Source organism: Anolis sagrei, chromosome 3, assembly GCF_037176765.1.
Source record: "Anolis sagrei isolate rAnoSag1 chromosome 3, rAnoSag1.mat, whole genome shotgun sequence".
Taxonomy (NCBI): Eukaryota; Metazoa; Chordata; class Lepidosauria; order Squamata; family Dactyloidae; genus Anolis; species Anolis sagrei.
The window spans coordinates 61,025,929-61,170,107 of NC_090023.1; the positions used below are offsets into that span (position 1 = coordinate 61,025,929).

Consider the following 144,179-nt stretch of genomic DNA (forward strand, 5'->3'; position numbering starts at 1 on the left):
ACTGTACCTTTATCCCAGGAGCTCCCGCAGCAATGAGGAGGGTGGCCAGATGCTGTTCTCTATAAACCAGGAAGTGATCACAACAAAAGGCAAAAATGCAAGATTTCCAGGTGCAGGAATATTGCGGGTTTTAGTCGAATATTCAGATCTTCATATGTCTGTATGTCCCTGCAATCATGGGATGTTTTGATCTTGGTTTGTTCCTGGGTTTTTGATGCTGGTTCCTGATTGGTCAGTTCTTAAAAACAAGGAGACACTTTGTTCTGGGAAGGAGAACTTCATCCTTCACATGTTTAATGAAGTTTGTGGCAGAAAAATAAAGTTCCTGGGGTGCAACAAGTACTTTCACAGTAATTAGTACACAATGAAACAGGAACAGGCACATTCAAACCAGGAACAGAATGTCATAATTACTATAATTACTCAGACCTTGTTGTTTGGCCATCTGTGCAGACAGGTCTCATGGTGTACTTGTGCCAGGGAACAACAGGATGATGTTGCCAGGTTATACATGTTGGTTCCTCATTGAGTGTATGCTGATAATGTGTACAGTTTATGGCAAAAAAAAATACTACTGGCTGTTGGGGCATGGATGTGTTGGAGAGGAATGTAAATACTGAGAGCCAAGGTCATGCAGGTGGCTAATAGGAAATGCCATGTGTAACCCAGGAACAGTTCCGGGTTAGTTGATGCCACAAGTACACAACCAAATCTGTCTGGACAGATGGCCAGGCAGCCAGGCTGTAAAATTAGTAGATAGTGACAAAGTTCTGTTCCTAGTTTTAAAATGTGTGTTCCTGTTTGTGTGCTGCTGACTTGGGCAGTAGTGGTTCTATCTCATGAGGTTTGTAAGTGTGGGAGACACTTCATGAAATGTCTGGATGGAGCAGTTTTTCTGGCCATGACAAATAAAAGGAAGTTCTTGGGAGCCTCTAAATCTCAGAACAAACTATGATGTCTGGACAACTGATACAGAAATCCCGGGACCAGCAAGTGTGTATGTGGATTTCTCCTGAAGTCCCAGGATTTTTTGTCCCTCACTAAAACCCATGGTAAAGTGCTGTCTGAAATCGCCCTAAGATTAGTACAAATGTGTAATATATGAAGGGCAGACCATGTAGCAATTGTACCGATCTGATTCACTGTGCCACCTTTCCTATCCTGCTGCCTCGCCTGATAATTTGCTATTTGGTCAGCAATTAATTTTCCTACTTCTGGATCATACATCCTCAATCTCCTGTGCTTGCTCTAGAGCTAACATATCATTTTGAGACTATGTAAATATGAATGATGGTTGCCACAAGCCCCTTCCTGAAGAATTGAAGTACAGTCTTTTTCTTAGGTAATGTGAATGAGAGGAAATCCCAGGAACTAAGAGCTATAAACTCCCATATAGAATTGATTTATGATCATTCTAGAGGAACATTTGCAATAGATGAAGATGACTTCATCTCTAGGAGGTCTTTCCTTTCTTAAGCCACCCAAATGTTGTAGAACTCCAATTACGCATAACTCAAGCAGTCTGGAGAACCACCAATTCCTTGGCTCTATGTAGGCCTGTAGCCTGGGGGGGGGTGTGTGTGTTAAGAGTCCCGTCCCCCCAAAAAATGTTACAGGTTAAAAAAACCAGGTTTACTCATGAATGATAACTGGTTAACCAATTCATGAGTAAACTAGGTTTTTTTTAAACTTGAAACATTTTTTGGGGGGGAGGGGTAATCTCTTTACATCCCCCCCCTTCTTATTACAGGCCCTCCTCTATGGTAAACATTGTGTCACTTATTAGTTGATTTTCTATCTAGACACAGTGGCTTTCAAACAACTTCTATAAGTGCCAGCCTGTTTCACCTGTTATATTCATTCCAAGCAATGGCTTGATGATGTGTCTATTGGTAATAGCAGAACATTTTCTGATTTTCACTGACAGTTTGAGCTCTAGACAAGTATATTTGGATACATTAAAATGGCAGGCAATAGTAGTTTCCTGCTTGTATAGTTTATGAAGAAACAACCGCTTTATGAAGAAACAACCACTTTCCTAGGTCACAAACAGAAAACCTACAAGCGAATGGCCCTATTTAATTAAAAATTCCTTCGAGTCAGGCCCGTAGCCAGGATTTCATTTGGGGGGGGGCTGAATTTTTTCGGGGGGGAGGGGTTCGGGGGGGCCTGAGTTTCAGGGGGGGCTGAGTCTGAGTGAAAGAGGGTCTAGCCTAGCAAAACTTTTGTATCATTACCCCAATAGCCCCATGCATATGGGATATATTGAGTATGGTGATCAGATCATGATATGAATAAACATAACCAGTAAGGCCTTTTCGCGAACCACCATGAGAATTTCTGGGGGGGGGCTGAAACCCCTCAAGCCCCCCCCAAAACTCTCATGGTGGTTTGCGAAAAGGCCTTATTTAAATTGTTATGTTTATTCATATCATGATCTGATCACCATACTCAATATATCCCATATGCATGGGGCTATTGGGGTAATGATTGGGGTAAGAAATCCTATGAAACAACTCATAGTACATCATCATTGCAATTTTGACTTTTGCAGATTTGATTTTTCACAAATGTCTTCTCTCTAGAAATTTCTAGGTTTTCCAGTGTGACTCTATGGCTACATGCCTGCTTCGAGTGCTAATGTTTGCTGCACTAAAAAGCACAAAACAGACTTGATGGCTTGCGTCCCAATATTTTAATCTTTGTCAGAGCAAAAAGGCAGGGTGTTGTTCTTCAGTGGTGAAACCTTATGATAAACTAGTCTTGCCACCATGGTATTGATTCATTATGTTAACAGCTAAGCATTTCTTATAATTTATGACTACAATGCATTTACTGAAGTTTATAGCACTATGTTCAGAAAGACATTAGTGATTGTTTAATTCTGTTTAGAAGGGTGACATTGGAAGGACAAAGTTGTTTGATTATGCAATGTTTCAGCTACATTGAAATGTTCTATGATCAGACAGCTTTGGCAATGGGTTGAATATGAGAAGCTTGCTTAAGGTTATTTTAGGATGCAAGAAACACATATAGTCTTTAAATGTAATTTGTACATTTGCACAAAGATGTCATGTGTAACAAGAGAATGGTTATTTATCCAGGTGCTTTCTTGTGTATTCTACAGAAACTCATTTCCCTTAGAAATCAAAGGTGTAAACTGGGTTTCTGGTTCTTTTATATAGCAACTGAATTGACCAGTTGAACAAGGATGGCATTTCTGTTCTCTCAGCTCACAATAAAAAAGATGTTATATGATTCTTACCTTTGACTTTTTTATGGCATCTATTTTATATTGTTTTATGTAATGTTTCTCCAAATTCAGACTCATCTTCTAAGGTCTTCACTGGATGGCTATTAATCCAATACGAGCATGGACCAGACTTATTCTTTCAAAGTGACATTTCCCCTTTAAGATGTATTACCCCTTTAAGAAGTATTATCAGCTCTTCATTCTTCATTAATAATAGCCAAGCCAAATAGGACACTGGAACACACGATTAAGATCACGTGCACCTTTAAAAATTGAAATCCATGACAAAAATGTACGACAACATTCATTTAAGTTTTTTATACACCTTATACACCTGGCCTGAAGGCAATTTTAGACATGATTTTTACTAATTTTGTGCATGAAACAAAGTTTATATATATGGAACGATCAGAAAGCAAAGTTGTCATTAGATCAACCACTCATATGAACAATATTGGATTTTGGGATATTTTGGATTTCTGAATTCATCCTGTATTTTTGTGCAGTAGGGAAAAGTTATAGAAATAGTCATCCTAGCTTACAGGAATGAGAAATAGAAGTGTGTTTCTGAAACTGTGCTCCTACGGATGTTTTGGACTTCAGCTCCCACATTCCTAACAGCTGGTAAGCTGGCTGGGATTTCTGGGAGCTGATGTCCAAAATACTTGGAGAAGCACAGTTTGAGAAATACTGGTGAATAGAGTAGGATCTGAGTGTGTGAAACCTTAAAGACAAATACTCTTGAAGATTACCATTAACTGTCAATAATGACATTGAGTTGACAATGAATTAAACAACTGAGGAGAGATTCTGGGACATCTGTGGGAAATAATAAGACTTCTTTCTGATCTAACCTCCCTCATCTATCCAGATCCTATTTTCCCTTCCCCGCCCTACCCAACTTGGTGGATTTTATTTGCAGTTCAGAAAAAAGATCAGTGCAATATTAAGCTATATGTTCTATGTCACTAGTAGCTTGGACCATAGTGCAATACTGTAAATACACTCTTACTCAGAGTAAGCTTCAGTGAGATTCCCTGATAAATGAATATACTATTCCAGCCAAACCGCCATGACATTATGAAGCCATTACTCAGATATTAGGTAGGATATTATTTAGATTTCTAGCTGATTTAGTATGCTACACTATTCATTCTTATGGCACCATTCCATGTATCTTAGGAATTTAGGAGTAACTTTTTATGACCTTCAACAGCTGCTTTTGTCTGCTCTTATATTTAGACCTTTGTTTGATTTGTGTACTATCTCCTTGCTCTTTCATTTCTTTCTAAAATGAGAAGAAAAACTTTTTTCCTGATGTACTGATCAAAGAAACTTGTCAGATCAGATGCAATTGATAATTGGCTTGATTTTTTTCTTTTAAATTGAGCCATGATTATTAAAAGGGAATCCTTATGAATTCTTAATTGAAGTGAATGTAATCAAAGATAACCAGCACTTGCCCCAGCAATTTTAACACTTCAACAAGGAAGACCAATTATAATGATTAGACTCTTGGCTCTTGTTTAATATTTTGTAAAGCTCACTTTTTATAAAACCACAGACTTTTAATAAGCAATTTAATCACAATTCACTCTGCAGAATGGAAGTTTATTTCTTTAAAAACAAACTTGCTCCATGGGCAAGTGATTAAAGATACCACTTTACCTTAAGAAATTTGAAAGATAAATATGGAAGATTTTAATTTTTATATAAAGGCTTATCTTAGGTACCGGTGATTGTTATGGACTCCCATGACTGGAAGCATAATGTAGTGTAAATTAGAGTTTCAGTTTTGTGATATTTTCCTTAAATAATATTACTAAGGCACAGAATTAGTCTCAATCATGGATATATGAAACATGTCAAGTTATAACTGAAGTCAAACTGTGGGGAAATCCAGACCAAAGGAACAAGCGAATCATAGATGGGTGTCTGTGCTGTCTTATTCTAAATTCCTATAATAAATGCATAGTTCAGTCAGACCAATTTTCATTCTCATTACTCCAAAAAAATAACTAAGGACTTTATCATCTGAAGTCAATATTCCATGCCAGTTGCATGACCACCAATAAAAGCAACATGCCAGGATGAGCACCTTCACTATTGCATATCTCTCAATTCACAAGAGTGCACTGATTTTCCAGTCCATGGTCCAACATTTGTACTGCCACATAACCTCTCTGTGCTGCCCTCTCACATTTCTGCTGCTACATAATTTTTAAAGATAATTTTTAAAACAATTTTGCAATTTTATGTATGATGAATTAAAAAATTCAGGTACTACCAGAAAAAAACTGGTTCAGGAATATAGAGGAGGCAGGAAGGAAGAGGGGAGGGGGGAGAACAAATAAAATGCTTTAAAGAACCTTCAGGTTCCCCCATAACTTTAAGAACATTAGAAAGACAGACAAAGAAATAGCACCAGTGGGGAGGTTTCCTTACCTATGAAACAAACACTGAACAAGCCCATCACTGTACTATTATACAACTCTCATCCATCTGAATGAGGTTTCCATTGACAGAAGTTAATTAGCATATATTCTGAGACAGAATATTATTTGGGGTATAGGCAGTCCTCAAGTTACACACATTCGACTTACTGACATCTCCACTGAAGCTTTATCACCAGTCCTTGTTTCCACAACAAACCATTTTTTTCAAAACCCAATGATCACGGGGACAGAAAGTGAAGTGAAATTTTCTGAACAGGGGCACAGACAGAAAACAAACACCACAGGGGTGTTCACCCTTCCCTATGCTATCCAAATCTTGCATATTTATGGCTGGAGTTACACTGAAAAAATCTACCTGTTCTGACTTACATACACATTCAACTTAAGGAGAAACCTACAGAACCTATTTTGTTCATAACCTGGAAATGACCTGTGTTATTTCTGGCACCAAAATATTCTGGTTTAAGCCTGGTCAGATTCCCTATGAATTTGCACACTCACATTCAACTTAGCCAACTAACCCAGACAGCTGACACATAGCTTCCAATTGTTCCAAACCAGCATGGACAGTTCCAATTAATCCTGTACTTTTCCAGTTGCATTTAAAATGTCCATGTTTTATTCTCCTCCTCCAGTTGCTACAAACCAAGGGTAAAAGTAATGTGCTCTCAGTTAAAACAGCAGAAAGGAGAAAGAGTGGAAAGGAGCACAAGGAATTTTACTCTTCTAAATAGGAGCCCCCGGTGGCACAGTGGGTTAAAGCACTGAGCTGCTAGGCTTGTTGATCGAAAGGTCGCAGGTTCGATTCCGGGGAGTGGCGTGAGCTTCCGCTGTCAGCCCTAGCTTCTGCCAACCTAGCAGTTCGAAAACATGCAAATGTGAGTAGATCAATAGGTACCGCTCCGGCGGGAAGGTAACGGCGCTCCATGCAGTCATGCCGGCCACATGACCTTGGAAGTGTCTATGGACAACGCTGGCTCTTCGGCTTAGAAATGGAGATGAGCACCACACCCCAGAGTCAGACATGACTGGACTTAATGTCAGGGGACTACCTTTACCTTTACCTTTTTTAAATAGGTTCAATCAAAAGCAAAGTGCTGTTATCTCTCTCAGCTTAACTGTTCTTCCTCATTATTAACTTTTGCTATATTGACCGCACTCTGATGTAGCTCAACAACACATATCCCAGTTTTGTTTTGTTTTTTGGAAATGTGGTAGCCCTGGAGCACAGGTGTCCATTATTTGTAAACATAGTCCCTATGACAAATATGTTGATAGTTCAGTATGTGGAACTCTTCTCCAGAACCAAGTCAAAGGATGATTATTTTCCTTCCCTCAACATTATAGCATTCTCACTCCAAATCATCAACCTGTTTTTTTTTTAATGTGCTCTCAGATCTTTAACAAACAAAGCAGTTATATCATTAGCATTAAGAATAGTCCCTGGAGCAATTATTTTGTCATGGAATATAGGAAAAATTAATGAAGAACCATATGATAAAACACATTAGACATTTGAAATATAAATTTGGCAATTATGCAAGAATATAATTAGCAGCAAACTAGAGAATAAACACCCATAAAGTCATAACAATTACCGAGGGAATAAAAGTATGCATACAAGAAGGGGAAAGGCTTGAGCATTTAAATTCTTAAAGTTTCATGAGTTCATACTGATGTACACATAGCTACAGGGCTCAATGTTTATTTATATCAAATTGGAAAACAGGAAGAATTCTCTTAACTTTAAAGAAAATGCACAATGAACAAATTAGAGTTGTAACCTAGTAACCTAGAGGAGGAGGTAGATGCTTCGCAATGCCTAGGCTTCCAATCTCTTTGTTAGATCAAGTTCAAGACTTGGAATGAAACTTTGAAAGGCCTTATTCTATGTGTCTCAGATTTCCTTTTTGGCCAACAAGCTGCACAACCTACTCTTCCACTTCCAAGTGAAGGGTAGACCAAGTACTTTCTTGTTGTTCATTCATTCAGTCGTCTCTGACTCTTTGTGACCTCATGGACCAGCCCACGCCAGAGCTCCCTGTCGGCTGTCACCACCCCCAGCTCCTTCAAGGTCAGTCCAGTCACTTCAAGGATGCCATCCATCCATCTTGCCCTTGGTTGGCCCCTCTTCCTTTTACCTTCCACCTTCCCCAGCATAATTGTCTTCTCCAGGCTTTGCTGTCTCCTCATGATGTGGCCAAAGTACTTCAACTTTGTCTCTAGTATCCTTCCCTCCAATGGGCAGTCGGGCTTTATTTCCTGGAGGATGGACTGGTTGGATCTTCTCGCAGTCCAAGGCACTCTCAGCACTTTCCTCCAGCACCACAGCTCAAAAGCATCTATTTTCCTTCGCTCAGCCTTCCCTAAGGTCCAGCTCTCACATCCATAGGTTACTATGGGGAATACCATGGCTTTGACTAGGCGGATCTTTGTTGCCAGTGTGATGTCTCTACTCTTTACGATTATATCGAGACTGGACATTGCTCTCCTCCCCAGAAGTAAGCGTCTTCTAGTTAGCCTTTATAAGAGAGCCAGGAAGAAACATTTTTGTGTTATCCAAGCTGGCCAAGGAAATAATATTTTGTAACCTCTATATTTCTGAGTCAGTAAGTAGATGTTTATAGTAGGAGCATGCTAATTAATTATTTGTTATGTCAGCATGGCTAGGAGTTCTCATTGACCCCCCGCAACCATTTGGCAAGCTGAATAATTTGGGATAGCATGTGTTGGGGGAGAGAAATAGGACTTGTTATGTATTGCACTTCCAGTAATCAAGGGACCATTGGGTCACTCCCAGATAGATAAGTAGCTGCTGATGAAGTACAGGTGAAAGGACTAGATAGTCATCTGATGACAGGATTAGGAACTGGCACAAGTTTACATGATGCCAAAGTTGGGCTACAGGTTTTTAGCCTCAAGTGTGAGTATTACAATATACTCAAGGTACACAAGTAGAATGGCTAGTTAGTAGGAGTGTGCAAAGCAGCAGAAATACATGCCATTTTTGTTTCAAATTTCAGGTGCCCCCCCCCCCTCCTATTTCATTTTAAGGAAAAATCTCAACAGAGTCACAGCACTGAGCTAACAAGTAAGAAAAAGAAAGTGCTTTTTTGGAATTTGGGGGGAGGCGGGGTAGGCTGCTTGTGCAGTACACACCAGCCAGAAAAAGTGCAAAGAAGAAGATAGGTACTAGGTAGATAGGTAGGGTAGGTACTAGGTAGGTCTGCGGAGGGATTGAAATTGAAATTAATATTATATTAATACTAACCCTCCTTTCTCCCCATCGGGACTCAAGGGAGGTAGTAAATAAACCCCCCCTTCTCTCCCAAGGGAGCTACCGCCATAGTTTCCGCAGCCTGTTCTTTCCCCTTGTTTGAAAAGGGTGATGATGGTGGCATCCTTAAAGTTTGCTGGGATTTTCTCAGTCACCCACAATTTTCAATGAGCTGCTGGAATCGTTGTGTCAGCTACCGCCATAGTTTCCGCAGCCTGTTCTTTCCCCTTGTTTGAAAAGGGTGATGATAGTGGCATCCTTGAAGTTTGCTGGGATTTTCTCAGTCACCCACAATTTTCAATGAGCTGCTGGAATCGTTGTGTCAGTTCCACCTTCTTTAAAGATTTCAGTAGGGATCCCATCAGGTCCACTGGCTCTGTTATTTTGTTGTTGTTGTTGTTGTTCTTTGTTGTTGTTGGCTGATGGCATTGCTGACTTTTTCCAAACTAGGTAGTGCTGCAAGCTCATCCCTAGTATGTGGTTGGGGGATTTGTGAGAGAACCTCTTAGGCCACATTGGAGCTGTGATTCAGGAGGTTTTGGTACTGTTCTTTCTAACGTAGTTCAGTTGATTTTTTTTTGTCCTTCAGAAGTTTGGTTCCAACTGATGAGTGTAGAGGGTGTATGCCATGATTTCTTGATCCATAGATGAACTTTGTGGCTTTAAAAAATCCCTGAGCATCATGGGTATCTGCAAGGTTTTGGATTTCTCCAGCCCTGCTTGTCCACCGGATGTTCTTGAGTTATCTGGTCATTTTTGGACTTTTGGAACTTTTATTTACTGTAGAAGACAGATGTTCTTGCATATCTACTGAAAATCAACTAGCAGCTAACGAGCAGTCTAACCTAACCATTTCCCATCCTCTTCCCTACCTTGGTTGATACAACTAGTAGTTTTTTTTTGGGGGGGGGGGGGGTTGTTCATTTTTCAGTGAACAGATCATGCATGATTCATGAACTAACCCTTTAGATAATATCCATCAGTATATATTATGCATATTTCTTTTAAATACCTACACAAGCCATTATTGTCTTCTTTCTATGGAAATCCCACAAATTATAGCACTAAAAGCCATCACAGAGAGGTTAAAAATGGCCACACAATTCTGCAAATGTAGGTTAATGAAATGTATAATGAAAGAAAGTCATATTAATTAGTGGGTGCATGGGATTCTTCACAGCCATATTTCAGAACTGCTAAAGCACAATGCATTAATGCCTCAGGCAAAATGTGTTGCTTGCTCTAAAGTATTATTCCAAGTCCCTTATTTTTAGTCCCATGCCCTTCTTTGTAATTATTTGAATGCTGAAAAGCTCTAAATCTTTTATAAAATCTTTCATGAAACAGAAATTGTGTGTTATGTTTATGGTTTTGCAGATGAGAAAGGCCACTGATGGAGCTTGGTTTATTATTTCTTCTAATTTTTTATTTAAAAAGATGGATTGAGTTTTCAAAGTTTCATTAGCATTGTTGTCTAGGCTTGTAAGCAATTATAGATTTTTCCCCTTCATTGGTTTTAGATTTGTATTTGATGTCAGCATAATCTCCCCTTGAATCTCCAGTAGCCAGACTTGTTCAAAGCTGCACCGCAACTGGAATATTAGTGCAGGCTTTTTCCTACCCATGTATCTTATCTCTTATCACAACAACAGCTGTCATTAAGTCATTACCAGCTTTCTCTTTGTGGTGATGGGGTAATTATCAGAACATTCACAATCTAAGACTATTCGGAAGTAACCTTGTGTTTTAGCCCAGATATCAGATGATTCGCCTTCAAACATTTTGTGTCCACCATTTTGGAGCTTGAGAATTCAGAGATAATCTTGGGATTCCTATTTTTTTCCATGCTGATAATGAACCTATTCCACTATGTAGTTTGAACTTTTACATCTATTTAACCTATTTTGGAAACACAATATCCAGAGTTCTGTGCTTGATAAGTAGAAACTTAGTAGAGGAACACTCCCATCAGCCAAATAGTGACAGCTCACATCACATCTCCTCACAGTCACTTGAAAATTCACTGTGAGAAGATGGGGCAATGCTGAGAGGGGATAGGGAAAAGGCAGAACAACTTAATGTCTTCTTTGCCTCAATCTTCTCACAAAAAGAAAGCCATCCTTGACCTCAGCAACATGTAATGAAAGAAGGGTTAGGTGAAATCCAACCCCAAATAGGGGAACAAGTTGTCCAGGAATACCTGGCTGCTCCAACCAAATTCAAGTTTCCAGGGCCAGATCAACTACATCCAAGAGTATTGAAGGAACTAGCTTTCATTTCAGAACTGATAATAATATTTTGAGAGTTCTTGGAGACCTGAACAAGTCCCAACAGATTAGAGGAGGGTAAATGTGGTCCCTATCTTCAAGAATGGAAAATGTACAGCCCAAACAATTACCATCCGGTCAGACTCAAGATTCTGGAAAAGATAATTAAGGAAGTGGTCTGCAAACACTTAGAAACAAATGCAGTCAATGCTAATTGTCAACATGGATTTGTCAAAAACAAGTCATGCCAAGGTAATCTGATCTCTTTTTTTTTGTTGTTGTTGATAGAGTTACAAGACAGGTAGATGCAGTAAATGCCATGGATGTAGTGCATCTGGATTTCAGTAAGGCCTTCAACAAGGTCTCCCATGACCAATGTATTGTCAAAGGCTTTCATGGCTGGAATCACTGAGTTGTGGTAGGTTTTTCAGGCTGTATTATCACAACCTCTGAGAATGCTTGCCACAGATGCAGGTGAAATGTCAGGAGAGAGTGCTTCTAGAACATGGCCATACAGCCTAAAAAACCTACAACAATCCTCCACAACCTTCTGGCAAAACAAATTAGTTAACTGTGGACTAGGCAAAATTATGGTTAGGTGGATCTGTAATTGGTTGAGTGAACAAAACCAGAGGGTGCTCACTAATGTTTCCTCTTCATCCTGGAAAGAAGTGATGAGTGGAGTGCGGCAGGTTTCTGTCCTGCGTCGCGTTCTGTTCATCATCTTTATAAATGACTTAGATGAAGGGTTAGAAGGTATGATCATCAAGCTTGCAGACGACACCAAATTTGGGAGGGATAGCCAATACCCCAGAAAACAGGAGCAGAATTCAAAATGATCTGAACAGATTAGAGAGATGGACTAAAACTAACAAAATGAAGTTCAACAGAGACAAATGCAAGATACTTCACTTAGATAGAAATGCAGATTCAGAATGGGGGGGGGGGTGCCTGGCTTGATAGCAGTACGTGTGAAAAAGACATTGGAGTCTTCGTGGACCACAAGTTAAACGTGAGCCAACAATGTTATGCAGCAGTTAAAAAAGACAATGGGATTTTGGTCTGCATAAATAGGAGTATAGTGTCTAGATTCAGGGAAGTCATGCTATCCCTGTATTCTGTCTTGGTCAGACCACACCTGGAATACTGTGTCCAATTCTGGGCACCGCAATTTAAGGGAGATGTTGACAAGCTGGAATGTGTCAATAGAAGGGCGACTAAAATGATCAAGGATCTGGAGAACAAGCGCTATGAGGAGTGGCTTAAATAGCTGGGCATGTTTAGCCTGCAGAAGAGAAGGCTGAGAAGAGACATGAATATCATGTATAAATATGTGAGGGGAAGTCATAGGGAGGAGGGGACAGGCTTCTGCTGCCCTGGAGACTAGGACGTGGAACAATGGCTTCAAACGACAGGAAAGGAGATTCTCACAGAACTTCCTAATGGTGAGAGCTATTCAGCAGTGGAACTCTCTGCCCCGGAGTGTGGTGGAGGCTCCTTCTTTGGAGGCTTTTAAACAGAAGCTGGATAGCCATCTGTTGGGGGTGCTTAGAATGCGATTTTCCTGTTTCTTAGCAGGGGGTTGGACTGAATAGCCCATGATGTCTCTTTCAACTCTATGATTCTGTGAAATCTTCATGTGTGTTCATAGACAGACAAAATATAATTATATGAGTGGCACAGCAGCAGGACAAAGCATAATACATAAAAGAACATATATATCTCAAAGTGATGCTACCATGAGCTTTGCATTCTTGAATATTCCTCAATGACTACACCTCTCTTGACACATTTGATTTCAGAAAGTAATCAGACTCAAGTTTGATTGATACAGAGATGGAGAAGTTAATGGGAAAGGGTTAACAAAGTATAATTTATAAGCAAAAAAAGAAATTTAATGCAATTGCACTTGACCACTTGTGAGCTCGCAGCCCCCTAATCAGAGAGAATGGACTTCCCAGCATAATTGAAAGATACAGCTTTCAGAAACAGAAGAAATACTAGGGTGCCATACTATTTTTGTTTGGCACTGGGGACCTAGTCATTTAAAGGCTCATAAACAGTGAAACGAGGCACTCTTATTTTGTAGAATAGTTTTAATCATGTTTTCTGCTGTGAGCAGAAAGAATGAACAAGAATGCAGCCTGTTAACCATCAGGTAGATTGACTTTAATTTTTGTAATCATCTCTTTTACACAATTGTACACGGCACACAGCGTCTGAATGAAAGGAATAAATTAAAGGGATTTTTTCTATGTTGTTTTGTTTACAATACATGTGAAAAGGCTGCCCTCTTCTGACTACAGAGTTTCAGTTCTTTACTCTTAAACACTCTCATTTGGTAAAATATGGACTCCTGTTTGAAGATATTTGATACGCTATATGAGTTTCATGTGGAAGACATAATTTTAAAAGGTGCGTGGGAGCAAGCATATTCATTATCCTGAACAAATCTTGTTATTCTTTATTGAACTTCATGTACTAAATAAGCAGTGTGAAACCCAGGTAATGCACAAAACCATGCATTCCTGAGATAAGAATATTATAAGGATATAAGAACAGCACTTTCAGATCAGAGCAAAGGCCCAATATATCCAGCATTATGTTCCCACAGTGACCAATTACATGAATCCTAGAAGCAGGATACAAATGGAATAACAACTTTGAACCCATGTTCCTCAAAATGTGGTAGACTGAGCAATTGCTATCTTAGATACTAGAAGGATATATCAAAAACAAGTCATGCCAGACTAATCTGATCTCTTTTTTTTGATAGAATTACAAGCTGGGTAGATACAGGGAACATCATGGATGTAGTAGATTTGGATTTCAGTAGGGTCTTTGACAAGGTCCCCCATGACCTTTTGGCAAACGAACTAGTCAAATGTGGTCTAGGTAATGCTACTGTTAGATGGATCTGTAATTGATTGAGCAAACATATCCAAGGGTGCTCACCAATGCTTCGTCTTCATCCTGGAAAGAAGTAACGAGTGGAGTGCCGCAAGGATCTGTCCTGGGCCCAGTTCTGTTCAATATCTTTATTAATGACTTAGATGAAGGGTTAGAAGGCATGGTCATGATGTTTGCAGATGACACCTAATTGGGAGGGATAGTCAATATTCCAGAAGAGAGAAGCAGAATTCAAAATGATCTTAACAGATTAGAGAGATGGGCCAAAACTAAGTGGATTTTTTCTCTAGTGTGATGAAGTAATAACAAAATGAAGTTCAACAGGGACAAATGCAAGATATTACAATAAGGTGGGAAAAAATGAAATGCAAAGATACAGAATGGGGGATGCCTGGCTTGACAGCAGTACGTGTGAAATCTTTAAGTCCTCATGGACAAGTTAAGCATGAGCCAACAATGTCATGCGGCTGCAAAAAAAAAAAAAAAAAAGCCAATGGGATTTTGGCCTGTATAAATAGGAGTATAGTGTCTAGATCCAGGAAAGTCATGCTACCTTGGTCAGACCACACCTGAAATACTGTGTCCAATTCTGGGCACCACAATTTAAGGGAGATGTTGACAAGCTGGAATGCGTCCAGAAGAGGGTGACTAAAATGATCAGGGGTCTGGAGAATAAGCCCCATGAGGAGTGGCTTAGAGAGGTGGGAATGCTTAGCCTGAAGAAGAGAAGGCTGAGAAGACATGATGGGCATGTATAAATATATGAGGGCAAATCATAGGGAGGAGGGAGAAGGCATGTTTTCTGCTGCCCTGGAGCTTATGACATGGAACAATGGCTTCAAACTAAGGGAAAGGAAATTCCACCTAAACATTAGGAAGAACTTTCTGTGAGAGCTGTTGTTCAGCAGTAGAACTCTCTACCCCGGAGTGTGGTGGAGGCTCCTTTTAAACAGGGGCTGGATGGCCATCTGTTGGGGGTGCTTTGAATTTTCCTGCTTCTTGGCAGGGCGTTGGACTGGATGGCCCACAAGGTCTCTTCCAACTCTATGAATTCTATGATTCTAAGTAGTAGACATCCATGGTGACTAGCAGCTATTGATAGCCTTATATCTGATTACTCTTTAAGTGGATTTATTGCTGTTGTTGTATATAGCTGGTGGCTCCAGCTGCTGCCGGGGATTGCCTCACCAAGCCTCCATGCCCTCCTTTGGGCCAGGCCTTCTCCTTCCTTCCTTCCTTCCTTCCTTCCTTCCTTCCTTCCTTCCTTCTTTCCTTTCCTCAATCCCTCTCCTACCCAAAAGAAATAGGACTCTGCCTTCCTGCATGGAAAGGGACTCCATAGCTAAGCTTCTCTTCCCTCACAATGAATGATGTGGTGCCCAGAATTGGACACAGTATTTCAGGTGTGGTCTGACCAAGGTAGCATGACTTTCCTGGATCTAGACACTGAGGAGGGTGGCTTTTGCGCATGCTCTTTATTGTATTTTTCTTTTGGGGGCATTTAAGTTATTCCCCCTTCATTTTTAAGGGGTTTTTTTTGTTTGAAAGACATAGATTGCATTAGTACGTGTTTTGCTGCCAAATTTGGTGTCAATTCATCCAGTGGTTTGTGAATTATGTTAATCCCACAAACGAACATTACATTTTTATTTACATAGATTGATTTGGTTGTGTTATGTATTGCTTCATATGTATGACATTGAATTTTTGCCATTTTGACATGATGTACACTGCTCTGAGTCCCCCTAAGGGTGAGAAGAGTGGTATAAAAATGCAGTAAGTATGTAAGTAAGTAAGTAAATGTGTACTGGATGTATATATAATTCTAGATAACATTTCAACATCTGATGAAATGAACTTCAGTCCATTGAAATTGATCCCATTGAAAAGGTGTTAATATTTATGGTCCCAAAGAAGTCATAACTTCTTTTAATTACTACCTCAATCCTGACTCAGGCATTGGCTTTTTTGAAATAGTGATAAAAACCAAGACCACTTAAAATAGGCAAAGACTGCCTTTCATGAACTTGACACAACCTGCACACAACTCTCTCAAATGCAGAAATAGATACAATCTTGCTGATATATCCTACATTATACTCAATTTCTTTTCAAAGCTCAGCAGCAGCAAGAGCAGATTTCTTCCCTCCTCCCACAAATACTCCTTATGTTGCTCTTACAAGTATATCAAAACATAGTTTGTTTGATATTTGTTTGGATCAGAAGTGGGAATATTGACATCATAAAATTAGTCGCAGTAGCATGGTCAAATGTGTCCATTTTTTATTTCTCTCAATTTAAAAGACAAAAATATATAGTCCTGAAACCTTTTCAAGCTGGCTAGCATATGGATGAAGAACAAGTTTAAGTACTTGACTACAAATAAGTGTTAATGAAGTCTTTGTCATTGCTACGATGCAACTATGTTCCCAATTCAACAACCCAGCTTTTGCTCCTGGGATATATTTTCTTCCGGTGAACAGACACCTTCCACTACTGTTAAAACAGAATTCAATTTAAACAACAGCAACAAAAATTAATTAAGAACTGGGGCATCTGCCAAGTTGTAGACAGAGTTAAGGTTCTGCTCTTCAGCTCTGCAAGATGGGATTGCCGTTCCTCAGAATCTGTCACACTTCCACTTGGCTCTCTTCCTGGCCTGTGCATTGTAGGTTTTCCAGTGTTCCTGCCTCAGAAGAGATAGGAAAACCAACCCTTCACTCATTTAAAACCCACACCACAAATCAGCAAAGGAGGAATATGTACAACATTGCCAAAGAGAGGGGTGGCATGTTGCCCACAGGAAGCCCGTTGCCACAGCAACACTCAAATATAGAAATAGGCTACCCGCATGATCCTTGCTTAGCTAGCACAGGATGCCACCGGAAGGGAAGGAGCATATGCACATCTTGGCAGAAAACCTCTAAAAGTTGTAAAGTCTAGGTGCCAAACATAGCCATCCTGCAAATTAGATCGTCAATGTTCTCCTGGTCACATTTATCAACAAAGACAGCCCACCTCTTCAACCTGTATCAGTGCATAATTTCTCAAAATCTTTATTTTTCCTCTAATTTTCCTATCTCTCCATATCATTCCATATTTTTCTGACACCCACCCCCACCCCCAAGTCATTGGGGTTTAACTGATGTGGTCAGAAAACATACTCTTACTTTGGCCATTTTTCTCTTATTTTTAGTTTTTTTTCCATTTTTTAAATTCTCCATCTGTTAAATGTCTTACCTTTAATGAAGCGGAGTAATAGAATTTTTCTGTTTTTATAGCATCTGAATTAGGAGATTTGTTCCTTTCCCTTCTCCCTCCCCACTCTCAATGAAAAAGGACAAAATACATAGTAATTATGGTTATGTATAATTGTTTTATAAGAATAAAAACATTAAAAAAAGGAGATTTGTGACCCAAGGACTGTAGAGATGCCATCGTTTTCCCAAATATACTTTGAGCTTAGAGTCAAAGGTATATTTGGGAACAACTTGATGGGCGAAGAAACAAAGTAGGGATGGGAACTATGAATCCACCCACATGTATTTGGGAAGTATCTCCTAGCATTCATCACGTTATGCTGGGTGTGGCTTCTGGTTGATTACAACCCTGAAACAAAATATCCCACGCCAACAAAATGATCTGAATATTTTGCAATGAAGACTTGTAGTGAATTTGCAACAACAAATTACAGACATTCAAATGGGGTTCAGGAAATGAAGAGGCACTAGATATCATATTGAAAACATGTATTGGCTAATAGAGGCCTCTAGAGTACTTCAAAAGAAAATAGGAAGCAAATACTTTGATTGTATAAATCATGGAAAATTATGGATTGCTCTTTAAGAAACTGAACTATTACATTTGATTGCTTGGTACTCTGGACAATGTGAGCAAAAGGAAATCAAAGGTGAACTCTCCCTAGAAGGCAGACTGAATAAACTGAGGCTGTTAGACTGGACACATCAATAGTTCTATCATGAGACCACAGCCTTGGGTGTGCAAAACATTAATAGGGCTTGTTCAATGGCTGCCATGAGCTGAAGCTAACTTGACAGTTCATAACAATAAACAGTAAAGGGGCAGGAAACAACTCCCATATTTTACTCCCTCCCCCACTGTTTTAATCACGTTTCTCTTTTCCTGATTTTGACTCAGAGAAGTATGGAGGAAACTGAAGCAACAGTCTGAGGAGGATAGAGAATATATCTCAGCCATACACGAGTTGTATTGTTAAAAGTATGGGGCAAACCACAATGGTTTACAGGTGAAGAGAGCAGGCACACACAAAAATATACTCATTTTATTGTTTCTTGTTTCCAAAAGAAATGCCTTCTGCAGTTCTTTGTAATTAGTGACATGACCAAGCCTTTCAATAAACAAATATTTATTAAATGTATATAAAAATAATAATATTCACAACCCAAGATGTTAATAAAGGCAGACAAGGACATACTGGTAAGCATGCCTGTAAAGAAATAGGTTCCAGTGAATTTCATAGACATTCTTGAATAAACATGAGGAAAGACATGCCAAAACATAAGAAAAGCCATATGGCAGATTAAACCACAGGCCAATCTACTACAGCTTTTTCATGCAGTCCTAACCAGATGTTCACAGGAGGATGTTAAGTGCAACTGTACCCACTGACTGATATTCATTTATGATATACAGAAACAATCTTTCCAGGTACGGGAAGGAATATGTATCTATCATGACTTGTGGTCATATCAACCAAGTATTCATCCAATTCCATTTTGACAAGTTTTTTAACAATGTGATCATTTTTATGTTTTTTTAGTCTCTCTTCATTGAATTTCAATGACTTGCTCTGTTATAGCATTCTGAGAAAACGCGGAAACCATCTTCCCACCCACTTTCTCCACAAATATAATTCTATGTACTTATGTTCTATCTGCCCTTACTATTTTCCTGCAAATTGTATAAGCTTCATGTGGCATCAATGGGTATCAAATGCACAATGTGGCTATCCAGACCATATGAACATGTCCTGTTGTGTAAGCACTGATGCACATGACTGTCAAGTCAACTGATAAATGGTTGGTAAGGGGACATAACTTTCAGGTGTCTTAACCTTTAGGTAGTGAGAATAATCTGCATGTTTTAGATAACCAAACATCTGAACAGAGAAATAGATTTCACTTCCTTATCCAGTTAAAGCAACATTTGGCTCAAATAACACAGACTATCAACTTCATTCAATAGCCTTCAATGTGCACCATGACTTTCTCAAAATCTTTAATTTTGTTCTAAACTCTTCCAAAGGATCGCCCGAATAAGCTGAATTTTGTTCAGATACTCACCTGAAAATACATAGGGTTAAAACTGAGAACAGAGAGAAGATGGCATTTAAACCGATCCCCAGATATCCCTGAGCAACCAGGAGTTAGTTCCTAGTGTGCTTAGTACAACAAGTAGAAGACGGCTCTGTAACTACATTTGCCCCTGTGCGTCTCAGGCAAATACCTGAAAAGGACATTGGTATACTATGCTGACAATTGAAATCCACATTAAATGGATATAAATCTTTCCAAAGTTAATGAGAAAAAGTATGTTTCTATGAGTTCTGGACCTACATAAAGAGATCAGTCTGTAATTACTGTTAAATTCAATTGAATGTAGTATCATTGCTTGGAAGACTACAAAGTCAACAGAAAGATGATTCACCACATTGACTCTCTTCTTTGTTAATTAGAAATGGACTACAGATACATGCATCTAATACACTGGGAACAGCAGAATTACTTGCAAAATTTAATTCTGTAGTTCTCAAAGTTAGCAATATTTTTTGAAATTTTAGCATTCTTAAAGACAGTCAAGTGAACTTTATGTTTCAACTTTAACTTGATGCATACAATGTCCTTGAGAAAGTATTATTTAAAATAAATTGTTTCAGTCCATGATGTCAAGGCATGGAATGGGTCTGAAGCTTGTTTCAATATTTTCCAGCAGTGTGAAATCATATCTACATAGCTGAATCCTACAGAGAAAAAGGAGGTAACGTTAAAAGAAATGCAACATCATATGTACAGGCACTCCTACATAAATTATATATATTCGCCCATGTTCTATCATGATCCTTTATAAGCACTTGAGTTTTCTCTTGCATCAGGCATGGCATGTGTGTGTATGTGTATACAAATGGGCAACCCCTCACCCACTGGGAGCCCTAACCCCAAATGCCATTTGCAGGGCAAGGACATTTTTTTCCACATCTTATTTCTCAACACTTTGATTTAAATGTGAAAAAATACCACCCCCAATCACTGCAGAAAATCCATCTCCACACAGGACTTGACATTAAGACATTGGGTCACAGAAATAGCTCTGTGTGACCATGTGACACATAGGCTATGGGCAGTCCACCCATGTCTTAAAAACCCTATTGATATCTTGTATCAGGTTCATATAGAATGCCATCTACTTCTTGGCCAAAAAATTTCAATGGGCACAGTAAGTATATACCTTTTACTAAGATTTTTTCCCACTTATGCAAAGATACAGAATGGGGAATGCCTGGCTTAACAGCAGTACGTGTGAAAAATATCTTGGAGTCCTCGTGGACCAGTGAAACATGAGCCAACAATGTTATGCAGCAGCTAAAAAAGACAATGGGATTTTGGCCTTCATAAATAGGAGTATAGTGTCTAGATCCAGGGAAGTCATACTACCACTCTATTTTGTCTTGGTCAGACCACACCTGGAATTCCAGACCACAATTCTGGAATTGTGGTGTCCAATTCTGGGCACCACAATTGAAGGGAGATGTTAACTAGCTGGACTGTGTCCAGAGGAGGGTGAGTAAAATGATCAAATGTCTGGAGAACAAGCCCTATGAGGAGCGGCTTAAAGAGCTGGGCATGTTTAACCTGCAGAAGAGAAGGCTGAGAGGGGACATGATGGCCATGTATAAATATGTGAGGGGAAGTCAGGGAAGAAGGAGCAAGTTTGTTTTCTGCTGCCGTGGAACTACAGGAAAGGAGATTCTGCCTAAACATGAGGAATAACTTCCTGGCTGTGAGAGCTGTTTAGCAGTGGAACTCTCTGCCCCAGAGTGTGGTGGAGGCTCCTTCTTTGGAGGCTTTTAAACAGAGGTTGGATTGCCATCTTTTGGGGGTGCTTTGAATGTGATTTTTCCTGCTTCTTGGCAGGGGGTTGAACTGGATGGCCTATTCTATGTGTAGGCATCCTCATCAAAACATGAAGCCATTGGTGAATTCTCTTTTATACAGACAAGCAGAAGTCATTTTCCTTTGGATTTTGAAAATCTGATTTACCTGCTCTTATAGAATTGTCTTATTGTAATCCTTGACTTTTATCTCTATTGCTAAAAAAAGTAACTTCTATCATTTCTCATTGGATAAAAACACAAGAAAAAAAATCTTTTGTTCCACACAGGAAAAAGGAGACAACACCTGAGGTCCTTTTCTCAAGACCAATGCCATATAATGATGATGGAGGTCTTATTATCTTGTGGTTTCCTTCTCAGTATTCTTACTGTGCTCTCTCTCTCTCTCTGTGTGTGTGTTAAGCATTATTTTCTTATGCTTATGTATTTCTTTTCTATTTTTGTTCTAATTGAATTAACATTTACAACTCGGTTGTTTTTAATGTATCTCTCTGTGCTTGTGTAATTACAGTAATTATAAATAACTAGAGAACCCTATGTGTGTTCAACATCAATTCTACATATTTTACCAACAGTAAGATGCAATTATATAATTATAGTCTATGATACTGTACTGAGGAATTCTAGGAAATCCAGTAATTAAATTATCAACTTTCTAAATTGTAAAAGGACTTACATAAAAATATAGACAAAATAAACCATATTGGTTTTGACCTTTAAAGCTCTGTATCAGTGATTCTCAACCTGTGGGTCCCCAGATGTTTTGGCCTTCAACTTCCAGAAATCCTAAAAAAGGTAAAGGTAAAGGTAGTCCCCTGACATTAAGTCCAGTCATGTCTGACTCTGGGGTGTGGTGCTCATCTCCATTTCTAAGCCTAAGAGCCAGCGTTGTACGTAGACACCTCCAATGATCTACTCACATTTGCATGTTTTCGAACTGCTAGGTTGGCAGAAGCTAGGGCTGACAGCGGAAGCTCACGCCGCTCCCCGGAATCGAACCTGCGACCTTTCGATCAACAAGCTCAGCAGCTCAGTGCTTTAATTTATTTATTATTTATTTATTTCGAGGTTTTATATACCAACCCTCTCACCTTCAAAGAGGGATTCGGACTGGTTCACAACATGTGTTAACATACAAAAAATATACAATAACAACACAATGCCACTTCATTACACGATTAAAATATCAGCACCATACACATTAAAACATTATCATCCCAGTTAAAAGAGCCAAATCGGCCGACACCATCACAATCCCATTCATCATCCTCCTTTCATGTGGGCAAAGAATTAAATCAGTTGTCAAATGTCGCGTTCCACAACCAGGTCTTTGTTAGTTTCCTGAACGTCATGAGGGAGGGGGCAGTTCTGATCTCTAATGGCAGGGAGTTCCAAAGTCGAGGGGCCACCATCGAGAAGGCCCTGTCCCTCGTCCCCACCAGCCGTGCTTGTGCAGGCGGAGGGACCGAGAGCAGGGCCCCTCCAGATGATCTTAGTGGTCTTGATGGTTCGTAGGGGAGAATACGTTCAGAGAGCTAAACAGGGCTGGAGTCGTTTAGGGCTTTATAGGTTAACACCAGCACTTTGAATTGTGCTCGGAAGCTAATCAGCAGCCAGTGGAGTTCGAGTAACAGCGGAGTAGTGTGCTCCCTGTACCCCGCACCCGTTAGTAATCTGGCTGCCGCGCGTTGTACTTGCTGCAGCTTCCAGGCAGTCTTCAGAGGCAACCCCACGTAGAGAGCATTGCAGTAATCTAAGCGGGATGTAACCAAAGCATGTACTACCATGGCCAAGTCAGCCCTCCCAAGGTACGGACGCAGCTGGCGCACAAGTTTTAATTGTGCGAATGCTCCCCTGACCACCGCTGAAACCTGGGGTTCCAGGCTCAGCGATGAATCCAGGAGAACTCCCAGACTGCGTACCTGTGCTTTTAGGGGCACTGTGACCCCGTCCAGCACAGGCTGTAACCCCGTACCCTGTTCGGTCTTACGACTGACCAGGAGTACCCCTGTCTTGTCTGGATTTAGTTTCAATCTGTTGTCCCTCATCCAGTCCGTGACAGCGGCCAAGCACCGGTTCATGACCTGAACAGCCTCCTTAGTGGCAGGTGGAAAAGAGTGATAGAGTTGGACATCATCTGCGTACAGATGACATCGCACCCCAAAACTCCGGATGATCTCTCCCAACGGCTTCATGTATATGTTAAACAACATAGGGGACAGTATTGAGCCCTGCGGGACTCCACAGTGCAATGGCCGAGGAGTCGAGCAGGAGTCCCCTAGTGACACCTTCTGGGAGCGACCCTCGAGAAAGGACCGGAGCCACTGCAAGGCAGTACCCCCAAGACCCATTCCCGCAAGGCGTCCCAGAAGGATACCGTGGTCAATGGTATCGAAGGCCGAAGAGAGGTCCAGCAGAACCAACAGGGACACACTCCCCTGTCCAGTTCCCGGCACAGATCATCAACTAAGGCGACCAAGGCTGTCTCAGTACCATGTCCCGGCCTAAAGCCAGACTGTGACAGATCTAGATAGTCCGTGTCCACCAGGAATTAACTCACTGCGCCACCGGGCTGGGATTTCTGGAAATTGTAAGCCAAAACACCTGGGCACCCACAGGTAGAGAACCACTACTCTATATGGATTACCTACAGCAGGGATCCTCAAACTAAGGCCCAGGGGCCGGATACGGCCCTCCAAGGTCATTTACCTGGTCCTCGCTCAGGGTCAACCTAAGTCTGAAACGACTTGAAAGCGCACAACAATGACAATCCTATCTCATCAGCCAAAAGCAGGCCCACACTTCCCACTGAAATACTAATAAGTTTATAGTTGTTGAAATTGTTATTCATTTTAATTATTGTGTTGTTTTTAAGTGTTTTTTGCACTACAAATAAGATATGTATAGTGTGCATAGGAATTCATTCATTTTTTTCTTCAAATTATAATTTGGTCCTCTAACAGTTTGAGGGACTGTGATCTGGCCCTCTGTTTAAACAGTTTGAGGACCCCTGACCTACAGGATTGTCTTCTCTCTTACGATCTACCCTGCACACTTAGGTGCTCTGGGGACAGCTACTCCAGCTAGCCAGAACCCGACTGGCGATCATCACCCAGAGGATGGCCAAGACTTTGGAACAACCTGTTGGAATTTTTGCAATGTTTGTGTTCTGACAGTGCTGTGACCTGCCTCAAGCCATGAGGAGAGGCAAGTGAGACTTATTATTGTTGATCTGCCTCAAGCCATAAGGAGAGGCAAGTGAGACTTATTGTTGTTGTTGTTATTGTTATTATTATTCTGACACAAAAGCATAGTATGTCACAGCAAATTAGATATGCTGTATTTTGTATCACAAAATCACAAGTCGAATACTTCCTAAGCGTCTAGGACTGTGTGATGTATTTTCAAATGATGCATGCAGATCCAAGTAAGGTGGCCTTTTGCAGTTGACAGATCGTGATTTTGTCAATGTTTATTGTTTCCAAATGCGGGCTAAGATCTTTTGGCGTGGCACCCTGTGTGCCAATGACCACTGGAACCACCTGTACTGGTTTATGCCAGAACCCTTGTAGTTCGATTTTGAAGTCCTGATAATGGCTGAGTTTTTCCTGTTGTTTTTCCTCAATGCGACTGTCACCTGGTATGGCGACATCAATAATCCAAACTTTTTTCTTTTCCACAATCGTGATGTCTGGTGTATTGTGTTCCAAAACTTTGTCAGTCTGGATTTGAAAGTCCCACAGTATTCTTGTGTGTTCATTTTCCACTACCTTTGCAGGTTTATGATCCCATCAATTCATTACTGCTGGTAGGTGGTACTTGTGACATAAGTTCCAGTGAATCATTTGAGCCACAGAGTTGTGCCTTTGTTTGTAGTCCATCTATGCGATTTTCTTGCAACAGCTGAAGATATGATCCATGGCTTCATCAGCTTCCTTATACAATCTGAATTTTGGGTCATCAGCTGATTTTTCAATCCTGGCATTAATTGCATTTGCTCTGATGGCAAATGCAATTAATGCCAGGGCTGCAAGAATCAGGCTGCAAGAATCCTGGGCTGCAAGAATCAGGCCTGCTGTCTCCTTCTTCAGGGTTCCATTCATGAGCCATAACCAGGTCTTCTCCTTGTCACCTTTTCCTTCAATTTTGTCAAGGAACTGCCCATGCAGTGCTTTGTTGTGCCAGCTGTCAGCTCTGGTTTGTAGTGCAGTTTTCTTTTATTGGTTCTTTGTCTGTTGTACTTTGAGAAGTTTCTGATTACTGACTTCAATTAAAGCAGGTTCTTGGCTTTCCTTTACATATTCTGCCAGGGTGTGTTTTTCTTCTTTGACTGATTTATTTGTAAAAGTCCTCTGCCACCAGACTTTCTAGGCAGATAGAGCTGGTCAACATCACTGTGAAGATGTAGTGAATTATGAAAATTGAGATTGCTATTGAGAATTTTTCTGACCCTTTGAATGTATTTCTTTGCTGACCACAGTTTTCGCATGTTCATGTTTGATGTTGTCCAGCTGTAGTAGATATTTATAGGCTTCTGTCTGGTGACACTTTATCGCTTGGCCATTGAGCATATTTATGCCCTCACTTTCAATGATTTTTCCCTTCTTCAGTGGCACTGTCGAACATTTGTCCAAACCAAACTCCATGTTGATATCAGTGCTAAAGATTTGGACAGTGTTAGTCAGAGCCTGGATTTCAGTTTCTATTATTATTATTATTATTATTATTATTATTATTATTATTATTATTATTATTGAATCATAGAATGATGTGAGTTAGAAGAGAACACATGGACAATATATTCCAATGCAAGAAAAACACAATCAGATGGATGAAACACATATCTGTAGATACGTGATGATTATCCCCTTGGGGAGATAGGGCGGAATACAAATAAAATTTATTATTATTATTATTATTATTATTATTATTATTATTATTACTGTGTAACGGCACGCCATGCAGACATGCCGGCCACATGACCTTGGAGGTGTCTATGGACAATACAGGCTCTTTGGCTTAGAAATGGAGATGAGCACCACACCCCAGAGCTGGACACGACTGGACTTCATGTCAGGGGAAAACCTTTATCTTTACCTACCTAGACATACAAAGTATATATAAGAACGTCAAAATTTTGCCACAATATTCTACTTACCTCTGAGAAACTGAAAGCGATTTTAATCTCATTTCTAGGACTCTAAGCTTGTACTTTGGGCCCACTACATTCCTGGTTGAGAATGTCAAGGAAATTTTTGCTATGTTGTCAAAATCTGGGGAGAATCCAGCAAGTATCTTGGCATGTTTGTATTGGTGAAATGCAGCTGCATCACTAAAAGGAAATTGAGACAGTGTTGTATTGGTACCAACATCCCCTGGTATACTCCGAATGTTCACAATAATAACATTGTTGATTGATCTCTGAGAATAATTGGCCCAAGACATTTTGCTGTCTGTAGAAAAGTGCAAATTATGTCCTCTTCTCATCCAAAATGAACCACATTTTTGTGAAATAACAGACAATCCTATTGGTTCATCTCATCTACCATATATCTCTAATACACACTATGAGGGACATTTAAGAGAACTGGGTAAGTTTATCCTGGAGGAATATTGAGGGATTAGACAATAGCTATCTTTAAATACCTGAAGGAATGTGATGGTCAAGATGTCATATGGGTGTTTTCTGCTGTTCAAGATAGGGCTCATTCCAATGAATTCAAATGACATGAAATGAAATTCTAAATAGGAAGAACTTTCTGATAGCAGCCTAGTGGTTTGAGTGTTCGACTATGACTCTGTAGCCCAGATCTCATAGGGTTTTCCAGAGCTGCCCATAAGTCAGGAACTACTTGAAGGCACACAACAACAACAACAAACCGTCATCCAAAAGTGAAACAGACTAACTGAGAAGGTGGCGTACTTTTCTTCACTTGAGCTTTGGTGACCATATTATTATGGACACTTCAACAATAAACCCATGACCTGGCAGGGATGGGACTAGAGAACCTCTGGCTCTCCCTCCAACACTATAATGCTATAAATCAATTTGCATGTATTTGTATTTTTGTGCCATTTCTGTTCAACATGTCATTCCAAATTTATACTCAATGTGTGACTACAAACCACTCCACTTAGCACCAATAATTTGCTTTTAATGGACCTTATTTCCAAGCAAGACAATACCTTGAATTCATTCTTGTATAACTTCAATATCAAATCAACTTCTGAAACTTGATTACGTCCAAATCTGTCACTCCTTCCTACCTGTTACTAAGGAGGCTGTTCAGACATTGAATTGGTGCTTGGCTGCTGCGTCAGACTAGATGAGGGCTAACAAATTGAAATTGAATCCAGACAAGACAGATGTCCTCCTGGTCAGTCAAAAGGCTGAACAGGGCATAGGGTTACAGTCTGTGTTGGATGGGGTTACACTCCCCCTGAAGAGGCAGGTTCGCAGCTTGGGAGTGATCCTGGATTCATCGCTGAGCCTGGAACCCGAGTTCTTGGCGGTGGCCAGGGGAGCTTTTGCACACTTAAAGCTTGTGCTCCAGTTGCGCCTGTACCTTGGGAAGTCTGACTTGGCCACGGTGGTCCACGCTCTGGTTACATCCCGAATAGATTACTGCAACGCACTCTAAGTGGGGTTGCCTTTGAAGACTGTTCGGAGACTTCAACTAGTCCAACGAGCAACAGCCAGATTACCGGAGTGCCATACAGGGAGCATACCACCCACCTGCTGCGTCAGCTCCACTGGCTGCCGGTCCACCTCTGAGCACAATTCAAAGTGCTGGTCTTGGCCTATAAAACCCTATACGACTCCGGCCCAGCTTACTTATCCGAACGTATCTCTCTCTACGTTCCACCTCGTAATTTAAGATCTACTAGGGAGGCCCTGCTCTCGGTCCCACCAGCGTCCCAAACGCGTCTGGTGGGGATGACGGACGGGGCCTTCTCGGTGGTGACCCCCTGCTTATGGAATTAGCTCCCCAGCGAGATTAGATTGGCATACTTCCTCCTTACTTTTAGGAAAAAACTAAAGACGTGGTTTTGGAGCCAGGCCTTTGGTTAGTGGGCACAGCAGCACTTTAGGCACTGAACTCGGATAATAGGATTGTTTGAAAATTGGAAATGGCTTTATGACCTGTGATTATGTGATTTGCCCTATGTGATTATGTAATTTTAATTAATATCACTGTTTAATTGTTATGTAATGGATTTTATATTGCTGTTTTATATTGTTGTTTTGATACTGTTGGCATTGAATTGTTGCCGCCCTGAGTCCCCCCTCGGGGGTGAGAAGGGTGGGGTAGAAATGGTCTAAATAAATAAATAAACTTACCTATAAATTTTCGATTCTGTTGTGTTCCCTGCATTATCTGTTATTTTGATCTTTATGAAACCACTTCTACTGTTTTTGTTCCAGATAACAATATTCACAAAGTAGTGGTATACTGGGGGGAACAGGAAACAAAAAAAGAAACAAAACTAATAGATTTTTATAACATAGTCTTGCTCATATGATAATCATCACAACATAAAAGCCTGTATTGTATTGGTAATCCTAACTAGGGTATACCCATTGAACCACTTAAGTGTTGACTCATTGTTCAACAATTAATTCAGTGGGTTTAAATAGCTGGGACTATAAGCATGATTCAGCTTCACTTAACAGTTCTTAACCAAATGCAAAAAAAAGGTCCAAAGGCTCCGTTTGACAGTACAAGATAAACAAAACAAATACATGGAATAGAGTTGACACACATGATCCTGCCTCTAAAAGATAGGAACACAGGCTCTCAAAAACACTAAGGAACAGACACTTATACCCCATCTATACTGCCATATCAGCAGTTTGAACTGTATAATATGATCAGTGGAGACATATAATGCAGATTGAACTGCAATGAACTGGATTATATGAGTCTATACTGCCATATAATCCAGTTCAATCTGCATTATAATGGCCGTGAAGGTGGAGCTCTAGATCTGTATCAGTGGGATAATGAATCTGCTCTGAATTTTAGTTTGAACTGTAAGGGAACTATCTCATGTGTTGAACCCTATCCTCCAAATACGTTTAGCTTTTTGGATAGCATCTTTAAAGTTGAGACTAACACCTGGATTCACACATAACCTCAACTGCCATCACTATTTCAGGTTCATCCCAACCTAGGAGGAGTTTTTTACTCTCTAGGATTCCATATCTCCAAGTCTGATAAGTCAACTGCCTCTAGATGTTGTTCTGTCCCTTTCAGCAAATTCCAGTTAATGCCCAAGTGCCTCAACCTGACAAGACGTCCAAGCTAGAAAGAATCACTAAAGTTTCTTTGCTGTATTCCTGGCTGTCTCTCACATTACCAGGGAGGAAAATGAATATTGTGATAGGCCTGTTTTATTTAAAACTTGGTGAACCTGATTTTATTATAGCTTGTCTTGGTTAAGTGACTGTTTATTTAATAAAAAAGAACACATTAGAAAGGCGGTAGTGATGCAAAAAAGCAATATTTTGTGATATATCTTAAAACTAGAACTACAATCTACCTACTACAACTAGCTACCAACCTAAGTCAAAGCACAAACACAACACACACACCTATATGCACAAACTAAACAAACAAACAAACAATAAAACAATTATATAAACTCACACTCACTATCTGAGTCCCTTTGGGGAGAGAGGGTGGTCTAGAAATAACATTATTAATAAATAAATAAATAAATTTCTTCTGATGTGAGAGAATTATTTGTCTATGAAGACATTGCCCAGGGAATGCCCAAATGTGTTACGATTCCATGGGGAGGCTTCTCGCATTTCCTTCCTAAGATCGAGAGAGATACTTGCAGAAACACCTCAGAAAGTGAGAATCCAAAAGTGGCAGGTTAAAACACAGCACCTTAATCAGTGGCTGAGACTGGATGAGAAACTCCCTCCTGGGCACACAGAAGATTGGGTGACCTAGAAAGCACTAAACAGGCTGTGCTCCGGCACCATGAGATGCAGTGCTAAATGGGGTTACAAAGTGAAGTCCATGATATGCAAGTGTGGAGAAGAGCAAACCACAGACCACCTACTGCAATGTAACCTGAGCCCTGCCACATGCACAAAAGAGGACCTTCTCACAGCGACACCTGAGGCACTCCAAGTGGCCAGCTTCTGGTCAAAGGACATTTAGTATAATGCCAAGTTTTTAAACTTTGGGTTTTTAAATACATGTTAACTGTACCCTCAACTTGCTTCTGACATGATAAATAAATAAATAAATGTTTTATTATCTTATCCCTTGTTATTCTACTCCATTTAAATGATATGATATGATAATGCTTCAACATTTGGTAATACTATTTCAAATCATAAATCCTACAACTGACAATTGCTCCCATTATTTTTGGGAAAGGTGATAAACAAATCCCAATTTTTCTTAAAGTTGATAAAAGATTTCTTAAGATCTGTCCATTTTAACATACTTGCAGCACAACCCTTGAATATTTCATTTTAGAATGTAAACTCGTATCTGCAATACCAGGGCCTTTCCATTTTTGATTGTATTATTAAAAGTGGTGATATTAAAAGTAGTTAACTGTTAGCTAGTTACACTGGAGTTCACTTTCCTCTAATGAACTCAAAGTGGCATGTATTGGCTCTCTTCCAATTTTATCTTCATAATGACTCTGAGATAAGCCTCCTAGGGTCATCCATGAACTTTGTAGCTACGTTTCCTACGTCCAAATACAGATTTCTCACCACTACGCCACACTGGCTTTAGTATTCTACTAGTTTTGTTGTGTTGCTTTATGTTTATTGTAAAAAGCTATACGAGCTTGCAGTTGTCTTGAACAGTTTTTAAATAAATTCACCTTTGCTTAGATGAGCAGACAGAACCAGAAGCCCTGCCTTCATCTTCTTATTTCCTGCTACAGATTCCTTGCGGTTTGCAGAAACAGAGGACTAAATGTATACATTATATTCTCAAATTTAAAAACTCTCCAAAAATATGACTATTTCAAAGTGACACTGAAATACATCTCAAGGCAACAGACTTGTAATGCATAGTTATAAATCTTCAGCTAAATTGTTCATCCTTCATTCCTTCCCTTCTTAAAATTAATCTTCTTTCAGTGTGAATCCAGCTCTTCTTGTCATATTGGCTCGTTGCTCATATTTTACCAAGTTATACTGATAATTTTTTTTGTTGTTAGCAGTTTTTTTCCCCTCCAGGATTTTTCCAGCATAATAGTTTTTCATAAATGGCACAGCAACAAAGAATTATGTCTAATCAAGAATGTGACAGAGGTTATCTAGAAAGTATAAAGGGTTTTGTTTTGTTTTCATTATGCTACTATGATAATGTAAGTTGGGGCAAGTGTAAGGAGAATGGTTAATCACTTACTACAGAATGGCTCTTTGTCTGAAGTGTCAAAGTATGCTGTTGTCACAGGAGGGCTCTTTTCAATTAAGTGGTTCTTCCATTTATCAGCATAATAACCTGGAATGTAAATTAGAAAGCGTTCAACAAAAAATTGACAAAGGAAAGATTAAAAAGCTGAAAGATAGGTTTTTATTTTAGACTGTTCTGGGAAATCAAAACTGGCATCAAGTTACAAGAGTCAACTTATGCATGCTAAGTTCCACTACAAGCAAAGCGGGCTTGTATGCAGAATAAATTGATACAAACCAACAGTCTCCACTGCTTCAGATCTCTCCCGTTCTGTTTTATATCGTTACTAATCATCTTACCATTCCTGATTAAGTAGCAACACAGAATATTACTGCAAGCTAGTCAAAAGTTCGTCAAGAGAGATGGGAGGGATGAAGCTGTAGCAGGCAGTTCTGCATTAGCTTGCATGGCTGGCTTGGTGTTTCTCCTTTGGTTTACTTATATAAACTAAGCAACTGTGTTCATATTGTAGCACAGCTAGTTAGTAGCCAGCTGCATTAAATCAGTACTGACCGAGACGTCATGAGTTCGAAGCCAGCCCAGGTTGAAGTGACCTCCTGACCATTAATAGTCTAGCTTGTTGTTGACTTATGTATCCCGAAAGACAGTTGCACCTGTCAAGTAGGAAATTTAGGTACCGCTTTATGCAGGGAGAATAATTTACATAATTTATGACACCATAAAACCTTCCAGCAGCGTAAGAATGAGGAAATACTCTATCAAGGATTCGGTGTCACAAGTGGATGGTGAAGCAGCAGCTCCCCATGGCCAAAATTGAATATACCCTCATGAAGCCAGAAAGATGGAGTGTTGAATTGCAGCTGCGTCTGTCTATATATGTTGTATGTTTAATGGAATTGAATGTTTACCATGTATATGTGCATTGTAATCCACCCTGAGTCCCCTGCGGGTGAGAAGGGTGAAATATAAATATTGTAAGTAAATATAAATAATGTAAGTAAGTTTAAGTATTTAGTGTGGACAAACCTGGTTCAAGTTCAAACAGCTCTTTGGTTCCTTCCTTGCCCCTTTGGGTAGAATTGCTACCATTGCATAGCTCCTTATTAGGTCCAAATTAACTATGGTTAATTACATCCAAACAAGCCAGGGTTATGTTCACTTTAAATAATAGGTAGTTGTTTTAGAAATATTGGTAGTTGGCTTTGTGTGCATTTAATATAGGTTCAGATTTAATGCAAGAACCTATAATAATAAACTTTTATTTATATGCCGCTTTTCTCACCCAAATGGACCCAAAGTGGCTTCCAACATGTTAAAACGCAATACAAAATCAACAGCAATTGAACACCAAATACAAGACATTATAAACAAGTAAAACATAAGCATTTAAAACCATACACAGTATTGAGCTGCTTTATTATTGCACTTAGAATCACCAGGTAAGGATTAAACCTGGTTCATCACTCTTCTCTTCTCTACCTATGCCTTCCTATTGTATATGCCCACATGCCTGAAAGAGAAGCAAACAAGCTAAAAGTACTAAGAGGCTGCTCGTTAACATCATGGTTTACTATCTTCTGCCTCCTTCATGGGCTAGTTTGGTGAAGGCAAGGGAGAGGGCCTTCACAGTGATTGCTCTCAATTCTGGAACTCCCTCCCTAGCAAAACTAGAATTATTCCCTGTTATTTCATGGGGTTGTATTAGAAAGTGTGGGTTGATTTTTTGTTTGTATGCCAGAGGATGAGGTAAGTGACTAGGAATCCTAGTGAGAATGCTGATGAGTAAAATGTTTGAGATTTGCATGAGGCAGTCTGTGAGTGGAAAGAGATTTCATCTGAGCAGGACAGTAGTTGTAACCTGGGGTTTAAGAAGAGAGCAGAAGGAAAAGACATTTCGGTTTGGCTGGGGCTGAAGTGAGAAGAATGAGTTTGAGTTAAAAAGAGTCTGATTTATCTTGAGAGGAGAAGGACTGGTATTTTAACTGCCACAGATCATTTTCCTACTGCTTTATATTTAACATTCATAAGTAAATTATTTTTAAAAACCCTTTTGGCATTTGGAATAGTTATCATTCTAAGAATTTGATTTTAGGTAAGGCCTCTTTGAATCCTTAAATGAATCTTGAGAGTATTTAGACTAACACCACAGATGGTGTCACACAAGGAAGACAGAAGCTCTAAGACAGTGGTTCCTAACCTTTCTTTTGACCAGGGACCACTCTCCAACATTACTACCAAAAGGGGTTACGAATCAGTTTTTGCTCAACTTTAGATTTGGTTTTGAGTGCTGATTCAGAAAATTGCATTGGATAGACCACATCAGCTCTAGTTTCTCATACAAAACATATGCCATGGTCTGTGACAGGGAAGAAGTGGCAGGCGGTGTGAAAGGAGCAGAAATAAAATAAAATAAAATAAAATAAAGAAGGAGGTTCGTGGACCAGATTTTCGTTCTCACGGCCCACTGATGGTCTGCAGCCCACAGGTTAAGAACCACTGCTCTAAGAGAAGATAAAGAAAAGAAATTCACTAAGGTTCTTCCAATCCTATGATAATAGCTGTTTTCTAGAACTGTTTCTAGAGCACTGCTTCTTAAACTGTGAGTCATAACTCCAAATGAGGGTCCAGTTAGCTCAATGTTGGAGTCACAAAAAATTGGCAACAGTAAAATATTTTTGAACACCACCCATTTACACCAATGTGTTCAGAACATGCAGTATGTACAATGGGCTCTCCAGAAAATGCTTCAGCTGTACTCCCTCGAAAGAAAAATCAGTCTGTTTAACAAGCCTTGCAAATTTGGATTTTTATCAGTAAATGTTTGATTTGTAAAACTATTTTATATACCTGGGGTCATGTAAAAAAATCTTGTGCAAAAGGGGGTCACAATGAGGGCAAAATGTGAATGGAATGGGACGACTGACCACTGTAGTTTTATATTTAGTGTTTTTAAAGTTGTTTTGTAATTTGTGATATATGATATTTTAATGAATGTATATGTTTTTATGGCTGTAAACCGGGCTGAGTCCCTCGATGAGGTTGAAAAGCTCGGTATACAAAACTGTGAAATAAATAAATAAATAAATAAAATGTTTAAGAAGCCCTGTTCCAAAGTGATTCCACCTGCAATGAGACATAGAAACCAAAGGCAAAGCAGGTTTGGCAGTTTGAGTGCCATGTTAGATAGGATTTCCAGAATTAATATGGCCAAATAATGTGTCTATACTGAAAATTCAGCAAGGCCAACAAACTGGTTATTCCAAGTTAATGTGCTTTATCTGTGACATTTGATGCTTTTTGTGTGTGCAATCTAAGTTTACTTTTTACCCAATTAAGATTTCATTTTCACCTGAAAGGTTTATTATAGAGACTAGTTCATCTTCCATCGTGTGTTTAAAAAACCTGAAGATTACGATGGTCTAAAATAACTAGTAATGCTCCTCTTATTGTTCCAGGAAAGTGAAAAACATGTACCAGAGAACAGAATAAAACATTATCTGAGTAGAAATCCATTCACATAACAAACATTCACCTTATTTCTCCTTTTCCTGTAGCTCCCTGATAATAATTTCCAAGGTTCTCTGAAAATCCATAGCAAATTTCCAGGATGCACAAAGGCCAAAGGGAGGAGAGAGAATAACTTCGCACTATCCTGCTGACATAGGCAGTACTGTCAGTGAAAGAACATTACTGGATTCAACCTATGAGACTATCCATAACATTCTGTCCATAATACTTGCAAAGTAATTCATCATTCTTACCAGGTACTGGGCATGGAAGTGGATGAAAAGCTTCACAGCTCACACATTTTCCATTTCTATAATCCTCATATGAATCACAAGGATATGCAGTTACATTACAGTTCTCTTCCAAAGATGCCATGTATAAATAAACAGATCTTTGATGATCGCACTTGAAATATTGAGAAACTCCTTAGAGAAAAAATAATAAAACAATTTAATTACTGTAAAAGTAATAAGTTAAAAGGCAATTCCTTTAATAAAAGAAATAATAATACAGTGATACCATGACATCCAAGTTTAATTCATTTTGTGACCAAGTTCTTAACTCAAAAAGTTCATATGTCAAAGCAAATTTCCCTATTGAAATGCACTGAAATACTATTAACCAGTTCCAGAGCTCAGTCACAGAATAATTATAATTATAATTATAATTATACGCATCTCCATATATGAACCCACACGATCCCTCCGTTCATCTGGAGAGGCCCTGCTCACGATCCCACCTGCGTCACAAGCACGTTTGGTGGGGACGAGGGACAGGGCCTTCTCTGTGGTAGCCCCCCAACTCTGGAACTCTCTCCCCAAGGACATCAGACAAGCCCCAACGTTGGCAATCTTTAGGAAGAGCTTGAAGACCTGGCTGTTCCAGTGTGCCTTTCCAGAATAGGAAACTCCCAGCATCATGTCCCAAACGCACTTTACCAGAGATTTAAGATTGCCTGCACATTGCACCTACCCTAAAATCCTTACATTTCACCTGTCATGTCCAGCACTTTTAATTTATTCATTACATTTAGCCCGGCCCTAGTTTTAAATGTGTCATGATATATTGTTTTGATGTTTTACTGTTATTGCTTTAATGTTTATTGGTTTCTTTTATGAATTTTATTGTTGTATTTGTTATGCTGTTGTTTTATTGAGGGCCTTGGCCTTTGTAAGCCGCACCGAGTCCTTCGGGAGATGTTAGCAGAGTACAAATAAAGTTGATAATAATAATAATAATAATAATAATAATAATTGTTATTTATATCCCCCTCTCCAAACAGGACTCAAAGCAGCTTACAGAACAAATTAAAAAGCCATTTGCCGAGGCCTTGCAGGCTTCAGAGGCTTCAGGGGCTTCCCTCCCTGAGCGGCTCCCTCTTGGCCTCCCTACCTACCTACCTGAGCAGCTCTCTCTCAGCCTTCCCACCGCCATCCACCCTTCAGAGGCTCCTTCTTGACCTCCCTGCCACCATCTGTACTAAGACCCTCCCTCCTCCCTCCCTGTGAACATGGCCTGCCTCAATATCCTGGCATGGCCACCATTTTGGAAGGGGGAAGGCTTGTAACTTGGATCTGGTTTGCATGTCGAATCAAAAACTTGCACGTGTGATGGCTTGCAACTCAAAATGTTCACAACTTGGGACGCTCGTAAGTTGAAGTTACATTGTATTAAAGTCAACTGTGCTTCAACTTGCTTACATACTTTCACATTTTTATGGTGGAAATGTATGAAATTTCTTCAATTTTCAGAATAGCTTTTTATCTAAGCACACAAAAAGTTTATATACTAATGAGGATATAGTTTTAGAGAAATTGTTGCTTTGCAAACACTGTGGCACTTATACTGACACAGACAACTCTCTTTGCTGCCAATAATACTGGGAAATTAGTAGAAGTGTAAAGAATATTCACACTTTCTCCCATCCTTGTGGCAAAAGGTTGTCATAACATGCCACTACAGCCTATTCAAAAAGGAGTCAATGCTGTGAGCTGATTTCCCCACTGTGTGAAAATGAGACCAATGGAAAGTAGCAATGTTTTTGAGACAAACATTTTTCTAAGAGTGGAGGTGATAAGAATTTTTTTTCCAAATTGTCACATCATTATTTGGCAGAAAATGAAGTTTTCCATTCTCTCAGGCGAGAAATAAATTGTGAAGGTTAATGTCCCTAGTGGAAATAGGGCTACAGTGTCAGGGAATGAAGTAATTTGGGCAGTATGTAGCCCTTATGCCACCACAGGTTAAGTATATCTGACTTATGGCTATATCACAGGAATACATACTTGTAAAACAGTAGAACATGAACCAGTGTTAGAAGTGCAACAATGCTTAGCAGTGAAGAGTAAAGAATCACTTAGAGAAAGACATAGTAACACTCTGCGATAGTTTGGGTCATTCAAAGTGCCCTCCCTCTTGTCTAATACCCTTAAGGATGTTTTCTATCTCTTCCTATTTCTCCCTTCAATTGCTTTGCTAGAATGAAGCTAGATTAGATTAGCACCCTAAATTACTTTCCTATCTTGGAAAGGATTTCCTATAATAAAGCCTCTCTAAACAATTTGTATCTTCGTTCCTTAATCAGGATCTCTGGCTACTGCAACACACTATTGGTTAAACAAGACATTTCATCTGTTATGAGCAACTTAATTGGGCCGGGTAGTGCTATAGTTTCCTTGCACTTCATAAGTGAGAATGACTATGCCATGAAGAAAACATTAGCCAGGATGGTTCCCTTTTCCTACCATAACATCTGATCTAAACAAATTAAGCCCTCCTAGTAGTCACTAGCATAATGGTTAAGTAACTTTATCTGCATCTGTGGAACTGTAATGAGTCCAGTTTTAGTCTTCATTTATTATGACTGGCTTACCCCCGAGGAGTGATGCTGGACATCCAGGCTGATCTGTTCCTCCATTTGGATAGAAATCTATGTTTCCCAAAGGTTTCCTGTAGCCCAAAGCTAAGAGAAATATATGCAATGAATAAAAATAGAGAAGAAATGTCAGAATCAATAGTAACAGTTGCAAAAAAAATTACCTTACAGGTAATTTATGAACTTAATATATTTTTGCCTCCTTATTAACCAAGAATGAGCAAGTTTAATGGGCCGGGAGCCAGTATTATATCTCTGAGTTTTCTTGGGACTAGATGGAGAGAAGGGTAACTGTGCAGATATGGAGTGGGGGAGGCACTTTTCTACTATCCAACAGTTCTACAAGCTGCACCCAGCTCAAGTGCACTAACATTTTGTGTTTCACTTTCATTATTTCTTTAAAATGACAACTGAAAAGAGCCAAATATGAAAGGACAATCTTTTATCTTTTTGAATGGGTTTTAACTTGCTTGAAAGGGTTGGAGAATTCTGAAGAGTTTTTTGAGAGGCTGGGGAGAGTGTTTGTTTGTACCTTTAAACAACTGGCTTTTGTTATTACTGTTACATTTTATAACAAATGTTTAACAAATGTAGCAATTGTGATTAATCAATAAAAATTATTATAAAAAAAATAAACAGCTGGTTTTTAAAGTTGTTTTATCACCAACATCCCTCAAGCTTCACAAAGCACAGTCCTTCTATAAAGGGAGGCATGTACGTACCACATCATTTGTTCTGGCAATAAAGCCGTACAAACGGGGAGCAAGTAGGCAACAAGTTGAAGAAACTTCTTGTCCTGCCAGCATGTGAAGTATCGCTCTTTTCAGAGTCAATGTGAAAACAACCAATTCATTATGAGTTTAATTTTTTAAAGTAAGCTGAAGGGTTTTTTGTTTCTTTAAAAAAACAAGATCTAAGGGAATGAATGAAATAAATCTACAAAATAAATATTTATGTAATATTTTGTCACATTAAAGATAAAGGGGGAATCAAGTTCCCTCCAGATTATGTTAGTATGTTTCTTCAAGCATTCCTCACTACAGGCTATTCTGGATGGGGTGTTGGGACCTGCAGTCCAGTCAATACCTGACCAACTAAACTACTCTCACCCCTAATTTAAGAAGTGTTAAGTGGAAAGGGGCTATTTTTCACCTAATTCAAAATCCACTAAAATTGATTTTTTTTTTAAGAGAGGGATTATGCCTCTCTTTGATACAAGGAGTTTAATCTGTAGAGAGAGATCACTAAATCCAAACTTGTGTCTGAACAAACTCTAAGCTAAAGTAATCCAAGATGGACCTCAAGTTTGTTTTGTCAGTGTGGCAGAAGAGTTGCTGCTCAAAGATAAAAATCCCATGGCCATGTTTATTCACAAGCACACATTTCCATTTTTATTTTTGGTGCATTTTAACTAATTGTTAGTTTATGAGTTATTGAGGTTACCATGTCAGCAAATTCAGCTTCCCATGTCTTCAATATCCACAAAAATAGTTCCAAAATATAATTCTCAAAATTCAGCAATATCAATATAAAATTACCATCAATATCAGTATGAATGACATCAACAAACTGGGCATCAGTGTAATCCAACCTCTCATGGGATGACTTTCCAGTAAATAAAGGTCCTGCAGGATCAAGACCTGTAATTCTTCCGATTTTGCCATCATATGCCTTTCCAAGAAGTCCTGCTACATGAGCACCAAGGCTTACTCCAATCATATAAAAAGACTCAAGAGTTGCTCCATTTTCCTGTCAGTAAATATGCATGGGTAGAATTATGACTGGGAATAATATGCTTAAGATGTTATTCAGTGTTTGCAGATTTTTCCAAGTAACTTATTAGTATGACCTACTAGTTATTTATCTGAAAATAACGTATTTTTTAAAAAACTACAAAAGGGCACGCATTGTCTGCGGCATCATTTTGGAAGTAATGAATAAATGTTATTTGCTACACCGGTCTTGACAGTCTTTACATTACTTAAAAAATAACAACATGATGTGATCACTGGCAGTAGTTACTTCCAGTCTCTGGGTACATTATAATAGCCATGGGAATAATAAAAAGTTTTTACTGTTAAACCAAAATTATTCTTCTTTATTAAACAGTGATTTAATTTTATAAATCCAAATATCATAACTGAAGTGAGATACAGATTATTTGTTTAAAAACTTTAGAGGGGAAATTGTCTACACACAACAAAGCTTGTTATTTGCTCTATGAGAATGGGGAATCATAATTGGTAGCTCTCATCCTTTGTCAACGTCTATCTGGTTAGAGCTGATGAGATATGCAGACCAGAAACATAAATAGGATACCTTTTTAATCCTATCAGCATTGCTATAAGTATGCATATCTATGTAAGTACATTGGATATATATATGGTACAACCTGCATAGCTCCAGGAGCAAGATCCAGTTTCAACTACTTACACATTCCTTGCATATGTATGCATTTTCTGGGTCTTTCAGTGCAACTTGATGGTAACATCTGTATGCCTTTTAATAGAATCTGCTATTATCAAAGGTTTTCTGTAGTAAGTTCAGGAATGTCAAGTTGTATACACAATTTCTAATAAAATGCTATTACTTTTAATACAATGCTATTATTATTTTAGTGATGGGCAAGCCTCTCTCAGATTGGTTAGTCATTATGACCTTTTAAATTTTTCAGCAACAACTAGAAGGGTGATATCCCTATTTTCTTAACTCCCTGCAGGCCTTCAGTGTTATATCCCATGCATGCTTTTAAATTGCAAGCGAGCCATTGGAAAACCAATTGCCTTATGAATACTCCAAAATACAATTTTACTCAGAGAAAACATTCACATAAAAAATAATTGGCAAGGAAAAAATAGATTCTGGGTCTAAACAGATGCTACCATTTTAAAAAAGCTGCTTGGTTGAACTGGGCCATCAGAAAATAGTAATCAATGAGATTTCCAGCAATAAGGGCAGAAAACAAATTCCATGCATGCATCTACAGTGCAACTGAATGTCCTGTTCACACATTTCAAAGTATTCCCAAAGGATTTCAGTTAGAAGAAAGAATATAACAATAAATACAATTTGCATATGTATTTTATAGAAATACATTTTTTAAAGTGTATTTTATAGAATGTTGTATGTTTGAGATATGTATTTTTACGTATGTTGTAATCTGCTTCGAGCCACAAGGAGAGGTGAGTAAGAAATATTATTATTATTATTATTATTATTATTATTATTATTATTTATTGCTGCTGCTGCTGCTGCTACTACTCCTACTATCTTCACCCACAATACACTATTAACTACACATATACAGCATGTCATTTTAAAATCATGAGCTAAAGTAGCTGACAGGACCAGAGGGGTTTCTAATGCAGTACAGAGCTTTTCAGATTCCAGGAAAATGGAAAATGCTAAACATGTAGTGGGAAGTTAGCACATGCTGATTACAGCTTATGGTAATACTGTATGTATCTAAGGGCCCATCTATTTGAGCCAAATAAAGCCAAGGTTTGGGTAAGAGACTTCATAGTGTTCACATGATGCAGCGGGTCCATTTGTTCTAATGCTCACAAATGGACAAGAATGGCTGTTGGTTGTTGTTTGTTGCATCTCCTGAAGCTGGCAGTAGTGACAGAGCAGTCAGAGGAAAGAGAGGGGAAAGGAGGGAATTGTACATCCTTACCCTCCCTCTTCAATCACATGTCCAGTGTATGTGACAATGACTACTGGTAGTTTCATGCCTGGTGGTGGCAGCTAAGCTGAGGTCAAGAGGGAGAAAGTAAGGGCGGTGTTTCAGCAGCCTCATACTGGGTTCAGTGCTGCTATGTCATAGGAATTCCATCAAGCCGCTTATATGACTCAGAGCCCATCCAGACAGTACTTTTATCCCAGGAGCTTCCGCAGCAAACAGGAGGGTGCCAAATGCCCTTCCTTGTAAACCCAGAAGCAATTGCTACAAAATGCAAAAAACACGAGATTTCCAGGAATATCACAGTTTTGAACCAAATATCTGGATTTTCGCATGTCTGTATGTCCCTGCAATCAGAAATCACGGGATTTTTATCTGGGTTTGTTTCTGAGTTTTAGATGCTTGTTCCTGATTGGCCAGTTTCTAAGAAAAAGGTGAAACTTGAGTAGAAGGCAAAACTTTGTGTGCTAGAAACTTCATGAAACATGTGAAGGGCACATTTTCTCTGGCCAGGACAACGTTGTGGCACCCTAGTTAATGTTGTACACCTTTTTACAAGAAGGGCAATCAGGAACAGCCATGTATAACCCAGGAACAGCACCTTGTTGTTTAATGCCACAAGTGCACAACCAAATCTGTCTGGACAGATGACCAGGCAGCCAAGCTCTAAAAATAGTACATAATGACAAAATTCTGTTCTTGGCTTAAAAGCGTGTGTTCCTGTTTCATTGTGTAGTGCTGACTTGGACAGAAGTAGTCCTACCCTGTAAACTTTGTGTGCCAGAAACTTTATTTAATGTATGGAGGGCCATTTCTCTGGCCTGCACATAGAACTGAGCTTTTGTGGTGATCTGCATAACTGAATCTCTGCATATCCGCATCTTGCGGGCTTTCATAAAAACTGCCGGTTTCCAGCAGAAGTCCATGGTGGCCATCTTGGGAGCCTCTAAATCTTGGAACAAAGCCTCAAGTCCGGACAATGGAGGCAGAAATCCCATGACCAACAGGTCTGTATGTGGACCTCTCTGAAATCCCGGGATTTTTTGCCCCTCATTAAAAACCCATGAATTAGTGCTGTCTGGAAGCACCCTCAGTGAAGGCACCCACTAGAAACTGAGCAGGCCCAGCAGTTGCCTGTGTGGACTCCACTCCAGCTAGAGTACCCCACTCCAGATCAGCATCAAATTATGTGGCCTGTGACTGTAATGACTAATTGAATAAAACCAAGGGGGAAATTTCCAAACTATATTGGATATTTCAAGAAGTAAAATTTAGAACATTAAATGGACTGAGATTGGTATGGGAATCGGATCTAGGGTTTAAAATTGAACAATGGGACAATCTGGAAAATCCAAGTGTATAAATCAATTTTGGCGGTGCCTATTTATCTACTCACATTTCTGTTTTCAATCAGCTAGGTGGGCAGAAGCTGGGATTGATCACAGGTACTCACCCCAACCGAGGCTTGAACTGCCAGCTTTTTGATTGGCAGAATTTTCTGCAGCTTACAGGTTTAACATGCTATGCTAAGCCCGGCCCCTTTTAAAAGTGAAAATATCCTTTTAAAAGTAAGAAAGATGAACTGATCATTTATTGTGCACTACCTGCTTCTTCAGGGAATCTAACAGAAATCTTTCCCAGTGAAAGCTGGAGATACCATCGATTGCATCTAGAATTAGTGCAAAGCATCCACCCTGCCAATGAACTACAACACTTCCAGATCAAGCCTTTTTCTTAGTACTGGTGAAAACCTATCCAAATGAGGCTTTACTGTAGAGTACAAGAGAGCGCTAATATGGATTTTAAAGTTTTGCTTATTAATGGCTTAAATCTATATGCAAGGAATTTCATGTAAGACATTTTTGAAGCTATGAGATATCTTGTGTGAGAATCTATGCTGTACTCCAGCCATAGTAGATCTGACATTATATTGCACACATGAAAATCACACATATTGATCCTTCACTATGCGTTTATGATTAAGTTATGTTTGGTCATGGCTTCCCAGGCTATGTACACTACAACTGTTCAAGTATTCTAGCAATGCATTTGGGCATTTCTCATTTTCATACGTAATTCAAAAGCAAAATATGTAAACTATGACAGATCATGAACTGCTTTATCCCTCAGACTATATCAATTTCTCAAAAACTAACAAATATGATTTTGACACTAGAAGATGATACACTGAGCTACATAGTATAATGATTATGTCATTTAGTATGGCGGTGTATACTATGGTTCTTACCAACATTTGTTCGAGCGGGTTCTTCAGGATATCTACCAATTTCTTGGCATTTGAAACAGCACTGGGATAATTTAATGTTGTGGCACCCCGATTCCAATCCACTATTAGGATGTTGGCATCTTCTATTTCAAGCAGAAGATCTTTAATTTTATCAATCCACACTGGTGGAGATCCTGTGGGTCTGTAGCCATGGATAATAATTATCGTTTTCTTGGTCACATTTAGATATGTAGATACTGTTAGATTGTGGTTATTGTGGTCATCAAAGATCTCAGCACAGTTTGGATTTCTTTTTGTATACAGGAGTAGTCGCACTTTCAGATTTGTACCAAGGATGGCATCAGGAAAACCTAAAGAAGTAAATTTAGGGCATTCTTGCCCTACGTCTGAAATATTAGAAAAGAAATATGTTTGTCAATTAGACAATGTTGTTTATTCGTTTAGTCACGTCCGACTCTTCATGACCTCATGGACCAGCCCCAGATCCTTCAAGGTCAAGCCAGTCACTTCAAGGATACCATCCATCCACCTTGTCCTTGGTCTATCCCTCTTCCTTTTTCCTTCCATTTTCCCCAGCACCATTGTCTTCTCCAAGTTTTCCTGACTTCCAATAAGACAATATTTATTTCTTAAAAGTAATTAGGGAATTTCATGAGAATGAACTCACTTTAAACTGAAATAAGTTTGTCAAGTGCTTTGGGCTAAAGATTAGAAACTTTCTAAAGGTTATCCGATATGCTTCATAATTGAAGAAAATATTTGATTAACAGCTATTTTGTTCACATGTATTGTAATACTGGCTTTAATCGAGTTCACTATATTTTCCAAAACAATTTCTTGGATATCACCTTATAAAATATTACTTCCTTCTATTTCTCCAGTGGTCAAAAATGATTTTTTTAAATAATGTCCAGCGTTGATAAAAAATTAATGGCTTTTACATATAAAAATATGAATTATTATTTCAAAAGTTTTTTTAATGAAAAGTGGATATAAAATGTTCTTTAAGAGATTAAGTCAGATATTTTGCCATGAATATTAACTATGTAACTACTAATTATGTTCTATGACTATGTTAGCAGCAATCTATGGAGATGGAGCAATGTATGGAGATGGGAAGTTTACTGGCTCTATTCTGTACATAACATACATAAAGCTCAATCACTCAGTCTTGCCTCTCTATAAATGCATAAATGGATATGGTCAATGAACAGAGAATTTGGTGAGGATGAGGAGATGTAAACAAGGAGCAGATCTGGATATAAATGCAAGGGATATTATTTTTATGAACGGAAATTAATTCAAAAGCAATTCAGAGTAATTACTTAGTATGTACTATGAACCCTACTGTATAATAAATCTTCACCTTTGAATATCCATTCAGATTACATTAAACAACCCTGTACTTCTACAAATGATGACTAATTAGAATCTTCCTCACTAGTGATTTAAATTGTGATTGAAATAACTGAAATAGAGGACTTCAGAGAACTGATTTAAATTATGATTTGCCATAGCTTAGTCTGATTTATATCAAATCAACTCTGACACAGTCCATCAGACAAATGAACTCTGTCACACTGAACTTTTGAAGAAAACGAGCATTCCTACCCATAATGTGCTATTCCTTTTGCCAACAAGACTACATTTTTTTCAAACTAGCAAAATTATTTTCATCATTAAGACTTTAAACCTTTTCCCCTCCCTTTCTGTTTTAAAGTCTTTACAGTCGATTTATAATAATGCCTAGATGTTTAAAAACAAACATTGTACAATCTGCTAGGTAAAGGCAGCAAAGTAAATTTTGGATACATAATCCTGAAACAAGGTAACGTAACTTTGCAAGCTTCAACCATCTGAACTGCATACTTAAGATGTTATCATTTCTGTGTACTGCTTGTTTTGACTGGTTGCTTCTCACTGCAGTGCCGTCTATTCTATTTGCTTTTGCATTCTGCACGGGCAACTTTTCCCGTTAGACAGAAATAAAATACATATACTGTAATAAATATATTCCCTGTATAACTATATCACTCAGTCTCACAACACCAAATCTCACACTGATCTTCATTTCTTTTAATTTAATGCCAAAATATGAAGATTTCATGTAGTAAGTCAAAAATTGCTATTCCTGTGTATATAACACATTTATTTTTCAAATATTTTTCTCAAGAGTAATGGATTTTATTTCTGAGTAAATACGTTTTAAAATAGTCTATTAGGTAGGGCCCTACCCAAACAGAAGTCAGAGGCTCCTTAAATAAAGATACTGTACGAGAAATGTTAGTGAATTATCAACAGCATGGAAATATAACATTGTATGCAAGAAACATATATTGTATGCCTATTTGAAAAAATATATAAATACATTAAAATTAGTCTATTACATCACATGAATATACAAAGTTTATCTATACCCCAAAAGAATCCCCATAGCCCAAAAGCTGGGTTCACACAAAAATTGCCCAACAATAAAAGCTTTCTGATCGCCTTTCTTTACATAAACCTGTTAGCAATGATATAGTTTAGAGGATTCTGCAGAAAATGCTTCAGTGAAATGCCAAAAAACCCCAGCTTGTTTAGGAAGCCTTACAAACACAGCTTTATTATCAGCACCTATGTAATGTTTATATCTGTTTTCATTCCTATATACCTGGAGTCACATAAAAATGTATTAAGCAGAAAGGGATAGTGAGTTGAAAAAGTGTAAGAAATCCTGTTATCAGTTGATCCCTATAATGGCTTTACAGTTTGTCCAGCCTCGAAGAATGGAAAGCAGGGATTGAGCTTGTGAGAACTACACAACTCACCTAGTTTTCTACAGCTACTCTTTTCACCACATAAAAATCATCCTACCTACATAGTTTTATACAGGCTACCAAAGATAAAATACCTTTAGTTTTATTATGAAGACTTCTCTACTGATTTGAAAAGATGATATTCACTGGACTCGCATTTAGAATCATAATTCACAGTATAGAGTGCTGCCTTTTGAAGTTCAAACCTTAATGCTACCTTTTCTTACAACAAACTTTAAAATGGTTATCTTACCTGCTCTTACTGCCAGGAAACAGGTGAAAATACACAGTCTTAACATTGGTGAGCTTTGAAGGGCAGCATGTACCATCCACATTTGAGGGGACTCTTCTGTTTCCTGGTAACATGCTGGCTTTCACTTCAGGATTTCATTGAGCGTTGGTGATAAAACAGGTGTGGTATACAGCAGGAAGTACCTGGCACAGTGAAACCTGCACTTTTGCAATCTGTGGCCCCTCCCTTCCAGCTTAAATAGGCGAGGCAGTTTACCTTCCACGTAACCGTATCTTTTAAATCATAAAGACTCCTTCCTGTTGACTATTTATGATCTAATGCCACTGGGTTCTATCTCTTGACAGTACTTGTTAGGGTGGTATGGAATAGACAGCCCTGCCAATTCTGAGGAAAATAAACAAGATAAACAAGATAAGAATTGCTTTCCTTGCTCAGGAAAAAATACCAAAGATTTTTTGTTTAGATTCTTTGAAAGTTTATTGTCTAAAGATCAAAATGTAAAATGATATTTAAAGCAAAACATTATCTATGTTTTTTAATTATTTGTTTTTCAGGAAAAAAATGTTTTTACAGGCTCTGGATAAGATCATGCTTCCACCAAAGTTTGAAGATGAATGCCTTTATGTTATTCCCTACTTATGGCATCCCTGAGGCAAATTTGTTCAGATAAGGTTTGCCTTTGCCTTCCTCTAAGGGTGGGAGAATGTGACTTGCCCTAGGTAACCCAGTGGGTTGTCATGGCTGAGGAGGAATTTGAACTCTGGTTTCAAGAGACATAGCCAACAAACCACTGCATCACATTGGCTCAAATTCTGCCAAGGTATTCCCATGTAATCTCAGCACACCTTTCCCAAGCGTATTCTCGAATTATCTCTATAGGTTTCTGAATATCTCCTGGCGACAATTAACCTTTTTGCCCTGTACATTATGCAAACAGTTTTGCTTCTTTCTCCCTCTAGAAGAGGGAGAAATTGATAAAATGAATGCTCTGGAATGAACAAGGAAGTTTCTTCAGGTGGCAAGAAATGTATCTGATGTAATGCTCCTACTATTTCTACTCATTAACAAATTTAAATGTTTGCTTTCATCTCCTTACATTATGTCGCATTACTAAAAGGTATATGAGAGATTGGATATGTCTTGGAAACTCAAGGAGCCAAACAGTCCATTCACACACCTCCCACAATTGCCCCACAGTCTCTTAAAACAGCTAGGAATCCACAAAAACATGTAACACTTGCCACCATGAGGTGTGTTCAAGACATCCCAACTTCTACTATAATCCATCTGCCCCCCCCCCCCCCCCCAGATTACATTATCAATTATATAGAGCGATGTTACTCTATGGGTGAAAAAAAGTTATCAGTCATTATTACATCTCATGATAATTGTACAGCAGCCTGTGTCCTGTATTCATAGACTCCATATCCACAGATTGAACCATCCACAGCTAGATTTTTTAAATTCATAATAAAACTTTGGTTTTGCCATTTTATACAAGGGTCTATTTTATTATGCCATTGTACATAATTGGATTTGAGCATCCATGGATTTTGGTATCCTAGAACTAAACCTCAGCAGATATCAAGGACTTATTGTACATCTTATATTAGATGCAGCATGTCTGTCAATATAAGTTGTTTAGACATATCATCATCATCATCATCATCAACGCTCTTGTTACATCCCAAATAGACTACTGTAACGCGCTCTACATGGGGTTGCCCTTGAAGACGGTTCGGAAACTTCAACTGGTCCAGCGAGCGGCAGCCAGGCTGCTCACTGGGGCGACATACAGAGAGCACACCACCCCTCTGCTGTGTCAGCTCCACTGGCTGCCGGTTCAGTTCCGAGCCCAATTCAAGGTGCTGGTCTTGACCTACAAAACCCTGTACGGTTCCGGTCCAGCGTATCTGTCCGAACGTATCTCCCTCTACGTCCCACCACGGAATTTAAGATCATCTGAGGGGGCCCTGCTCTCGACTCCACCGCTTTCCCAAGCAGGGCTGGTGGTGACGAGGAGCAGGGCCTTCTCAGTGGTGGCCCCCCACCTGTGGAACTCACTCCCAGTGGATATCAGGACATCGACATCACTCCTGTCCTTTAGGAGAAAGGCAAAGACGTGGTTGTGGGACCAGGCCTTCGGGAAATCTGCTAACTAGATAGGACAACCAGGCAATTAGGACCGGCAGGACTGATATATGTGGACTGATAAATGTGGAAGAAAACTCTGAACCATGAGATAGCGAACACTGACTGGCAAGAAGGAAGAAGCGGTTTGTATCGGTTTGTATGAAATTTTATTGGTTTTATTGGTTTTAACGGGTTTAGATGCAATGTATTGTTGTTGTTGTTTGCTAATTTGTTATTTTGTTTTATTGCTTATTATTGATGTATGCTATGGGCATCGAATTGTGCCTTGGATGTGTAAGCCGCCCTGAGTCCCCTTCGGGGTGAGAAGGGCGGGGTAAAAGTAAACCAAATAAATAAATAAATAAATATTTAATTACTTATTAATCACCCTCAATCCGAGAATGCTCTAGGCGATTTACAGCTAAACTGTAAAAGATAAAATACATACATACAAAATTTAAAAATTAACAGAGATCGAATGCTCTAGTAAAATGTCAGGTCTTAAGTGCTAGAGTAAAAGGTCCTAAGTCAAGCATGGCTCTCATATAGGGTGGCAAGGAATTCCATAAGGCAGGGGCAGAAATAGAAAAAGCCCTGCCTTTTGGACAGTGCTGCTACACTTGCATCTCACTTTAAGATTCCCATTTGAACCTTGTTTAACACTTCAGAAAAAAATGGCGGGCAAGATAACTCTTTGGCTAAATCCATAGCAACTTTTAAGTTACACACAAAGTGATAGTGAAATTTCAGACGAATACTACTGTCTGTTTTCTTTATAAACAGTGCACTATCAGGAACCGCCACATGATGTCACCTAAAGTTTAGAAATCACCCAAATCTCCTATTAGAAATACTAGGCCACCAATAAGTTTAGTTCAACAGCAGAATAGCTAGATGCAAACCCAAAGTTTATGCAGGTAATTTAGCTCCTACCAGGAAGTATCACTGCTTTTGATGTGTTTCTCAAATGAAAAATCAGGAACCAAGTTGGTTTGCTGCAAACTTGCACATCCAAGTTAAGTTTTCATCTTACCTGAATAAAAATGCAACAAAGGAAATGTGAAAGCTACTATAAACATTTCAACTGTGGCTATGGCCCAGTTTTAACAGATGGCCCATTTTTGTCAGCAACAAAAATAAGAGACCTAAAAAGGAAGGAGAGCAAATGGAGGAAGGAAACAGAAGTGTGATTGCAGACATGGAGAAAAGCAGAGAATTGTAAAGTGTGGGACACTATTTTAATAAAGAGTTTGGGAGTGTGCTTAATAAAGAGCTCATTTGCACTGAGTACTTAATACAATTTCAAATCAGTATTGAAAAAAGTGGTTTGCTGTGCAGATGAAGACATAAGAAATCCTGGAAAATCAGTTTGAGGCCCCAATGCCAATTACACAAACCAGAGAATTGATGCACAGTAAGGGCCTTCTATTGTGAATGTCTGTGGGCATCTGTTGTCAAGCTGCCACAGTTTGAAGGTAGCTTCAAAGTGCATTAAACTGTCAGTATAAGTGGGAATCAAGAGGTCTTTTGAAAACCCGGAACAGCTTCATATGACAATCAGTAGAAGTGAAGGCTGGGAAAGAATTTATGTTCTTAATGTGCCTCTATAGTTATACATCAGATATTTATGCTGAATATGTATACAGGCAGTCCCCAAGTCATGACCAAGATAGGTTCTGTAGATTTGTTCTTAAGTTGAATTTGGTTGTAAATCAAAACATGTACTTTTAAAAGTGTAACTCCAGCCACATATATATTGGGCCCCCTGATGGCACAGTGGGTTAAACTGCTGAGCTGCTGAACTTGCAGATCGAAAGGCGTTAGGTCCGGCTTTTGCCAACCTAGCAGTTTGAAAACATGCAAATGTGAGTAGATCAGTAAGTACTGCTTCTACGGGAAGGTAACGGCGCTCCATGCAGTCATGCTGGCCACATGACCTTGCAGGTGTCAACAGACAACGCTGGGTCTTCGGCTTAGAAATGGAGATGAGCACCACCCTCTTGAGTCGAACATGACTAGACTTTAATGTCAGGGGAAACCTTAACATATATGCATACATGCTTTGGATAGCAGAAGGAAGGGCTAACACCCCTGTGGTGTTTGTTTTGCCCCTGTTCAGAAGATTTCATTTTACTTTCAGTCCCTGTGATAATTGGGTTTTGAAAAAAAAAGGCTTGTTATAGAAATAAGGGTTGGTGATAAAGCTTCAATGGAGATGCTTTTTCCCCACGATAACTCTTTCAGGAGTGAATTTCCCTTCTGAAAGGCAGATTTCTCTAACTTCATGTAATATCAGCCCTGTTCTTAACTATGAGTCATTCGTAAGTTGGATGTTTGTAACTCAGGGACTGACTGTATAGGCCAAAGATTGCAGTCTTATCCATCACTTTCTCCCACCGCTTGTGTTTGCTGATTGAGAGAGAGCACAAGGAAACTTCACAACTCACAACAGCCTATTACAAAATGTTTAATCCTCAACTTCACACCTCACAACAGCCTATTACAAAATGTTTAGTCCTCTTTTCCACATCCTCATGTTACCAGCAACAAATGTTCTTGTGAATGCTTATTAAAAGACCCCTTCCCAAGGAAATTGTTGCTGACAAAATGGTGTAATTACTTGAGCACTGGATTACAATGCTGGAGAACAGAATCTGAATCTTTGCTTGGCCAAGAAACTCACTTGCGCCCCTTCCACACAGCTCAGTAAAATCCCACATTTTCTGCTTTGAGCTGGAATATATGATAGTGTGGACTTCGATAACTCAGTTCAAAGCAGATATTGAGGGATTTTCTGCTTTGATATTCTGGGTTATATGGCTGTGTGGAAGGGTCCTTGGGTGACCTTAGGTAAGTCACTCTCTCTCAGCCTCTGAGGGAGGCAACAGCCAAACACTTCTGAACAAATCTTGCCAAGAAAACCCTTAGGGTAGCTATAAGATGGAAACAACCTGAAGGCACGCAGCACACAACCTGCACTTTCTCCATTCCACTTGCCTCTCGCTTCATAGAATCAAAGAGTTGGAAGAGACCTCATGGGCCATCCAGTCCAACCCCCTGCCAAGAGGCAGGAATATTGCATTCAAATCACCCCCGACAGATGGCCATCCAGCCTCTCTTTAAAAGCTTCCAAAGAAGAAGCCTTCATGGCTTACTCTTCCTTTCCCCCAAGAACACAGATGCACCTGCCAATTTATTGTTACAATTAACGGTTGACAGCCTGTTGGTTAATTCCAATTAAAATAGATATGTTCCATCAACTGCTAAATAGTGAGTCGCCACGCAATGACTAAGGGGATCTACTCCAGGCAGGCCTGGCAACAGGATTTAAGCCTGTGCTTTAATAAAATGGACTTTTGCTCATGCCATACTAAAATGGGGTTCTCTCACGGCCTCCTTTTGTGACTACAACTGACCAGTAGCGTTAATTCCTTTTGGGGACTACATGTCCAATAGCCCTTCGATAAAAGCCTTCTTCTCCTCTCTCAAAAGGAAGTCGGGTTCTGCTGTCGCTGTAGCACAGTCAACAAGCCTTTCAGAAGCTGTCAAAGACTGATATTTGCCGCAAAACGCGCCTCTAGGAGTCGCGCTTTCCTTTCCCGTCGCGCTGAGGGTGGTACTTTACGGCCTCCCCTCGCGACTCTCGACAACCCTCCCTTTTGCTCTCTCCCCCCCCCCCCCCCGCAACTCATAGTCCAGCTCCCATGGAGTTCCCGCGTTGATTGACGGGCTGCGCGTCACGTGACGGCCATGGCCGCAGCCTCAGGGAGAGCCGAGGAGCCCGACCGCACCCTCTTCGTGGGGAACCTGGAGAGCCGCGTCCACGAGGAAATCCTCTACGAACTCTTCCTGCAGGTGCACGGGGCGGAGGGGGCGGGGCTAGAATAGCGCGTGGGCGGGGCTTGGGTCAGGTGGGCGTGGCCAAGGGGACCAGGGGAACGGTGTGAGGGAGCGTGTGACGTCAGGATTCTCAAAGTCACCGTTCCCAACCTTTGGTTCTTTAGGCTTTTGGACTTCAGTTCCCAGAATTCCTGGCTGTTGGCCAAGCTGGCCGGGACTTCTGGGGATTGAAGTCCAAAACACTTAAAGGGCCACAAAGTTGGGAACCACTGTACAGCCATTCTGCATCCACACTGTAGGATGAATACAGTTTGACACCATATCAACTGCATGGCTCAATGCTGTGGAATCCTGGGAGTTGTAGTTTGGTGAACCACCAGTGCAGAAATGGCTAAAAGACCTTGTAAAACTACAGCTCCTCTGATTTCCATAGCATTGAGCTATGACAGTTAAAGGGATATCAAACTACATTAATTCTACAATGTAGATACCCTCACAGAGATAAGACTTTGGCCCCTTCTACGCAGCTTAATAAAATCCCACATTTTCTGCTTTGAACTGGATTATATGGCCGTGTGGACTCAGATATCCTAGTTCAAATCTGATATTGTGGGATTTTCTGCCTTGATATTCTGGGTTATATGGTTGTGTGGAAGGGCCCTTTGTGAATGCTCAAATATTCAACCTTGAAGAGTACACTCCAGCATTTATACCAGACATGGGCAAACTTCGGCCCTCCGGATGTTTTGGACTATAACTCCCACAATTCCTAACAGCCAGTAGGAATTGTGCATTTTTATTTTTGCATGAAACAAAGTTTGTGAACACTTAATGATCAGAAAGCAAAGGTGTCACTATCTCAGTCATCCATATGGACAATTTTGGAATATTTTGGATATTGGAATTCTAGGTAAGGGATACTCAGTCTGTACTTGGATGAAAACTAACAACAAATACCAGGTTCTGCCATCTATATTTAAGAAGAAGGAACTGGCACAACCATCTTTGTGCATTCCTTGTCTAACAAAAACCTTATGAAATTAATAAAGTTGCCATAATTCATCCACACACAGAAGGAGGTATTTCAACTGGTTGTGCTATAAGAGAGATCAGTTAGATGTTACCCATTCTGCACAACCATTTAAAGTACAGGAGCCATCTCCAGTAACTCTATCACCTTTTCCATCATTGGCCCTTTCTATACTGCCATATAACCCAGATTATCAAAGCAGATAATCAATATGATCTGCCTTGAACTGGATTATATGAGTTTAAGTAAAGGTAAAGGTTTCCTGTTGACATTAAGTCTAGTTGAATCCAACTCTGGGGGGTGGTGCACAGCTCTATTTCTTAGCCAAAGAGCAGGCATTCTTCGTATATGCCTCCAAGGTCATATCACCGGAGCGATATCTATTGATCTACTCACATTTGCATATTTTTGAACTGCTAGGTTGGCAGAAGCTGGAGCTAACGACAGGAACTAACCCCGTCCCACGGATTCGAACCACTAACCTTCCGGTCATCAAGTTCTGCAGCTTAGTGGTTTAACGACTGTGCCACTGCTCAGTGTATGAGTCTGCACTGCTATATAATCTGGTTCAAAGCAGATAATCTGGATTTTATATGGCAGTGTAGAAGGGGCCTGATACATTTCCAAGGAGTTTGACTATGATGGATCGTGATCAGCAATTGTACCATTGAGCATACAGCTAAAAATATCTGGTAGACCATAGTTGTTCCTCTCTGAAACAGTCCATGTAACTCACTACCATTAACATTTGAGGCTTTAAATTGTAATCCTCTTCTCCAAAGAAATCCTGCTGAGAAAATGCTGTGATAAGCCTTAGGGTTTCCACCAATCAGAAACAACTTGTCAACACACAAATGAACCCCACAATTTCTCATTCGAAATGCAGCACTGAGGCCTAGATTTTGCTGCATTTTATATCCATGAGTTTGCAAAAGGACATTTCCAAAATACTTTCCAAGTATTGTTAGAGTGGGGCAGCATTTCTGTGTTCTCAAATAATGTGCTGTGTCCAGGTACTCTGCTATGGCTGACTTCTCTGGCTGAATTAGTCTGCAGTGCCTTTCATGTTCCTCGATTCGTGTTTGGGCAATGCTGCATTTAGTGGTCTCTATGTGGACTTGTCCTGCAGAGGTGACAGGATCCCTCTTGTCCTTTGCTGAACGTAGCATTTGATGGATTTTCTTGATGGATGTGTGAGTAGGGACCACCAACCACCATGTCAGACAACACAGAGAAGCCATTGAAATCCACAAGCATGTGGACAATTTCAACAGAAAGGAGGAAACCATGAACATGAACAAAATCTGGCTACCAGTATTTTTTAAAAAATGTAAAATCAAGACATTAAATAAAGAGGAACACTCAAACAATGGGAGAATTCCTGACATTAAACAATCAGAGCCAGCTAACACCTCCCAACAAAGGACCCCATGCAGGAAGCAGCAAGTCTTTGAAGCTGCAAGGCCATTCAGTGCTAACCAAGGTGACCAGTTGCAACATCCACATGTACCTCAAGCAGACAAGAGTTCTTTCTCCCACCCTGGATATTCTACAGATATATAATTCTCACTTGCCTAGTTTCCAACAGACCTCACAACCTCTGAGGATGCTTGCCATAGCATAAATGTGGGAGAAACATCAGCCCGGAAAACTCACAGCGACCCAGCAAATATTTTGAAGCCAAATTGTTGTGTAAGCAGCATAATGTTTTGTGTTTGATGCTGGGTGTGTTTTAATGACAGACACCTAAATATGTATATCTTTTGATATGATGGTGCATCAGATCTTGGTATGAGCAAGTAAAAGGTTGTTTATAAAAAAGTAATGTTTACGTTTCTTGCAGGCTGGACCAATAACCAATGTGACTGTATGCAAGGACAAAGATGGAAAACCCAAGGCTTTTGGATTTGTCTGCTTTAAACACACAGAATCAGTGCCTTATGCCATAGGTTTGCTGAATGGGATTCGTTTATATGGAAGACCAATTAAACTGCAATACCGATTTGGTAGGTTTCACCACCTACCAATAATTCTTTCTTTAAAAACTCTGAAAGATCACAATGTGTGGAAGTCATGCATTGCAGGTTAGATGGTAGCATCATTCAAGAATTGTTCCATTAATTTATGGGTGTTCTTTTTTCTGTTCTTTTTACTTGCTACTATTGATATTATTGATATTTCACACTGCTTTCCATAAAATCTAGCATAAGTGATTGTTAGTATTTCCTCAAACGGTTTTCATTCCATTACACAACAAACTGTAAATCATAGTTTTTAATTTTATGTGAATCTGCGTAATTACTGACACTCATGAACTGGAGTATATCAATCAGTAATCATTCAAGAAATTATTTTGGCTAAGATTTTATGTTGTAAAATGTAATATACTTATCTTTGTTTGTATATGTAGCCACCACAATAAACATATAATGTCATCTCATCTCATCTCAATTTAAAACCATCTATTTTCTTTGAGGTTTAACAGAAACTTCTTTGTTTCTTATAAATAATTTCAAAAGCATCCTGCCTACTCTCTCCATTTTTAAAGTGTTTACATGTGGAATTCTGTATATTTTAACACTGTTTCTCAATAGAAAATTGTCCTCAGCTATAGTGAGAAACCATATGTTGTATATGCAAATCTTAACATGACATATTTTAATCTTAATGTTGCCTTTACTTGTTTCATCCACAGGAAGTTCTCATCCTCTAGATTTAAATAGTTCCTGTGAGAATATGGACAGCGATGTACAATCAGCCATATACAGGTATTTTCCCCTATAGTTATTACATATACACACATGACTTAGATTTTTTTACCATTAATTCTTTTTGATAGATAAAAGATTAGACTGTAAAGAACCCAATCCACATATATAATTATTTTCTGATAGGTATTTTATCCATGACATTTTAGCCATGACATGCCCATTTTGGTGTTTATTACAGGACTGAAGAGCCTTATGGTGGTAGTCCTGTTGGCCCTTTTCAGATGAATAATGGTCCATATCAAGCTTATTCTCCCTATCAAAACATGGTACGTTTGGAATAATAACAAACAAGACATAGTTATAGATACTAGGGTTGTACATTCGGGGTAAACCATGTCCCGTTTTGTGTCCCGGCTTTTGGTGAGGGCCCTGATTAGTTTTTTGGGAGCCTCCCGATATCAGGAGGGCAGATATCTGTTTTCGCTCTGGGGCTTCAAAAGATCTGTTTTCTACCAGACCATTATGGGGGAGGGAGCTTCTCACCCAGGCTCCCCTTCCTGGTGTCTGCTTTAAGGAAATGTCTTCTTACCTGCTGTTTCTATTCTAGAGGAGGCTCTTTTTGGGCCTGCATGCCACACACACACACTCCCTTTCCAAGGAAAGGAGGCAAGTTCTGTTTCTTCCTCTAGAGTAAGAGGCACTTGGTTGCAGGTACTTGCAGGTGCGCGCGCTTTCTGGGCCTGCACACCATACACACACTCTCTTTCCAAGGAGAGTGTGTGTGTGGTGTGGCATGCAAACCCAGAAAGCATGCCTGCTTCCAGTGCCTGCAGCCGAGTGCCTCTTACTCTAGAGCAGGGGTCCTTAAATTTTTTAAACAGAGGGCCAGGTACAGTCCCTCAAACTGTTGAGGGCCATATTATAATTTGAAAAAAGCATGAATGAATTCCTATGCACACTGCACATATCTTATTTATAGTGCAAAAACACTTGAAAACAATACAATAATTAAAATGAAGAACAATTTTAACAAATATAAACTTATTACTATTTCAATGGGAAGTGTAGACCTGCTTTTGGCTGATGAGATAGGATTGTTGTTGTTATGTGCTTTCAAGTCATTGACCCTGAGTGAGGGCCTACTTGGCCTTAGTTTGGGGACCCCTGCTCTAGAGTAAGAAACAGAACTTGCCTCCTTGCCGTGAAAAGAGAGTGCATGTGTGGTAAGAGGCACTCGGCTGCAGGGACTGGTGATAGGCATGCACACTTTCTGAGCCTGCACACCACCGACATACTCTCTTTCCAAGGCAAGGAGGCAGGTTCTGGGAGGCACTCAGCTTCAGGCAAAAGCATGCTTGAAGCCAGGATTGGCTGCAGCTTGGTTTTGTGTCAAGCTGATTTTCATATTGGAAGGGGGCTTCCCATTTCAGGCTCCCAAAGTAGTGAAAGAAACGGGAGAAACAAATTCCGCACACAACAGTAATAGATACTATAGAGCAGGGTAGATTACTGCATAATTACTATTTTGAAGTGACCAACTTTAGTTGTAACCAACTATTTTGTTATAATGTAGAGCTAAAACTGTTTTTAAAAGAATTTAATATAATCCTAGGCTTGTAAGGCAATAAAAGTTGATCCAATGTATTTTGTTCTCTCTGAACTAATGTATCAACAATCATCTATTCAGTAAGGCTTGAATGTATAATTTCTTTTCCCTTTTCTAGACAACATACTTCTTGGCACAGCAATATGCTCCTTTCAGCCCAATTGGACAGCAGTTCCCTTACTACCAGATGGCAACACCACCACCACCTTTGGGTTTTCCTCTATCACCCTACCTTAGTCCAGGACAAAACTCTTTTGTATCTGTCTACTCAGAACCAAAGAACTACACACAGTATCTGGCGAAGGCAGGCACATATAAAAGGAAACGAATTCATGAATCTAGTGACAGTGACAGCAGTATAGAAAATGAAAAGAAAAAAACAAGTCGAAAATGAATGAAACTAAAATGACACACACTTTATTGGCTTAGTTTAAAGAGGGAATGGCCTCTTTGCAGTTCACTGTATGGAAGAGATGAGTTACAATAATTTCAATCTGAGGAAGATTTACTGAAGTTTGAGGTTAAATATGAAGGAAAAGAAAGAAGTACCTTCATAGAGGTCTGTTCCATGGAGGTCTGTTTCATTATTGCCATATATTTCATCAGTATATAGTAGTATACATGCTGCTTAAAAGATTACACGAAGTGCCATAGTCTCATTGAATGCTTTTATTCTCAGTAAACATGAGATGCCTTTAACATGCCTTGTAATTACTCAACACTGTTCTTATGTCATTACAGTTTTTGTTTTTGAGTTTGGCTATTTAGATACACAGAGCTGTATGCAGAACAGCCCTTCCTGGGCTCTTCCTCTTCAGGTTATTGGAGGAAACCTTTATTTGGTGTTTTTTTGTGTTTTAAAAAACTTCCTGCACATACAAATCCATTATGTCACACTTGAGTTTACTTTACTTAGCTTGCTATTTTGCCTTGTGGAAGAGCTCTCTCGTTCCCTTCCTGAAATACCTAATGCTCCTGGATTTAAAAAGGTTGCATTTTTTATATCTGCATGCTTGAATTGACTTTAAGAATGGGAAGAGCATACTTTGTGTGGAAAGTGCCACTGAATTCAATGATGCACATGTAGTTTCACTTGGAAACATTTTATTGCTATCTGTGTGGTTGCATTCTGAGTAAATATTTACAAAAAGAACACTGTTAGTACATAAAAACAAAAGTACAATATTGCTGGCTTAATCACACTTATTAAAAGACACAAGAGAATGAAATATAATTTCTCCAAGAATATTTGGTCACACATGAAAAAAAAATATTTATGAACCTAAAAGGATAAACAGGTTTGTGAATGTCAATGTTTTCTTGTTTGCAGAGTATTATAAACTTATGTTATTTATATTTTAACGTAAATAAAGACAGATTTTCAGTTTTCATACAGTGCCACAATGGGATGCAAATACAATAATAAAAATTGTGGTTAAGATATCAATTCTTTGTTTTTTTAATACCCTATGAAATATTTTATACTTTATTAGTTTGTTCTTTTCAATGACAAAAGTAATGATAATGAAAGTAAAGGTGACTTAAATGTAAAATGATAAATTATATTTGCACAGATGCTCTTCTAGTAGTAGATTTCTGCTGGTGGAATGGCAGTATCAGTTCTGCTTCCCAAAAGGGCGGACTGATTCATGGGCGGACTGGGAAATCCCATGAAGTGTGGAAGGAGAAAGAAAGAGAAAGCTTTGTTGCAGTGTCACTCAACCAATGTTCAATTTTATCCCTAGGTCTGCACATTGAAAAAAATGGTCAAAGAGAAAGCTGTGTTCAGCAGAAAACAGAAAGGGAATCTGGATTGCTGTGAGGTTTCTGGGCTGTATGGTCATGTTCCAGAAGCATTCTCTCCTGACATTTCACCCACACATACGACAGGTATCATCAGAAGTGATGCCTGTCATACAGCCCAGAAAACTCACAGCAAACCAGTGATTCCAGCCATGAAAGCCTTTGACAATACAGAAAGGAAATCAGTAACATATTTGATTAGTTGGGAAGAAGAATTTTTTGTCATATGCTTTTGTGAACACAGTCCATTAGATACAAGATCCTTTTTTTTTTTACTTATGGAGAGTTAAAAAATCATTTCATAGTGATTATATTTATTTGTAGAGCTGAATGAAGTCTTCTAGCTTGTGCTGCTCTCTGTTTTCTTGCTGTATTAGGGATTACTTCCTTCTGCTGTCTAGCCATATATTAGAAACCCCAAAGACCTTTCTTACTAATTAGTCATATGTACATTTGGGAATTACTAGTCATATGTTTCACAGTATTGGTTGACATGTATTAAAGCATTGTGGACTAGATAAGGCTATTACTTATCATGTCTAATTTCTCATGGTATACACTATAACTTTGAAACAATAGTGCAGTTTTGATTTCTAGCTGTATGCAGTTTTGTCCTATCTTGGCAAGACAATACTGCCCTTTGAAATTGATGGAAAAGAAAAGCTTTATAATGGCTGTTGTTCACAAATTTCCCTGGGTGGTACAGTAGTTTGAGCACTGGTTCATCATAGGGTTGCCATAAATTAGAAATGAGATGAAGGCATACAATAAATGATTATGGAGATGATGATGATGATAACAAAACCACCCAGAAAGCATCACAGGTACAACTTCTATTTTATTTTGCTTCAAACAAAAAAAAAAATTTTTTTGCAGTTTTCCTCATATATCAAGGCCAAGTCACATCCATCAGTGTGCAGGAATCAAGTAATTATCTGAATGTGAGACCCAGCTTGCAGCCTGTATTCAGTTTTACTGCAAGAAGATACTGATTTGTGGAACTAAACTGGAACATTTTGTGTAAAAGAATGCTTCCACTGAATAATGGTAGAGGGAGTGAACAATGTACTATGGCCCAATGTTCAATCAGAACTCTCTGAGAAGTTGAATATCCACCTCAGAAGGGTATCAGAAGCTGAGTCCTCAGCAACTGCCCATATGCACATGTTCTCAATTCACTAAGTGTTTTGTTGCATTTCTGCAGTGTATCTTTGGATTTGTAAGGTTGCAATTTTGGTGGGGGTTTTTTCCGGATTGTGGAATATTTGCATCTCCCTTGGACCTGGGTCAAAATACGGAATTCATTGATCTTTCACAAGCACCTTAGATGCATGAGTAAATGCTGTGGATGTACATAGAACTCTCAGGAAACCAAGGTGTCCCTAATCTCAGTCATCCATGTGGATGCGTTTGGGATTTTGAAGCATTTTGGAGTTCCCAATACTTGAATATGGAAGAGAGATCAATAGCATTTGGAGTTCGTCTACATGCTGTTTGGCCCACTTGGGAAGGTTGGGTGGGTTTGGGGGGATGAATGATAAAGGCCATTTTAGTGTGTTTACTGTATTTTAATTCTGTTTTTACCACACTGTTACCATTTAATTTTTTTAACTTTTGTATTACACTTTTAAAATGTGTCTAGTGTGGATTGTTAGCCACCCTGAGTCCCCAAGGGGAGAAAAGCAGGATATAAATAAAGATAATAATAATAACAACAACAAATTAAGAGCAAAATTGACAAGGAAAAAACATGGGTGTGACTCACAAATAGAACTTTGAAAAAGGAGACAGATAGCCTGATTCTGGCAGCTCAAGAACAAGCCATTAGAACAAATGCCATCAAAGCCAGAATTGAAAAATTGTCAACAGATTCCATGTGTAGACTCTGCAAGGAAGCAGACAAAATGATTGATCACATCCTCTACTACTGTAAGAAGATCACAGACAGACTACAAGCAGAGGCATAATACTGTTGCTCAGATAATCCATTAGAACTTGTGCCACAAATACCATCTGCCTGTGACAAAGAACTTGTGGGATCACAAGCCTTAAAAGGATACAGAAAATGAACACGTCAAACTACTCTGGGACTCCCGAATTCAAACTGATAGTTTTGGAGCACAAGACTCCTGACATCATGATTGGGGGGGGGGGGGGGACCAAAGTATGGATTGTTGATGTTGCAATCCCAGTTGACAGCAGGATTGAAGGGAAACAACTGGAAAAGATGACACAATATGCGGATTTAAAGAGTGAACTGCCAAGACCCTGGAACAAGCCAGTAAAGGTGGTCCCAGTGGTGATTGGCACACTGGGTGCAGTGCATAAAGATCTTGGCCTGCACTGAAAAACCATAGGTGTTGACAAAATTACCATCTGTCAGCAGCAAAAGCCACCCTACTCAGATCTGCACGTATTATTCACCAATACATCACATGGTCCTAGACACTTGGGAAGTGTCTGAATTGTGATGCAATACAACAGTGAGCATAGAGATCATATTTGCTGTGTACTGATCTAGTTGTGTATCAAATAACAATATTATTTATTTATTTAAATCATTTATATTCCACTCCTTCTCACCCTGAAGGGGACTCAGGGTGGAGCACAACATACAAACAGCAAACATTCAATGCTGGGACATGAATAAATTATATGCATGCATAAACATTAAAAACATTTGTCTCAACATTAAAATACACTGTTTAAACCATCTCGATCATCCACATCAAATCTAATTAGCCTGGTAAGGTTTCCTATTGCTGCTTTATTGCACTGTTCCGAAAGCTTGACTCACTCAAGTTTTTACTATATTTCCGAAGGACAGGAGGGAGTGGGCTGATCTAATCTCGCCAGGAAGGGAGTTCCATAGTTGGGGGGCAATTACTGAGAAGGCCCCCTCTCTCATCCCCTGTGACAGTGGTGGGATGAAGAGCAGGACCTCTTCGGAGGATTTTAATCTCCACAATGGTTCATATGGGGATATGCATTCTAGCAAGTAAATTGAGCCAGGGCCATTTAAGGTAGCGCAGTGGGTTAAACTGCTGAGCTGCTGAGCTTGTTGACTGAAAGGTCACAGGTTCTAATCTGGGGAACAGCATGAGCTTCCGCTGTCAGCCCCAGCTTCTGCAACCTAGTAGTTTGAAAATAATATTATAATAAAACTTTATTTATATACCACTCTATCTCCCCGAAGGGGACTCAGAGCAACATCACCAAAACATACAGAGTAAACAGCATAACATAAAATTAACAACATAACATAAGCATAAAATTATCACAATAACACATATATATTAAAAAATAATCCTGCCTGTTCAGAGCAATTAAAAGTCTGGGCCAAGGCTAGTGCAAACTCAAAATATGAGGGGACCAAGTATTAAGTACAGTGCTATAACAGGCTAATAGCAATAGCAGGTACGGATCTGGCTGCTCATTTCCAGGGACAATGTGAATAGATCAGACTGGGTTGTGGTGCAGCTGATTGGGAGTCAGCTGCATTAAAATCATTACTGACCAAAAGGTCATGAGCTCAAAGCCAGCACAGGTTGGAGTAAGCTCCCGGCCATTTGTCTAGCTTGTTGTCGACTTTTGCAGCCCAAAAGACAGTTGCATCTGTCAAGTAGGAAATTTAGGTACCACTTATGTGGGGAGGCTAATTTAAGTAATTTACGACACCATAAAACTCTCCATCAGCATGCAAAAGAATGAGGAAATACTCCATCGGTGTCACAAGTGGATGGTGAAGTGACAGCTCCCTCAGTGGTCAGAATTCGAAGCATACCCTCATGAAGCTGGAAAGTTAAATAGCCTCTGTATGTCTGTCTCTATATGTTGTGTGTCTATGGTATTGAAGTTTGCCACATATATGTGCATTGTGATCCACCCTGAGCCCTGCGGGGTGAGGAGCGTGGAATATAAATACTGTAAATAATAATAAAATAATATCGCTCCAGCTGGAAGGTAGCGGCGCTCCATGCAGTAATGACAACTACATGACCTTGGAGATGGCTATGGATGACGTCAGCTCTTCGGCTTAGAAATGGAGATGAGCACCAACCCCCAGAGTAGGACATGACTGGACTTAATGTCAGGGGACAACCTTTACCTTTTACTAGGTCAAAGCCAGCACTTTGCATTGTGCTCGGTGTATGCTGCTCCAGTTATACAGGGAGTTATACAGATCCCTGTATGCTGCTCCAGTTATTAACCTGGCTGCCTCTCATTGGACTATTTGAAGCTTCCGAACAGTCTTCAAAGGCAACCCCACATAGAGTGCATTGCAGTAGTCTATCTTAGATGTTACAAGAGCGTGGACCACTGTGGCCAAGTCTGACTTCCCAAGGTATGGGCACAACTGGCGCACAAGTGTTAATAGTGCGAAAGCTCCACTGGCCACCACCGCAACCTGGGATTCTTGGGATTCCAGGGATAACAACAACAACAACAACAACAACAACAACACAACAACAGGCATGACTTAATGCTATGGAATCTTGAGATCTCTAGTTTGGCGAGGCACCACTATTTATCAGAGAAGACTACAGACATTGTAAAAGTGCAAGTCCCCTGAGTCCATAGCACTGAGCCGTGGTAGTTCAAGTGGGACCAGGCTGCGTTCATAGGGCATTAGAGTGTCACCCTTAGAATCTTAAGAGCCTGCTGCTGCCTTTCGAAGTCTTTCCCAATGGAAGGCGAAGGAGGGCGGCGCTTGGTTGCAATCGTCCTTCTTGACTTCCCACCCAGGGCGACCAACCCTGGGTTTGGCCGCCTGAAGCCCTTCCCCGTTGGCTTCCGGGAGAAGGATTAGGAGGAGCGTTGCTGGGAGAAGCGGTGCTCAGAAAGGAGAAGGCTCTCTCTTTCCTTCCTGGGCGCGATGCCGGGCGAAAGGCGAGGAATCGCCTACCTTGGGCTCCAACCCTCTGGCAGAAAGGTACGTTGCAGAGGAGGAGAGGCGCCTCCGCCTGGGGTTTGCCCGCAGGAGGAGAGCTGGGAGGGAGATACAGGGGGCAAGGCACCAGATCCCAGATCATCTTGGAAGCTAAGCAGGGTTAGGACAAGTTCGTGCTCAGATGGGAGTCCACCAATGAATTCAAAGTGCTGCAAACTATTATTCAGAGAAAGGAACTGGCCCAAACACCTCTGAGTGCTGCTTACCTAGGAAAACCCTATGAAATTAATGGGATCCCCATAAATCTACATTGTTCTGTGCCTTCAAAGTTCTTTCCAATTTTTATCTCCCTCTCACACACATACGTTGAGACTTCTCATCCAGAGAGTACTCCAAAGTCCATACCCCAGAATTTCTATAATATGTTGCCATGGCAGGTAAAGAGGAATTGTAGTGGTAAAACTGGCAGAGGAACAGGGGAGTCTTTGGGTTGTGACTTTTCCAGGCTGTATGGCTATGTTCCAGAAGCATTCTCTCCTGACGTTTCACCCACATCAATGGCAGGCATCCTCAGAGGTTGTGAGGTCTGTTGGAAACTAGGCAAGTGAGGTTTATAGATTTGTGGCATGTCCAGAGTGGGGGGGGGGGGGGACCCTTGTGTACTTGAGGCAATTGTGAATGTTGCAGTTGGCCACCTTGATTAGCACTGAATGGCTTTGCAGCTTCAAAGCCCTCAGTTTCCTATCTGGCTCTGATTGTTAGCTGGCCCTGATTGTTTCCTATCTGGAATCCCCCCCCCTTTTTTTTTGAGTGCTGCTCTTTATATAGTGCTCTGATTTCAGAGGGGTTTTTTTAAAAATACTGGTAGCCAGATTTTGTTGATTTTCATAGCTTCCTCCTGTCTGTTAAAATTGTAAATAAAGAGCAACACTAAAAAAGAGTGGGGGGAATTCCAGACAGGAAACAATCAAGGCCAGCTAGCACCTCACAACAAAAGATTCCCAGGCAGCAATCAGCCAGTATTTGAAGCTGCAAGGCCATTCTATGCTAATCAAGCTGACCAATTGCAACATTCATACTTGTCTCAAGCAGAAAGAGTTCTTTCTCCCACCCTGGACATTCCACAGATATATAAACCTAGTTTCCAACAGACCTCACAATCTCTGAGGAAGCCTGCCATAGATGGGGGTGAAACATCAGGAGAGAATGCTTCTGGAATATGGCCATAGAGCCTGAAAAACTCACAGCAACCCATTGATTACAGCCATGAAAGCCTTCAACGACACAAGGAGGGCTTTCTTCATGCCACACTATACATCTGGTATGGTTGGGGGCAGGCTTCTCATCTGAAGTGGGAGTCTGTCCAAGCTCTTAATTGCTAGTTCCAGTTAGAGTAGACCTATTAGACGAATGGGTTTTACCTATAATATGACTCGCCATTCAGTAACTGGATTAAAGACCCTCCCTTCTCCCTCAGTTATAGAAAGATGGAGGTCAACTGTGATTATTGATTATACTCTATAGGTCAGAGATAGGAATCAACTTGTCACCAACATAGAATCATAGAGCTGAAAGAGATCACAAGGACCATCATGTTGCTGTATATATAACAGCTCCCAAAAGCTGGCATAACAGAAACAAAGGAAATTGTAATTCAACAACATCTGGAAGGCTTTGTAAGATGTATCCATACTATATATTTGGAAATACTCAGCCCCTGCCCTGATGAGCTTGGATGTGAAACCTTTTTCCTGATGCCAAGGGAAGGAGAAAGTTTGTTTGATAGATACACAGCAGGACTTCTTAAATGCAGGAAGTGCATGTTTGCCTCTCCTTGAAGTGCATTGAAAATCAAAGGTATGGTTTTAAAAAATGACAGATCTACCCTGTAATTGACTGCGTTGCTGAACAAGTTGAGACATGTATGAACCAAAATCTCAAGGTTTGCACTTAACCCAGTAAATTCTAATTCCCTGTCTTCGAAAAGTTATTTTCTACCATGGAGAGCTCACAAGTATAACGATGCAGGACATACATTTGTTGCTAATTTATTCTGATGAATACATCTAAGTCAGCGGTTCTCAACCTTCCTAATGCCACGACCCCCTAATACAGTTTCTCATGTTGTGGTGACCCCCAACCATAACATTATTTTCCTTGCTACTTCATAACTGTAATTTTGCTATTGTTATGAATCACTATGTAAATATCTGATATATTTTTGGTCGTGTCAGGAGCAACCGCTCCTGTTGTGAGAGAATTGGCCGTCTGCAAGGACGTTGCCCAGGGGACGCCTGGATGATTTTTGATGTTTTATCATCCTTGTGGGAGGCTTCTCTCATGTCCCTGCATGAGGAGCTGGAGCTAATAGAGGGAGCTCATCCGCCTCTCCCCGGATTCGAACCTGCGACCTGTCGGTCTTCAGTCCTGCCGGCACAGTCCTTTAACCCACTGTGCCACCGGGGGCTCCTATCTGATATATGGGAAGTATTTTCATTCACTGGACCAAATTTGACACAAATACCTGATACATCCAAATTTGAATACTGGGGAGGGGGGGGGGGAGAGAGAGAGAGAGAGAGAGAGAGAGAGAGAGAGAGAGAGATTGATTTTGTCATTTGGGAGTTATAGATGAATGGGATTTATAGTTAACCTACAGTCTGAACTCCACCACCAATGGAATTAAAACACACTTGGCACACAGAAAATACTAGAAGGGTTTTGGAGTTGTAGTTCACCTACATCCAGAGAGCATGGTGGACTCAAACAATGATGGATCTGGACCAAACTTGGCATGAATACTCAATATGCCCAAATGTGAACACTGGTGAATTTTGGGGGAAATGACATTTGGGAGTTGAAGTTGCTGGGATTTATAATTCACCTACAATCAAAGAGCATTCTGAACCCCACCAATGATAGAATTGGCCCAAACTTCCCACACAGAACCCCTATGACCAACAGAAAATACTGTGTTATCTGAGGGTCTTTCGCGACCTCTCTGACATCCCCTCGTGACCCCCCCCCCCCGGGGTCCCAACCCTCAGGTTGAGAAACACTGATCTAAGTTCACATATACCCACTTAGAAATTGTACCCTCAGATGTAGAAGGACTTCTTCCCCTGGTGCTTTCTTATAATCTAGATGATGAGATTTCTGTGTAAACAGGATAGTTCATTCTGAGTGTCCTTAAATGCACTTTCACCTTTGGAACAGATGTCCAAAGCATATGTAAGAGCAAATAAATTTTACATTCAGAAATACAGGTGAAGGGCGCAAGTTGGATGGAGCAGTTCTGATGCTTGAGGGTATTAACTCTTTTGTTGCTTGGCATTTTTCCTGAATATGATGAAGTTTTTGTATGTGTGCCTAAAACTAAAGGTACACACAGTCCCTGAGTTACAAACTTTCAACTTCAAAATGATTCATACTTAAGAGCGTGCTGAGACAACAGGAGGTGAGAAAAATTTACCCTTAAGGAGGGAAATTCACTCCTGAAAGAATTAACATGGGAAAAAGGTGTCTCCACTAAGGCTTTTTCACTAGTTCTTGTTTCCACACCAAAGCCATTTTTTGCAAAATCCAATTCTCACAGGGACAGAAAGTGAAGTGAAATCTTCTAAATAGAGTCACACACAGCAAAACAAACACCACAGAGATGTTCACCCTTCCCCGTGCTATCCAAATCTCTATATCTTTATCTATGTATACAGTATATATTTGGCTGGAGTCACACTTTAAAAATGTACCTATTCTGACTTACAAACAAATTCAACTAAAGAACAGAGCTACAGAACATTTGTTTTTCATAACTTGGAGACTGCCTGTATTGGGATTGCTCTTCAGGAAACAGGGGAATGAACAATCTCATCTCCAGAAGTGGCAGGCTAAAATCCAGAACCTCATGCCATGGCTGATACCGAATGAGAGATTCCCCCTGGCACACAGAAGACTGGGTGACTTGGGAGGTGCTAAACAGACTGCGCTCTGGCACCAGAGATGCAGAGCCAACCTTAAGAAATGGGGCCACAAAGTGGAGTCCATGAAATGCAAGTGTGAAGAAGAGCAAACCACAGACCACCTATTACATACAATGCAGTCTGAGCCCTGCCACATTCACAATGGAGGACCTTCTCAAAGTGACACCAGAGGCACTCCAAGTGGCCAGCATAAGTCAAAGGACATTTAGTATAATGCCAAGTTTTTTAAACATTGTGTTTTTTGAATGCATTGCAACTGTAACCCTTGGTTTGCTTCTATATGATAAATAAATATTACAAATATTTGTATATCTACTTTTACAGATACACAAGAGATTAGGACTTGAGAAATATTCACTTTCTAAAGTAGCATACATATTGTCAATGCTAGATAAAATATGCAAATTGGAAGTATGTTGTGGTACATGTTATTTTTTGTTAGATTCTATTTTATTATATATAGTCTGCTGATAGACACCTTTAATTTAGGAGTAATTAATTTATTGTTTGTTTCTACAGAAATGCAGCCCAGAAGAAAGGGCTTCCCTTTACAGCAAGCTAACATATTCTTGGTTCAGCAGGTACATATTGTTTTAAATTTTCAGTAGTCTTGAAGGTAAATTGAACAAGCTTCTTGACTTTAACTTGATTCTGAAAATATGGCAAGGTTTTTAAAGTGTTTAATTAACATTTACAAATAGTACTTATTACTTTTGTTGATTGCCAATTATTTCCCTGTCTACCAGGTCTCTCAAAGTAACAGTATTTTGTAAAAGTATGTGTGTACACACACACACACACATTCCAGGGGTTCCTTTCTCCCTCCTTTATACAGCTATCGGGGTGAAACTTGCTACAATGATAGAACACATTTACCACCATTAGCCCATCAAGTTTCGGAACGTTTCACTTACCTACAGAGTTTTGGGAATTTTTTTTTACAAACAACATTTTAAAAAAAAACTACAAGAACTATCTCCTTGAATTTTCTGTACAATGGCAGAAGATAACAGGAGATTATTCCCCCCAAACTTCAGAAACATCCACACATCTACTGATTTTTGGGAATCTTTTAAAGACCTCTCAACCTGTGAGGATGCCTGCCATAGATGTGGGTGAAACATTAGGAGATAATGCTTCTGGAACATGGCCATACAGCTCAGAAAACTCACAGCAACCCAGTCCTGGGTGAGTTTTTATTCTTAAGTTTTTGCATCCTCCCTTCCCCTTTTCTTAATATCTGTTTGTATGTACAAAACTTACGAACTAGATACGACTTATGAATTAAAAATGAAATTTTGCAAACCCCCTAGTAACTAGTATGGAAGATATTTGCTGACTAGACTATTACACAATAGACTGTGGGCAATGAAGGCATGGATCTTAGCGTGTTGAAGGATTTTATTTGGTACGTGACTTAAAATCAATAACATACTTGTTGGACAATAGAGCTGCTGGCACTTCCCACTTGGTATTACATCACCTTGGTGGAAGTGGAAGATGGCATTGTGTAGCTTATGCTGAAGTAACATGTAGCTCTCATTCTGGTTTGCTTTTATTCATCAGATGGGAAGAGATGCCCTCTTGTGCCTCAGGAAACATGTCTTGGGTCAATAATGGGTTCACAGGAGAGTGAAAATAATGACTATATGTAACTGTACACCCTTCCCATAAAACAACCCCTCAGTGAGTATGTTATGGAGTGTGCCTTGTTTGTGTGGGTTCTGCAAGTGAATCTCTGAGCTAACTGTGTTTAGTTGTTTAGGCTGGCTGCAGGAGGAAGAATAGCCACTGTAAGCATAACTTACAACACCAAGCTTTCTTTCTTCATCCCAGTGTGCTGGGTGTTTTCATTCTTCATTGGTTATCTGTGGCATATATCCATTAGACTGAGTCAATATTAAATGTAGAGAACTGAACAATGTTTAAACAAGTGAATCATGTTGGCCTCATGTTTCTCCAACTCTGACTCAATAGAATGCATTTTAAGATAAATATCTTTAAAATTGTTCTTGTAAAAATCATTTGTAAAAGTTTAAAAGCCAATCTTGTTAGGTAAGTTAGTTATGACACAATATTATGTTATATGTCAGGGGTCATTGCATATGCTTTGAGTCAAAAACTTAGTGCAAAATGGTCTAGACCAAAAAGACTGAGTATGTAAATTGTATAGTGCAGGGAGTGAATGAAATGTTAATATACAATAGACCAAATAGTCCATAGGGTTCTTTAGTTGTATGCTCTTGTCCCATTGATATTCAAGAGGCTTATACAGGTTATTTTACAAGATCTGAAACATATAATGCTGGATTGGTCACAAATTTGTGATCAGCCGTTCCACATGTCACACATCAACCCCTTTCCAGATATTTCTCTTCTGCATCACCACCATCTCACCAAAGTATTCCACTCTGCTGCTTTTGAATATTGTCTTAAACTTTTGCTTACAGGAAGAACTGGTGCTTTTATCTATTGTGAGAGGGCCAAATGGTAATATCTATTACTGTACTGTTATAGGAAGATAGTGATGATGATGTTTCCCATAATCACTTTTAAGTTTTTCCCTCTATTTTTCCCTCTCATTATATTTTTGTTGGGAGCAATGCTGTCACATATCTTCCCTCTGAAAATGTAGAATAGAATCTCTGACCTTTTCCTGGAATATGGAATTCACTTCATATTTTCATGTCTCTTCACTTGGTGATGTTATTTCAAGGCATATTTGCTGGGGTTCTGCTGATTGGAGAGATTTCAGAAGTTATAGTCAAAAAGCTATCTTTTCTAAGTTTTGCTGCAGGCACATAAATAATAATATACTTTATTTATATTCCCTCCAGCAAAGGATCACCGCCTTGTCGGGGCGCTGGAGCTTGAGCACCTCAATGATGTCATGAGCGAAACCGTGAAGGGACACCCAAGACGGGACGGTTGTGGCAGAGAGGTCAGACCAAGCGTGATCCCTGGGGAAGGCAATGGCAAACCACTCCAGTATCCTTGCCAAGAAAACTAAATGGACCAGTACAACCAGAGATATGTCGGTATGCCATTGGAAGATGGGACTCCCAGGTCGGAAGATGGCCAAAATGCTACTGGGGAGGAGCAGAGGATAAGTTCAACTAGCCCCAGATGTGATGACGCAGCTAGCTCAAAGCCGAAAGGAAGGCTAGCGGCCGACGGTACTGGAGGCGAACGACGAATCCGATGCTCTAAAGATCAACACACCATAGGAACCTGGAATGTAAGATCTATGAGCCAGGGCAAATTGGATGTTGTTATTGGTGAGATGTCAAGACTAAAGATAGACATTCTGGGGGTCAGCGAACTGAAATGGACTGGAATGGGCCACTTCACATCCGATGACCACCAGATCTACTACTGCGGACAAGAGGAACATCGAAGAAATGGAGTAGCCTTCATAATTAATAAGAAATTCGCTAAAGCGGTGCTTGGATACAACCCAAAAAATGACAGAATGATCTCAATTCGAGTGCAAGGAAAGCCTTTCAACATTACAGTGATCCAAATATATGCCCCAACCACAGCTGCTGAAGAAGCAGAAGTAGATCAGTTCTATGAGGATCTGCAGGAACTACTGGATAATACACCAAAAAGAGACATTATGTTCATTACAGGAGACTGGAATGCCAAGGTGGGAAGTCAAATGACAACAGGGATCACAGGCAAGCATGGTCTGGGAGAACAAAATGAAGCGGGACGCAGGCTGATAGAATTTTGCCAGGAAAACTCGCTGTGTATAACGAATACTCTCTTCCAACAACCTAAAAGACGGCTTTACACATGGACCTCTCCAGACGGTCAACACCGAAATCAGATTGACTACATCCTTTGCAGCCAAAGGTGGCGGACATCCATCCAGTCGGTGAAAACAAGACCTGGGGCTGACTGTAGCTCAGATCACGAACTTCTTATTGCTCAATTTAGAATAAAACTAAAGAGATCAGGGAAAATACACAGACCAGTTAGATATGATCTCACTAACATTCCTAGCGAATATACAGTGGAAGTGAAGAACAGATTTGAAGGACTAGATTTAGTAAACAGAGTCCCAGAAGAACTATGGACAGAAGTCCGAGACATTGTTCAGGAGGCGGCAACAAAGTACGTCCCAAAGAAAAAGAAAACCAAGAAGGCAAAATGGTTGTCCGCTGAGACACTGGAAGTAGCCCAAGAAAGGAGGAAAGCAAAAGAAAACAGGGATAAAGGGAGATATGCCCAGTTAAATGCGCAATTCCAGAGGTTAGCCAGAAGAGATAAGGAACTATTTTTAAATAAGCAATGCATGGAAGTGGAAGAAGACAACAGAATAGGAAGGACAAGAGACCTCTTCCAGAAAATTAGAAACATTGGAGGTAAATTTCAGGCAAAAATTGGTATGATAAGAAACAAAGATGGCAGGGACCTAACAGAAGCTGAAGAGATCAAGAGAAGGTGGCGAGACTATACGGAAGATCTGTATAGGAAGGATAATAATATTGAGGATAGCTTTGACGGTGTGGTGAATGAATTAGAACCAGACATCCTGAGGAGTGAGGTTGAATGGGCCTTAAGAAGCATTGCTAACAACAAGGCAGCAGGAGACGACGGGATCCCAGCTGAACTGTTTAAAATCTTAAAAGGTGATGCTGTCAAGGTGATGCATGCCATTTGCCAGCAAATATGGAAAACACAAGAATGGCCATCAGACTGGAAAAAATCAACTTATATCCCCATACCAAAAAAGGGAAATGCGAAAGACTGCTCCAACTTCCGTACAGTAGCCCTTATTTCTCATGCCAGTAAGGTAATGCTCAAGATCCTGCAAGGAAGACTCCAGCAATACATGGAGCGAGAGTTGCCAGATGTTCAAGCTGGGTTTAGAAAAGGCAGAGGAACGAGAGACCAAATTGCCAATATCCGCTGGATAATGGAGAAAGGCAGAGAGTTTCAGAAAAACATCTACTTCTGCTTCATTGACTATTCTAAAGCCTTTGACTGTGTGGATCATAATAAATTGTGGCAAGTCCTTGGTGGGATGGGCATCCCAAGCCACCTTGTCTCTCTCCTGAGGAATCTGTACAAGGACCAAGTAGCAACAGTAAGAACTGACCACGGAACAACAGACTGGTTCAAGATTGGGAAAGGCGTACGACAAGGCTGCATACTCTCACCCAACCTTTTTAACTTGTATGCAGAACACATCATGCGATGTGCGGGGCTGGATGAATGCAAAGCTGGGGTGAAAATTGCTGGAAGAAACATTAACAACCTCAGATATGCAGATGACACCACTCTGATGGCCGAAAGCGAGGAGGAGCTGAGGAGCCTTCTAATCAAGGTGAAAGAAGAAAGCACAAAAGCCGGGTTGCAGCTAAACGTCAAAAAAACCAAGATTATGGCAACAAGAATGATTGACAACTGGAAAATAGAGGGAGAAACCGTGGAGGCCGTGACAGACTTTGTATTTCTAGGTGCAAAGATTAATGCAGATGCAGACTGTGGCCAGGAAATCAGAAGACGCTTACTTCTTGGGAGGAGAGCAATGTCCAATCTCGATAAAATAGTAAAGAGTAGAGACATCAGACTGGCAACAAAGATCCGCCTAGTCAAAGCCATGGTATTCCCTGTAGTAACCTACGGATGTGAGAGCTGGACCTTAGGGAAGGCTGAGCGAAGGAAGATCGATGCTTTTGAGCTGTGGTGTTGGAGGAAAGTGCTGAGAGTGCCTTGGACTGCGAGAAGATCCAACCAGTCCATTCTCCAGGAAATAAAGCCCGACTGCTCACTGGAGGGAAAGATACTAGAGACAAAGTTGAAGTACTTTGGTCACATCATGAGGAGACAGGAAAGTCTAGAGAAGACAATTATGCTGGGGAAAGTGGAAGGCAAAAGGAAGAGGGGCCGACCAAGGGCAAGATGGATGGATGGCATCCTTGAAGTGACTGGACTGACCTTGAGGGAGCTGGGGGTGGTGACGGCCGACAGGGAGCTCTGGCGTGGGCTGGTCCATGAGGTCACGAAAAGTCGGAGACGACTGAACGAATGAACAACAACAACATTTATATTCCACTCTATCTCCCCGAGGGGGCTCAGAGCGGATTACAGAATACACATATGGCAAACATTCAATGCCATTATACAATTAACAACAAAGACAGACAGTACACAAACAGAGGTAACGGCTTCCCCCTTTTCATCTCTGAAATCTGGAGGCTGTGCTCAACTTCTGGCCATGGAGAGGTGCTCTTGTTCAATTTTTCATGCTGAGGAGTCTGTTGTCCGTGGATGCCTTCTTGACTGAATTGCCGCATGTTTGCATGGGCGCCTATTACCTCCCCACCTAAGTGGTACCTGTTAATCTACTCACATTATTGTTTTTGGACTTTTTTGTGTGTCAGGAGTGACTTGATAAACTGCAAGTCACTTCTGGTGTGAGAGAATTGGTCATCTGCAAGGATGTTGCCCAGGTGAAGCATGGATGTTTTACCATCCTGTGGGAGGCTTCTCTCATGTCCCCGTGTGAGAAGCTATAGCTGACAGACGGGAGCTCACCTTGTTTCAGTTCTTTTGCATTCAGTTCTCTATGAATCAGATGGCAAATAACTAGTAGCAAGTCTGGAATCATGTCAGCAGGTCCCATTTATAAAAGCATGGGCTCTCTGCTGCAGGGATGACTCCTTCAAATAGTTAGGGATGATGACAGAGCAGAACTTGTTCCAACTTCCTCTAATGTACATCTGATCAGTGATCACTTAGGGGAGACAAATGTCTAAAGAAACCTAGAGCCAGGTGGCTAAATAATGATAAAGCCTGAAAAATGTATACATAGCTTCATGTTTAATATTAGTATCTAAAGCCTGTTTCTGACATTAAAAAATGGGCACTGTACTTCTGAATATGCTTTCATGTCTCCACATTTTTAAAATAAGGCAATGTTTTACTCAATACAAGGAAAGGGAGAAAGAGTTCTTGTTTTCATTTTGTTTCCTCCTTATTTTGAGGTTTCAGCACCTGTTCACTGAACAAATAGGGTGGGGGGGGGGTGAGTTCCTCAGCTTTGTATGCTTTTGTAATTATGAAAGCATAATACTTGAAGCTTCTTCTTCTTCTGGATACTTTTTTTTTTTGCTGGTCCTTTAATCTTATTTTCATAAGAGATCTAGTGTGAGTGGGGAAAAGCCTCATTTCCCATGTTCAACATTTGAAAACAAGGCCGGTTTCTCCAGAGTCCAGCCCTGGCATCTTTGTTTTGCGTAGAATATTTTTTCTACTTTGTGTGTCATTGGTGCTTTAGCTTCATATTAATTAATAATTGACTTGTCTGGTTTTCTTTTTAATCAGTATTATAACTTTAGGTTACAATAAACCACTGGAAAGGCAGGACCTGTTTGAGCTCAATGAAAGTGATTCAGCCTATGTTGTGTGTCCAGTTTTTGAAAAGCAGTGGAGAAAGCAACATTTTAAGTCAGCCAAGGAGACAAAGGTACTTGTGATGAAAATGTATACAAATCTTTCTGCCTTGTGTTCCTAGATTTTTAATCCAAGCCTTTGGAAACTGCATTCATTTTTTTATCCTTCAGCAAATTCCTCTGTGACTGCAGATAAGTTGGCTCCGGCGCTTGAGACTATTCTCACACAATTTGTCTCCTTTTAGATCCCTTTTCTTTTCCTGTCTTATGACAGTATTCCAAAACCTACCCTCATGATGCTTCTATTGGTCAGCTGGTTCAATCACATGTTGATAATATAACAGGAAATCCCTTAAATTTAGAATGAAGCAATGTGAAGCAAAGTAAAAAAATCTCATAGGGAAGTGTCCTATGAAAAACAACATAGTTGTTCTTTTAAATGTAACCAGAGTTACATGGAGTCTGTAAGCACCAGAATCAACATGTTTTGACACATACAATTGAGCCATGGCATGATGGCAGTTAAATTTTTATCCAATCTGCTTCCATGTACCACAGATTACAGATTTCAATAATAATAATAATAATAATAATAATAATAATAACAACAATAGTAATATTAATAATAACATGCTCAGCTGCTGCAAGAAGATTGCGCAGACGGACTACAAACAGAGGCATAACACCGTTGCTCAGATGATCTATTGGAACTTGTGCACAAATACCATGTGTGTGTGACAAGGAACTGGTGGGATCACAAGCCTGAAAAAGTTACAGAAAATGAACACGTCAAACTACTTTGGGGCTTCCACATTCAGACTGTTAGATTTTGGAGCACAATACTCCTGACCTCACGATCATGGAAAAAACAAAGTATGGATTGTCAATGTTGCAACCCCAGGGGACAGCAGAATTGACAGGAAGCAACTGGAAAAGCTTACACAATACAAGAATGTAAAGATCTAACTAAGACTGGCACAAGCCAGTAAAGGTGGTCCCAGTGGTGATCGGCATGCTGGGTACAGTGCCTAAAGAAGAAGAAGAAATAGTTTTATTTATACCCTGACCCCTTTTCCAGAAGGGACTCGGGGTGGCTTACAAGCAAGTAATAGTTAAAACAATACAAAAATTTAAAAAATGGATGTGTTTATGTGGAAAAAAAACCCAGCTACTACATGTGTAATAAGAGTTTCTTTATGAAATACATTTATTAAATACATTAAATATATTTATTTGTTTATTAAATATATTTCTCACCTTTCTGTCAGAAAAGACACTCAGTGCGACTATCAATGGAAAGTTTAAATTAGAAAGCAATTGAAGCATCAAAATAAATCCATGCACAATTAAAAGTATACAGTTTAAAAGAAAGATCAGCACATAAACTGATTAGAGTGAAATGCCCCTGAGTAGCAATCAAATTTAAATGTAAAAACTGCTCTAATCAGAAAGTTATGGGGGACAGGATTAGAATTGAAATTATATGTATATCTCTATGTCAACAACTAATCATTTGGGGTTTTCAATACATTACTATAATTAAGCACATTGCTTTGAATATTTTTTTAAAAAACTTGGTTCCTAAATGCCAACCCATCTTGAAATACAATACATTTTATATGTAAGATGAATATTTATTTTTCTTAAATCAAGGAATGGAAAAGGTACATTTAAGGACCATGGCTAAAATGTATTTGTTAGTCCCAACAAGAGTCAGACCATTGAAACACATGTTGTTTTATTAGTTAGGATTGTGATTTTACTCTGAAAATTATGTGGCCAATGTATCCAGTTCCCATTGTGCTGTAGGGATTCTGGCATTGTAGCCCCTCCAAAGGTACTGCCTTGAGTCGCCTCTGGCTGAGAAAGGCAGTATACAAATGCGGTAAATAAATAAATAAATAAATAGCTTTTTCAAGGTCCTCAAAACTTGCTTCCTTTTATTACACATTCTGTATTTTCAGGAATGTTGTGTTCTTTTAACCCACAGGTTCCTATATATAATGAAATTACTAAGAAGCCAGTTGCCCGAAAAACATCTCTCCTTCTGCCACTGTGGCACACATTTAAATTCTTATTGATCAAGGTTGCTGCTCTGAAAGTTGTGGCTGACACTTTGGCTTTTACAAGCCCACAGGTTATGAAGTAAGTTTACAGCCAGGGTTTATGAATATACCAAGTTAGGAGGTTTCAGTACAGTCTGGTAATACATCTTACTATTGCCTGACTTAAGTTTACTGCAAAAATAGTCATATAATATATCATATAATATAATATATCTATATTATCTATTTCTATATTGTGTATGATATATAGGTTCTCTGAGAAATAGCTTGTATATAATTTGAATCTGTTTCTCAGTTGTAGTAATCTTGTAACTGACTAGTGGCTTTTAGAAAAACAAATTGCTTTAAAGCTTTATAGGAGAGTGCCTTGAAAAGCTGAAGATGAATTATTTCAAAGTTCATTCAACTTTTCAACTGTGATGCTTGAGCCAATGGCTCTTTCAATTACTATGCATTGGTCGTGGAATCTGACTTGTACTGACTATTTGCTTGCATGCTCTAAACCAGTGGTTCTCAACCTGTGGGTCCCCAGGTGTTTTGGCCTAAAATTCCCAGAAATCCCAGCCAGTTTACCAGCTGTTAGGATTTCTGGGAGTTGAAGGCCGAAACATCTGTGGACCCACGGGTTGAGAACCACTGAGCTAAACCATACTGCACTGTATGTCTTTTAAATGACATAGCTATTGAAATGCTAGCTGTTTGAGTTACACCGAGGTCACATTGTTTGCGGAATTTGGATCCAGCATGAAGGTTTCTCTGGCAATACATTTGGTATTTCAGGAATATTTCTGCAGAGTGGAAAGGGACTTGTAGAGGAAATCTGTTGTGGCATCTAATATGCTACATTCATATCCAGCCATTGAATCTTAATATCATAGATAGTAGTTGTGAATTATGTGGATTACATCCCCAAATATCTGAAGTACACCAAATTGCATGCTCATGATGTGAACAATTCAAATATTAAATGGGAAAAAATTCTAGATCAGAATTTCCATACCAGCTTTTTCTGTGCAGTTAAGCAGAACAAAGAGGGCTTGATGAAACTGATCTATAAACATGTTTTTAATAGGTTCATATGACCATTAAAATTGTTTTTCTTTACAGAGAAATGATTCTTCAGTATGAACATCATTCAGATTCATATTCAAATGGTTGTCAGTATGCACTGGCTCTGCTCCTTGTGGTGGTTTTGCAAACACTTATACATCAGGTTTACCAGCGTCTTAACATTCTCACTGCTGTAAAAATTAAGACTGCAGTTGTTGGACTTGTGTACAGAAAGGTATATGGTTATGCATTATAACAGCAAAACTAATTTTAGAACTTGTTTCAAAAATGTTCATTGATCATCTGTGTCTTCTTTGGATGCAGGCTTTAACATTATCCAGTTCTTCTCGGCAAAAATATACAACTGGTGAAATAGTAAACCTGATGTCTGCAGATATCCAACAACTCATGGACTTGAGTGTCAACCTCAATCTTTTGTGGTCAGCTCCTTTTCAGATCCTGTTGGCCATCGTCTTTCTTTGGCAAGAACTGGGTCCTTCAGTCTTGACTGGTGTTGGTGTACTACTTTTAGTTTTACCTATAAATGCATTTTTTGCTTCCAAAGTAGAGCAACTCAAGGTAGGAAATTTCAACTGAGATATCACTCCAGTTTACTGGAGTAGAGGAAAGATGGCTATTGTAATTCAGATGGGTTATATCTTGAGTTATATGAGTAACAGTCCAATTGGGTAAATGATTTTTGCCAGCCATTACTTCCCAGTGTAGCTCCCTATTAAGACTAACAAAAAGTATCTTCTGAAGTCTGGAAGGCTTTGAAGAAAAACCTGGAAAATTTCAGTGAAAGGCGGGAATTGGGAAAGCTGGACATAGGTTGATAACAACCTAGTGTTCTGAACTAAGAAAAAAGTGCTAATTAATATATAGCTAAATATTTTTATTTGCAATGGGCATGGTACACAATTTTAAAAAGGCTGGTTAACAATCAATATAGTAACATGTTTAACTTAGTTGTTATATGTGTTCATTTTTTATCAGTTTCATGATATATATTTTAATTATGCTGCTTTCAAAATGCAACTTTTATTCTTTCGATCAGAAAAGCCAGATGAAGAATAGTGATCAACAAATTAAACTTCTAAATGAAATCTTGCATGGAATAAAGGTAAGACAAATAGACAATCAATTTGTTTAATAGTTTAAGGAGCAGCCTGGACACAATAATCTGTATGATCGGCATGTACTGTATACATATATGAATAATTCATTTAGGTGGAAGTCTTTGTACATCTTGGGTTAAGCAACTACATGGAATGGTGGGCTAGATAATACTACTGTTAGGCAGATTTGTAATTGGTTAAATGACCGAACCCAAAGGGTGCTTACCAGTGGTTACCCTTCATCTTGGAAATAAGTGACTAGTGGAGTGCCATAGGGTTCTGTCCTAAACCTGGTGCTATTCAGCATCTTTCTTAATGACTAAGGCTGGATCAAGACAGGCCCTTGTCCCAGAAGCATCGATGTTAAAATAACACACATGTTTCTGGGGGCCTGTCCATACCCACCCCACAATGTGTACACTTTCTGGGGTGAGTTGTCCAGACGATCTCTCGGGACTAGCCCAAGAGAATGTCAGGAGGCCCTAACCCCCCCCCCCCCAGCCCTAGACTCCTTAGAAAAGTAAAAAAAAACACTTACCATGCCTGCAGTATTCCCTCGGAGCATCTCTCCCGGTGCGTACAAATTACGTGCCAGGAGAGGGGGGCGCAGTTTTCCTTCCCCCCCCCCCCCCTGCTCTCCTGGCGCTTCATTTGTACGCATCAGGAGAGCTGTTCTTAGGGAATACTGCATGCCTTGTAACTTATAAAGGGCCTGGGGGCTTGGGGGGTGGGTAGTTCTACAGTTTATCAGGCTTATGTAGTCCAGTGTCTGGACTGTAGTCTGGACTGTAGTCCAGACACCGGAAATAGTGCATTTATCCCGTGTCTTCCAAGAAGGCATGGAATAAATCCACAGTGTTTTCCTGGTTTGTAGCAAATTAATTTGGGACTGTCCAGAACATTGTCTGGACAGCCCCTCCTTTATTGCAGGAATTCCCGCAATAAAGGTGCTGTCTGGATGGGCACTTAAATGAAGGTTTAGAGAGCATTCTTATCAAGTATGCAGGTGACACCAAATTGGGAGGAATGGCTAATACTCTATAAGCCAATATCAGAACTCAAAATGATCTCAACAGATTAGAGAGCTGGGCCAAAACTAACAAAATGTGTAGGATACTTTACTTAGGCAGGAAAAATGACCATACAGCTGTTCGTCAATGGAACTCTCTGACCCAGAGTGTGATGGAAGCTCCTTTCATAGAGGTTTTTAAACAGAGGTTGGACGGCCATCTGTCAGGGGTACTTTGATTGTGTTTTTCCTATATGGCAGGAGGTTGGATTAGATGGCACACGTGGAAAGAACTCAGGTTTGGGTAAAATTTATGCATGTTGGAGTATGAGATGATAAATTTTCTGCTACACAACCGGCTTTATGACATTGAGATTAGGGACAGCCCTACTATTCAACAAAGCAAAATGGATGTCAGAGGAAAAAGGTGGTAGCAATCTGCGAATGGGGTTGGAGTAATGCAGACCAGATACGTCTGTGTCATCATTTATCAGTTCAATTGTCCCATGCAGCTGGTTTTTCAGCATGGAATGGGAGGTGGGAAGGACTTGAATAAGATTCATATAAGATACAGGTGTAGCACTTTTTTATGTATGTGGTGATACAAAACTTTGAACATAAGCTATATGTCAGAATACTGTACCAAAATACAATTCTCATTTTAGATTCTCAAGTTATATGCATGGGAGCCATCATATCAGAGAAAAATTCTGGAAATTCGGGAACGTGAAATAGATGTTCTGAAATCCAAAGGATACCTGACAACAGTTTCCATGCTCACATTGACATGCATTCCTTTCCTGGTGTGTTTTAGTAGAATAATTGTGTAATTGTGTATCCTATGTTCCATTAAGTATAAGGCAACTCAACTAATTTTTTTTTTAAAAAAAAACACATACAACTTTGCCAGAATATTATATGTAGTGCACACATCTAGACTTTTATCCCATTACTGATGTTAAAACTTCCAGTGTGCAAAACGATGTTTTCAGTAAAGTACAGGTAATAAACAGACACATTTATTTCAGTTTTTTTGTTCTTATGTGGGATTTTCTTTAGCATGCTCCTCTTATGAATTGATTTTAGAGAAATTTTGGAAGATGATACAGAAGTCTAGCTGTTGTTTATGTTCTTGAATTGTGAGATGGACCATCCTGTTTCTCTTACAGGTTTCTCTGGCTACTTTTGGAGTCTATTTTGTGTTAGATGAAGAAAATATTTTAACAGCTGCTAAAGTGTTTACTTCTATCTCCCTGTTTAATATTTTGCGTCTGCCTTTGTTTGATTTGCCTACGGTAATATCTTCAATAGCTCAGGTAAGTATACAATCCATAGGTGAGTTATGGCACTTGATCTTGAAATAATATTGTGCATTTCATCTTTCATGTGATGTTTAAAATAGATCTAGTTTTAGTACTAGATGAAAATAGGGCAGAACCTTATTTTAAATGGCTTCCAGAAATTGAGACATACATTCTTTCTTATTTATCTTTAGACATTTTTAAATTTAAAAAACACAAGCTCATAAAAATATAAACTTCTCAGTATTTGTTAGTATAATACACATCGTAAATTGTTTTGAAAAAAGGGCCAACTAGATATAATGACAAAATGTTTTCATACTCTGTCCTAAAGGAAAATAGCTCTCTAGATGGTAAAAACAAATTTATTAGATATTTTTGAGAGCTAGCAAGAATGTTTTTCAGTAGGGACTTGCTTTTACTTGTTTTGTAAAATTAGAAGTAGAGGAGGGAGATCCTAAAAAGGCTGGGTTGCTGCGAGTTTTCCGGGCTGTATGGCCATGTTCCAGAAACATTCTCTCCTGACCTTTCACCCACATCTATGGCAGGCATCCTCAGAGTTTGTGAGGTTTGTTGGAAACTAGACAAGTTTATCTGAGAAATGTCCATGGTGGAGAAAAGAATTCTTGTCTGGTTGAGGAAATTGTAAATGTTGCAAATGGTCATCTTAATTAGCATGTAATGGCCTTGCAGCTTCAAAGCCTGGCTGGTTGCTGCCTGGGGGAATCCTTTGTTGGGAAGTGTTACCTTGCCCTGATTGATTCATGTCTGGAATTCCCCTGCTTTTTGAGTGTTTATTTACTGTCTTGATGTTAGAGTTTTTTTAATACTGGTAGCCAGATTTTGTTCATGTTCATGGCTTCTCCTTTCTGTTAAAATTGTCCACATGCTTGTGGATTTCAGTGACTTCTCTGTGTAGTCTGACATAGTAGTTGTTAGAGCGGTCCAACATTTCTATGTTCTCAAATAATATGCTGTGCCCAGGTTGATTCATCAGGTGCTCTGCTATGGCTGACTTCTCAGGCTGAATTAGTCTGCAGTGCCTTTCATGTTCCTTTATTTGTATTTGCGTACTGTGTTTGGTGGTCTCTATGTAGACTTGCCCATAGCTGCATGGTATATGGTAGACTCCTGCAGAGGTGAGAGGATCCCTCTTGTCCTTTGCCCAAAACATGAATCAAGGAACATGAAAGACATTGCAGACTAATTCAACCTGAGAGCATGGTCATACAGCCTGGAAAATTCATAGCAACCCATTGGTTCTGACCACTAAAGCCTTTGACAACACCTAAAAAGACTGTTTAAAATCTGAATTGGCTAAATATTTGTTGTTTCCTTTTCAGACAAAGGTTTCCCTGAGTCGTCTGGAAGATTTTCTGTCTTCTGAAGATCTTGACCCACAGAACATTAACTCAGACTGTGCTGGAGGTAAGCTACATCAAAACATTCATGACTGCATACATGATTTCAAATTTGGGCTGAACAACCTTCTGTTAACTTCAATTGTTTTGTTTCTGGATCTCAAGATCATGCGGTTAAATTTGTTAATGCCTCTTTCTGCTGGGAGAAGATTGGCGCCTCGACTTTAAATAAGTAAGGAACCAATTATATTTATGAGCTGATGTTCAAGTTTTATTTTCTTTTTTTCCAGGAAGGGCAATATCATAAATGCCATGGTTGAATAGTAAACAAGAAAGCACTTTGCTAAGGTTTATCAGAAACTTGGCTCAGGAATTTAAATAGAAAGACCCTTGGAATAATGTTGGCCTTCAGCTCTCATAAACCTTGATCAGCAAATCTAGTAGTGAGCAATGGTGGAAATTGAAGTACAAAAATATCTGTCATGCCTAGTTGGTAGAGCTGTCAAAAATAAGGGCTTGGTTAGGTGGGAAATTTTGCTCCATAGAGCAGGAAAGCTTCCATGATAGATGGTTCACACAAAAGCTATCAACAGCCCTTGATTCACTCAAGTGAATGAAGTAAATGTACAATGAGGAAGGACACATGAGTGGTAAAATACTTGTAGTTGAGAATATCAGTTTGAAAAAATGGAAAGAGGTTTGGGCATGATACGAAAAAACAAACAAAATTAAAACGTTCATGGGCCAGGGATAACCTTTAAAGGAGGGATAGGAATTGTGGGGTCCTTTTGGAGGGGATCCAGTGTATCCACTGGCACTCTTTCAATGTCTTCCTAAATTTGGATTTCAGCTGTCTCAAAGTGCTTAAATGCATAGTAGTGCCTAGAAATACTGTTTGAGTGGATGAAAGAACCTCCTCAAATGAGGACTAGGAATAGCAAAAAGTGTCCAATAATGATAGTTCTAGCTGCTCCAAATGGCAACTGTGGCAGTGGTTGGAGATCAAAATGTCTACATGTGGCACACAGAACTTTGGAACACCCCACCCCTGTTTAAAATAACAATTTAAGGTGACAGATGAAACACCTTTACAAAAAAAATAAGCCATTCTTTTGCATTCTTTTGATGATCAGTATATGCATGAAAGAGATATCTTAACTGTTGAGTCAAGAGAGAGGGTTACTCTTTGGCTCAACCACTAGAGGTTTTAATAAAAGCAATACATTTGATTCTGTTTGTTTGTTTTTGTTTTTGTTTTTTACATATTTATAGATTGAACCTAGAGATTCCAGAAGGTTCTTTGGTTGCTGTTGTGGGCCAAGTGGGAGCAGGGAAATCATCTCTCCTTTCTGCCATTCTTGGAGAAATGTTAAAAACAGAAGGAACTGCTCAGAGAAAAGTAAAGAGGATTTTCTTTATTCTCATTTCCAGATATATTGAACACTGTTGAAGGTTTTCTTTTCTGTTTACCAAAGTCTTTTCAAGCTTTCTGCATGTTTGTGTTACTGTAACAGTTTAAGCTGTTTTCTTTCTGTAGACTGCATTCAATCTCACAACACTTTCGTGTTTCTTTGAATTAATATTGGGCTTGATCAAGCCATACTGTAATTGACACCTGCACCTAGAAGGCAGGAAAGAACCCTGCTCCCCAGTCCCACACTGAATTCAAGTGCAAGGCACTTAGCCCCATACCATGCTGCTCTGCTGAGTCCACATGCAGCTTCATTATCTGATGCCTGCTTTCTCAACCAAGTACATTTGCCATCCAAGTCTGTCCACTCTGTTTTCATTCCATCCTGCCTCCTAATTGTTCTACAAATCTGGATTTTCCCACAGTTCCTGGTTTGGGAAATGGGGTTACGATTGTGGAATAATTCCTTCAAATTCTAGAATAAAGCCCAGAAGGAAATCCCTACACTCTTGGCAGGGAAGCTACTAACTAATCCTTGCATTTAACTCACACCAGCTTGCCCATAACCTTGGCAAGTTTCATCACATGCCTGTGCATGCTTATAATATAGGGCAAATCCAATCTGAAATGTGGACTGCACTACAAGCCAGCAAAACTTGTACAGTGATGGTTGGAGTACCCATTTTAGTATGTTGCATCAAGCAGCAAAAACTTTGGATACCTTAAACATTAATATGTTTTATTTAAATTTTTATGGACTGCAAACTACTTCATCATTATGAACTCCTAAGGGAGGAAATTAGAGTCGATGCTAACCCCACAGTAGGACTAACAGATCTAGTTCACTGTTGGAATTAATATATTACAGGATGATTATCCCTCACTGAAATGCTTTGGACAAGAAGTGTTTTGGATTTGGGATTTTTTTTCCAGATTTAAGAATACTTATATTTGCATGTTTGAGATATCTTGAGGATAAGACCCAAGCCTGAACATAAAACTCATTTATGTTTTGTATTAATCTTATACATGTACCGTGAAGGTAATTATATACAAATATTTTAAAATAATTTTGTCTATGAAACAAAGTTCATTTAGATTGAACCAGCAGAAAACAAAGGTGTAACTATCTAAATAACCTATGTAGATAATTTCATATTTTGGAATGTTTCATATTTCAGAATATTGGATAAGGGATTCTCAGCTAGGACTTAAAATTATTCCCTTTGAAATACCATCATATCAAGGACTTTGTGTTAATTAGTGGGTTTACTTTTCCTCTTCATCCAGGGCTCAGTGGCTTATGTTTCTCAGCAAGCTTGGATACAGAATGCCACTTTGCAAGAAAATATTATCTTTGGTTCAGAACTAAGCCAGGTATTTTATGAAAGGGTTTTGGAGGCCTGTGCTTTGTTGCCAGACTTGGACCAGTTACCAAATGGAGACCAAACAGAAATTGGAGAAAGGGTGAGTGATATCTCCCAACTGTACAGAGTGGGTATTAAACTTCTGAATATTAAGTTCTGGAAGGAAAAGTAAGTTTGTCTAGGGATCTTTCCAAGGAATTTTCACATAATCTTCTCCAGAATTTTGGAAAAATGATGTTGTTTCTGCCAAGCTGAAACTATGCCATTAAGGGTTTATTGCAATAAGACAATTTTTGTGTGAAGGGCTGTCAACAAATAGTGGTTAGACTTCTCCAGTAAAGGTTGCATAGCTAGGAACATCTAGGAGTGCTTTTGTCTGTCAGAGGTGACAATAGTTTCAATGACCTGACTTAGTAAACAGCAGTTTCTTATATTTACATAATGAAGGGGATGAATCTCTATTTCCAGTCATGGAAATGAAAAATTAAAGCTATGCATGATATAGCTTTCTCTATATAAAATTCAAAAAGAAGCTAAACATATTTTGGCATAGAGAGGCAACACTCTCTATGTGGGGTTGCCTTTGAAGACGGCCCGGAAGCTCCAACCGGTCCAGCGTGCGACAGCCATGATACTAACAGGAGCGGGACGCAGGGAGCATACAACCCCCCTGCTGTACCAACTCCACTGGCTGCCGATCTGCTACTGGGCTCAATTCAAGGTGCTGGCATTGGCCTATAAAGCCCTAAATGCTTCCGGCCCAAGATACCTAACTGACCGCCTCTCGACCTATGAGCCCACGAGGACTTTGAGATCGTCCAGGGAGGCTCTGCTCTCGATCCCGCCTGCTTCACAGGCACGGCTGGCAGGGACGATAGATAGGGCTTTCTCGGTGGTAGCTCCTCGGCTGTGGAACACCCTTCCCGTGGACATCAGACTAGCGCCCTCCCTGATGATATTCCGCAGGAAATTAAAGACCTGGCTGTTTAAGAAGGTGTTTGAACAAGAAGTGCAATGACTGGTAATTGACCATAGGAATGGAACAACGGAAAATGATACTGGATTGTGGCTTTGACGATGAGACGACATGGAATGGCTTTTGTAGTAATGATGATGTTTTTGATGAAGATGTTTTTTGATAATGATGAATTGTGGATTATTTTATACTGTGTCTTGTATTTTGCACCTTGTTTTTTCTATGTTGTATACCGCAATGAGTCGCCCCTGGGGCTGAGAATTGCAGTATATAAGCAAAGTAAATAAATAAATAAATAAATAATTAGCATAACACAGAAAATGGACTCTCTGGTAATATTTATGATTACTCAGTGTGGGGTGACTAGCATATACCAACCTGTAGTATTCACTGGCTGTCCTCAACTACCATTTTTCATTCTGTCCTCAACTACCATTTTTCATTAACTTTCTCCTATATTGGACTTCAAAGGACTGAGACAGCTCATACAAGAGTTGTATGTGCTTATAAATCTGCTGGGCAATGTTGGTAGATTCAGGAAGTATTTTAGACTCCCAGCACCCACTCAGTGAGGTGTAGTTGTTTTGAGTGTTGGACCATGACTCTGGAGACCATGGTTTGAATCCTCATTCAGCCATGGGAACCCCCTTGGTGACCTGGTCATACTCTCTCAGGAAGACAAACCCAATACCTTACAGGAAGACAAACCCAATACCTTTGAAGACATCTTGGCAAGATAGGCTTGTGATAGCGTTGCCCTACTGTCACTATAAATGGGAAATTACTTGAAAGCACACAACAACACTCAAACCCAAAGATCAAATTATTCTGTCTTATTTTCCTCAAAACTGGAAATAATCAAAAGACCATTTTATTAAGCTTAAGTAGGAAGATGTAAGTGGAGAATGTGACTGGAAACTTGCCTTATATGTTGCCACCCATGTGGATTATCTCTCAGCTGGTTATATTAAAGGCACTTTGAAATATTAAATAATATCCAGCATTTTAATTTCACCCCAAAGAACTATTTGATGCACGTTTAACCTTTTTCTGCCTTTAGGGTGTGAATATAAGTGGTGGCCAGAAGCAGAGAGTCAGCCTAGCTAGAGCTGTGTACAGCAATGCGGAACTATACTTACTGGATGACCCTCTGTCTGCTGTAGATGTCCATGTTGGGAAACACCTTTTTGAGAAAGTGATTGGGTCCACAGGCTTGTTGAAACACAAGGTAGGCAAAAAAAACCTTAGACTTTTAATATTGTTCAGATGTCATTTCTATTTTCTAGTGCAAAAAAGGAACATGGTTGCTTTTCTTCTGTCCCTAGACCCGTATTTTAGTGACTCACAACCTGACTCTGCTGTCTCAGATGGACATCATAGTTGTGATGGAAGATGGGAGAATTACTGAAATGGGGAGTTATAAAGAGCTGCTTTCTAAAGGAGCCAATTTTGCTGAACTTGTTCTGACTTTTGGTGGAGGAAAGGAAGATGAAGAGACATCCTCAGTGTTAAGTAAGAAAATAAAATTGGCTTTCATATAATAACTTATATGGTTCCATTCAGTGAGAAGTAAAAGCTATGCCCAAATGGGATTAATTTAATATAGATGGTGCCCTTCTGTCCCTACCAACAAATCTGTTGTACACAATGGATTGACCAGATTTCCTACACAGTACATTGTATGTTATCCATGTATCTTGGAAAATAATGTATGCATATGTATGTATGTATGTATATATATATATATATATATATATATATATATATATAGGTTGCTGTAGGCATGTCTTCCTATCCTATCAGATTTGACGTCAATCCACTCCCTTGAGCGTCACACAAATCTACTATTTGCCAAAAGATATGATCTTGTGCCTTTCTTTTCCATTTCTGGACAAATAGCTTAACAATTGGTTCATCCCATCATGTATAAGGTCTGCCCAAGGGCCACTTGTGGTCTCTTGGCATGCATGTAGGGATTTTAATTTTGCTATTTCTAGGGAGCACATACTGGCTTGAATCCTATTGGTAAAATAAAGTACTCACTGAATCAATTTGCTGAATAGGCAATCAACAATTATGTATTGACTTAATAGGTCTAGAACTGTGGTCTTGTCCCTTGGGTGGGACTACCAATAGAATTCAGACAGTTGTATCTCAGTCTGGAAAGTCATACTTTGCACACTCCTGCTTTAGATGTTATAGAAGATACAATAAAAATGTTTTGTGTGGGTAGTCTGCTGCACTTGTTGGGTGAAATGTGTCTCTGCTGTTCCACCAAGCACTCGCTATGTCCAGCTTACTGGGTTTTTGTTACTTTTTGAAGTTACTTTCTTTTCTGCCATGGGGTTCAGCTGTACAAAGATTTTTGACGTCTTTCCCCATTAAGATTCAGGTTGCTATTATGTGTAGATCAGAAATTTCATGAATTGAGCAACATCTTCTTTCGGGCTAGTGTAGATCACTTGTAACTATGTCTGTGTATGGTGGGGTGAGGAATCCCTCACTGTCCAGATTCTCATCAGTTTCAGTTAATTAGAAATCATGGAGTTGTACTACAAGCAAAATCTAGAGTGCTGCAGATTGCTCTGTAGAAATAGTGTTCCAGTCATTCATATTAATTAGTTCTCATACAGTCAAAAAGGGACAGGCAAACAACTCAGTTGACATAATCTAAGAATGCATTTATTATTACCACTTCAATTTTTCTTTTGAACCCCACTGCATTCTCATTTGTCTGTGCACTGGATTCCGAGGTTTTCTTCTCTCCTTCAACAGTAGATTGTCCTTCTACAGCAAGGCCTTTTTATTGCCTAGCACATAATTGATACAGGTTAAAAGGGAACCAAATGTCAGAGGGCCCTTCCACACAGCCCTCTATCCCAGAATATCAAGGCAGAAAATCCCACAATATCTGCTTTGACCTGGGTTATCTGAGTCCACACTCAGATAATGTGGGATTTTCCGCCTTGATATTTTGGGATATCGGGCTGTGTGGAAGGGCCCAGAGAGGTCTCTAAGCCTTGCAGATAAGCAGTTTTATAACTGTTTTTGAAACAATGCCACTGCCAGAATGTATTTCACAGGAATCGTTTTGTATCTAACACAGTATATCATAATTTTAAAAGTGGATAATTGACATAATAATCACTTTAAAATTATATTGTTTCTGTAGAATCTTATCCAAAGGATAATATTAAAATGAAAGACTACACTGTATCAAAGAAAATGGAACAGTTGGAGAATAAAAATAAGTGAGTACACAAGCAAACTCTTTCAGTTATTCCATTTAACAGACAAACGTTGGGGTGGGGGAAGGAAGAGAACTAAAATGTGTCATATGTCTGGTGTTGCACTCAGAAACGAAACAGCGTATCTCACCTGAACTCTGTCACCAAAATAGGTCAGCACTTTGGACATCACTTTTAAAGTCGGACTAAAACCCTGACAGCATTTGCGACTCCACTGGTAGCCTTGAGTGTGCCAAAACTTCCAGAATGAAGTGATATGACTGTTATGGGTGAATGTATTGAAGCAGGAAAGTGAGGTTGAAAAAAATGTGCCTTACTATCAGTGAAAGGCAGTGGCGTTTATTTGTGTTCCAGACTGTAGCATTGATATAAAATAAAATCAGCTGGGCTGCTTCTCCAACACTCCACTCATGCATTTAGCATAGGGTTGAGGCTCAGGTCCCTTCCACATAGCTGAAGAAAATCCCACATTATATGCTTTGGACTGGAATATATGGCAGTGTGGATAACTCAATTCAAAGCAGATATTGTGGGATTTTCTGCCCTGATATTCTGGATTATATGACGGTGTGAAGGGGCCCTTAGTTGCTCACCAGTTTTGTATCTTGTAAAATAGGAACCCACTCTGCCCTGCACTTCGTAGTTTTTGAAAAATTAAAAAGACATAGCTAGTGAATCGTGGATAGCGCTGGCCCACACTTTGATTGTTACGACAGACAGCTGGCTTGCCCATAGGCTCTATTGGGTTTTAGGAATTTTATAATTTTCATACTTTTATAATTTTATCAGTGAGAATTTTATGCGTTGTTGATTGTACTGATATAATTGTATTGATACTTATGTATTGTTTGAGTATGTGGCACTTTGAGTTTTTCTGTGAGCCTCCCCGAGTACCTTTGGAGAGATGGTGGCAGGGTACAAATAAAGATTTGTTGTTGTTGTTGTTGTTGTTGTTGTTGTTATTATTATTATTATTATTATTATTATTATTATTATTATAGTGTAGATGAATTCTGTGTTTATTTTTCCATAGTGTAAAATAACATTTTTGCAATTTGTTTGAAAGGAGCTTGTTCTCAATGAAAAAGGAAAAAGTTGCTACTGGGACTGTAAGTATATGTTTCAAATTGCTGTTTGCATCTTTCTAGAACAAAAGTGGGAAACATGTGGCCGTGGGTCATTTGCAGTCTCCCTGAAGCCTGGTTTTCTGGATATTGGGAGTTAGAATCTAAAGTTGTATTTCCAGATTCTGATCTGGGTGAATGAAGGAGTGAATTGACGGATGATCTATCTTCCCAAATCCTTGTTGACTTATAATAATTACTTTGTTTGTGGAGGGGGGAAGACATCAGGTCTTTATATTTCTGTTCTCCCATCCTGTTTGAATCTAATTTCCACGCCATCCAAACTCCTTGCAATCAGCAGTTTAGGATTGCATGGTTACACTTAGCTTTCAAAGATTGGTTTGTTTCTCTGTGTTATAGTAACTCTAATTTGTATCTCTTACATTCAGATGAAAATGTCAGTGATTTCAAAATACCTACAAGCTTTTGGCTGGTCATGGATGTGGCTAACCATAGTAGCTTACTTAGGTCAAAATGCTATAGCCATAGGACAAAACATGTGGCTTAGCACATGGACAACAGAAGCAAAACATATTAAAGATATTGCGGAATGGAAACGTTTAAGAAACCACAACCTCAGGATCTATGGGCTACTAGGATTCATACAGGGTATGAGTAATCAGACCATTTTCCTTTCTATTTCAATTTAGCTGTCTTGACATTTCTTTAATTTAATAATTCCAGACTTTTTGTAATCAGATAGCCTTTACTAATCAGACATGCAGTGACTTGGTTTAAGCTTTTTGGCAAGTCTTCATGCAACCTCTTTCTCATATGGATGGTCAATTGCAGGTTGTCTGAATAGGGTCAAGAATCAGTATGGCTAGTGGTGAGAAATTCTAGGAGTAGAGATCCAGGAATCTCTAGACCAGTGGTTCTCAACCTGTGGGTTCCCAGATGTTTTGGCCTTCAACTCCCAGAAATCTTAACAGCTGGTAAACTGTCTGGGATTTCTGGGAGTTGTAGGCAAAAACACCTGGGGATCCACAGGTTGAGAACCACTGCTCTAGAACTTCTGCAGTGGAGATCCACTGGGTGGTTCTAGATATTTATTATTTATTATTAACAGTATTTATATACTGCCTTTCTCACCCCTGGGGGGACTCAAAGCAGTTTACACATAAATAATGGCAAGATTCACTGCCTTACATTGGGCACCGATATGATGCCAATACAAACAATTACAATAGTAAAACCACAATTAAACATAAATCGTAATTAAAACAATACATCAACAAGCATTAAGACAAGAAAACAGTCTCGTCAGTTGAATCGCCGTTCCAGTCAATGTCCCTCTAAAATGCTACATACATCTACTGTCCGAAGGCCTGGTCCCAGAACCATGATTTTAATTTTTTTCTAAAAGCCAGGAGGGAGGGAGCAGATCTTACCTCGTTTGGGAGTGTGTTCCATAGGCTCCCATTCTAGGCATTCTAGGGAATAGAATGAATTCTTACCATGATGTTTGCATGTTGCAATGCTGAAGACATATGCAAACGATGAGCAGTTGTTTGTGTCTCATGCATATCTGAAGTTAAAGCAAACTCTGAACATATCCTGCTGAACCACACTTTTAATGTCAATTATCTCTTCTTCTTTCTCAGGAGACCCACAGAGAGGGTGGATTAAAAATCACTGAAGTTATACAATTAGTGTAGTCAATAAGAGAAGAAAGATATTAGCAGTTCTTTAGAAGATATACCTCAGTGTAGAAGCACATGTCCTGTAAATAGCTGGCATCCCTTTTCCAGTGTTAATGCACAGAAATCTAGTTGGCTCTACTATTGTACTTTTTGCATTATTTATATTATTTAAACATGGATTTTATGACACTGAAGATGGAGTAAAATACATTTGGGTCTAATTTTAGCAATTGAATACAGCTGAATTGTAGCAATCCCCAGATGCAAGGCTAGTGAATAGATAGATTTGATGGATGGGGAGACCGCTATTGTGAAACAGCCTTGAAAACTGCTAACACTGACTTTTATATCATTTATTACTCAAGGTCTTTTGGTTTGTTTTGGTGCTTATGTCCTTACTAGAGGATCTCTTTGTGCCTCTCGGGCACTACATCGCCAGATGCTACAAAATGTGCTGCATCTTCCACTTCAGTATTTTGAAACAAATCCTATAGGTCAAATCATCAACAGGTTTACTAAGGTAAAGAAAAAAAATAAACATCCTAATTTCAAGTTTAGGAAAATGAGTGGGGGGTGACACCTCTCATCCTTTGGTCTGGAAAAAATACTTGTGTTTTACTTCATTTCCTCCCGGAGCTTTGTCTATTTTACTGCCTGGTAGTAAAATAGCAAAACCTGTATTCTTTCCTATATTTCAGTTCTTGTCCTATCTGGAAGCATCAAAAAGTAGAAGGCATTCCAGAACATTGCTGGCCAAACACACTACCATGTGTAGACAATTACATTCCAGCTGCTTTTATATTTCCTTTATGGGAACTTCTTTCTGGCCTTTAAATGTCTCTGGTCTAGGAGATCTTTAGGGATGGGCACTCTAGAAGAATGTGGTAGAGAAGGTATCCTCAACGGACTACTTATTCTATGTGTTTAGGACTTCAGCTCCTTTCAGTCAATATAGCCAGTGTTCAGGAATGCTGAGTGTCAGATGCTAAAACATTTACAGGCTATTAAGTTGAGGAAGACTGTTGGAAATTAGAATTTTCTTCTCCAAGTATGAATAAGAAGGACATTTTCATAATGACTTTGATTTTTCTTGTGTACTATCATAGGACATGTTTATAGTTGATATACGTTTCCATTATTATCTGCGGACCTGGCTGAACTGTACCCTGGATGTTGTTGGAACAATTCTTGTGATTGTATTTGCATCACCCCTTTTCATACTAGTAGTGGCTCCACTGGGATACATGTATTTCACTATCCAAGTAAGCTAAACATATCATGTTTTTTCACAATTTCTTATTGTAAGTTGTGTTATTTTGACAGAAAAAGAGAGTAATCAGATTATCTTGGGCAATTGGCTTGCATATCACAATGCCTGCCCACCCCGCTTGCTCCCCCCCCCCCCCTTGCTCCTGCTCACCCCTGGTTTGGGCATTTGGTCTCTAAAAGGTTTGCCATCACTGAGCTTGGATTCAGGCATACAAATGAAGAAACCAGGGATAAATGTTGCTTCTGAAGCCATTGTGCAGTGAAATAACATGCTACCCAATACTCTTTCATATACCAACACAGAAAGTTTTCCCTAACCTTTTTAGCTCTATATGGCAACCTCTCACTTGTTCTTCATTTTGTATGGTTGTTATTAGAGATACTATATTGCTAGCTCTCGACAAATCCGACGTCTGGCCGGAGCTTCACGGACACCTATAATTTCGCACTTCAGTGAAACACTTCTAGGTGTGTCTACCATTAGAGCCTATGGATGTCAGGAAAGATTTATTGACCAAAATAAAGATGTGGTCAATGAAAACTTGGTCTGCTTCTACAACAATGTGATTTCAAACAGGTAATATATTAACCATCTAGGATAGCTGTCCCTTAATCTGTGGAACTTCAGTTGTTTTGGATTACAGCTCCCAGCAGTTCTTCGTGGTTAGGATAATGGGAGCTGTAGTCCTCTAACATCTGGATAATGCCACGTTGGAGAAAACTAAGATTTATATAAATTAAAGTAAAGGTTTCCCCTTGACATTAAGTCTAGTCGAGTCCGACTCTGGGGGGTGGTGCTCATCTCCATTTCTAAGTGGAAGAGCCGGCATTGTCCATAGATGCCTCCAAAGTCCTGTGGCCAGCATGACTGCATGGATTGCCGTTACCATCCTGTTGAAGTGGTGCCTATTGATCTACTCACATTTGCATGTTTTCAAACTGCTAGGTTGGGAGAAGCTGGGGCTAACAGTGGGAGCTCATCCAACTCTTTGGATTTGAACCACCAGCCTTTTGGTCAGCAAGTTCAGCAGCTCAGTGGTTTAACCTGCTGCCCCACCAGGGGCTATAACATATAAATATTATATATATATATATATATATATATATATATATATATATATAATCAGGCTAAATTCCTATTTATATCAACAAAAGATAAAAGGATTGATTTTCATAAAGTATTTTTCAATGTTGTACTGTATTTACAATTCCACAAATGCTGGAAACAAATATTTTACTTGATTTGATCTGTTATTTAGTAAAGTGTTCCCCTAATAAATTTAGCTTTATCAAGAGATCTAATTTGAAAATGTATCATTGAAGTTTGTGTTCCTGTTTTTTTTAATTATTTCTATAAAGACATATATGTACTCAGATCTGTTTGAAAGTGATTTCCAGGAAGTATGGAAAAATCCCTATTACTCAATAGATTTTCTACCTAATCAAAGTTAGTTTAATCTCCAAGCCCAAAAAGGAGCTAAGTATGTTTAGCTTAGAGACAAGAAGGTTCAGAGGGGACATGACAACCATGTTTGATGTTGGAAAGATGCCACATTGCAGAGGGAGACAAGCTTGCTTTCTGCTGCTGTAGAAACCAGGACACAAGCAATAGACTCAGGAAAAGAGATTCCACCTAAATATTAGTTAGTGGAATATGCTGCTTTGGAGTGTGGTGGAGTCTCCTTCTCTGGAGGTTTTTTAACAGAGGCTGGATGGTCATCTGTCAGGGAGCTTTGATTGTGTGTTCCTGCATGGCAGAGGGTTGAACCGGATTACCCTTGTGGTTTCTTCCAACTCCATGATTTTATGAGTCTGTGATTTTACTCTAGCATTTTAAAACATGCTGGGGTTCAGTATCTCTTCTCATCGCAGTTACAGTATGTGCAGTTTACTCAGAACTATGTGGACAAGTACTGATAATAATACTAATACTATATAATAATAATAATAATAATAATAATAATAATAATAATACAACTTTATTTGTTACCCCGCCACCATCTCCCCAATGGGGACTCAGAGCAGCTTACATGAGGCCAAGCCCAAACAACAATTACAATAAAGAAAACCAAAACACAAACCAAAAAGAGAACAATAAACAACAACATCATAATTAAACAAAAGACATGAATACATAACAACATGAAAAATAAAGAAATATGCACAGGCACTATAATAATGGGTGGGCGACATGTAGTAATCAGGAAGACAAACTAATTAAAACTAACTAAAAAGTAGGCCGAGATAAAAGAGGGAAGCAGGTAATTTACGGAGGAGAGCTCATTCCAGCGGGAGAATGTAATAGGAATTACATTCTAGAGACTACCCACACTGCACAGTTACAGCAATTTGATACTACTTTAACAACTATAACTCTATCCTATGGGATCCTGAGTTGTAGTTTGTTGTGGTATCAGATCTCTCTGGCAGGGAAGGGTAAATATTTCACAAACTGTAAATTGCAGAATTCCTTAGCATTCAGTCATGACGGTTAATGTGGTGTCAAACTATTGTAAATTATTATAATTCTGCCGTGTAGATACTGCCCTAGTTTTTGTAGACTGTATTCCTGTGGAGTCTTCCTTGGAAGTTTTGTCCACTAAACATTAAGAAACACATGCCTCGGGAAACATACATAGGTTCAAGTTGCATCAATGTGATCCAATAAATGTTAAGCGTTCTTGAAACCATCAGTTTCAATAGGAGACATGATTCTCGTAAATGACCACAACACCAAAGTCCTTACCATTGACTATAATATCATTTTTAAAATGAGTAATGTGTATTTTGAAGCCTCCTTTTTAAAAGGTAACCAGTTGCATAGTATTCACAGAACTGTTTGTTTCTACAGAATGGTTAAGTGCTCTTCAGAATAAAATGCACCATAAGTACTGCATAATTATTAATGGAAGGCAATGACTGCAGAGATATGTAATATAGTTCTGATCAAATCCATGTGAAATAGACATGAAATCCCAGTCATTTTGATTCTAATTATGCATTTATTACAGGTGGTTGGCTATCAGACTTGAATTTCTGGGTAACTTAATGGTATTTTTTGCTGCGTTGTTTACAATGTTTGCTGGCAGTAAGATGGATTCTGCTACAATGGGACTATCAATCTCCTATGCACTGAATGTAAGTAATTTGTTGTAAGTAAGCATTTTTTAAAGTGCAATTACAGTATTTGCAAGTAGGATTGAAAACTGAATTGTCTATCATTTGTGTTCATTGGCTTTTATATGTGCAGGATCAACTACAATTCAACCAGTGAAGTTGTCCCATTGTTTTGAAAGTATTACCTGTTCAATATCTTTGCAATTCAGCTATTAATGGTACAAAAGACTTGCCAGAAAATGGGAAATTATCCCTTCTTTCAGGGCCCTTCCACACAGCCTTATATCCCACAATATCAAGGCAGGAAATCCCACATTATCTGAGTGTGTACTCAAGATAAACCACTTCAAAGCAGATATTGTGGAATTTTATGCCTTGATATTCTGGAATATAGGGCTGTGTGGAAGGACCCCCAAGTTTTACCAGTAGAAACTGGTAAAACACAAATACATGCTTGGACCTTGATAATGATTCTCTAGTTTCTTCCTGAACCCCACTGGGTGACCTATAACATACTCTAGAGGGCTAGAAACCCCTCTGGAGTTATTTTTGGGTGCTCTCCAGGGGAATGAAAACAACAATCCTGAAGATGGTTTTAGAAGCACTGGATCCTCGTTATTTGCTATGCCTTTTCTTGGTTGTCTATCATGCAGCAACATGCCATGATAACACAAGCCATGATATGACAACCTTTGGCATTCCAGCATGTCTAATCAGTGTTTCTAACAGCTTGGAATATAGATAAAGTGTTTTGGGTAATCAAAAAGCACCTTGTTCTGTATTTTCAATTTACGTGGTGGATTTCTGTAATTACATATATGTCACAAAGCAAAATGATGGAAACTTATTCAATAAAGAAGTAATCCTTTATTTCAGATAACTCAAAGTTTGAATTTCTGGGTTCGAAAAGCATGTGAAATTGAAACCAATGGAGTTTCTATTGAGAGAGTTTGTGAGTATGCTACAATAGACAAAGAGGTAAGCATTTTTCAAGAAATGAAAATAGTATGTAGGCGGAAAATTAAACTGGGTCTGAAACATATTGGTAATAATATCATAAACCTAGTGAATGTGTGGTGAAATGGTTAGTGAAAGCTTGTATAAATCTTATTCATTCTATGAACAATGTCTATGCTTTTCCCTGTATATCTCTCTTTATTAATTGCATGGGTTCACACTGCAGTTCTATGTCCACTTACCTGGGGGGAGGAGGAGGGCTTTTTGTTTACTTGTAAATAAAATAGCAATACCAGGCAATTTTCATGATACTCTATTCCCAATTAATTCCACATTTTCCCTTATTTTCATCCCAGAATCTGTGAACTGCTGCACAGTTTAGCACATTTGTGTTAGCTCGGGAAGCAGGGAGATCTGGGTTCAAGTCACCATTCAGTTCTGAAGGCCATTGGATTCTTTCTATTATTTGTGTCTCCTCCTTATCAATTGGCTGAATCAAGTGCTATTATTCAGGTATAAACTTCTAAATAATACAGACAAGGTAATGTTTGTCCATCTTTTTCTATTTTAGGCCCCCTGGATACTCTTCAAGAGACCACCTGTAGGATGGCCCAATGAAGGAGTGATACAGTTTGTCAGTTACCAAGCTCGGTATAGATCAGATTTAGACTTAGCTCTGCAGGACATATCTTTTCAAAGCCAAAGAGAAGAGAAGGTAACTTACACTAGATGAAAACTTCTGTTTTTCCTCTTTCCTTTTAAAAATGTAATAGATAATTAAATACTTTTGTAGGTAATTTGGTATAATCTCATTGTTTGTTTTTAGTATGAGGAGTACTTTTACTTACTTAGGTTATCCCTCGTTGTCTGAGTATAACGGCCTTCCAAGTGAAGTGTCTTGGTGGTGGATATGTAGGTGACAATGGAGCCCTAGTCTGGATCTGCATGTTTTTCCACAGTGAGGGTTTCGGTTTCCAGATGGAAGGTGGTTCTGGTCAGGGTTGGCTTGATGTGTCTTCCTCCTGGCACATTTCTCCCTTTCGCCTTCCATTTTTGAGTCTTCAAATTCCGCAGCACTGCTGGTCACACCTTACTTCCAGTTAGAGTGCTCAAAGGTCAGGGCTTCCCAGTTCTCGGTGTCTATGCCACAGTTTTTAAGATTAGTTTTAAGCCCATCTTTAAATCTCTTTTCCTGTCCAGCAACATTCCATTTTCTTGAGTTGGAAGTATAGTAACTGCTTTGGGAGATGGTGATCAGGTATTCGGACAACATGGCCAGTCCACTGGTGTTGATAGCATAGGAGCATTGCTTCAATGCTGGTGGTCTTTGCTTCTTCCAGCATGCTCACATTTGTCCACTTGTCTTCTCAAGAGATTTGCAGGATTTTTTTTGAAGGCTGATGGAATTGTTCCAGGAGTTGAATCTGACATCTGTAGACAGTCCACGTTTTGCAGGCGTAAAGCAGGATTGGGAAGACAAGAGCTTTATAAACAAGCACCTGGTATCCCTATAGATGTCCTGATCCCCAAACATTCTCTTATTCAAAAAAATTCTGCACTCGCAGAGCTCAGGCGGTGTTGCTTTTCAGTGTCAATGTTGACTTTTGTGGAGAGGTGGCTGCTAAGGTAGCGGAAATGGTCAACATTTTGTAATGGTACACCATTAAGCTGTATGTGTGCATGCATGTGGCTTTTGAAGGCTTCTAGTTTCAAAGAATCAGTTCTAATATTATCTACACACATCACACAATATCATAAGATAGAATACGCATGCTGTATGACAAGGAATCTCATTGCAGATTGGAATTATTGGAAGAACAGGAGCTGGAAAATCAACACTCACCAATTGTTTGTTTAGAATACTGGAAAAAGCTGGAGGCAAGATAATAATAGATGGCATTGACATAGCAACAATAGGTTTGCACGACCTGCGGGGAAACCTCAACATTATTCCACAGGTAACATCTTTTGTGCATATGTATGACTTATATGCGGATTGAAAACAATTTTAAAGTCTCAGTTGAAAGGCTTTTGAGTTCCATAATTTATTTCAAAACCATTTATAACTCTAATAAATATATTTTAAAGTGGAACCCATTGTGTCCATTCTATTCATTTTAATGTGCTGTTAATAGGCTGATGGTAGAAGTTATAGCTGTGGAAATAAGCAGCAAAGCAAATGACATCTAAAATTCCTAGAGGTTTGTAGGCAGGCATTCTGGAAATATTCCTGGTCATAGCTATACTGTGTTGTTTTCTGTAAATGTACACTGTTTTTGAAGTACATCTTCCATAAGTGTTTTATTTGGATGTGACTGACCATAACATTAATTGTATCCAACTGCTGTAATGAAAATAATTATTTGTACTTTGAAAAATGAGACAAGTATTTGCTGGGCATACTACATATTGTGAAAGCACATGTAAATGTTGGTACTTTTCCTCCAGTATGCTTTTCTCTTCCATCTGGTCCTTAGTAGCTACAGATGACCTTATAAAGTGTAGTTGGCTTGCTCTTACTACCAACTTACCAGTGATTTTACCATTTCAACAGAAATTTAGAACTTCTCCAAACTAATAGACACTTTATTAAAACTTAATTATCATTTAAAAGATTTGTTTCTAATATCACAATGAAACCCAAAGCTGGAATGCGGCAAAAAATCCTTCATAAATGCTATGAAATTCTGTTATTTTTAATGTTCTAATTACTGTTTTGCTCTATGGAGTTACTGTCTCAACATTATTCCACAGGACCCAGTCTTGTTCTCAGGGACACTTCAGTTCAACTTGGATCCTCTTGGGAAACATTCTGATCTTGAACTGTGGGAAGCACTAGAGTTATGTGACTTGAAAGATTTTGTACAATCACTCCCAAGGAAGCTTCTGCATGAAATATCTGAGGGTGGTGAGAACCTAAGGTGTGGCTTCAACCTTATTATGGGACAGGGCAAAGAAAACAGGAGAATAGTGACCTCAGGTTACTGCGCTGATCATATGTGTTACCCTGGTGCTTTTAAAATAGTATGACCATTTCAGAAGCACTGTCAGAGAAGCTACTTTGCGGTTCCTGGTAAGGGCTTCCAACTTATATACTTAAAACCCAGTTCCGAGTATGTACAGGTTGGTTATAATTGTACTGTATAGTATCAGATGTTAAAATGTAGACTTAGTGAAAGAGGTGACTGATCTTGACATCAGTCACCTCATGGGAAAGTCTTGAGCTACCTTCCAGACCAGTGTTTCTCAAACTGTGTTCCTCCAGGTGTTTTGGACTTCAGTTCCCAGAAATCCCAGCTAGCTTACCAGCTGTATGCAGTCACACCTGGGGCTATAGAAAAGAGGCATGGACGTGACTTCTTTCCCCAGGGGATTGCTTCTTGCCCTCCTTTAGGGAAACTGGAACTCCCAAGGACCAGAACACAACAAGTAACTCGAAATGGTGTTTATTGTTGACAATTAGTTCTCTTTCTTAGGCACAAACTTGATGTTTCAACAGGGAAAAACACTTTATAAACTCTAAAGTCCAGGGTCCTAGGAGTTATAAGCTGAGAAGCTTTTCCTGTTCCCTCTCTCTCAATGGTTGTGAATGCCGGAGCAAACCACAACCCCAGTTCAGTGGCCTAAGTTGAAGGACAAGACCTTCCTATGGTGCCAAAGAACCGGAATGAAGGCGCCTGAGGTCTTCACAATTTCGTTCAGGAGGTTTGAACATAAAGAATAAGACTCAGGGGTCAAAACCTAAGAGTTGGTAGTAAAAAATGCCTTGACCAGGGGCTTTGGGCCAAGCTTTGCACACGTCCATTCAATTAGTCTTTTTCTGAGGTAAAAAAGGTGAGAGAGATACCTTTCCTTTCTCCCTTGGAAGGGGCGGAGCCTAAACAAATGAACTGGGGAAACAAGCCAATTGGTGCACAACAATAAATTGACAGCTATAATAACCAATGAAATTTAACTATACATATACAAGGTAGACAGGAATAAAATGGCAGTTTAAATCCTGCAACTAACAGTTCTAAATATATGTGGCGCCACACGCGCCGTCACAAGCTGTTAGGAATTATGGGAGCTGAAGTCTAAAACATCTGAAGAAGCACAGTTTGAGAAACACTGCTCCAGACTACTGTATATCTGTGTTTGGAAGAGATGGTCCGAAATGTAGACATGTATTCAACCTGACATATGTAGCTGCCCCTGGAATGCCAGCAATGCTGCTCATTACTTCTCCCAGCCTTTAAGGGAGGGATGGAGAGCCAGACAAAATAGCTAACTTCCATGGGTCCTAGGGAAATTATTTACATCTGGAGTTTTGCAATCCAACAAAACAGTGAATGAGATAACAAGTCACTCTATGATTGATATACAACTAGTAACACACTTCTTGTGAATAATAACTGCATTATGCCAACACAATATTTCATATGGAACAAAATGAAGGCTATATGAAGAGAACAGTTCTCATTCTGTACTTAAAGCTTCACCTTTCACTATCACCAATCCAGAGGTCTATGGGAAGTTTAGTGTTTGTGTACAGTAGTCTAGTGATGTAATGTTAGACTTATGACTTAATATTTCCCCTATTGTTTAAAATGGGATTTTGTATTCCCTCCCTTCAAAATGTGGAAAACCAGACTTGCTGTGTTAGGGAGATCTGCCTGCTCATTGTACTGAGTGTGGCAAGTTCTGTTGAGTGTCTCCCCATAAATGTTGTCCTCATTACACCACTGCTTACACACAGGCATAGAGCTGCCCTATAAAAAGTTAATTTTCTGTCTATCTAGCCAAGGCTGGCAGTGAGTCTAACCCATTGCCCCCGGTCGTGCCATTGGTTAAACCCTTGTGCTGGCAGGACTGCTGACCGAAAGGTCGACGGTTTGAATCCGGGGAGCAGGGTGAGCTCCCATCTGTCAGCTCCAGCTTCCCATGCCAGGACATGAGAGAAGCCTTCCACAGGATGGTAAAACATCTGGGTGTCCCCTGGGCAATGTTGTTGCAGACAGCCAATTCTCTCACACCAGAAACAAATTGCAGTTTCTCAAGTTGCTCCTGACATTAAAAAAGTCTCCAAGATTATGTAGGAGATGAAATTTTGATCTTATCAGCCAGAGATGTCAGGTAATAGATGTTCTGGTGCATAAGATGATTTCTGTGAAGCCAGTTCTTCACATTTAATCAGCATGTGTGGAGATGGTTAGAACACTCTCAGGCACCATACCTAGATGAGAAAATAGTTCATTCAGATCCGGAAGCTGTTTGATACAATTCTGCTGATAGCATGTTAGAACCCACTGAAAACCACTCTTCTATGTTCTGCCCATTTGTAAGAAGCTTAAGCAGTCTGTAGCTACCTTTTACCCACTTGAGGATTTTGGTTAAGAAAACACAATTAAAATGGTATTTTTGTTCTAACAGTGTGGGACAGAGACAGCTTGTTTGCCTTGCTCGGGCTTTATTGCGGAAGACCAAAGTATTAATATTGGATGAAGCAACAGCATCACTTGATATAGAAACGGATAATGTAGTGCAAGCCACAATACGGAAAGAATTTCATAACTGTACAATAATAACCATTGCACACAGACTACAGTCAATAATGGATTCTGATAGGTATGTTGTTGTGACTGACTTTTTCCACGACTCTTAAAAAATGCTTTTGTCCATGCTGTAGTCAAACAAAACTCTTTCGCCACTTTGAGTTGAGCCTCTCTATAAACTTCCACAAGAAAAGGGATTGCCACTGAATCCAAATTTGATAATTCTACTATGTTGATGTTTGATAGTGCTTGAAATTATGTTCATACACTACACTGGCATAATCAAGATGCTTCTGTATTCTGTATTTTCAATTCACTTCTGACACGATAAATACTGGCATAACCATATCAAAAATACCTTGTGGTAGAAGGCAGAGACAGAATGGGCTCAGTGGCTGTGAAGAGAACCAGAAATCTGAGAAACAGACTACTCAGAGCGATCACATTTTTTATCTGCCTTCCCTTGTCACTACTGTGAATTTCTAGGAAAAGATGAATCTACCAATGCAGTGCATCAGCGGATTCTGGTCTTGGCAACAACAAAACCAAATGTACCTGAAAAAAGAAGCTCATTGTTCAAACATTTTAAAATATTTTCTTCTGACCCCTGAAATCTGCCTTTTAGTAGGAGAGATTGTTTATCTATATAGACCCACATTGCTGATTGACTTGGCAGGGTCTATAGATTCTGCCTAGGTCATTTTTTCACACAGCCTGCTGCCTGCCATTGAAACAGATGGTAAAGTTTGAATTGGGACTCCTTACATGCTTATAGTCCCTTCTCTTAAAGATGAAAATATCCATCAGGCATTAACCATTGACTGTAATAGCTTTATTGTGCAAACTGACCAGTTCCCACCGTTCTCTGCGGAACTAAAACTAGAACAGGTCCTTCTGTCCCAATCTCAAAATAAACCTGTTTTGTTTCTTTTGCAGAGTGCTTGTCCTTGAGTCTGGGAGGATTGCTGAATTTGATACTCCTGACAGATTGTTACAAAAGAAAGGCATGTTTTATGAAATGGTGTCCAAAGCTGGGATGCTGCAAGAAAGAGACAGTTAATGCTTTGGGGAACACTGTGTGTACATTTTTCCTCCAAATTCTATTACAATAATGGTGTCAGTAACTTTTTCATTCTATAATGAAGATTATTTTAAGCAGGGGTTGGGAATAGGCACAGATAATAAAAAATTGAACTGTCTACAATATTTTTTTTAATATAAAGTGCATGTGCCTTTTTAAATAATTGAAGTTATTTGTGTCAGAATTATTACCATATAATACCAGGACGTTCATGGTATATCACTACCTTGGCTGAACTACAGTTCAGGGCTGCCTGCCATAGTTCATTTAAAGGTAAAGGTTTCCCCTTTCTGACTCTTGGCTGAAGAGCTGGCATTGTCCATAGACACATCCAAGGTCATGTGGCCAGCATGACGGCATGGTGCACTGTTACCTTCCCGCAGAAGTGGTACCTATTGATCTACTCACATTTGCATGTTTTCGAACTGCAAGGTTAGCAGAAGCTGGGGCTAACAGCGGGAGCTCACCCTGCTCCCTGGATTCGAACCGCTAACCTTTTGGTCAGCAAGTTCAGTAGTTCAGTGCTTTAACCCGCTACGCCACCAGGGGAGGCAATATTCATTTAATGCCCTGTATATTTAAATACTGAAACCTGATCAATATAGGAAAGTAAATGTACAATACAAATTGGTAGAATTCTGTTGGCATTTATTTCCTTGGCAAATATTAATCAAACTGGGTGATACAACTTCCCATTTATACTATGCACAAATATTGATCCCCTTAGATGGGTGGATCAGGCATTGCTCTTTTTGGTAGAGCTATTCCCACATACTTAGAAAGACATAGGCTTGAAAGAATGGAGAGAGAAGCTACTCTGCCAAAGCGTTCAGCTTACCCTGGCAAGGATGGAGCTGCTTTTCCCACCAAGGGCAATGAAATCAATCCCTGTGATAGGGATGACTTGCTAAGTCAGAATGCAGCCTCGTTTTAAGGATACAGCATCACTTTAGCTAGTATTCATGCACAACACACAAGTTTACATGCCAGCCTTGCTAGCCTTTCTCTGAAGAAAGCAGCCTGAACAGCTATCAAAGAGGTTGGGCTCAGATATTTGGTCGTTCTTACTGTCTGTGCCACTTGTACCTTTTTTGCAGCAGGACCATGGCTCAGTAGAAGATGTGAGGTTGTAAACTGCTTTTAAAATTTGGTCTTCTTGACACCAGGCAAACATATCCATCCACTATAAAGATTAGAAGATTAATTCCATTTGTGAAGAGAAATCCTTTAAAAAATGTTCATCACTGACAAGTGACATACTTGCCAGGATGTCTAGTAATGGCCTTGCTATTAGTAAGTTCACAGCACCTTTACAGGCAGTCGCCTAAAATATTAGAACAGAAGATGAGGATATCTTAGAAACTCAAGTTTTCATTTACTAAGAAGATATGTGGAAATTGAGGAATTAAGGTCAAATAAATTTACCATTGCTGGAGAATATATAACTGATGTCACAATCTTGCCAGCAAACAAGAATCTCTCAGATGATCTATTTAGTGAATGGAAAGTACCTGCCTATGGATGCAGCAACAGCTAGAGCAATGACATTTTTGTTCTATAGCTGGAGCTGGGTAAAGTGTAGCCTTTGGCTACCTATGGCAAATATGTGCAGTTTTGCTACATCACTTCTGGTTGTCACTTTAAGTCGGGCAATACATACCAAACATTTAGGTGCACTTGCAGCCTGTGGGCAAGAATGCACCAATTTAAACATTCCTTATGTACCAGAGACTTCAAAGTTCATTATTACTCCATTTGGATATCATTTGGCAATATTGCAGTATTGCCAGCTAAGGATATTCAATTTAAAATAAAATGCCAAACACTAGAAAAAGGCCTTTTATTTTTATACAAAAAGTCAATTTCATAAACGCATCATTCAAGAAAGATGTTCCACAGTAGCCTTCACCCATTTTCTGTGCAACAATCTAGTAACAACTGTAGCAGCAGCGAAAAAAGACTGACCACTGTCTTAGCTAACTTAACATACTATACTTCTAAGAAAGTATAAATCTTGTTTCATACACAGTAATTTAACAGACACGCATGAGAACAATTTGAACACATAAGCATGTTCTTTTTCTTTAGACAGCAGTGTCTTGAAAAAGAAACATTTTACAGTGATTATTTTTTGTGTAAAAATCAGTAGTTCTCAACCTGTGGGTCCCCAGCTGTTTTGGCCTACAAATCCCAGTTTACCAGCTGTTAGGATTTCTGGGAATTGAAGGCCAAAACATCTGGGGACCCACAGGTTGAGAATCAATGGATGATGTCCAAAATGTGTTTATCTCTGTAAAACAACTCTTCTAACCCTGCAGCTAAATCTCAATCTCAGCACTGAGCCCAGTTTTCAGAAGTCTAGCCAATAGCAAGGTATGAGAGGAGTTGTCGTCCGAAAGTTCTCCACCCTGATGTAATGTTAAGGGTCAAAAGCAAGCACATCTATTCTGCTTTAACTACCTGTGCAAGTCTGTATCTGCCCCATAATAGATAGATAGATTGGTCCACCAGAGGTGGCTTTCCTTTTGTTCTTCAAAATACAAAGAAAATGCTTTCTTCTTCCTGCTAAATCTGAATGTAAGATACAAAAAATGTTCCCTTGGTATTAATTTGTTCAATTTTAACACAAAATAGGATTAGCCTATTACCCATATGAATGCCATATGTCAAAGTTTAGCTTTTAACATGTTTGGACTATATAAAAATCATTACCTAATAACTTATGGTTCCAACATATTTCAAAATAATAATAAAAAAACAGATCAACAGCATTTACAATACATTGAGGTAAAGCATTCCTTTTCTTGCTTAATCAAACAAAACATTAATATAAATGAGCACTGCTACCAACTTTGCAAGCAACTGGAGAAGGCTTTGTGTTGGCAAGAATATAAAAGACTATTTCAATTCAACTGTTGACTTCCCTTTTCTATCATCAAGAGTATACAGTATCTAGTGTATGTCTCAATTAATTGGTGCAGTTTTAAGAGATGGAAAGACAGCTTACATGGTGAACACACCCAGACTGGCTTTGGGAAGGTCACATTCTTTTACCAAGAGGAAGGCAAATAAATCTTCCTCTGAAAAAAAAATTGCCAAGAAAACCTCGCCTTAAGAGTCACCATATGTCAGAAATGAGTTAAGGCACACATCAGAAATGAAGGCTGTGTAATCTTCCAGATATTGTTGGACAGCAATGTCCATCATCCCTCTTCTCAAGTGATGTTAGGTAGGACTAATGGGAACTGAAGTTAAACATCTGGAGTACCACACATCCCTCACACGTGAAATGTGTGAAGAGTTTCAGATTTAGAAAAAGTACAGTCCAAATCCAAAGAACCATTAAGGCCAGTGGAATTTTTGTACTTTAAAAAAATGAAACAACTGACACCTAAAGACTCAGAACTGTTAAAACAAAAATTTTAAAACAGTTTGCTCTTCAGATTGTGAACTAAGATTTAAAGGAAAGGGAAGCCAAGTTTGAGTACTGAGAATGATTCACAGTTCCCTGAAAACTGGGCAAGTAGTTGATATCAATACAGTATAAGCTTTGCTCCACACACAAATGGTTCTAACAAAGAGCGCACATAGAAAAGCATGTGTAAAATAGGCAGTCACCATTTAATCCTTGTAACTACTTCCCCAATTATGCTGAAATGCTTTTAGCCAAGAGAAAAAATTACTTTGCCAGGTTTCCATTTGTCCATGTGAATGAATACCAAAAGCCAAAAAAGAAAAGAAACCTCAGTATTGTCTTAGATAATTTAGGATTGAAAAATAATCCGACTGGCCCTCACTCATTTGCTAATCTCAAATAGAGCAGGCCCACTAAACCAACTACTGAATTACAAGGGTTATCCGGAAAGTAAGGTTACAAAGCACGTAGCTCTCGTGGAGAATTTTCAGAGAGGAAGTTGGTATCACTGCTGTGTGGTGGGAAGCCAGCGGAAGCAAACAAGCTACTGATGCCTGGCACTACTCATCAACTGGCATTGTGGTGAAGGTTAGAAATGAGCATCCTCATTCCATTACCCACCAAGTGCGAAGTTTAAGCTGTAATACGCTACCTAAATGCTAACAGGCATGAATGCCTCTGCGATTCATTCTGAGAAAAATGGTGGCGTCAGTTTTTTGGGACAGCAAAGGGGTTCTGCTTGTTCATTTTTTGGAAAGAGGAGAAACAATGCTGCAAGATATTGTGAGACTATAAAGAAACTTTACAGAGCCATCCAAAACAAACGTTGTGGGATGCTGATGGCAGGAGTCTCTCCTTCATGACAATGCGCATCCACACACTGCTCATGAAACACAAGAGTTGCTGACTTCATTTGGTTGGGATGTTTTAAGCCCTGATCTCGCACCCAATGACTATCATCTGTTCACTAAATTGAATGAACACCTGGGTGGAAAACACTTTTCTGGTGACATCAAGGTGAAAATCAAAGTGATGAACTGGCTCAAAAAGGTGGCGGGAGACTTCTATGACACAGGCATCAAAAACCTCATCGCATGGATGACAAAATGTATTGAACTGAATTAGGATTATGTGGAAAAATAATGTAATACCTATGCTATAATCCATGCAAGTTTTCATTCTTTGTATTTTAAAAAAATCTTGTAACCTTACTTTCCGGCTATCCTTTGTATAAATCAATAAGTACATACATCTTGTTGATCTAATGGAATCACTTATGATGGGACTTGCAAATGATTTAGGCCATTTAAATTAAGACAAGTAACAGTTTTGAAAACAAATCTAAACCTAGTATGAGCAGTAAACAGTTATATGCTTCCTCCAATACTACAGACCAATGGCAGCCTCAGAATACCAATATTGTTATTATCAAGCATGGAGTGTTCTCATTCAATAATCATGGAATATTTCTATCCAATACATTACTTTCTACCAAAACAGTAACTGAATGTACTATTTCAAATGAGGTTTTACATGGAATGTTAAACTGTTTCCTGAAGTGCAAAAACAGCAACAGCTAAAGTGCAGACAAAAGAATGTCCTTATGAAATAACTTCAGGAGTATTAGTCTATCAGAACTGGAAGACAGCCATCAGACTGAGATACATACAGTGCCTTCATCTGAACATATTAAACTACAGTTTAGTATGAGCACTTTGTATCTCTTCAGATGTCTCTGTACAACTCCCATCATCCCACAGCACTGAATGTATTTGCCAACAGTGATGGGCTACTTTAGAAAAAAATGGAGGGCCAGAAAGTGCCCAGCCATGGTTTATTCAAAGCAAACCTCATTCCTATATACTTTCCTTATTTCTGGCTGACACATTGTGCAATTCCAATGGTCATTGAAACAAGTCAAGTTCAAACAAGAGTTTATGACGTTGGTTCATATCAATAGTTACAAGTTTAAAGATTCAACATAATGGTAAAACTGCGAATAACTGGAAAATGGAAAGCAAAAGCTTCGAATCATGATCTTGCTGGAAGAGTGTACCACTCTAATTCATGTAACACTAAGCATTTGTTTAGCTTGACATCTGAACTGTCGATGCTCAGATGCTATTCTCTCTCTCTCTCTCTCAACCTTTCATAACCATTATTTCTTACCACCTCAAAGTAGGAAATATTAAAACAGCTCTTCAGAAGTAATAATTTCCCATGGCCACTACTGCTAAGGAACACATTAGACAAGAAATGTTGATAACGGTGTCTAAAACATTCAAGCTTGAATGCAACATTGAGAAAGTGCTTTCAAATGTCATTTAACATGAACGTCTGAATAAATACTGCAATGTGCCGAGTCGAGCACAGGCAATACAAATACCTGGGAAGAGCCAGGAGACAATGTCAACACTATTGCCATCATAATTCCAGAATTATTTAATTCTCTTTTCAAGTAATGAAGTCTGGAGGTTTGGTGATTACTCAACTGGGGGAGGGGGGGGGGACAAAGTTACTTTTCATGAACAGTCTTTTGACCACTAGTTTTCACAAATGAGCACACTTTTCTGCAGCTCAAGTAGAAATTAACCCCTCTCAGTTTCAAATTACCAAACCTTTGCAAAGGAAAATGAGGGACAAACTAACAGACTCTGCAAAGCCCAGTACCATGCAAATGGATCAAAAGTTAGGAATAACACAGAAGGTATACGAATACTGAAACTCAATTGAAATTTCTCTTTCGTAAATGCCTGTTTGGGATTTCCACAGCACTGACTTGAAGAGGCCATGATCCTCCAACAATTCCTGCTTGGATAGCCACCCCTATGACCACAGCCAAATCTGGGTCAACAGAAGTGTTGGGTTTCTTCCCAAAGAATTGTGTAATAACTTTACGTATTCTTGGAATTCGGGTGGAGCCTCCAACTAACACAATCTCATCTACTTCGGTCTTGTGGAGATGCCCTTCTTCCAACACCTGCTCAATGGGCACAAGGATCTTCTCAAAAAGGTCTTCATTTAATGTCTCAAAGAGTTTTTGGGAAATTTCTGTTTCAAAGACAACTTTTTTCCAAGTATTATCACTCTGTGTTTCTGAAAAGCTGTCCTCCATACTCTTCATTTGAGATTCTAAAGCAATATTTTCATGCTGGTTCTTATTCTGCTTCTGCAAGTGTTGATGTTGGTCCTTCTTCTCTGGCATAGTCAGAGAAACCCTGATTGTGGAAGAGTGGTGAATTGTCAAATTTAGTTTGACAGCTTCGATAGCTTGTCTGAGTCTATGTCTCTCTTCCTTTCGGGAAGGCAGAGAGCCATGCATGAGATAGATCTCATTATATAGATATTGCATCAACCGTTGATTGAAGTCCTGCCCACCAAGTTTGTTGTTACCTAAAATACACAGTTCAGATACATTAGACAACTCGCAATACTCATTTAGAACACCAAAGATATATAATTGATAGTACACAATGCTTAGAGAGAAACTCTCAATAAGTTACACATTTTCAAAACCAAATACTTAATTGCCAGCCTTAAGCATTTGTTATTTCTGCCACATGCAAAAAGACATTGTTCTTATAGAGAACAAACTGACAAAAAACAGCTTCAATATACCACTGGATGGCACTCCTACACAGCTTGTGGTTTACAAGTTGTGCAAACCTGGCCTTGTAAAATTTACACATGGTTTAGGTCACAACTTTGTGCATCTTTTCCCAAGTACAAAATCAATAAGGCAAGTTTGCAAAGAAATATATCATACTAAGGAAAAATAATAGCTATATATACATGGCTGGTTAACTGCTATATCTCCTTTACCTGGTCTACAATAGGATGGACATGTGTGCAACTTTGGCACTTGGACTTTAAGATTCAGCTGACAAACTTGAATGGGTCATCAAAATGCAGATCTAATAGATTACCTGTATCTTTCCTAAAATCTCAAGTGCAATATTTTCCATCTCAATCCATATATTTAACTGCCTGTATAATGTGTAGGAAGCATTCAGGTCAGGAAAATATAATGGATGAGCAATGTTCAAGGTACATCAGGACCAACAGGACTCCCATCAAGAATCAATAAGGGGCTGAACCCTATCCCTGCACATTCTGCAGGACCCCTCACCTATTTACATTTAAATGAAGACACAGAAGGAGCACATACCTTGTTTTCAACATACATTTGGAGTTTCTTCCCTGCCAATCTACTAAATCTGAGCAGCACAAATGTCTACTTGGTTGGGGGCATATATGACTCATGCGTTGCTCACCTTAATCTTCAACACATAGGGGGATAATAAGTCCACAAAGTTTTTTTAAGAATTAATACTATACAGTACATTATTACTGTTGTTGTTTTTACCTGCCATAGCTCGTGTTAAAAACATTCCTCCTTGCTTGTTCAGCAGAGAAACATCCAGTGTTCCTCCACCCAAATCTACCACCAGAACATTGGACACGTCGACCTTGTGGAGGCCATATGCCATTGCTGCAGCAGTAGGCTCATTAATTACTCGCAAGATTTCCAGCCCTTCAAAGAAAAAAAAAATAGTATAGTGAATGAATATTTTTACATCAAATATGATGAATCCGAGGGTTGATTACTCTTTTAGCACTGGATTTTTTTTTTGGTGTGAGAATACACTAGTTATATGCAAATAACCTTTAAACTCCATTTTAAACTTACCCATCTCTTGCATTGTAATAGCTGTTCTTATTCATGACTTCTAATGGCATACAAGCAGAAGCTATTGTGTCAATATTGTCAGTCTACCACATGTCTTCTCAGGACAAGCAGCTATGAAAATACACTTGTGTAATAAGAGTACTGAAGAAAATGTATACTACCGGCAAGGTTTGCTGCTTTAATTGTGTAGTTTCGCTGCCTTTCATCAAATTCAGCTGGCACTGAAATCACTGCTTTGGAAACTGGCATTCCAAGATACTCCTCTGATATCCTCTTCAATTTCAAGAGCAGCTGAGAACCAATGTATTCTGGTGTTACACTGAACGTCTCATTCATCGAAACAGAAAATTCAGCAGCTCCTTTGTTGTTAAGGACCTGAGGGAGAAAGACAGTAGGTCTGAAGCATTCCACTTATCAGAAGTTGTTATCATATACTTATCAGACTAACCCCCTGTACATCCAACACACAGCAAGACTTCATTCCAATGAACACAGAGATGTAAAATTTCTAGAATGTTAAAATCATTAAAATGTTTTACATTTATTGAGAGAGAAAAAAAATGTAAGAAGCTTTTGGTAACTTAATTATTGGACTGAAGGGGGAAAGACCAAGAATAAGGAAAAAAAACTGTTAATTGCAAAAGAAATGAAAGGAGGATGGGGTTGTCCTAGTCTAGAGATATATGGCAATGCCTTCCAAATCAAAAGACTAATAGAATTGCAAGTGACCAATAAAAATGGGTGAGATTTGAGAAGGAAATTAATGGAGTTGATTGTGAAGAAATAATCTATACAAAATGGGATAAAAGGCATATTGAAAAACTAACAGGACCAATGTAAGGAACAATGCAAGAGTGGAAGAAGTGGCAAAGGAGAATAGGCAGTTTAAAATCAAAAATGTCAACATTATGGTCAATTAATAAAGAGAAAGAATTAAATGTGAATAGAAATATCCAGATATTGAAGGAAAAAGGAATAGACAGAATAGAACAATTGTACAATAGTGAGGGAAGAGTAAGGGAGAACAGAATTAAACAATGGCTTGGACAGAAAAACTGGCTACAGATAAGAGCAAATTGTACCTGTCTAAATACTAAAGAAAATATTAATATGGTACAAAGAGAAGATACCGCCTTTGAAAAAATAATGAGAGAAAAAATGGAAGGAAACAACGCACAGGCCAGTAAAATATATACGTTAATAGAGGCCGACGGGTGTACAATACGGGACTTGAAAAGTATGTGGGAAATGGAGTTACAAATTACAGAACAAGATATGAGACAAGTGGTAGAGACAACAGGGATGACAAGGAATACAAGAGTAAGAGAAATGAGGAGGAAAACATTACATAAGTGGTATCGTACACCCTGTCAATTAGCGTACTATCATAAAAAGGGGATCAGTCAGTGCTGGCATGGATGCCAACAGAAAGGGTGGTTTACGCACATGATGTGGGAATGTGAACAGGTATAATATTTCTGGCAGATAATACAAAATAATCCTCGTAGTGGTGGTGGGAATTGTAACTGTTGTGTTTAATATAAAAATATATATTTAAAAAAGAGAAGCTTTTGGTAACACTGAATAAATGCGATATTAGGACTCCTTACAGATTTTGAGAGTACTTCGTCATTTGGTTTGAAACAACAAAATTATAATTTAAATTATCATTACTTCAAACAAGCATTATTGGCAGGCAAGGAATAATGAAAAAGGGAGAAATTATCAATACTTAAAAAGTGAAGACAATTATTTTATGTCCTTCAGTTCTCCATAGCATCAAGTATTTTGATTGTTGTGTGCCTTCAAGTCATGTCTGATTTATGGCAGCAGGGGTTTTCATGGCAAGATTTGTTCTGAGAGAATCTCTCTTTGACTTCCTCTGAGGTTGAGAGATTCAAACACTAGTCTCCAGTGATAACCCAATACTCAAAGCACTGCAAAATGCTGGCTCTCTAAACATAAAGCACACATTCCCCTCAAAAGACCCAAAAAAGCAAAACTACTGTCAGGAACTACATTAGCTACCATTTTTTTCATTATTCTAAAAGAATATATTTTATCAACCATTTCCCCGTTTTTCCAATTTAGGGGGAAATTGTTTTCCCTCATTTTTTCTGAGATTTTACCTGACTGCACCAGTTTTCTGGTGAGCTTTACCTGTGGATTCCCAGACTGCAACTGCACTTGGATTAGATCTGGGCTTTTTAATCTTTTTCATTCACAGACCTTTGGGGCCTGAGAAAGTTTTACATGATTCCAGGTATGTAAAATAGATAGAAACCTCAAACATTTACTGATAACAAATAAGCATTTGCAGGGCTTGCAAAATAGGCTGATTTTTTTTAATGAAGACAGCTGAAGCATCTTCTGCAGAGTACACTGTAAACACTGCACAACAGATCCACATAAATGTCTAAAACAGCCACTAGGTGTTATTCAGAAAACTTTTACAGTTGCCAAATTTTTGGGACTCCAACATAAAGTTAAGGGGATCCCATTTGGGGTCGGGACTCACAGTTTAAGATGAAGTGTACTAGAGGGATGTTTGGAACCCCTTTATGAATGTTATCTTCAGAGAGAGGGAATCTATTAATCAATGTTTCCTTTCCCTAATATTTGGGGATCCTGATCCTTTTTCACCAGAGCTTCTTAAACTTTTCTCACTCATGACCCCTGTCTGCCTAGGAAATTTTTAAATGACCCCAGACATATGTGAATATAAAAGTTATAAAAATCAAACATTTACTGAAAATAAATCAGTATTTGCAAAGCTTGCTGCTTTTCCTTTTTGTGGAGTACAGCTAAAGCATTTTCTGTCCACTGGAAACATTCCATGTTGTTGCCAAGAGATTTGTGTAAAAGGATGGTGTTCAGAAACCTTTTACTGTTGCCAGCGTTTTCATGATCCATATAGAGCTAAAGGAACCTTATATATGGTTTGGGGCTCACAGTTGAAAAAGCATTTAATTGAAACTCATTCAATGCACCATGGCTCCCTGAACCTAATGTGGCATACTGGGCTAAGTGTGCTGTGATAGGGAGGAGTATATACAGCCACTTTTACAAGCTCAGCTATATCTGTCTATGTATTAATCCAAGATTTTGTATAGAAACTACATAAACATTTCAACATTTATAATCAAAGTTAGGAATACCTTGTATGCTTTCTGCTCCCACTTTCTGCAATCACAGATTGACATGGCACATAAAATGTACATAGTTTAGATCAAACAACTGTGCAGTAAAAATTAAGCAGTCCAAGCAGCATATATACATTTCAGTAAAACAGAAATGAACACTCCACACTAATTTTCAGCATTTCTCACCAAAAGACTTCAACTTGTCCTATTTCAAGAGCCAACTAACAGTTTTTAGAAATTGTTCTAAGACTGTGGTTATCACATAGTAAGTAGCTGGCAAACAAAGCCAGTATCTCACCTTAAAGGGGTACCTACTACTTTCTCTTATCAGTTCCTCTGGTGTGAAAATCTTTCCTATAAAGCGCTTTGCATCATACACAGTGTTCTGTGGATTTGCATCTGCCAGCTCAAGTCCATCATATCCCACATATACATCTTTCTCAGTGAATGAGACAATACTTGGGATGCTGTTGTGTCCGTTTTCATCAGGAATCACTTTCACCTGCCCCGTGCCAGGAAGGAACACCCCAACTGAACAATAAGTGGTGCCAAGGTCAATCCCTATTACTTTCGGTGTGGGCATAGGCAAATACTGTTGGGCCAAGTATCCAGCTAACAGGAGAGTCAAAATTGCAGAACCTTGAAAAAAAAAAGAACCAAAAGAAAAAAATAACAAGTCAAACAAGCATCCAAGCAGAATCCATGTCAGCATCACAGAAATTTATAGATGTCAATCACATGTCATTCCAGGCAGATGTTCTACTACACCATTCACATTCCCCTTGTCTCTTTTCTGCTCTATATTTTTTTAAATAGCACTCAAGACTGTATACTGATTTTATTATTTAAATTAAAGCTTTTTGATACTGCCAGTGTTATATTCTGTCTGTTCTAATAATTTCTAGCATTGTTCATTCCCATCTTTTCTTTTTACACACAAAAACCAAGGACCTACAATCGATTTGGTTTTAATTTGGTTTCCACCTCAGCTTAAGTGGCCGAGGGGGAAAAGGAAAGCGCCTGAGGCTGTTAGGAACTGTGGAGGTTGAAGTCCAAAACACCTGGAGGAGGGTCGAAGTTTGCCCATGCCTTCCTTAAACCCTTGTTGTGGGAATAAATGCCAGGGATTGGGTCATTAACCTTTATCTCATACACAGTCACTGTAGTGCCTGGGTCTGTCACACAACAGGGGTTAATATGTATAATCTTTATATCTATATGAACAATAACAAATGTAAAGCAGTAACATTGTAAAACAAATTATCCAGATAAAATAGCATATAATGCATATATTATCTATTCGAATAGATCAGGAGTCCTCAAAGTTTTTAAACAGAAGGTCACAGTCCCTCAAACTGCTGGAGGCCGGATTATAATTTGAAAAAAAAAAAAGAATAAATTCCTATGCACGCTGGACATATCTTATTTGTAGTGCAAGAAACACTTAAAAACAATATAATAATTAAAATCAAGGACAATTTTAACAAATATAAACTTATTAGCATTTCAATGGGAAGTGTGGAGCTGCTTTTGAGATAGGATTGTTGTTGTTGTGTGACTGTCGTTTCAGACTTTGGTGAGGGCCCTGAGTGAGGGCGGGATAAATGACCTTGGAGGGCTGTATCCGGCCACCAGGCCTTAGTTTGAGGACCCCTGGACTAGATAGTTCCCCAGATAATTCTGGTTCCCAATTTGATCCATAATCAGATCTTACACATTACCATTGCCCCCTTTAGAGACTTAATACTCTCCTTATATTAGCTCCCCCCCCCCCCCAGGTCCAAATACTGTTCATTTTCCTTTATCCATCAATCCTATCCTTTGGCAAGTGATTTGCACCAGTTGCCCACCCGAACTCAGTACAGTACACTACTCAGACCATTGAAGGTTGCTAGATGTTCGCTATGTATTGTATTCTGTGGTTGTTTTATATTGTTTGAAATGTTTTTTATGAATTTTGTTGTTATATTTTAACTATGTTGAATCTCAGGCTTGACCCCATGTAAGCTGCCCTGAGTCCCTTTGGGGAGATGGAGGCGTGATACAAAAATAAAGTTATAATAATTACTACTACTATTATTACTGTTATTATATACTGTATATGTGGGTACTACATAATGCCCACAGGCACACAAGTTTGTATGTGATTAAATTCTGAGGCTCGTTGTTGTAAGATTCTGGGATGTGTGGTTTGTTGTGGCACCAGAGCCCTGTGACAGAGGGCCCTTCTAAATAGCCATATAATCCAGAATATCAAGGCAGAAAATCCCACAATATCTGCTTTGAAATGGGTTATCTGAGTCCACACTGCCATATACTCAAGTTCAAAGCGGATAATGTGGGATTTTATTCAGCTGTATGGAAGGGGACAGAGAAGGATAAAGATCTCACAAAACCAACACATTTGCAAGGATTCTCTAGCACTGGGCCATGGCAGTGAGAGTGGTGTCACAATTCACTGAATGTGGAGGCTCTCTTGGGCCCCCATAATTCCTCTCACAAAATCATAGAGTTGGATGAGACCTTGTGGGCCATCCAGTCCAACCCCCTTCCAAGAAGCAGGAAAATCGCATTCAAAGCACCCTCGACAGATGGCCATCCAGCCTTTGTTTAAAAGCCTCCAAAGGAGGAGCCTCCACCACACTCTGGGGCAGAGTTCCACTGCCGAACAGCTCTGACAGCCAGAAAGTTCTATCTAATGTTCAGATGGAGTCTCCTTTCTTGTAGTTTGAAGCCACTGTTCCGAGTCCTAGCCTCCAGGCCTGCTGAAAACAAACTTGTTCCCTCCTCCCTCACATATTTACGCATGGCCCTCATCATGTCTCCTCTCAGCCTTCTCTTCTGAAGGCCAAACATGCCCCACTCTTTTAAGCCTCTCCTCATAGGGCTTGTTCTCCAGACCCTTGATCATTTTAGTCGCCCTTCTCTGGACACATTCCAACTTGTCAACATCTCCCTTCAATTGCGGTGCCCAGAACTGGACACAGTATTCCAGGTGTGGTCTCACCAAGGCAGAATAGAGGGGTAGCATGACATCCTTGGATGTAAACGCTATATTCCTTTTGATGCAGGCCAAAATCCCATTGGCCTTTTTTGCTGTTGCATGAAATTGTTGGCTCATGTTTAACTTATTGTCCACGAGGACACCAAGGTCTTTTTCACATGTGCTGCTGTCAAGCCAGGCATTGTCCCCCATTCTGTATCTTTGCATTTCATTTTTTCCCCTGCCTAAATGGAGTATCTTACATTTGTCCCTGTCAGGCCAGTAGCCTGGATTTTGATTGGGGGGGGGGGGGGGGGGGAGTCTGAGTGAGAAAGGATCTACCCTAGCAAACCTTTGGTAGCATTATCCCAATACCCCCATATATATTGAGCATGGTGATCATGTAGGGGCAACGAAACCAAAATATTTCCCAAAAGGCAGAAGCCCCCTTTTCAATAGGGAGGGCAAGGATGGACACCACGAAAGTTGAATCCTTTAAACTGCAAAAAACTATTTATTATTGCGTGGCCATAGCAATAACGACAAACAAGCATACAGGGATGCAATCAAAGGGTTTGTCGCAACCCCCAAGGCGGCTGCAAAGCAATTATAGTAAATGGAATATACATGATATGAATAAACATAACAGTTTAAATAATGTACCAGAATTTCGGGGGGGGGGGGGGGGCTACATGCCTGGTCCCTGTTGAACTCTGTCCCTTTCCTTTCTCTGTCTTTCTCTCTCTAAGCCCTGAGGCCTGGCCAGCACTGCAAGGAAGCAGCAGAAGGAAGAAGGAGGAGAAGTGGGGGACTGACGGGGCTTCCGAGACATAGCCGGGCCCCCATAAGCCCTGAAGGCCTCCCGGCCAAGCACGCCGCCCTCCCACTCACCCAGCATGGTCATTTCCCCGGCCATCTTCACCCGCTTGCTCGGGTCCCTTCAGAACACCGCTTGCGACTCCGTAGTGGCACTTGCCGGCTTCCTGAGTCCTTCTCCGGTCGTATGCTGACTGTATCTTCCGTCTCCTTTCGAAAGCCCTCCCACCGCCCTCTTGCATGGCGGGAAATGTAGTGCTGCTCTACATAGACTCTAACGCAGCCCTGCTGGTAAACAAACTACGATACCCATCGGCCAACGGGAACACGCCATTGAGCTTTAGGCGGACGAAAGACACGTCACCCAAGCAGCGCGAGGAGGCTGACGGGAGGGGGGAGGGGCTCGCTAGTGACGTCAGAATGGATCAGGCAAGCGGGCTCGTGACGCTCAATCGGCGCTCTGCCTCTTGGGAGGAGGAGTTTGTTTGAGGAAGGGACCTGCTCTTGCTATTACTTGATACACAGCAAGATTAGGACACATCAAGCAAGATCACTCTGCTGGCTCTTGGATTGGATCACACATTGGACACTTCCCAAGCGTCTATGGCTATTTCATTTATTTATACCTTGCTTTATCTCTCCATATGGGAGACTCAAAGCGGCTCACAATTAAAAACAATTACAGTACAACTACAAACATACAATTATAAAACAGTATTATCATTAAATATTATTATATATTATCACTAGTAGTATAATATATTTGTATTACAATATTATTAGTGTTAAATCGCATTACGTTACAATATTATTAATAACATGTATATACAATATATTATTAGCCTAGCACAATATTAGTATTAGATATATTGTACTGTACTATACTGCAATATTATTTGTAATATATATACATATAAATATGTATTATTATATTGTACTATTATTATACCACAACACATATAACATACTACCAGTTTATTATACTATTAGTATTATATAATATATTGCATTATATCATACATTGTAGTTAAGTAATATATTAGTATTATATTACAATGTTATTTCTATATATTAATATATATTGTGTGTGTGTGTATATATATAGATAGATAGATAGATAGATAGATAGACAGATAGATAGATGAGACTATGAGAGGTATAGGGGACTAATGCATGCAGATCCAAGCAGGGTGGCCTTTTACAGCTGACATATGGTGATTGTTTTTAAGTGCTGGCCAAGGTCTTAAGTTGCAGACCTTGGAAGGTCGGCAATCAAATCCACAGGACAGGACGAGCTCCCATCATTAGCCCTAGGTTCTCCCAACCTAGCCGTTCGAAAACATGCAAATGTCAGTAGATCCATATGTACCAATTTGGTGGGAAGGTAATGGTGCTCCATGCAGTCATGCCAGCCACATGACCTAGGAAACATCTACAAACAATACCAGCTCTTTGGCTTAGAAATGGAGATGAGCACCAACCCACAGAGTCAGACACGACTATACTTAATGTCAAGGGGAAACCTTTACCTTTAAGGTCTTTAAGCACTGTTCTCAGTGTGCCGATCACTACTGGGACCAACTTTACTGGCTTGTGCTGGAGTCTGCAGCTTGATCTTTAAATCCTCTTTTGAAGAAACTTTTCCAGTTGTTTCTCGTCAGTTCTGCTGTTGCCTCAGATTGTAACATCGACGTTATGTGCTTTGTTTTTGTTTTTCCCCCCCATGATCATGAGGTCAGGAGTATTGTGCTTCTAAATTTTGTCAGTCTGAATTCGGAAGACCCAGAGTAGTTTTATGTGTTCATTTTCTGTAATTTTATCAGGCTTGTGATCCCACCAGTTCTTTGTCACAGGTAAATGGTATTTGTGGCACGAGTTCCAGTGGATCATCTGAGCAACAGTATTATACCTCTGCTTGCAGCACCTGAGTACGTGATCCATCATTTCGTCTGCTTCTTTGCAGAGTCTAAACTTGGAATTTGTTGTCAATTTTTCAGTTCAATTATTATTATTATCATTATCCTCATTATCCATTATTATAAGGAGCCCCCGGTGGCGCAGTGGGTTAAACCCCTGTGCCAGCAGGACTGAAGACCGACAGGTCTCAGGTTTGAATCCAGGGAGAGGCAGATGAGCTCCCTCTACCAGCTCCAGCTCCTCATGTGGAGACATGAGAGAAGTCTCCCACAAGGATGATAAAAACATCAAATCATCCGGTTGTCCCCTGGACAACGTCCTTGAGGAGGGCCAATTCTCTCACACCACAAGTGATTTGCAGATTCTCAAGTCTCTCCTGACACGACAAAGAATCCATTATTATATAGTGCCATCCATGTGCATGGTACTTTTGAAGTAAAAGAACAAAAAACAAGGCATATGTGTGTGTGCCCCTGGTGGCACCGTGGGTTAAACTGCTGAGCTGCTGAGCTTGTTGACCGAAAGGTCGCAGGTTTGAATCTGGGGAGCGGCATGAGCTTCCGCTGTCAGCCCCAGTTTCTGCCAACCTAGCAGTTTGAAAACATGCAAATGTGAGTAGATCAATAGGTAATGGTAATGGTGCTCCATGCAGTCATGCCGGCCACATGACCTTGGAGGTGTCCATGGACAATGCTGGCTCTTCGGCTTAGAAATGGAGATGAGCACCACAGTCCAGAGTCGGACACAACTGGACTTCATGTCAGGGGAAAACCTTTACCTTTACCTTTATACCTTTATATGTGTATGTACACATACTGTATACACACAAACACATATATACATACATAAATAGGTTTTTTTTCTGAATATTTTTTGCAACAGTTTTATTTTTGATTTTTGTGTGTTTATGAACATAATAATAATTTATGTGTGTATAAAATGTACTGTCTGATATATACATAACTGTGTTGTGTTTATATAATAAATATAAATAGATATAAAACAATATACTGTATATAATCTGTGTTATGTACATTATATATATATATATATATATATATATATATATATAATATGTAATAAATGTATTATGTGATCTTGATATATTTTTGCCTACCGGGGGCAAAAATACACCATATCACTCAGAGGCTCACCAGGCTCCTCAAGCACCATCACCATCCTCCCCTCATGTTGATTCATGTAGGAACCAATGATACTGCTAGGCATACTTTTCAAAAGATCACAAATGATTTTCGAGCTCTAGGAACAAAGCTAAAGCAATGTAATGTACAGGTGGTCTTTTCATCCCTCCTCCCAGTCATAAAACACGGTCCTACAAGGGCCAGAAAAATAGTACAGGTCAATAACTGGCTTAGAAAATGGTGTCAGGAGGAACGCTTTGGCTTCCTTGACCATGGCCTGCTTTTCCAGGAGGATGGCCTACTGGCAAGGGATGGGGTGCATCTCACACTAATAGGGAAACACCTTTTTGCTCACAGACTCGCAAACCTCATTAGGCGCACTTTAAACTAGGCCCACTGGGGGAGGGGGACAACAGCCTTGCGAACACTACTTTACCCACAATGTCAGGGAACCGCCAGAAGGCTAAACGGAGGGCTGCACAAACACAAAAAGGACCAAGTACTGAAAGCACAATAATCCCAATTAAACAGCTCAGGGGAAGATCTCAGGGGCTCACATGTTTTTACACTAATGCACAGAGCATGGGAAATAAACATGACGAACTCCAACTTTTAGAACAACACCACAAATATGATATCATAGGCATCACTGAAACCTGGTGGGATGACTCCTATCGCTGGAATGTAGACATCGAGGGCTATAACCTCTTTCACAGAAACCGAACTAAGGGGAGAGGAGGCGGAGTAGCCTTATATGTCAAAAACTCTTATGCTGCAGAAGAAATGCATGACAGAAATCCGGGAAACCAGCTTGAAAGCATCTGGATAAGAATCAAGGGAACCGGGACTCAAAAAGATCTTGTAGGAGTCTACTACAGACCTCCAAGCCAGGAGGAAGAACTTGATGAAGTCTTCTGCCAACAGTTGACCAAACAGGCACAGAGAAGAGATGTAGTAGTCATGGGCGATTTCAACTATCCCGATATTTGCTGGAAAACAAACTCGGCCAAGAGTACAAAGTCCAACAAATTCCTCGCTTGCCTTGCAGACAATTTCATGGTCCAGAAGGTAGAAGAGGCAACGAGGGGATTGGCTACTCTTGATCTCATCCTAACAAATGCGGAGGACCTGATCGATGCGGTTGAAGTGGTAGGATCCTTAGGGGCAAGTGACCATGTGCTCCTGCAATTTGAGGTACAAAGGAAGGCTGAAACTAAGACAAGTCAAACCCGCATTTTGGACTTTAGGAGAGCTGATTTCCAAAAAAATGAAGGAAACACTGAGCAGCATTCCGTGGACACAGATACTAAAAGACAAGGGAGTTACGGATGGATGGGAGTTTCTCAAGAGTGAAATACTCAAGGCGCAGTTGCAAACCGTGCCAACAAAAAGAAAAAATAGGACAAGTGCAAAGAAGCCAGAATGGATGTCCAAAGAACTTCTAACTGTGCTGAGACACAAAAGAGACATGCACAAGAACTGGAAAAAGGGAGAAATCACCAAAGAAGAATTCAAACAAATAGCCAACAGCTGTAGGGAAAAGGTCCGCAAGGCTAAAGCACAAAACGAGCTCAGGCTTGCCAGGGACATTAAAAACAATAAAAAGGGATTCTTTTCTTATGTCAGTAGAAAAAGGAAAAACAAGGAGGCGATAGGGCCTCTTCGAGGAGAAGATGGGGCAATGCTGACAGTGGATAGAGAAAAGGCAGAACTACTTAATACCTTCTTTGCCTCGGTCTACTCACAAAAAGAAAGTCATCTTCAACCTCAGCAAGACAGAGTGGATGAGGGATTTGAGGACATCCAACTCCAAATTGGGAAATAAGTCGTACAGGAATACCTGGCCGCTCTAAACGAGTTCAAGTCCCCAGGGCCGGATCAACTACACCCAAGAGTATTGAAGGAACTAGCGGAAGTCATTTCGGAACCATTGGCAACCATCTTTGAGAGTTCTTGGAGAACGGGAGAAGTTCCAGCAGATTGGAGGAGGGTCAATGTGGTCCCAATCTTCAAGAAGGGAAAAAAGGACGACCCAAACAACTACCGTCTGGTCAGCCTCACGTCGATACCAGGCAAGATTCTGGAAAAGATTGTTAAGGAAGTGGTCTGCAAACACTTAGAAACAAATGCGGTCATTGCTAATAGTCAACATGGATTTATCAAAAACAAGTCATGCCAGACTAATCTGATCTCTTTTTTCGATAGAGTTACAAGCTGGGTAGATGCGGGGAATGCCGTGGATGTAGCGTACCTGGATTTCAGTAAGGCCTTCGACAAGGTCCCCCATGACCTGGCAAGGAAACTAGTCCAATGTGGGCTAGGCAAAACTACGGTGAGGTGGATCTGTAATTGGTTAAATGGACGAACCCAGAGGGTGCTCACCAATGCTTCCTCTTCATCCTGGAAAGAAGTGACGAGCGGAGTGCCGCAGGGTTCCGTCCTGGGCCCGGTCCTGTTCAACATCTTTATTAATGACTTAGATGAAGGGTTAGAAGGCAGGATCATCAAGTTTGCAGACGACACCAAATTGGGAGGGATAGCCAATAGTCCAGAGGACAGGAGCAGAATTCAAAACGATCTTGACAGATTAGAGAGATGGGCCAAAACTAACAAAATGAAGTTCAACAGTGACAAATGCAAGATACTACACTTTGGCAGGAAAAACGAAATGCAAAGATACAGAATGGGGGATGCCTGGCTAGAGAGCAGTATGTGTGAAAAAGATCTTGGAGTCCTCGTGGACAACAAGTTAAACATGAGCCAACAATGTGATGTGGCAGCAAAAAAAGCCAACGGGATTTTGGCCTGCATCAATAGGAGCATAGTGTCTAGATCTAGGGAAGTAATGCTACCCCTCTATTCTGCTTTGGTTAGACCACACCTGGAATATTGCGTCCAATTCTGGGCACCACAATTCAAGAGAGATATTGACAAGCTGGAATGTGTCCAGAGGAGAGCGACTAAAATGATAAAAGGTCTGGAGAACAAGCCCTATGAGGAGCGGCTTAACGAGCTGGGCATGTTTAGCCTGAAGAAGAGAAGGCTGAGAGGGGATATGATAGCCATGAATAAATATGTGAGAGGAAGCCACAGGGAGGAGGGAGCAAGCTTGTTTTCTGCTTCCCTGGAGACTAGGACGCGGAACAATGGCTTCAAACTACAAGAGAGGAGATTCCATCTGAACATGAGGAAGAACTTCCTGATTGTGAGAGCCGTTCAGCAGTGGAACTCTCTGCCCCGGAGTGTGGTGGAGGCTCCTTCTTTGGAAGCTTTTAAACAGAGGCTGGATGGCCATCTGTCAGGGGTGATTTGAATGCAATATTTCTGCTTCTTGGCAGGGGGTTGGACTGGATGGCCCATGAGGTCTCTTCCAACTCTTTGATTCTATGATTCTACAATATATATCATCTGTATTATTTACAATATGTATACACATATATATACCTGCACAAACAATAATAAAATCTAACACTACACCATTGTAAAGTTAATTATCCAACTGAAATTAATGAAAATATACAATATAAAACAAACTGACCCAAAATATGATAAAAATACACAAGATTAGAAAACAACATCCAACTAACATTTCAAAAGCTTTTGAAGAGCAGGGTGTTAAACCTAAAGTCCTCTGTTCTTTTCATGTTTTGCATTTCCTGTATGCTGTTTCTAGTCTTACTTTTCTCAGAATCATAAGCAACTGCACCTCTTATTTATATCTTTGGCCTTTCTAGTCCATCACAGAATAAGGACCTGAGGCAGGCCACCGATTCTCATTTCCTGCCCATCTAAAAATAAATGCAGCCAGAGCTTGACTTTGAAGGTTTTTATGGGGGGAGAACTCCAAAAGTGAAGTGAGGTAAGTAACTGATGGAGATGAACTTACTGCAACGTCATAAAAAGCCTAGAGGTGTTACATTAGTACCAGAAACTCCATCAACTGTCATCCCCATCCAGTAGTGAATTATGTTGGAAACAGCATTAGTTGATCGATACCTGAAGAGTCAATGTGTCCAATCTCTTTCTACAAGTTGTGATTATTATTTCACATGACTGGAAATTCAGATCAGATCCTTTATACCTATATAATATATTTTTTATCAACTGAAGTTAACATAACCATGCATTGGATAAATTGGACTCCTGCTCCTGAGTGGTTTTTAATAAAATCAATGGAACAATTTAAAAACCAGAATAATGGAACAATGACATTTAAAGCAACACACACATATATTCTGAAAGTTAAACACTTGCATTGTTTAAAAAGCTGAAATTAAACAATACAAAAACTAGGATTTACCCTTTGGTAAGCCACCAGCATTCTTTAGTAGAGAAAGTAAAAACCCTGTAAAACTACAGTCCCCATGATTCCAGAGAATATTGAGACATAACAGTTAAGTAGTGCCAAACTACATTAACTCTACAGCAGTGTTTCTCAGCCTCGTGGTCGGGACCCCTGGGGGAGTCATGAGAGGGTGTCAGAGGGGTCACCAAAGACCATCAGAAAACACAGTATTTTTTTGTTGGTCATGGGGATTCTGTGTGGGAAGTTTGGCGGGGATCAAGGGGCTCTTTGATTGTAGGTGAACTATAAATCATAGCAACTACAACTTCCAAATGTCAATGTCTATTTTCCCCAAACACTACTAGTATTCACATTTGAGCATATTGAGTATTCGTGCCAAGTTTGGTCTAGATCCATCATTGTTTGAGTCCACAGTGCTGTCTGGATGTAGGTGAACTACAACTCCAAAATTCAAGGTCAGTGCCCACCAATGCTTCCAATATTTTTTGTTAGTCATGGGAGTTCTGTGTGCCAAGTTTGGTTCAATTCCACCATTGGAGTTCAGAATGCTCTTTGATTGTAGATGAACTATAAATCCCAGCAACTACGACTTCCAAATGACAAAATCCACCCCTCCCCCCAACACCACTGGCATTGAAATTTGAGCGTATTTGGTATCCGTGCCAAATTTGGTCGAGTGAATAAAAATGCATCCTGCATTTTGTATATTTACATTACAATTCATAACTAGTAAAATTACAGTTATGAAGTTGTAACAAAAATAATTTTATGGTTGGGGGTCACCCCAACATGACGAACTGTGTTAAGAGGTTGTGGCATTAAGAAGGTTGAGAACCACTGATCTGCAGTATAGATAGTAATAATCGTATGTGTATTCCTTTAAAGACATATAGAACACCGCCCTGGAACATCTTTCAGGGAAAGTGTGTTAAAAGCTGCTATCTAGTAATGGTCCTTTCCCATGATTTGGGGAAGAGATCACTCTGGTCCAATATATTTTCTCCCTTGCAAGGCATGAAAACATTTGCTTTATCATTTTCCTTGATATTTGGTTTCAGAGACCTACTCTTCTTATTATTACCAGAAAAGTTCTTATGGCTTCATAAAGATTAGTAGATTTATTGTGCATAAGCTTTTGGGAGCAGGAGTCCAATTTATTCAATGCATGGTTATGTTAGCCTCAGTTGATAAAACATGTCATTATAAAGTAAAATTAGCATCAGTTTGGACTATGGAAAGAGTGTAAGTAATTGCATTTGTTTTCCACTAGATGTCAGAATATTGCTAGAGATGCCAACAGTTGAGTCCGCTGTGAACCACTTCATATTCACAGAGAACATATTATCATTTGGTGATCTTTATCCAAATTTTTGCAAATGCATAAATCATAAAGAAGCCTCATCATTTTCTGCCTATTATATTTAATTTGTCAGGTCTAACAAATGCACTGAACCTTCCTGTGAAATCATTCTGGAAGCTGACAATGAAAACCATTCTTTCCGTTTTTGTCACAAGTACAGTCACCATATTAATGTCCTATTATCTGCTAGATATTTACAATGCAAATATTCTTCCAAGACCAGTGGGATATATTTTTAAAAAAACACGAACATTCAAATCTTTGTACCAAAATCCTAAGCAAATAATTTATGATGTGTTGTCGAAGGCTTTCATGGCTGAAATCACTGGGTTGCTGTGAGTTTTCCAGGCTGTATGGTCATGTTCCAGAAGAATTCTCTCCTGATATTTCGCTCACAACTTCTGAGGATGCCTGTCATAGATGTGGGAAAATGTCTGGAGAGAATGCTTCTGGAACATGGCCATATAGCCCTGAAAACTCACAGTAACTCAATTTATGCTGTTTTTAAGGTAGTTATAAAAAACAAAAACATTACTCCTACTAAATTTTGTTTCTTACCTCTCCCCAAGGTTCTAGGTCAGTCATGGGCAAACTTGGGCCCTCCAGATGTTTTGGACTTTAACTCCCACAGCCGGTAGGCTGTTAGGAATTGTGGAAGTTGAAGTCCAAAACATCTGTAGGGCCCAAGTTTGCCCATGCCTGCTCCAGGCTTAGGGTACATCATGGCCAAAATAAAAAGATAAAAACATAAAAGAATTTAAAACACATAACTTATATATTCATGTAGAGACTAGAAATTTTAGTTAAAAAATCAATCCAAAAAACCTGGGTTGACTTATCCATGGGTCAATGTGAGTGCTGTACCTTAATTTTGATCAAAATAAGAGCCGTCCCCTTCTCTGAATAGAAGTGGCAGAAGGTGAGACCTTGGTCCCAGAAGAACCTAAAAGAAGCACTGACCACACTCTACTCTCTTCACCGTGTTTCCACTTTTTATATTTTTGAATGGGGAAATGGTTGTGGTGGTAGTGGCCAGTCATGTCCAGAGGCATGGAATGACCCTCAATTTATCCACAGGTCATATCACAACCCAGTCTATTTACACAGTGGGGCAATGGAGAAGTGCTCATAAGAACTAAGTCACAGCTTTCAGTGTCCCTGGTGGTCCCCTTCTCAATGTAGTAAGGCTTTCCAGGGGCAGAGATAGAATTTTGTCCCCTGGTGGCATATACAGTCACAAACCTGGCCACCTCCTCTCAGACCTTGGACAAAGCTTCCTTTACTATGGAAGATAATTCCTCAAGAGGGGCACAATAGGTTTGTGGTCCTTTGGCATCTTTGGGTAGCCCACAGTAGCAGATTTGATATGGAGGCAGCACTTCACGAGCTTTGTCTCAGACGTGGCCCTTCACTTGCTGGCTCTGGACAGGGCAGTGATCGGGAGCTTGATGACTGAGAGGGGCTGGGCTCATGGTGGGCTCTTCCAAGAGTTCCCGGAAGCAGTGGCCTTATTGCACACCCTCTTCCTCCTCCAGGACAAGACTGGCATGAGCATGGTTGGCCCTGCCTGGCACACTGGCATTCTTTTTACCAAAGTTCTGTGCATGTAATTGACTTCACCCCATCTGCACATGGTTTTAAATGTCTTAATTTGGTTTAACTCATTAAATTATCATGTTTTTAACATGTTAAGCTCTTTAATATGTTTTACCTTTATTTAAATTATTTTTTTCTGTTTTGAATTCACTGATTATATTGTTTACTGCTCTGAAATCTTTGGATACAAAGTGACATATAAATATTTAAAGACCAAAATACTGCTTTGAAGCCTGGGCCCCTTGCTAAACAAAATGCAGGCTAGAACTCAAATAAACAAATAACTAAGGAATCATTCTTTTTTGTATCTAATTACTACTATATTATTTAAGGATTTCAGCTCTTATTGTCCAAAACCATGCTCAAAGGGAAAGGGAAAGGTTTCCCCTTGACATTAAGTCTAGTCGTGTCTGACTCTGGGGGGTGATGCTCATCTCCATTTCTAAGCTGAAGAGCTGGCGTGTGTAGACTGCATGGAACAGTGCCTATCAATCTACTGACATTTGCATGTTTTCAAACTGCTAGGTTGGCAGAAGCTGGGACTAACAGCAGAAGCTCACCCTTCTTCCTGCATTTGAACCACTGACCTTTTGGTCAGCAAGTTCTGCACCTCAGTTGTTTAACCCACTGCACCATCAGGGACTCTAACCATGCTCAAACTGGGGTCTAAATAGAAGAACTGGTATATTGTCTGCAAACTCAGTGACATGCAACTTCTCTGTCTCAGGAGTAGACATAAGCAGTTTGTTCTGGTTTGCCAATTTTAATTTATCCTGGAGAAGAATAGCTTTAGATATTTATCCAGACATTCATAACTTTGAGATTGGATTTGTAGTGTGCCCTATTTAAGAGTGGTTTGGAAGCCACTACTATTCTTTAATATGGTGGATAGGGAATTGGCTAGAAAGTCATACCCACATCAGTGTTACACTACATTTTTTAAGAAACTCTACTCTGCAGTTTCACAATGAACTACGTTCCAGGTGTTGATGCTGCTTTTCAAAGCCATACAAACCATGAACCAAGAAACATGCCCTATGTCCCAAACCTGGCTAACTTTTGATCCTCCAGTTGTTGTGGGATTTCATTTCCCATCAGCCCATTCCAACATGGATGGAGATGAGGGATGCAATAAGATACAATTCAACAACATTTGGAGGACCACAAGTTGCTCACTCTGCCCTACACCAACATGCCGAACTGTAATAACAACTGGAGGTGACCTAATTGGTAGTTTTATTTCCAGTTTCTGCTTGGAGCTAACACGAAAATTCATCTTCTGTGGTGTGGCACCCACTATGTGAAACTATCTCTTCTTGAGTACACACACACATACATGGATGGTGTTTCAAACATCTTTGCAGCTTTTGCAAACGAGAAACTACATAGGAATATTTCTAACAAATCAGAAAATTACATTTTGAAATAAATAAATGGAAACGGAGGTTTTTCAGACATCCTGTAGTAAGTTCTGTATATATTCCTGTCTCTCTGACCGCTTGCTGTGTTGTAGATGAAAATGTGATGGGAGCCTGACAAGCCACATAGCAGGTGAGCTGTCTCGCTTGCTTTATATCCATGTCTCTGGAGTGCTCATCAAGTATTTGTGTGATCTCAGCTGTTTACAGCGATACCATTCTTGCAGCCATTTGGGACTTTTAAAATGACAGGTTCTTTCATTATTGGTATATGAGAGACTAGATGCAACTGATGGAGAAGTTATAGGAATTATTGGCTTAAATAAACAGAACTAAAATAAATCTTGCTTAACATAAAGGTAGATCTAAAATTGACAGAAAGACTACAATTCTAAATCCTGATGCACTGTTTCTGAATAATCATATTTAAGGTTGAATCTTGTAAATGCAATGTGGGATAATCATATACTCCAAAGCTGTAGTAACCCACTGGCTGGTGATTATAAACATCTGGGAGGATAAGTGTGTGCCTAAGTGTTTTCCTAAAGCCAGAGGAAATGGTTTTTAGTTAGGGGAGAACAGTTACTAAATAAAAGCCTTCGACACTTGAATCTCTCTTAAACAGTTATCAATTTCTGTCATAGTATTAAAATGGGTCTGTATTGTACAGAGAAAACACAGGTCATTATATTAACATTTCCTGATATTTATTGAGTACTTCCAATTTATAGGCACTATGCAGTGTTTAAGCAGCAGCAGGATTTTTCCCTTGTGGATCAGAATCACAACATCCATGACTTTCAGGCAGAGGTGAGAGGTGTCATTAGTATGTGAACATCCATCATTATTTTACAGTAGGATATAGTTAATCAATGCATAGTGAAATAATGATTAATAAGGGATAATGCCCTGTTGGAATTGTTAAAAAACCAATCAATTTTTATCATTCTCAAGGCATGGTCACGTATAAACTCTTAGGCACTATGCAAGATAATTTGTAAAGGTGCAGAAAGTCCAGCTCTGGTGGACCTTGTTCTAATTAGTAAAGTGAAAACTTCCAGCTCATCAACATAAGCCAAGGTCTTTAGTGTTATTGCTTCATAACTTTCCAGAAATCTCCAGTCATTTGGCATCCACATTGCATTAGTTGTAGCCTCCGCGAAGGCTTTCAACATACCTGCAGGGTTCCGAGAGCTATTTCTGACAATATTGATGGAATCATTCCGACATTAGTCAGATTATTCTTACAAGACAAGCAAAAATGTTCGCCACGACTTGTCTCATTTTCTCAGTATCACCCCTGTATGCTGTCATGTGAGTAGCAAGTGTCTGTTTTGCCTAGAGGAAAAGTTTGTTGAAAGCAGATACTGTAAACCTACAGTCCTTGCACAGAGCCTGAACACCTCTCCTGAAAATGATCCAGCTGTAAAAATAGAAATGATTCTTGACTGTACAAACCACAAAACAATAAAAATACACTGCCCAGTTTTCTGCCTTTCTTCTGCCTGGCTGGTGTTTATAGGCCTATTGGGTTGCATCATAGTGCTTTTTGTACTTCGCCATTACTTTATGCTCTGTAGTAATTCTTAGCTTGGGGTGTATACTGTCCACCATATGCTTGTGTAAAAGATGCCTATTCTTCACTATATCCAGTATTTTTATTTATTGAGGTTTTTGAATTATCTTTTACCAGCTGCTATTTCTAGCTCAACTGTAAGAATTGATGGGTACCAAATAGTGTTGCCATCTTTTGATTTCTGCAGAATCAGGAAACACAGGGTAAAATTTGATAATACCACAGACACACACGCGCACGCGCGCGCGCACACACACACACACACACACACACACAATTCAGTCCTCAGTTCATGACTTGGTAGTTTTGTTTTGCTGAACAAAGTGACTGTTTATTATACATGACCCTCTCTTTCTCCAATAATATTTTTGGTGTCAAAACATTTTTTGTTTATGTTGCTCCCTTTATATAACATGGTGGAGTTGGATTTTATCTCCTTTATAGCATCCTGTGCTTGATGGTACAAGGGACTACATATACACTAGTCAAGTGCCCTCACAGGTTTATTTATGAGATTATGAGTTATTTCAGTGTTGCCATAGTACCTTGCAAGTCTTCCTTGGGGCAGCAGTGGGAGGGGGGCATTATTGGAGAGTTGTTGACTGCTGCTTACTCTAGGTCTCGGGTTAGTGCTTCTTTATCATTTGGTCTGCATACATATTGATTGGCTTACTATTTTCATACTGCCCTGATTTTTTCTTTGTCTGACCATCCACCATGATTTTCTGTAGGTGGGAATAATAGAGATAGCATCCTAAAAATATCAGGGGTGGGAAACTAGCAGAGTTCATTGAGGGGGAAAGATAATTCCTTGGCAAGTATCGATAGGGTTTCATGCAACTACAGGAACTTCGAAAGGTCTTCCATTTGGATGCTATGAACAATTTGAAGCCTTGTGGCTTGTAAGGAAGTGATGAGTTTCTTAATAAGAGGGAAAAGAACTAAATCCCCTCCTCAATCTTCCCTCCCCAACCCCATTCTAAATTGCATTAACCTGATCCAGCTTTTGAAAAGGGGCTCAGAAAAACACATGGATATGCAGTGTGTGTAGTCCTTTTCTCTCTTGCTTCTTGAGTCTGATCCCCTTTGATTATCACTGATTGGATTTGGAACATATGGCAGGAAACTGTAAACATCCTTTTTATTGCATGGAATCAGGAAATTGTGAAATTCTTTTTTATTGTTTGTAAACAATTTGCTGGTGGTGTTGCTTGATTCACAAATAACTAAGTTTCATTCTATGGTTATTTGTCACATGAATCATGCATCACTAACAGACTGAACATGGGCTCTTACCCCTGTTTGAATTGTTTGTCAATCAGCAAACTAGAGACACAAACCAAAAATAAATTATTAATTCTGCTTTTGGTTACTTAAGATTCAAACCAGAGATGAAAAGGTTAACATTCAACACATTAACAAAATATAGCAATAAGACCCATGATTTGTGAAGCTGCATATCTTACAAATGATCATGACTGAGCAGTTGCTCATTCATTTATTTACTTTACTTTTATCGTGTCTTTCTTGCAATGTAGAGATTCAAGGCGGTTAACAGCAAACATGACATCCAACCAGCCAAGGTTCCCATGGTTCTTTGACTTACCTTGTCATCTGACTTTCAGTTCATTTGTTGTTATGATCTGTTTTCTTTCTGATCTACACCTTAATCCATCTATAGATGACATACCTAGTGCAAACCTAGCATATTCACTGTGATCTAAGCAAATATACATGCATAACATAAGCACAGTCACAGATATTATGACTGATAGCGTATGCAGTCTTTGCAAAAGAATAGGCTTTCTGAATGATCTATTCACCAGAAACGAATCAGCTTTTCCATATGTGCCTTCCTTCTGTTATCATTGTAACTTAAAACAAATGCTTTCAAACTGCTGTTAAATTTAAATTATTTCATCTAAGTATTGCTTTCTAGTTTTCCATTTCAGCAGACACTGTTCAATCTGAATAGCAAAATGGACACTGGATCAGGGTAGTTAGAGACAGAAAAGCCCTATTAGGTTAGAGTCCATCACCCAGTAAGTGCAGGATGTAATACCTTTACAGAGGCCATATCAGATATTAAATTGAAATAGTACATAAGTACTTCACATTAACTGCAATTATGAAGGAAGGGGACAGCCACGGAGTGATTTTTTTCCAGTGGAATAATAGTTTCATAATCCTGAGAGGAAAAAGCAATATTCAATGGGCCAGTATATGAAAGAGATTATAAAAATACTGGAGATGAGAAATTCTGAATTTGTTTTACTGCAAGGTTTTCTTGGAAATTTGCCATTTTGTTTGTGCATGTTATTTATGCAATATGACAACAACAATTATAGTTCTCATTGTCATCTATACCTACATTCTGTACTGTTCTTTAAGAAGTCCAGGTTTAGAAGTGGAAACTATTTCAGTGCTTTCACAGTGATTTGTTGTGGTATATTGTGTCAAATAGTAGTTTCAGCTACCTGGTACTCTTGATTCTGGTTGATTTATGAGATAGGCTAGGCCAAGACACTGAAGCACACAAGCTCAGGAAGTAGATTGCAGTCCCTAGTCTATCCCATATTCACTTCTGGATATTCTTCTTCCCAGTAGCATTGGAAATTATCACACCATGGTGTACTGGGACCATTTCACACAGCCCTTGGAGATGTGTCATTTTGCCAGCAGTCACTGGCAAAAGGGAAGGCATGTGGGATGGTTCGTGGAGCCCTGTGTGCCTTATCTCTTTTTTCCCATCATATGGTGGGGGCTGGACAAGGTGTGTTGGCACGCTGTCCCCATCATATGGGATAAAGGGTGGCAATATGTATTGCCCCATCGCCCATTCCCCCATCATGTGGGGGAAAGGAGAGGAAAGTGCAGGTTTCCTCTCCTTTTAGAGCTTACCAAAATTGTTATGGTGGAGGAAGCATCTTGCAATACTTCCCCTCAACTTTGGGAGGGGGGGCAGCATTGTCTGTTGTGGGGAGGCAGCATTGTCTGTTGATGCTCAGCAGACCCCCATCTAAAAGAAGAAAGAAGGGCACAAAAAGCTCTCTGGGAAGAAGTCCTTAGTGTTTATTTGCAATCTTGTTCTCTATGAAAACGAAACACCTAGTAATTGCCCTTCATTCTGTTGCAAGATTCTCCTAATAGCACTCGATTAACCACCTTGTAGACTACTTCTTCCTATCCGTGTTTTGCCATCCTAGATCAGCACAATTTTAAGATTTGGCTCATTATTGCAAAAATTGCCATTTCTTTGTTAGTATACCATTTTGTTGTTTACACAGTATTGCTTTTCTGGTGTCCTGTCCATGCATTCATCTTACCATGTGATCAGTGCCAAATCTAGTTTTGAGATGCTGGAAGTCCGAGGGTTCCAAATCAGTGATAATATTTGTCAGTTTGAATCCAGTGCACCACATCGCAACTAACAGCATGTGTCCAAATCCACAAGAGAAGCCTTGTTAACAATGCTTATACAACAAACAAAAAGCAGTATATCCCCAGAAAAAAATGTGAAATGGTGCAGTTATTTTAATGGATTTTAACTGTGAATTTTTTATTGCTACTTGTGTTTAATTTGATTTTAATGTCTGCATTTCTGTATATTTTAAATTGTATATTAATTATTTTATATCTAACTGCTTTGTGTTTCCTTTGTGAAGATAAAGTGTGGTATAAATGTCATAATAATAATAATAATAACAATAACAACAACAATAATAATGGATTAGTATTATCACTTGCTTCATCATAGGATTCCAAGAAAAAAAATTCAAGAGGATGTTCCTGTGCCTCCTTATGCATAATTCTAACAAGTGTTAGCTATGGTCACTGCCATTGTCTCCACTAGTATCTAACTCACAGTCAAAACACACAAAAATTGCAAAAAATCTATAAGCACACATATAAAAGATACATATTGTAACATTCATGCTTAAAAATACCAGGATTTAAACCTGGGCTGATATTCAAAATATGTGCTCACCTAATGAGCCACAGTCCTTCTGCCAGCCTAGCAGTTCGAAAGCATAGACTGCAAGTAGATTAATAGGTACTGCTTCGGCATGAAAGTAAAAGGGCACCCCGTGCAGATATGCAAAACATGCTGGCAACAGATAGGAGATATTGATGGAGAACAGGCTCCTAGACATGGAAAAAATGGAGAACCTCCCCATGACCAGAAGTTGAGCATCACCTCCAGACGTCAGAGATGAAAAAGGGGGACAACATTTACCTCTGTCTGTGTTATTGTGTGTCATTGTGAAAAAGGCACTGAATGTTTGCCTCATATATGTTCTGTAATCTGCTCTGAGTCTCTCCAGGGAGATACAGCTGAATATAAAGTGTATTATTATTACTTGTTATCCATTAACAGTTCCTAAATATAGTTCCATTTTTTTTCTTTTTGTTGTACTTTTGCATTTCACTTTTGGATTATTTATGTGCTGGTGATAAAGTTGCATCTCCTGTCTTAGAAAATCTAAGGAAGCACATTGCAACATTGCTTGATTTTCAGACCAAAGTTTTTACATAGTATGGAATAGGGTGGCTATATGCAACTTGTAATAACTAAGAAGAAAGAATTTTAGGGTGTTTTTTAACAGACAACATCTATTTCCTCATTTGGATCAAAGCAGCTTACTCAGGAAAGCATATAAAAAGAGTATCATTCTCTTTGTCCCACTTCCCGCAACTCAATTTTTCCATTGTGCCTTGTCACAGTGGCTATACATGTCCAACTACTGTATTTCTTCGGTTCTAAGACACCATTGATTGCAAGCTGCACACTAATTTCAGTACCACCAAAAGAATATATATATTGTTGATTTCTAATATATGTAATGTCTTTATGCTTATGGGTATTTCTTGCTGTTTCTTTGTCAGTGTTGATGTGGAGATTGTCTGTTTTGCCTACTCTGGAACATGCAACATATAATTGTCCTTCTTTAGGAGTCCCTTTCAAATCTATGATACTATATCTCTGTCTGTGTGAATCATATATATCTATTTATATCTATGGCTTGATGGCTGTCAGGAGGGCTTTGATTATGTTTTCTTGCCCTGGTGAAGGGAGTTGGACTGGATGGTCTTAAGTATTTTCTATTGGTCATGGGGGTTCTGTGTGGGAAGTTTACCCAATTCTGTCATTGGTGGGGTTAAGAAAGCTCTTTGATTGTAGGTGAACTATAAATCCCAGTAACTACAACTCCCAAATGTCAGGGTCTATTTTACCCAAACTCCATCTGTGTTCATATTTGGGCATATGGAATATTTGTGCTAAGTTTGGTTCAGATCCATCATTGTTTGAGTCCAAAGTGCTCCCTGGATATAGGTGAACTATAAATCCCAAACTCAAGGTCAATGCCCACCAAACCATTCTAGTGTTTTCTGTTGGTCATGGGAGTCCTGTGTGCCACATTTGGTTTAATTCCATCACTGCTGGAGTTCAGAATGCTCTTAGATTGTAGGTTAAATATAAATCCCAGCAACTACAACTCCCAAATGACAAAATAAAAATTTTGAGTGATGGTCGCTCCTTGGGTTAGTAGGTGTCTAGTGGCCAAATTTGGCAGCAATTTGTCCAGTGTTTTTTTTTAGTTATGTTGATCCCTCAAACATTACATTTATATAGATAGACTAGCTGGCCCCTGCCACCTGTTGCTGTGGCCCACTCTGGTGGTCATGGGGGTTCTGTGTTCTTTTGGCCCATTTCATTGTTGGTGGGGTGCAGAAAGCTCTGTGATTATAGGTGAACTTTAAATCCCAGCAACTACAACTGCCAAATGTCAAGTTTCTATTTCCCCCAAACTCCACCAGTGTTCACATTTGGGCATATTGAGTATTCGTGTAGAGTTTGGTCCAGATCCATCATTGTTTGAGTCCATGTGATCTCTGGATGTAGGTGAACTATTACTCCAAAACCAAAGGACACTGCCCACCAAACCATTCCAGTATTTTCTGTTGGTCATGGGAGAACTGTGTGCCAAGTTTGGTTCAATTCCATCGTTGGTGGAGTTCAGAATGCTCTTTGATTGTAGATGAACTATAAATCCCAGCAACTACAACTCCCAAATGAAAAAAATCATTTTTTTTTTAGTGAAGGGCATACATTGGGTTGTTAGGTGCCTTGTATCCAAATTTGGTGTCAATTCGTCCAGTGGTTTTTGAGTTCTGTTAATCCCACAAACGAGCATACATTTTTATTTAGATAGATAGACACAGAGAGAGAGAGAGAGAGAGAGAGAGAGAGAGTATCCACACTACTGGAAACTTGGTATAGGTTATTTTTATTTTACAGAAGCTTTTTTTCAAGCATACAAAGTCAAGATGACACCTGAAAGTGGACTCGGGTCATATTCAACCTTAAGTCACTGGGGCGACTATTAAAATATAGCCATTGTTTATTAGCTTCTTTGAGAATCGGATACCTGCCTCTTTCCTTTCTGCACCAGCTGACATAATGGTAAAGAAATGTTGTCAAAGGAATTTCTATAGTCTAAGGGAAATGTCAGTTCACCCAAGAAACCACGGAAACTTTCCTTGCTGAAAGGTTGTGGATTTCAGCATTCTGTAGCTGCAGCAGCTCTCATAAATTTGGATATTGAATTGGGGAGCTGCAGCTGCCTTGGAGGTAATTGATTTCCTCCCTGAAGTAATTTAGTAGTATTCACTTCAGAGAACATCTTTCTGATTATTGACTCTTTATTATTAGTCATTTGTAAAATTATTGCTATAGCTACAAACATCACACTTCTCTCAAACATTGGCACCTTTCCTTAGGGTTTGCTTTTTTGCCAAGCTGGCTTTAATAATCTAGTGCTTGCAAAGGAAAATCTTGTCTCTCCATGCTCTCAGCCCTGGAGAACTAGAAATGCTGGCACCTTTTCACACAAGGCTGACCTTTCCAATTGGTTCTTTTATCACTCCATTCCCTTAGGCTTAGCTGCACCATCATCTTAAAAGAATATTTGGAAAGAGCTGGGCCAATGAACTTTATTGCATGAGACAGGCAAACCAGTATTGAAGCATCACCTTTGGTGATGGCCTCTATCACATGATGCTGTGTGCATGCTGTTGCTGGTCTGCCTTGTCACCCAGAGTCACCCATTCCCAGAAGTTCACTGGTAAAATCCATAAACAGCTGCCAACCCTGAGAAGCTCCCAGCACTTACCTTCTGCAATGGGTTTGTTGGATTCTATGTCAGCATATGAATAGTAAAATTATGTTAGGGGAAGAATTATTCTCTTCTACCACTCCCCTCCCTCATTTTTTATATTCCAGAGGTGTTTATTTAATACTTTATACTACTATTTCCCCTTTTAAAATTAACCATTGCTGGAACAGTGAAATTGCATTCAAAAAATTAAAAAATAACACTGTAGTGAAAGTATGGGAAGACAGAGTTATGATAATATCACAGGACCATGGATTAGCAAATTGGCACAATTGTGGACATGAAGAGGGGTGTGATAAAAAGGTGCTTATGTCTATATTTATCTGGCATTTGTGACTGCACAATTGACATGGAATAACAGCTTTGTACAATAAAGTCCAAGGACAATCTTTTTGAAACTATTGCCTTTCTGAAAAGAAAATAATATGTTCACATGATTTCAATATCATAGTAAATTTGTTTGCCCTTTAATACATGCCACTTGCTCTTTGCAGAGGTATCTATTTCCATCAGTGAAAAAAATCTTACACTATCTTGTCATTCCAAAATGTAGAGCGCAGGATCTGGTGGCACCATGGCAATGTCAAGCCAAGATATTTTTTTTTCTGACAGAGTCAAATTATTAAATGGAACTCTCTACCTTCAAGTATGCTGTCCCATTGCCACCTCTAAAATAATATTCAAGTAACACTTTGGTCAACTTCAATATATGTTGAAGATGACCAAAGTGTTATTTGAATATTATTTCAGCAGTGACAATGGGACAGCATGCTCCACCATACTTGAGAAGCAGAGAATAGCTTAAGAGTTATAAGACAAACTCAATCGCACCCATAACTGCTGCCTTCCAACAACTTTGGTTGTGTCCCAGTATCTGTTGCCTGACACAGCTACTTTACTTTGTCCACAGATAAGGCAAGCTCCACACTACAGCTGTACATTCTCCTAAGCAAAGTCCACAGTTCTGCCAGTGGAGAACAGCATGCATGTGGAGCAAATCCTTTGCTATGAAGCAACCAGTTGCATGCTTCTTAGTTATGAAGGTATGAAACAAGGAGATACTTAGCAAGGGAATTTCCTTCTGCCTAGCAGCCTACGGCACGCCAGTGGACAACTGCTGTACGTGAGAGAAGAGAGCACATTAAGTTACAGCTACCAGTAGGCAGCTCAGCCTGATAAGAAGGCAAATTAGGTCAATCAGGGGGAAATGGTGACTAATTCTAATGATAATCCATGCATATCGTGTGATTCATCAAGTCAAATGTCGTTCTTTATGTCCAGCAGCTGCAGGGTGTTGATAAATGTTTTGATTTTTTAAAAAGTGGACTGACAGGTGTACCGTTAAGTTGGCAGCTCTAAAAGTATGCTGGTCAAAGTGCCCTTTTGCTGCCAGAAGTGCCTACCAACTGACACATGAGAGGTGTATGCAAAGACTTTGGAATGTTGCAATAAACATTGGACAGTAGGCCTATCTCAGAAATGCACTGACAAGTAGAGGAATACTGCAAGGAATCGTGGCATGCATATCTCTCAGAATGTTAACTGTTTTATTTTCAAATCCTTCTCCATATCAGTGTTTCTCAGCCTGGGGGTGGGGGGTGGGTTCAGGACCCCTTAGGGGGTCATGAGGGGGTGTCAAAGGGGTTGCCAAAGACTATCAGAAAACAGTATTTTTGTTGGTCATGGGAGCTCTATGTGGGAAGTTTGGCCTAATTCTATCATTGGTGGGGTGCAGAATGCTCTTTGATTGTAGGTGAACTATAAATCACAACAACTACAACTCTCAAATGTCAAGGTCTATTTCCCCCAAACTCTACCAGTGTTCACATTTGGGCATATTGGGTATTTGTGCCAAGTTTGGTCCAGATCCATCATTGTTTGAGTCCACAGTGCTCTCTGGATGTAGTTGAACAACAACTCCAAAACTCAATTTTCTGTTGGTCATGAGAGTTCTGTGTGTCAAGTTTGGTTCAATTCCATCGTTTGTGAAGTTCAGAATGCTCTTTGATTGTAGGTGAACTCTGAATCTCAGCAACTACAACTCCCAAAGGACAAAATCACACGCCCCCCAACCCCACCAGCATTCAAATGTGGGCGTTTTGGGTATTTGTGTCAAATTTGGTCCATTAAATGAAAATACATTGTGCATATCAGATATTTACATTAGGATACTTAACAGTAGCAAAATATCAGTTATGAAGTAGCGACAAAAATAATTTTATGGTTGGGGGTCACCACAACATGAAGAACTGTATTAAGGGGCTGTGGCATTAGGAAGGTTGAGAACCACTGCTCTATATCCAGGGTTGTCATGTCTATAAAAGAAAATGCACACTACAGAAATACTTTTATTTGGCCAAGCAAGAGGTGCAAAATGCAGGGTGCTGTCTTATTCATCAGGCATAGATTGAAGACAGTATTGTTGGAGTCACTGCTAAGCTGCTTTAAATGGAAGCAGTTAGTAGCTGCTACTAGACAAAACAATTTTTACATTTCCTTTAATGCCCCCCCCCCCCCCGATAGCCTCGTGG

General features: G+C 39.5%; 4 protein-coding genes across 8 annotated transcripts; 2 read left to right on the forward strand and 2 right to left on the reverse strand.

The window, feature by feature from the left end:
* Positions 1 to 18,450: 18,450 nt before the first annotated feature.
* On the reverse strand, positions 18,451 to 52,866 carry LIPI (lipase I). Of its 4 annotated transcripts, none has more exons than XM_060770514.2 (10): positions 52,626 to 52,866; positions 47,077 to 47,460; positions 44,026 to 44,411; positions 39,634 to 39,844; positions 38,093 to 38,182; positions 35,475 to 35,645; positions 31,705 to 31,800; positions 28,656 to 28,767; positions 26,472 to 26,645; positions 18,451 to 20,164 (listed from the first exon to the last, which is right to left on the reverse strand). In XM_060770514.2, exons 2-10 carry the CDS (start codon positions 47,156 to 47,158, stop codon positions 20,077 to 20,079), a joined length of 1,410 nt encoding a protein of 469 aa, XP_060626497.2. In that variant the 5' UTR covers positions 47,159 to 47,460; positions 52,626 to 52,866; the 3' UTR covers positions 18,451 to 20,076. The 4 variants fall into 4 exon arrangements, with proteins under 4 accessions (XP_060626497.2, XP_067322789.1, XP_067322790.1 ...); XM_067466688.1 differs by lacking the exon at positions 52,626 to 52,866 and adding an exon at positions 50,143 to 52,614; XM_067466689.1 differs by lacking the exons at positions 26,472 to 26,645; positions 52,626 to 52,866 and having other exon boundaries at positions 47,077 to 48,365.
* Positions 52,867 to 52,891: 25 nt separating this feature from the next.
* On the forward strand, positions 52,892 to 59,843 carry RBM11 (RNA binding motif protein 11). Of its 2 annotated transcripts, XM_060770512.2 has the most exons (5): positions 52,892 to 53,064; positions 55,923 to 56,085; positions 56,775 to 56,847; positions 57,029 to 57,116; positions 58,515 to 59,843. In XM_060770512.2, exons 1-5 carry the CDS (start codon positions 52,960 to 52,962, stop codon positions 58,788 to 58,790), a joined length of 705 nt encoding a protein of 234 aa, XP_060626495.2. In that variant the 5' UTR covers positions 52,892 to 52,959; the 3' UTR covers positions 58,791 to 59,843. The 2 variants fall into 2 exon arrangements, with proteins under 2 accessions (XP_060626495.2, XP_060626496.2); XM_060770513.2 differs by lacking the exon at positions 57,029 to 57,116.
* A 5,111-nt stretch (positions 59,844 to 64,954) lies between these two features.
* LOC132770251 (multidrug resistance-associated protein 1-like) lies at positions 64,955 to 106,271 on the forward strand. Its single transcript, XM_067466691.1, has 28 exons — positions 64,955 to 65,132; positions 69,590 to 69,651; positions 76,409 to 76,550; positions 78,467 to 78,621; positions 79,650 to 79,827; positions 79,917 to 80,171; positions 80,650 to 80,715; positions 82,385 to 82,522; positions 82,889 to 83,035; positions 84,364 to 84,448; positions 84,547 to 84,613; positions 85,654 to 85,780; positions 87,083 to 87,259; positions 89,196 to 89,363; positions 89,461 to 89,647; positions 91,308 to 91,386; positions 92,450 to 92,492; positions 92,897 to 93,116; positions 94,516 to 94,670; positions 95,257 to 95,412; positions 95,797 to 95,996; positions 98,431 to 98,557; positions 99,413 to 99,514; positions 100,065 to 100,208; positions 101,293 to 101,451; positions 102,248 to 102,414; positions 104,906 to 105,100; positions 105,964 to 106,271. Exons 1-28 carry the CDS (start codon positions 65,076 to 65,078, stop codon positions 106,085 to 106,087), a joined length of 3,882 nt encoding a protein of 1,293 aa, XP_067322792.1. The 5' UTR covers positions 64,955 to 65,075; the 3' UTR covers positions 106,088 to 106,271.
* Positions 106,272 to 107,931: 1,660 nt separating this feature from the next.
* On the reverse strand, positions 107,932 to 121,493 carry HSPA13 (heat shock protein family A (Hsp70) member 13). The gene is made up of 5 exons (XM_060773746.2): positions 121,231 to 121,493; positions 117,655 to 117,995; positions 114,375 to 114,588; positions 113,890 to 114,057; positions 107,932 to 112,916 (listed from the first exon to the last, which is right to left on the reverse strand). Exons 1-5 carry the CDS (start codon positions 121,253 to 121,255, stop codon positions 112,249 to 112,251), a joined length of 1,416 nt encoding a protein of 471 aa, XP_060629729.2. The 5' UTR covers positions 121,256 to 121,493; the 3' UTR covers positions 107,932 to 112,248.
* Positions 121,494 to 144,179: the final 22,686 nt, after the last annotated feature.

Excerpts from the sequence above, each read along its gene's own strand:
- HSPA13 (XM_060773746.2), bottom strand. The coding sequence starts at position 121,255 with ATGGCCGGGGAAATGACCATGCTGG. Across the intron at positions 114,589-117,654 it reads GTAGTAGGTACCCCTTTAAG|GTCCTTAACAACAAAGGAGC; the intron begins GTGAGATACTGG and ends TTTCTCCCTCAG. Across the intron at positions 112,917-113,889 it reads TTTAACACGAGCTATGGCAG|GTAACAACAAACTTGGTGGG; the intron begins GTAAAAACAACA and ends TGTGTATTTTAG.
- RBM11 (XM_060770512.2), top strand. The coding sequence starts at position 52,960 with ATGGCCGCAGCCTCAGGGAGAGCCGAGGAGCCCGACCGCACCCTCTTC. Across the intron at positions 53,065-55,922 it reads TCTACGAACTCTTCCTGCAG|GCTGGACCAATAACCAATGT; the intron begins GTGCACGGGGCG and ends CGTTTCTTGCAG. Across the intron at positions 56,086-56,774 it reads TAAACTGCAATACCGATTTG|GAAGTTCTCATCCTCTAGAT; the intron begins GTAGGTTTCACC and ends TTTCATCCACAG.
- LOC132770251 (XM_067466691.1), top strand. The coding sequence starts at position 65,076 with ATGCCGGGCGAAAGGCGAGGAATCGCCTACCTTGGGCTCCAACCCTCT. Across the intron at positions 87,260-89,195 it reads AAACAGAAATTGGAGAAAGG|GGTGTGAATATAAGTGGTGG; the intron begins GTGAGTGATATC and ends TTCTGCCTTTAG. Across the intron at positions 95,413-95,796 it reads ACATGTATTTCACTATCCAA|AGATACTATATTGCTAGCTC; the intron begins GTAAGCTAAACA and ends GGTTGTTATTAG.
- LIPI (XM_060770514.2), bottom strand. The coding sequence starts at position 47,158 with ATGTGGATGGTACATGCTGCCCTTCAAAGCTCACCAATGTTAAGACTG. Across the intron at positions 31,801-35,474 it reads ACTTCCATGCCCAGTACCTG|GTTATTATGCTGATAAATGG; the intron begins GTAAGAATGATG and ends TTTACATTCCAG. Across the intron at positions 28,768-31,704 it reads AGACAAAGAGCCATTCTGTA|TATACCACTACTTTGTGAAT; the intron begins GTAAGTGATTAA and ends TGTTCCCCCCAG.